This window comes from Panicum virgatum, chromosome 1K (genome assembly GCF_016808335.1).
Source record: "Panicum virgatum strain AP13 chromosome 1K, P.virgatum_v5, whole genome shotgun sequence".
In the NCBI taxonomy this organism is placed as follows: Eukaryota; Viridiplantae; Streptophyta; class Magnoliopsida; order Poales; family Poaceae; genus Panicum; species Panicum virgatum.
In genome coordinates, this window is record NC_053136.1 from 16,894,632 (window position 1) to 17,037,043 (window position 142,412).

Here is a 142,412-nt window from a genome sequence, read left to right on the forward strand (position 1 = left end):
GCTGACGCCGGACGAAATAGAAGTCGCATCAGCCTCGAAACCGCCGTGTACCTGCAGCACCGGCCAGACCACCGACCATTAGTCCCCGCGCCAGGCCAAGCCGCCGCGCGGCAGCCCCGCCTGAGGCCGCCCATGCCTCAACAAGACAAGACAACAAGAAAAGCACTGAATATAAAGAATGAAGAATAGGTACTTCAAATATAGCTCAATAGCTGCATTCAAATATAGCTCAAGAGCTGCATTCAACTGACTCAAAACTCATGCTCTTCCTCCTGATTTGTATAGCTCAACCCTTTCATCTTAGTATTTATCATACAATCTTTTCATATAGCTTGAAGACACACATGAAAAGGAAGATCTCAGTCAGAGACCCAAAAGGTTATAGAGGTACTAATTTCTCAAACTTACTGCAATTCTTTAGATTCATTTTTATTAACAAAAACTAATTGTCCATTAATTTGTCTTCTGTTCACAGGACCAGATGACATCTTTGTCACCGTCTTTTGGATATGTGGATATGTATCTATGTACATATATCAGCTACAACCTTAGCTTATAAATGCTATGATATAATGCCAAATCTAGGTGTTTTAGTAAATGCACCATATTTTGTTGTACGTATGGTGATGGTCACAAGACAAATGATTAGTTCCGAGAAATAGCTCTGATGTTCAGGAAGCCCAAAAACTTTTGCTATTTGCAACTAGCAAAACCAAAGATACAACACAAATCTGTAATATTTTGGTGTATCATATATGCCAAGTTCATGAATATTCCATATATAAATAGGGGTCCAAAGCCTGTTATCATAACAAAAATAATTGTGTGTGCGCGCGACGAAGTCTAACTCCAAGTGCTAAATAATTAAGCTTTTACCGTACAGCTTCCACATCCTTCTCTCAATTGTACCCACCACCCTGCACATTCTTCTACGTATCACAGAAATGATGACTCAAAACTAGGGGTTCCACCACACTGGCCTACAGGTTGTGGCGCGGCCGCGGCAGTTGTTCTAGTGTTCCCCTAAATTTAACCCCTACCTCCGCCATAGGCCATAAGAGACATGATGTTATATGGTATAACCAGTATCTAAGTACCTGTTTCCACCATGTATATTGATAAATTGTAATTGGTGAATATTTTATTGCTCAAGAAGAAGCTTCCTTTCTACAGTAATACTAAAAAACTAAATTGCCTCTTTGTTTATTGCTAATTTGATAGGGAAGCGGATAGTTATTTGTATAGGAAAACATAATATGTCAAACAAACTAATGCCAAAAATTGTGAAAAAGTATGAAAGATGTGAATGGTGAGAAAATTGAAGGAAAAATTTATTGTATCGCACAATCTATTTTAACTCTGGCAAGGAGCCTAAACAAAAAGACAAAATTAATGAGATTTATCATTTTTTTGTTTCTCCACATATAAATCGAGTTTTAAGTGCAAATTTTGTAAAGTGACGGAGAACATGATGCCCTATGTTAGAAAGATAAACCAGTAACTTTTCATATATAATTCCTTTTCATGCAATTATACGTCGCTAGGGTACTTTAGTTATGGATTGTCCCAACCTATGCAAATGACAATAAAAAAGGTCTTAATGTATTCTTTAATATACGAGAAGCCTCATTTGAGGGCGCGTGGGACTAAACCCAAAATTTTCTAAAAGTCAGTATCTTTATCCACGTAGTTAAGGTTCCGTTTGGATTCAGTGCTGATAAGTGAAAGTGCTGCACTTTAATACTAATGTATCCAAATAGAACTGCTAAGAGGGTGGGTTAAAGTTCAGTCAAAATTAAAAAAAGGTTTAGCAAACGTATGAGCGCTAATAAGTGCTAAAGTTTAATACTCAAGTTTAGCTTCTCCAAACAGGCTTTGGTGAATAAGAGTAGTAAAATATGGGTGAAAATGTCTGTAGCCTAAGTGATTATAAGAGTTTTGGTAGCATCTCAGTTTCTGGGTTCAACTCTCTCTAGAAATGAATATTCTATAATTTAGTGACATTATGCTTTCAATGGTAGGCCACGACGAGGTGATTATAGTGACTGTAAATCTTGACAATTTAAATCATAAAAATAGTAAAATGTGGAGTAGATCTTTTTTTGCAAATCTATGTGGTACTCCTACCACTGCTAGAAAATCTAACATTTATACCGGTCAGCAACCCCCGTTTAGTACCGGGCAGCTGACCGGCCATTTAGTACCGGCCAAAACGCCCGGTACTAAAGTGATCGTTTAGTACACCGACCGGTACTAACGGTTTTACAGGCAAAAATTAAAGAAAAAAAGGGATGAGCAGCTAGGAGGCCCCGCACACGCGCATCGTCGCAAGTCACGCGAATTTTCACGCATAAATGTGTGTGCGCGGTCGCGAGGATTCGAACCCATGACCTCCGGCCTCGCGCGTTGCTTCCTTACCATCTCATCTATGCATCACATGTGACTGTGTGAGAGATGCTTTCCTTTTGAACCAAGCCGTGGAGGACCATTTAGTATCGGGCCAAGCCACCGGCCGGTACTAAATGACACATTTTAGTACCGGTCGGTGTTTGAAGCGTCCCCTCATAAGAGAAGACTTAAATGTGATACAAAGCACCAGTCCCAGGAGGCTGATGCCACATTTATTACATCAGATGGTTCAAAACCGTACAAACTTTGGAGGACACTCGATACAGATGATAATAATAATTAACCAAGCTATGACGTAACACCAGACCGCAAACCACATGGGGTCTACCACGGGCTCAGAGTACTGCGACAACGGAGGCATCTCGACAGGGCTGGTTCCACAGGCAAGGTTGGGTGTAGAACGGTAACCCTACTCGGCGTCGTCTGGTACGAAGTCTGGGTCTTCTTCTGTAAAAAGTAAAAGTGGGGTGAGTACAAACGTACTCAGCAAGTCCAACCACACCCACGGAGGGGGTTATAACAGAATAATATGCATAGGTAAATCAAGGATAAGGTTACGGTTTTATTTGCAGAAAGACGACATTTTATGCAGGGGTTTATTTTACAGAAAACCTTTTAGAAATCAGTTTTTGCATTAACACGGAGTTCAGGTTTTAAAACTGCTACCGGACTCCCCGTCCGTCGTAGCACACGGCACAACTGCCGGACACAATTTCAAAACAACTCACACCAGCCCATCCCAATGAAATACTAGTTATGTGACCACACCGTAACTCGCCCAATACCGTGGGCACGGACTATTCGAATAGATTCTTAACTCTGCAGAGGTATGCAACTTTACCCACAAGTAGTATACCACAACTCGAACACCGTCGTGTCGGTATAGATCCCAACATAGCCATTACCCACCATAGCTAAGCCTGACTAGCCATCGCGGGATTCACCAAGGGGTCATCGACCTATCTCTGAGGTATAACCGGGGTATAAGTCACACTGAGCATATCCCTTTTCCTTGGTCACCCGTTGCTCTCAGCCCTCCTGATGGCTATCACACCAACTAGTGGGATTTATGCTACGCCGTTGCCCATACAACGGTCGAGTGGTTTGCACAATAGTGGAGTTAGATGAGATGACACACCAACTCGGTCCTTAGACACGACAAGATGGATATCTCCCTTCTTGCTCTGCCACACAGGCACAAGCACACCAATCGGCAAATCACACAGAAATGCCGTCCATCCCGTCTGGACACACTTTTCAAAAACACCACATTTATCCCATCCCATACGCACGCATTTTCTTTATAAAAGGAATCGTAATATGAGTAAAGTCCTAAGCATTCTAGTATCGATTAATGTTTAAGCAAAATCAGACATTAATCTAGGTGGTCAAGGAAATGGTCATCACAAATCAAGGGGTGGCTATCCAACCGTGTTTTCATGCAAGCAAAACTTATGCAATGTTATAAATCAGGCCGTTGGGTTGTGTTTATAAAACTAGGACAGAAACATGCATCAAAGGATGGAATTGAACTTGCCGTCTTCGTAGCCTTCGGGGAGGTCCTGTCCTTCGAGCTCGGGGTCGCGGAACTAGTCCTCGTTCTCCTGCTCACAGTACGGCTCGTTGACAGGTTCTCCTTCGTTCACTTCATGGTCTACAACGTATACAAACAAGCACACAATCAATACTTTAGAAAACGAGGACTTATCGTTGAGCTCGAATCGGAAACACATGAAATATAGAGTATAGAGTGATATTTCCAAGTGGTTTCTGAATGACATGGTCAAGACTGGGTTAAATTAGGCATGGTAAAGTTTCGGTTTGATCCGGGGTTGTTTGGTACATGAAATGATAGGTTTAGTAAAGGTTTGTTGCCGGACAAGGGGTCGGGCTTAGTTGTAATTATTCTTGAGGAGGTAGGGGCCTGGTTGCAATTTCTAGAAATATCTAGACTATTTCGGGAAGGGTTAAGGGCATAATTAGAATTACGTTTATATGTGGAAGGGATTTATTTTGAAATATGGTAAAGGGCAGGGTCTCCTTTGCAAATGGTACAAAAGGTGGGAGGACTCTTAGAAAAAAGGAAAGAAGGTCAGGGGCCTTTGGGCAAAACTGCCCTGCCTTCTTCCTCTTCCCCCGTGCTGGAAAACAGAGGAGCGGGGAGGGCTCGCCGGCGGCGGCCCGACCGGCTGCTCTGGGCGCGGATGTGGCCTCGGGGTTAGGGGAAAATGGGGAGCGGGGCGAGAGGACCTGGTCCCCTGCCGCGGCTCGTCCTGCGGCGGCCTGCAGTGGCCTAGCCACGGTGGCCGGCGACATTAGGCGGCGGCGGTGCTTGGCCGGTGGCCCTGGGCCATGATAGTGGATGGGGGAAGGGGAAAAACGAAGTGGAGAGGTGTGGGGTCCGATCCCCGGCTTCACCTTGAGCTGAAGTGGCGTGTGAGGGCGGATCGACGAGGCGGCGGTGATGGAGGAGCTAGGCGGCGGCGCTGCGAGCTAGGTGTGGGGGCCGGAGGTGGTGGGGATGGCTGTGGGGTGGTGAAGCGGCGTCGGGGTGCCTTTTATAGGCGAGCTAGGTCGGTGGAGGGGTGGGCGCGCCGGCGAGCGGCGACACGGGCGCTGTGCAGCACTGGCGGGGCGTCAACGGCGGGGCGCGCTTGCGTGCGGGCGACGAGGTGATGCGACGCCTCGGCGCAGGCGTCGACCGTCGCAGGTGGCGCTGTGCGGAGGTCGCCGGTGCTGTGGGCGAGTACGGGCGAGCGGGACCGGCGGCGTGGTTCGGTCGGTGCCGCGGCGTGGCGTGGGCGCGCGCACGGCTCGGGTCGCGGGGCTGCCTTGCAACGCGTGGGAACAGGGAGTAGGGAGGTGGTGGTGTGAGCACGCACAGGCGGCGGCGTGGCTCGTCTCCGCGGCCGGCGTTGTGGTGGGCCCCGGGCCTGCGTGTGCGCGGGCGTTCGCGTGGGCACGGCCCGGGGGCGGTGTGCGCGGCGAGCCGCGGGCGGCCGGGGCGCGGGACTGCCCCTGTGGGCGCGTGTGGCAGGGGCAACGTTGAGCTGGTGCGGTCGGCGGAGCAGGAGGGGCAGTGCGGCCGGGCGGCGCTCGGGAGCAGAGAGGGAGGAGGGGCCGAGCGCGCGGGGTAGGAGGAAGGAGAGAGAGAAAAGAAAAGAGGAAAAGAAAATGGGAAAAAGAAAAGAAAAAGAGAAAAAGAAAAAGGAGAGGAGAGGGAAATGGAGAGAGAGAAAGGGCGGGATTCGCGCCGACGCGATGCGGCCCCGGCCGGCCACGCGCAACGGTCGCGTGCGTCGAGTGCAGGCGGGAGTCGCGGCGTGGTCTACGGCTGGTCGGCCACGCGCGCGTCGCGCGCAGAGGAGGATGGGACAACGGGTGTTCGGGACAGAGAAATGGTCTCGGAATTTGGGGTTTAGGGTTTTAGGACGACGAAACACAACTTTAGTGCATGATTTATTTTAGTCAATTTTCGGGATGTTACAGTGTTGTCAATTTTCGGGATGTTACAGTGTTACCGGCCGGTACTAAAATGGTGCGTCCATTTTAGTACAGGCCGGTAACACCGACCGGTACTAAAATACAACATTTAGTATTGGCCGGTGGCTTGGCCCAGTACTAAATTGGCTCTGAGGGCTTTCAAATTTGGACCCGATACTAAAATAGCATCAGGACAAATTTAGTACTGGATCAAATTACAACCGGTACAAACAGCCAGATACGAATGAGATATTTTCTGGTAGTGTACCCGTGTAGCAGGATCACGTGGCTCACAGCGTCCACGAATCACCTCAGAATAGATCCAGAAGAGATGGGTGCCTCACAGCCCAACTTGTTTTTTAAAATTTTTAAATTAAAATTATATACAATTAAAATCCGATTTTTTTAGGTCCGCTTCTTAAATTATCTAACGGGCTTTTAGACCTTTACCTCCCTGGTGATGCATGGACACCCTGTCATTCCAAAATAGTTGGATCGGTCTGCACTACTACTCTTCGTACTCGACACGACGGTGCACATGTAAGTTCAAAGGGTGCAAGAAAAAAAAAACAAAGCACGCACGGGACGCAAAGGGGGGCGACCAGCCAAACGTGCACCGCTGAAACACAACGGAGGGAAGGAGGAGAGGAGGCGGCAGCGGCGGAAAAGACAGCAAACCATTTTCACCGGCCAGCACTCTTCGCACCCGAGCGCAGGAGCCCCTGACCGGCGGGGCCGTCCGCTAGTTGGGACCACACGTCGGTAGGTCGAGGGACTGGCATGTGCCGCAGGTGCGAGTGCGGTCAATGCCGCGCCGACCCGCACCCACCCACCAGCGGGCAGCTCTGTGCGAGGTGGGCCCGGTTCGGGGTGCGGTGCGGGGCGCACAAAAAGATTCGCGGCCACGCGTCGCCGCCTCCGCGAGGGCGCGCGGCGTCGCGTCCGCACGCTGTGGGGACCTGTGGGGTTTTCGCCACTTTTGCACGGACGCCCTGGTCGACCCTGGAATATTCTGGAGCATCGTATATTCTGGACCGTAAATTAATATACTCCGCGATGGAGTCGCACTCTCCGATTGAGCCTAGTATTGCACACTCAATCATATTCCTTATGACAGCCATACACATTTTATTGATATTGGTCCATCCTTTTGTTCTCGAGATCATATGCTATTTTTAAGAGAGCATAATCCCTCTACTTTTTCTACTACACATCATTAGTATCCTTTGACTTTCTCACTGGTGCCGGTGGCTCAGTGGGACACGATTCGGTGAGGATCCAATCCACCTGGCCACAAATGAATGCTAGATCAATTTTTTTTCCTCCATTCATCGTAGTTATCTCCTTTTAGCATCAGGATACCTTTGACGCAGCTTATCAAGTACACCCCTCCTGAAATGACAATAAAAGTGAGAACACTCGTCATCGTTAATCAAAGATGTCCGCGAACCGAGTTGACTTGCTACTGGTTTTATTATATATTTATATCTCTTCCCTAAAAATTATAGCTACACTTTGGCAATTGGTATTCATATATTGATTTATGGTTTACATTTTTCTAGGGCATATGATAAACAGTACTCCAATTGTTATAAAAAATCAATTTATTTGTTCGTTCCATAAGTTATTAGTGCGAAAGCACCCAGAGACGCAAATAAAATGCTTCAAGAAATACAAATGAAAAGAACCTGAAAGTAAGAAGAATAGCTGAGTTGCAAAGTTGCTATTGATGTATATGAGGTACTGAGGTTGTAATCCTTCTTCTCTTATCTTCTTAACATTTATTTTTAAAAAGATTTACCTTCTTACTAAAAACAAGTCTATAGTATCATCTTAATTTTAGGTTCTTAATATTTTAGTTATCAATATGATAGCAAATTATGCAAACATTTTTGTTATTGTGTCCAAAGATCAATTCATTGTGGGTCTAGGGGGCACAATCCCCCCACATAACAAACAATTCTCGCTATTCGGCTGCTCTACACAGCGCTGCCACTACAATACTATGTGACAGGAGAAAAAGCAGCTGTGATGCGCTAAATCCTAAGCAGTCGTTCAGGATGTCCACGGCCACCTCCACTTTCCGGACACGTCACCACGGATCACGACGGAGGGGAGCGTTTCTTGAAGTTTGTTGGTTTATTAGGGTTTAGAGTTTAGGGTTTAGGATTTAAGATTAGCACCTCCACTTCCCCGACACCTCACCACGGATCACGACGGAGGAAAGTGTTTCTTGAAGTTCGTTGGTTTATTAGGGTTTAGGATTTAGGATTTAAGGTTAGCACTGTAGCTGCAACGGCAACAAGCGGCAACAAAAGCAGTACAGCATAGAGGGCTACAGTGCTCCATGAGAGAAGCCTGCAGGCGCGGCATCGCATCTACTTTTTCGCCTCTCATAGAGTACTATACTGGTAGCGCTGTATAGGACAGCCGAACAGCGGGAATTGTTTGTTGGTGGAGGGGGGAGGGGAGGGGATTGTGCCCCCCCTAAGCCCCCATTGAATTGATCTTTGGACACAACAACAAAAATGTCGGCATAGTTTGCTATCACATTGATAACTAAAATATTAAGGACCTAAAATTAATTAAGATGATACTATAGACTTGTTTTTAGTAAATAAATCCGTAATATATTGTCTTAATACTCCCTATGTGAAACAATTTGTCTATCCTCTATATCTACCATCTCATTCTTTTTTTACCAAGTGATGACTATTGTATCTTATTTTTGTAGCTTTATCTAAATTATTTTATTCCCAAATATCACATCTGACACAAAATAACAATCTCATGTATTACGCCATCAATGAGTCCTTTTTACATCAGCCCATTCCTTCTCAGCTCTATTAAAATGCCGTCCAGGCGCCCTCCGCCCTCACGCATGCTCACTGTGTTTTTACTACGAGCAGTTGTAATCTTTGACAAAGGTTAGTGCATTTTTACAAATACAACCCGTTTTTTTAGAGTTTCTATCCAAAATAACATTGTTCCGTCATCTATAATTTTTTACACATAACATGATGAATAAGCACCATGAGCTAGATTTAGCCATCTATGATTTTTTGAGTTTTGCAGTGTTTTCACATCAACCATGGGGTAAGGTGATTTTAATTTGCAGAAGAGTGAGACACCAGAATCATATTCGTACCCCCTCCATATATGATTTAGAAGTCATTTAGGATATGATTTGTGCATATCAAGGAGTGAATAATTAGGGATTAGTTTTTCTTGTTTATTTTTATTAAATAGGGTGGCGAGTGCATTGTAACATCAAAACGCATGCAACTCAGATTGGTTTGTGCAGCTTGTCCTGGGCTGGAGGGTGCCGGTTCGATTCTCTGGTGGAGCTTTTGGGGACGCTGAGCGGCGATATTATAATGCACACAGGGGCCAATTTGGATTGTGCTAGCACAATTAGCATAAAAATTTTGACAAATAATTAGAAATACTAAATAAAGGTAATTTACAAAACTAACTCCATAACGCTGCGCTATTTTGCGAGACGAATCTAGTATTTGATCGCGCGATTAGAGGATGGTTACTGTAGTATCACTGTAGCCAATCATCGATTAATTACTGTCATTAGATTCATCGTGAAAAATTACAACCATCCATAAAAAATTTTTGCAAATAAACTTTGTTTAATACTCCATGCATATGAGATTTTTTTTTAAGAATCGTGTGTTGTAGTTGTGATAGCAAACCAAACAGCGCCAGAGTCGAGCGGTCCTTTGCGCAAGATGAGTTTGACGCCAGAACGACTCCTAAATATCGTATACGGAGGGAGTACATGAGTTGGCTGTGATTTTCCAGATCTAAATATCTCCGCGCAGGCAAGCTAGCCCGGCAGGCAGGCCCGCGTGCTCACCCCCGCCCCTCCCCTCCCCTCGGCCTCCGTGCTCCCTCGCCGAACCCACCCCGGGCTCCGGCTCAACCGCAGCCGAAGCAACGCGGGGCGCTCCCCACCCCAGATCCGGCGCCGCCGCCACGCTCCGCTGCCCTGCCCCCCCTCCTCTCCTCACCTGCGCGATCTGATGCGCCCCCACGCGGTCGCCAGGTAAACAAGCCTCGCACTCCGATTAATTTACTTAACCGCCGCTATTAATACGCCAACCCGTGTCTCTTTCTCCCCCACCTCCTCCTCCGAGACCGGCCCAGATCTCTCTCGACCCCGAACCCCCCAATCCCTCCTCCATGCTGCTCCGGATCGCTTGTTGATCGCTTGTTGTTGTTTTGTTTTTTTTCCCGCTTCTCTGGGATCAGCGGCGATGCGGTGCAAGCTTAACTCGTCGGTGTACAAGCGCGTGCCGTCCAGGGAGGCCGCCATGGAGCCCGACGTCGAGACGCCGAGTTCGTACACGCTATCCCCTCCCCTTCCCCATTTCTCCTGCCCGCAAATTTAAGGGTGAGATTTTGAATCCCGGTCTCTCCATTTCCCGGCCGCAGTGAGGGTGACGACGGACGCCGTCGCGGGCCCGTCGTGGCGCATGTCGCTGCCGCACGTCTGCGTCGCCACGCTCACCTCGTTCCTCTTCGGATACCACTCCGGGTGCGTGCGTGCGCTCTCCACGTTTTTCCACTCTCCGTCGTGATTGCTCTGCCGCCCCTCATCTCAAACTCGTGCTTGTTTGGTGCCGTGACTGTGATGACGCAGGGTGGTCAATGAGCCCCTGGAGAGCATCTCCGCCGACCTTGGCTTCTCCGGCAACACTCTTGCTGAAGGTACCGTCCATTCCTCGCCCCTGCTAATATTGGTGGCTTTTCTTCAATTTTTGATTATTCAAGTTGTGCTTGTGCCTCTGCTGGGTGCAGGACTCGTGGTGAGCATCTGCTTGGGCGGAGCCTTTATCGGGTGCCTGTTCAGCGGCTCCGTCGCTGATGGAATCGGGCGCCGCCGTGCGTTCCAGCTCAGTGCACTTCCCATGATCATTGGTGCTGCCATAAGGTGACATCACGTGCTAGTTGATTTGTCTTCCCCTTTCCACAAAATCCTTGTCTCTGTAGTTTGGTCGGTTTAATGCTGTATTAAATTGCCACTTGCTAGCATTCCTTGTTCTTATGGTGGCTGGAGTCAGCATACAAAATTGATTGCTTTTGTGTTAAAAAAAACCTAAATATTGCTTAGTGGCAACATGAGGGGACTGGCTGACTGGTGACCTGTTGTAGTGGTGCTGATGGTACTTTTAGAATTGCTGAAAAGTTAAATTATGGGTTCAACAACTCCAATCCTTTTTATTTTTCTGAGCACGTGGCTGGAGTAACAAATGGCAGCTCCAAGGGTACATCCTTCTGCAGAAATTTGAATCTTTGTGCTGTTAGGACTTAGATGATGTAAAATGAATGTTATGGTCCGTAGCAATTATGTGGGATTGGCTGGAATAAGGTGACTGGCTGACTGGTGACCTGGTCTATTGTGGGTTAACAACTCTTACCTTTTCTTTAACGGGGCATGATGGATTTACCTGCGAAATTGACCCATCTGCAATTTTTTTTTATAACTTCCTTAATACTTAGAAGAACCAAGTATGTGATGGTTCTGTGGCCTTTATGTTCAAGTGGGATATCTTGTAATTTTCACAATGCAAATGTGATGGTCCTATATCATATCTGGCATTCCGGGGTTCACAAGACATGCTAAGGTGTCTTGGGTTTACCATTTTGTTCTCAGCTTCGTTGTGTAATTATATGTTCTATTCTATATGCCCTGACAATGAATTTATGTGATACCATATGGCATTGAATGTTATGTTCTCTGCCCTCCTTCAAGTTACTTAATAATACTGCATTCTAAAATCTAAATTGCACTTCAAGGGGATCAAGAATGTTATGATGCACGAAAGAAGTGTATTAGATTGCATCAATGATGGTTGCATGTACTACTGTTCTGCAATTAAAGGAACCATGTATGGTCAGAGTATTTGTTTATGTTACTTCATATCTGTCTCGTTTGAATGATTCTGATGAATAAACAATCTGCAGTGCTCTCACCAATAGTTTGGAGGGTATGCTTCTAGGAAGATTTTTGGTTGGAACAGGGATGGGATTGGGCCCACCAGTAGCTTCACTATATATAACAGAGGTATGTAGCTGGTGGTTTTAATCAATAAGTGATTGATACTGTAGATTTTAACTACAACTTTCTTTATCCCCTGAAGGAAATTTTGATATAGTTCATCTTTGTTCACATTCACCTCTGATGGAATGCAGGTTTCTCCTCCTACAGTGAGGGGCACATATGGCAGCTTTGTTCAGATTGCGACCTGTCTTGGGATCATTGTATCGCTCCTAATTGGTACACCTGTTAAAGATATTGATAGATGGTCAGAGACTTTCTGCTGTAGTCCTTTGCGTGCCTGTTGAAGTTGATCTGTGTGAAATCCATCTGTACTAATGTTGTTGTTGCTTTCGGCAGGTGGAGAGTATGTTTCTGGGTTGCAGCTATACCAGCAACTTTACAAGCTCTTGCTATGGAGTTCTGTGCCGAGAGCCCCCAGTGGCTATATAAGGTGCATTTACTTTGGGCCACTGCTGGTTCTTTACATCTGATTTATCAAGTCAAACATGCATATGTGCTCCTTTTACCTCCCATATTGGTGGGGCTGTTTTTACTTTCTTGTTCCTGTTAAAGAGTTTAGGTTGCAGTATACCATGTGTTTGCAAACCATGGATCTGTATCTCAGGTTGCTTTAATACTTCATGAAGGACTGCACAATGGTGATAATTTGATATACGATGGATTGACAAGGCCACTAACTGTATGCATGAATTGATGTTCAGGAAGTTTACAGAATGATTTGATGAAACCTGTTCTTCTATGCAGTGTGGAAGAACAATTGAAGCAGAGATGCAATTCGAAAAGCTTCTAGGCCCCCTTCATGTAGAATCAGCCATGGCAGAACTTTCTAGATCTGAAAGAGATGATGGAGGAAGTGTAAAGTACTCAGAATTGTTTTATGGTCGCCACTTCAATGGTACAAGCTATTCTGTTATCCACTTTGTTGCATCTATGCTCTTCTTATAACCTAAATTATGTTTGACCATGAAATTTGTTCATTACAAGTCCCTTTTTCGCTACAGTTGTTTTTATTGGCGCGGTGCTATTTGCTTTACAACAGTTATCTGGCATAAATTCGGTGTTCTATTTCTCCTCAACTGTGTTCAGAGGTGTGGGGGTGCCTGCTAACCTTGCCAACATAAGCATGGGGATTTCGAATCTATCAGGTGAGCGTCCAAGTAATTCTTATACTGCATTATTATGTTCATTTCATCTGACACTTACTTTCTGTGCTATCTCCCAGGCTCCATTATAGCAATGGTTCTAATGGACAAGTTAGGTAGAAAAATGCTGCTTTCTGGGAGTTTTCTTGGAATGGTAAGCAACCACCATAAATGGAACTAGTGATATGTTGAATATAACATTTGTTTAAAGAAAGAATTGTTGAACATTACTAACAGCACCTTACTGGTATAGGCCTTCGCAATGGGGCTTCAGGCTGTTGGTGCAAACCGTCAGTATCTTGGTTCTACAAGTGTATATCTTTCAGTTGGTGGAATGCTGTTGTAAGTTCCAAGAGTTCTACATATTTGTGCTTGCTTCTCTCTGACTTTCTTGTTAAACTGGATTTACTTGAGACATCTATCTTTGGTACTGCATACAGCATGAGTTACATTAATGTATCCGACAAGCACTCGATGTTGGGCTATGCCATACTCTTATCATGTTAAACTTTGCTTGTTGCCTTGAGCACTGCTTTACCTGCTCCTTTGGCTTACTGATTGCTACAGATTGAATTACCTATTTAACTTGTCTAATAGCATCAATGATTGTAATTCCCTCAACTTGTTTCATCTTAATTCTAGTGCAGTAATTTTCCCTAATAATGCTGTCTCACCTATTATGTGTAACAGTTTTCTGTACAGGATATCAACAATTGATTGAATTGTAAGCTAGCAATTAGATATCTGTTTGTCATTTGCAATGTTTATAGCATACTTGTTACCTTTTTACAACAGTTGTGGCACTTTTTTGGTCCAGTTATTTACAGTTAGAAATTTGCAGGTTTGTCTTGTCATTTTCATTAGGAGCAGGCCCAGTTCCAGGACTTCTTTTGCCTGAAATTTTTCCCAATAAAATTCGAGCAAAGGCCGTGGCTCTCTGCATGTCTGTGCATTGGGTAAGAAGTCTATTTTTGATATCTGATGCATGTAAATTGATACATTAAGAAATAAACATATCTATGTGGAAGTATACGCTATATATGATGATATATCTTTGCACTGGTTTGCCTTTGTTTTAGTTCAATTGGGAGGAATCCCATCAACTAGCATAGAAATGAAAAGCCTTACCCTGTCCATATATTTTCAAATTGAGGTGTACAAGCCTAGGCTTGCGGTTCCATATATTCGAAGACTTACAGAAATAATTTTGATTTAGTTTCACAAAATTACAACTATTCTAACAAGAAATTACTGCCACTCTTACAAAATCCTAATGGAATAGTTGTGGACCCACCTGTGAGCCTAATACTACAACTTTTATGAAACTCTAATGGAATCAGGCTTTTGCCTTTTACTTTTTTTTTTAAAAAAAATTATGTCTTTAGGTTTTTTGTTATTGGTGTAGATCGAGTATTAACTAAAATAATCTAGTGACCACCCCGAAAGTGAACCATTTGAGGTTCTTTCTTTAATTTCTCCCCAACCTTGCAACTGGTATCCCAACTGGCAAGAGGGCTCTAGATTTGATTTGTCCCCCCTTTTTTAGGGCAGATTTGTGCTTATTGACTATAGGCAGTGCTGCCCTGTTGCTGAATTCAATGCACTTGCTGACATGCTATAGTTGAACCTAAATTCTGCAGATTGTAAACTTCTTTGTAAGTCTGCTGTTCTTGCGTCTTCTGGAGCAACTTGGTCCACAGGTTCTGTATACAATATTTTCATCAGTCTGCGTGGTAGCTGCAATATTTGTGCGGCGCCATGTCCTTGAAACAAAGGGAAAGACTTTGCAAGAGATAGAAGTTTCGCTCCTACAAGCACAGTAAAGGTACTTCAGCTTAACACTGTCACATTTTGCATATCTGTTATTAACTTAACTTTATGATTGGTTGCTCCGTGGCAACAGACATTTTAAGGCAGTGGTGATGTATAATCAGATGCTGGACGTGAACTGACTTTAAGTTTGAAATTTAAAGGCCCATATGATTAGAAGCATGTAGTTGAGCACCTTAAGACATGATGAGATGGATTCATTGGCTGCCGCATGCTCTTACAACGCAGGTTCTATCCGGGTGGTACAGATTCGACGTTGATTGGAGTCTGAAACGACACTGCTTGCCAAATACCAACCAGCTGCTCTGGTATCCTGCTTGCTGATTCCTGAATCAAGTCGTCTCTTGAGAATGGCGATGCCCAACAATGGTCCCAGGGAAGTTACAGACATGCGCCTGCGACTGCTAGGGCACCCCAGTTTCTACGTAGACATGTACTGAGGTTGTGCCTGTATAGCCCGCCCTAGGTATAGGATACCTTGTATTTTCTTTTCTATTTATACAAATACGTGTTGAAGTACCAGTAAGAAGATACTACAGCTTGGCTGTTGATGAGCACAGTTAGAACGAGGAACATCTCATGATTTGCATTATACGTTCGGACGAATAATTAAGAGCACCGTGCGGCATGCGTTGTTGGACGGAAGATGTGTATTTCATCTCAATATTCAAATTCTCAAGGGTGGTTGGGTGAACATCTCTTCTCTAGTTGTGTAAATTCAGGATCTGTTGTACTTTTTTTTTATGTCTCCTATGGGGTGGCGACAACATCATGAAAATATACTCTAAATTTCAATCAAAGGGCATTTCGCAACAATTAGGCCCATGCATGGGCTAACCAGTCTAGGTGATCCAAATATGTGGACTAAAGTTCAGTTCCATCACAACCAAAGTTTAGCCCATTAGTTCTTAAAACCCACCTAATTTGAACTGAACCAACCCGCGAACTGCGGAAATACCACTCTCTCTCTACGCGCGCGTCAGGCTCTGATCAAAATCAAAACAGAAATGCTCTAAAAAAAATCAAAACAGAAATAACGAATGCTCTAAAAAAAATCAAAACAGAAATAACGAAGCACACGCATGCAGCCCAAGCTTATCCAACTAACAAGGCCGAGCCGGCCACCTATTTATCCCCGCGCCCCGCAGCCGCCTTCTCCCGAGCTCCACGCCGCCGTCGCCCTCCCTCTCCGCCACATCTCTGCCCACGCCGTCGTCGCCATTAGCTTCGTCGTACGCGCAGCGGCAGCACAGCAGCACCCACGATGGCCGTCATCAGGCTCCCTGCTGCCATCCAGCTCCTTTCATCTACGATCTGCCTCCTCGTCATCCTAAATGGTGATGCATGGTATTTGTTCATCGTTTATCATCTCTGGTTCCTGACGTCATTTGCTTTTGCACGCACGCATGGGCGCACGGGTCCTTATCAGCTGCCTCGCACGTTGAGTCTGCTCGGACCTCAGGCAGCTTCCACTGGTACAATGGGCTGTTTGTGTTTGGCGACTCATTCGCCGACACCGGGAACTTCCCCAAGGCAAATTTGAGCCAAGTTACCCGTCAGTGGTACAAACCCTATGGCAGCTCCCATGGGCTTCTCCAGGATCCAACCGGGCGCTTCTCCAACGGCTTTGTTCAATCGGATTTCATCGGTATTTATAATATATAAGTTCAAACTACATTAATTAATTATATTGTTATGATATTGTTGATAGTAAGATCGATCTTGATCACTTGCATTTGGACTGTCGGCGATCGTTCATAATTCCTAATAACTAGTGAATGTATTTATGACTGAATTCATCATGCATGGTGTTGCAGCAAAGATTCTGGGGCGCACTGTGGCCCCCGAGACCTACAGGGATACGAAAGAGAACAACGGGGACAAGTTCGGCGTGAACTTCGCCGTGGGCGGCGCCGGCGTGTTCGAGGTGCCGCGCAAGGCGCCGACCTTAGCCCAGCAGATCGACTCCTTCAAAAAGATGCTCGACGGCGGCGACATCGGGAAATGGCAACTCAAGGAGTCTGTCGCGCTGGTGGCCATCTCCGGCAACGACTACGCGCGCGTCGCCAACATGAGCGGCGAGAGCGAGATCCTCGACTTCATCGGGAACGTGACAGGTGAGATCGCCAGGGGCGTGGAGCGGCTGCGGAAGCTGGGCGTGACTAGGGTCCTCGTCAACACCCTGCACCCGCTAGCCTGCACGCCGTGGCAGACCAGGCCGTCCAACTACACGGAATGCATGGGCCGCGGCAACCTGGCTGCATTGTTCCACAACAGCGACCTCACGGAGAAGTTGAATGCTTCGAGCAGCGACAATGTCTACCTCCTCGACCTCCACCGGGCTTTCACCAACATCGTCGATCCATCTGATCCCCAGGACAGTACGTGCTGCAATCACAATTAAGCATCATCATCTATCTATGAAAATATATATTATCCTTATTACTTAACTGTATGTATTTCAACACACAAGCAGAGCAGGCATCATATATATACATCATATATGTTTCGTGCACATGCAGTCCCGCAGGTGGCAAAGCAATTCATCAAGAACAAACTGAAGCCGTGTTGCTATAGCTTTGACCCAAACGGCTACTGCGGGCAGGTGGACGAGGATGGAGGCGCCCTGTACAACGTCTGCTCCCACCCTGAGAAGTACTTCTTCTGGGACGACGTGCACCCCACTCAGGCTGGATGGGAGGCCGTCATGGGGCAGCTGGAAAAGGACATCAAGGATTTCCTCCACATTACCTACTAGTTATGCCAGGACGCATGGGTTGGCCTCTTCCGGTGGTCTTTGAGTCGTCAATTCAGGTTAAGGTTTGGCACTAGCTGGCTCGTGCCATGCATATTATCAATTAGTTGTCATTTGATAGCAAGGTAGTTTCTTCCGTCAATAGTGAGTCGTCATCTGTTGGATTATCCATGGATCGATCAGGTTGCAATGAATTAATAGACATCTTGTTCATCGGTTATTATTGAGTTCTCAATATGATTCATAGCCAAACTAGAGATCTCGGTTTGCTTCCGTGCATCTTTTTCTGGAGTGTGTTCAATTAAAGTTTCATGTTGATCGTAAAGTCAAAAACTATGTTTCAGTTCATATTTTGTTGGAAGTTATCAAGTTCATGCTCATCACAGCCACCTGGAACTGAATATATGCACTTTGTTTATTTTTCTTTTCCTGATAATAAATAGAACGGCATTACCATTTGATGGATGATCCGGTTCTTGTTTGCCTCAAACTGATATTCCTAGTAAAGGTCTGAATTTCCGATGTGATAGTCTTAGCTTAATGATGGATGCTCGTTGTGATATGGGCAATGACAAGAAGCGCATGCAAGCGCTCAAATTAGGCCAAACTCTAGAATTTGCTAATCTACAGTTGGGACATGGCCAATTCTTTTGTTTATACTCCCTCCGTCCCAGGAAATATGGCGTGGTTATATTTGACTTTTAATATCTTCTATAATATAATGTTTGTAGCAATAAAATTATAGCTTAAACGAAACTACTTTTAAATATGAATACAATGATATGATTGTTATAAGATAAAGTTTTTACTATACAAATCGTAGGTCAAAAATTTTAAAATTTGAATTTTGAATTACATGCGCGCCTTATATCCTGAGATGGAGGGAGTATTCACATACAGTACAACTGAATTTATTTGACAGTGATAATATCGTTGTCAATTTAGTATTGTGGATGTGTAATCAAATTCCAGTTTTAGTAATTATGATATTTTTAAGCTACATGTACAATGTATACCTGGGTTAGGGTATACATCGTTTTTTTGCCGACATGATTGGTGTTGTTTGTATTTGCAGCTAGTAGTTTACAGTGTTTTATACATATGAGGCTTATCTTCTGAAGGTAATACATTTATGTCTAATCAACTTCTACACTTAGTTTTAAACTTAAACTAAATCTGGTCAAGTGTGCTTTGCTACTATACCGAACATCAACCTTTACCCTTCTCAGATCGTTGTCAGAAGGTTTGGTGTCTGAAATCCTGCCTCTAGCAGAATGTTATGTTTTTTTTTTTCTGAGAATTGTTATATTTCCATTTGTTTAAGATTTGTAAAGTATTTATATGTAATATGCGCTACATCTATTTGAAGTCTCTCTCTCTCTCTGCTATAACGTTCTCTCAACTGTCAGACACGACTTCAAACGAGAACTACCGTAAAGGTTTCTCCTATAGGATCCTCAGCACAGAGACTTAAAGCCACAACCAAACTAGCGGATACAGAAAAATTAAAGGAGACTACTTTATTAAACCAAACAAGCTTACATATAGTTTTCCCTCTCGGAAAACCCCCAAACTCTCAAAACAAAGAAGGAAAAAGATTACCTTACACTAGGTGTATTACAACGAACTTGGTGGTTATATTGCAAGGATGGATGGTACTAGGAATTTTATTGGTTTTAGGAACACTCGCAAGAACTTTGCTCTTGGGGCTATGGCTTCTCCTTCTGATGCCTTCGTCGTGTGCAGCATGTCCTCCTTATATACTACTGCAGAGAGTGCTGAGATCTTCGCTGCTCTTATCCTCTTTGTCGAGCTTATCGTTCTGAGGCATAGCGCTAACTTTCTCTGTATGGCTCTAGCTTTGTTTGTATGGCCTGAAGTTGCTTCACACGCAATTTTTTTGGCAAGTTCCAATGTAGATTCTTCAAGACACCATGACATGCTGAGCAAGAGGCTTGTTAATTCTTCTGTGGTCAGGGACGGATCCAGGAATAAAGTATAGGGGGGCTGAAGCTTCTTCCTCGAGCTCCTGAAGTCCTGAGCACCCCCTTCCTCCATTGATGGCGCAAAAAATTCTTGGGGGGGGGGGGGCTCCATGGTGTCCCAGGCGGTAGGGGGGGCTAGAGCCCCCCTTAGATCCGCCACTGTCTGTGGTGTTATTTTGAATTTTGTAGGATATGTCTTCTACACCCAAAGATTTGATAGTGCCACTATCAAATTAAGAGAATGAGAAGTCTCTCTCTCTCTCTCTCTCATTATGCACATGTAGGCACAACAATAGGATAATCAAGGGTAAAAATAACATTTCTACATTTCTATGTATGTCTCACATAAAGTTTAGTTATAGATCCAAACACGCATGGACTAAAGTTTAGTTACCCAAAATCTTTAGTTATCTAAAGTTTAGTTCCGACTAAAGTTTAGTCCGAACTAATGTTTAGTCCAAGGTGATCCAAATAGGTCTGTAGTTATCCGATTTGCTTTATTGTTAGATCACTGTGGTGGTGATTGGTAAGGTGGCCAGCTTGTAGCCTAGCCCTAGGTAATGCAAGGCCCCCATAAGACTGGGTAGAGCAATACATTCAGCCCGTGTTTCATTGGCTGCACATGCAGTTTTGGCCTGGTGGGGATGGTTTTGGTTGGTTGGTTGGATTGGGCTGTGGGCCGCATTGTGTAATGCGGGTAGAGTGTGTTTGGTTGGTCTTGGATGGGCGTTCTGTGCACTGGTTGCACATGACCGTGACTCTCACCCTCGTATTTGTATTTATTCTGCCCCTTTTGCCTTTAGTTAACTGTTGGCGTTTACCAGCGTCACCACTAGGTTGGGTGTTCCTAGGCACTGACGCCCGCAGATGCCAAGGGGTAACGAGTATTTCGTAAACTACAAATGAATTCGCAAGCGCACTGAATACCGTTGAAACATTTTATCCGGAAGCATTTTGGGGTGTCATTTATATTTCTGCAGGGAAGACGGTGGTTAAGATATATACAAGTTCATGAACTAATCTTGATTGGATATTCAATCACATAAATAGAAGTAAGATAAATGATAGATAGAGGTAGTGTGACACACAAGTTTCATACTCAACTAAGGATAAAATAAAGTTAGAGAGAAAGGAAAAAAGTTAGCAGCTCAAGTTTCATGTACTTTAGTTAATTGTACAATTTATATTATACTCTATACCATACTCATGATCAAACTAGTTTAGTTAACTTAGCACTACCAGGAGACCGCTCATGACTGGCAGATAAACTGACCAAGCTATCACGATACTTTATGGACCTCCTATCCCCCAATCCGAATGTGGAGCGATGGCACAATGATGCCGGGAAAACGGGTGGCCGAAGCGGCTCGTCTCCACATCAGCAGAGACAAGTTAAATTTTAGTTAATTTAAATAGAACAAGGTAAATAATTTCAAGTATTGCGAGTCCATACTTTCGTAATTCTTATATTTGCATAAAAATTATGTTAATTACATCTCCGTAGAGAATACCCTGATTAAGAGTTTCGACATGAGTGCATAAAGAAAGATTACATTATATGGTTGCCTATTACATAACTGCAAAAATCTTCCCGCGGTAGTGATGAATGCTTGCTGGATGCTGACTTTAATGATACGATGACCATCCATACATAGAGCATGATCAATGAATATATGTTTAGATGTATTAGCGGCTAGTTTTATGCTAACACATTAATGTTTATTTATTTATTTATACCACTAGCACTACCATTTATGTGCACGTAGTATATTTTGGGGGAAAGCCACTTCATTTACATATCCATATTTGTTTTTGATCATGGCATGCATAATTTTGCTAGCAGGATTATTACTCCAATCATGCATGGAGCCCATTTCATCCTATCCATAGCATTTCATATTTTTATTGGTTTATACATGACCAAAAAATTGAACATGTCTATTGAACGATAATATCTATAGTGATTCCAATCATCATTACTTCAGCAAAATTTTGCTTATTCTTAGTGTTGCTTGTCGCATTGTTCTGCAGGATTTGGTTCCACAAGCCTGTTAAGGCTGATGACTGGTTGCTGTACGTGGTAAGCAAGTTTCCACCTTTTCATCGATAATACAGATACAAAGCAACCTGTCATTGAAAGATACTGAGGTTCATGCTGCTTCCGTGAGGCGTGAGCACAGATCGAGAGCCCATCTGCACATGGTGGCCGGGGTTTCGTCACCGGACGCATGTGCAACCAGCAAGGCGAGGTATGCACTGCTTCAGAGATCTTGACTCTTGCTTCAGCACCCGTTGTTGGGACCCAAATAGTTCATAGAATTCTCTTTTCGAATGCTCAGCTTATCATGTTGCTGACCCAAGAGGCGCTGATTAGGAGGGAGAAGACACGAGAACCAAACCTGAGGCGGCCAAAGCTTTGAAAGGTGCAGAAGAGTCTGTACTAGGCTCTCTTATCAATTTGTTTCGCATGTGTACGCATTCAGCGCAAAACTGTACAATATCAGGCAGTATATTGAAGGAAAAGGTGTTGTTGATTGTTCTGAGCTTGGTATATTTGTAACTTGAAAGTGTGAACAGGGAAAATGGAATATGAATGAGAGTTGGGAAAATAAGATCATTTCAGTCGTAACACACGTCAACCTTGGCCGCAGCTTTGGCTCGTTCGCAACAACAGGGATGGTGTTTGCACCTGGAGTCTAATGTGTGGTTTACATCTGAAACACTAAATATGAAAAAAAAAGAGTAATCAGGAAATGTGCCGCTCCCAGTTTTTAACTTTTATAAGCTGCCGGTGAACAGAAGTCTCTTTTTGAGCTGCTTTCGGTGAATCACAGCGCTAAAAACGTCTCTTTTGTAGGCACCCTTTGCTTAAAGACTATTCTCAGAATTCAAAGCTGGGAGCTTGAAACAAAGAGTCGATTTATGATTTTCGTTTCTTATTTTAACCAAAACTACCTCTGCAACTTGAATCTGGTATAGAGGTAGTTGTGTGGAACAGATAATTATGTAATGCAGTCACTGGATTATAAACATTATACGCTTACCTCCAGAATCTAATTCGAAAATGCTAATTCAACACTTTGTTAATCATCCTCTCAAAACTACAATCCAAAATCAACAAACACAAACAGGCTTTTAAGAGAGGAATAAACAGATACACACAGTAGGCCTTGAATGAATAGACAACTGTGACAAACCTAATTGTGGTTGTCCTGTCACTAAATGTAGGAAATGCCACGAGTCTATCCAAATACATCGGCCAAATCTTTCTGTTTTAGTTTCAAGTAGTTTCAACTTGCAAGTAGGTTTCGTTGAATGGCACAGTGACATTTCACGCAACAAAATGGTCAGCGCCAAAACTACAGATCTTACATCCAACAAAGTTGTGCTTTCTGATCAAATAAACCTACAAAAAAAAAGAAATCCAACATCCACTTGTGGTTGTCCTGTCAGAAATCAATCCCAGTTTACTGATATATCAACTAGTCAGGAAACTCTGATCTTTTCTTCAAAAAATAGGATGGATATTCACATTCAAACAGGGGCGTCCCGGCCAAACCAGGGGCCCAGTGCGAAATATTAACATGGGGTCTAGTGGTCTAATAAAATTAAACAATAGTAATAAGTAACAATAGAGCATATATGATATATATATAATGTATTACATATAAATGGGATATTTCAAGAATTACCGTACCTGTTCTTCATATTTTCTAGACTGATTTGCCAACGATATGACTTGCAATGGAAAGAACAAAATTAATAGATGTATTTTAATCATCAACATAATTAAATGATGAACTAAAAAAATAACACAATGCTCTTAAGTCTTACTCGGCGTTTAGGCTCCGGTAACCGTCTAGGAGTTGCCGTGGCCCGTGGCCGTGCATCTGGCGACCGGCGTCGGCGTCAGCGAGTCGACACTTTGACCGCCAGGCGTGAATCTGCTCTGCCTCCGCAAGACTGTGGCACGAGTGTCAGTGCGCAATAGAAGAGGAAGTAGCGTCGGTCTTGCCTTCAGTGTTGGTGATCGAGTCAAGCGCCGAGGCGGCTGCCGAGCAGAAGGCTGGGAGTCGGACGATCGACAATCAGCGATACGATGTGACTTCTGGGTGCAATTTGGATCTCATTTTTCTACGGATTGGACTGCAAATTAACAAAATTGAAGCCTATACATAAGATATATTTTATATTTTAGGGGCCCTTCAAATTTGGGGGCCCTGTGCGGTCGCACGGCCCGCACGGGCTCAGGGACGCCCCTGCATTCAAACTCTCCAATTTCTCACACTGGGCAACAGATTCATTCATTCTCTCAAGTACCTTGGGCAAAGTAGCAATATTAGCCTCCATTTTTAATTTGAGGAGCCTTAGCTTTTCAAGCTGCTCTTGGTCATCTTCAACAATTGAAGTTTCAGAAACCGTTGGAACTTCTGCAATACCCATGGGTATATTAGCCGTTATTTGTTATTAACTGTTATGAGAAAATTGTGTAAAAATTGCTATGAAAAAATATTGAGTTTAGCACTTAGTGTGCAAGCTAAGTGAGACAAGCTATAAAGAGAGGGAACAAGAGACAAACAATTTATGAACTAAAAGCGATGCAAGGCTAGTTAAATATGCAGAAGAAAATTGTGGACAAGCAAGGTCCACTATAATAGGTTCGATTGCATTACAGAACGAAAGACTTCTGTGCAAGGGGGCATGGAAGGGGACAATTTTAACCCTCAATAAGAAAAAAAAGGAGAGCATGTACTTGCTCACCCCCTTATGCCCTAAACTCACTCTCTTATCCCTGAGGCCCTGTTTAGTTCCCACCCCGTAAACACAAAAACGCAAAATTTTCCGAAAGAATCTTGCTAATTTGAAGTACTAAATGAAGTTTATTTACAAAAATTTTTGCATGGATGGGCTGTAAATCGCGAGACAAATCTAATGAGCCTACTTAATCCATGATTTGCAACAGTGATGCTACAGTAACCATCCGCTAATTATTAATTAATCATGGATTAATTAGCATCATTAGATTCGTCTCGCGATTTACAACCCATCTGTGCAAAAAGTTTTGTAAATAGACTTCATTTAGTACTTCAAATTGGTAAGATTCTTTTGCAAAATTTTTTTGCAAAAAGAACTAAACACGGCCTGAATCTCAATAAGCGGTTAAACAAATAATATAAACACTTACTAAATATGCACTGAGTTAAAAATAGTGTAACAAATCAAAGCACACCAAGCTTGCTTAAATCACTTCTGGGAATCATGCAATGATTTGCATGCAACAAGTTTCACTATAGTTCTCAAAATTAACAGGCCGCCTCATACAGCGGATTGTGCAACAACAGATGTCAAATATTATGGGCATTTGATATACTTGAACTAAGTGACCATAACTCATCATTACATTTAGATCATAAACATCGAAAATAGTTACTATTGTCACCATGGAGCAGAAATCTGCCATTATTATTTGACAACTGGATCCCTATACAAGCTAAATTGTATGCATAGATACTGAATAGAGGTCATCGATTTTGCAGTGAAAAGTAAACAAAATCTCCTCTACGTTTCCCTTGGTAAAAGCTACAATTCAGAAAAAAAATTCTGAAAGATCCACAACTTAAATTATTAGTGAGAGAAGGCCTCAACTTTTCCCATCCTTTCCCAAATTTAACCACACCACACTTAGTGACCTTGCCTATCCACAAGAATCCCCATGTGGGATCATTTCTACACATATACCGTGAGGATGCACAGATTACATAAACGCCACTCAAGGTGGACTAGACCAGTCAAAACCCTAGGTACTGGAGCAAGGCAAGAAGAGGGGTGTACCAATGAGGGCGGAAGGGAGGAGAGCGGTGAGGCAGGAGGCAACCGCGTCGGGAACGCGTTTGGCTGTGCCGCGGAGGTGCTCCAGGACGTGTCGGTCCAGATCGGCTAGCTCACTCTCCAGCTCCTCCACCTCCCTCTCTAGCTCCTCGGCTTCGTCCTCTGCGGCGGGGGCCAAAGCCTTGCGCTTCCGGTGGTTGAGCAAGGCTCCAGCTTGGCCTGGTGCGGGCGCAGCGCCGGCCATGGTGGGCAGTGGCAGACCTAGGATTGGAATTTAGGGTATGCCATGTCAAAATTTCAACATACAATTCGGTATTCGCTACACAACAATAAAAAAAATTCCACAGGCAACTCGGTAGGTAAGCAATTTGGTTCAATACTTGCATAGATTACAATATAAATAGTAGAAGCACGTTAAGTCTTAGAAATATATAAAATAAGCTTACACACCTACGATAGTTCAAAGAGATTACCTTATTTGTTCTTACCATGCCTCCGCTTCCTAAAGTTTATGAAAGTATTAATTATATCATCTTTGTCCACTTGAAAGAAGATATCTCGCTCGATTAATGTGAGTAGACAATCATCCAAAAGACTATCTCTCATCTTATTTCTCAGCTTAATTTTTCGCAGAAGTCAATGCAGAAAAGACACTTTCAACCAATGTGTGGTGTAGCCTCATTCCTCAATTATTGCATCTATTAATCTACACTAGTAAGCAAGCCCGTGCTAACGCTACGGCTAAATTACAGACATAAAAAAATTAACACATGATCCATAGTCCAAAATGGTAAATATATATTTCACACAAAGTGTCGATCTCACTTATTAATTGCTGAAATCTGCATAAACCAGATTGACAAAGCTCGATCTAGCCAGCAGTGCTAAACATTAAAGAGTAGACCTTGCTGTCAGTGGCTCAGTGCTAAACATCACAAAGGAAATATGAAGTGGAATACTATATCTATGCGTGCCCTTCTGTATCTTATGGACAGACTGAAAAAAAAATTAAATACCATGGTTTCATTATAGTTGCAATTGCCACTGCCTAACACCTGATCACAACACTTCCTTTCATCTTAATCTAAGCTAGCTGCATCCAGTCTCCGCACCCTCGGTTCATGCAACTGCACATTTTCAAAATTAAACAAACATAAGTTGTGACATAAATGAACAAGAATCGAACGTCGTTTCAGGTATATACATAGTTCAATGCCCATGCATTCCAACAGTGATATACATATTCTTTACTGAGAGAGCTAATGGAAAATAACACATTAACACCATACAACCAATCAACAGCTCCTCAACTCCACATGTAACTTGATCACTTAAACCTTTGTTTGAATGCATGTGAAACCAGTGATCGTGGGATTACCTGGGATGGTGAAATATTGACTCGTAAAAGTTCACTTAGCATAAGAGCCCTTGGGTCCAAAATGTTGCTGATTATGACAAAATGTCCCCTATCCAAGAACCTTCAGAAAAGGTCCCTCGAGGAACACATGAAACCATCGCTTCCCTGTATGGAAGCCGTTTCACCTGTAGTAGTTGAGACTTGTGAGAATGACAAGACAATCTTCAGTTCTTTTAAAGAGTTTAGATAACATTAGGATTCAAAACATCCTAAACAAACCTGTTTCATACATGGATTAAAATACCATATCAAAGATGATTCCATTGATCTCAAGATGATATCAGTAACAAGTTAAAAGGATCCGCTTTGAACTGCTCTCCTCTGGACGTGATTGCTCTTCTTTGCTTCCTCAGCTGCAGCCTCACCCTCTTGTCCCTGCATTAATGCCCCTGAAAAAAATAAATGATCCGCTGAGGGAACCATCACATCCTCTAGAGTAAAGGAAAAGGAATTTAACTAAAATTATCACTCTTAGTTTTCTGGGAAAGACTACCAAAATACATTCACTGAAAATAATCAACTCTAATATCTTTTATATAGAAACCAAAACATGCAAAGAAATGGAGAAACAAGCTATTCACATACAGCAGAAGGATAAAGGAAGAGGCTTATAAAAAATATGTAACACAGTGATATACATATTCTTTACTTTCGCTTCTAGTCAAATCTAAGATGCAGTGCAAATCTAGTCTAGTCACCTAAGATCAAATCTAGTCACCTAAGATGCAGTGCAATCCAAACTTAGTCACCTAAGATCAAATCTAGTCACCTAAGACAAAAATAAGGGCAAAATTACAATTTCTTTAAAATGCATCTTCATTTCTGATGAGCATGGGCATGTATGCTGAGAAGTTATGAAGCAACACCATAAAAATGTAAAGGATAAAAACAAGTGCACAAGAAACTGACCAATATATGGTAACACAAAATGCCAGGTAATATCATCCAGCAGTCTCAATGTCCCCCCTGCATTTTTACAAAATATCAAATATATGCATGGCATAGTATGCATCTGCAGTACGTAGTGGCAAGCCCAGGAGCCCTCTAGAACCTGAAATCTACAGCAACATTAGCTATACATGAGACGCTATGTTTGTTTTTATTCCTTTCACGTTGAGCAGCATATATGGAGTAACAGGATTTCACAATCTACCATCACAACTCAGTTTCTCTCATTGCTTGATGATTGAATGATGTTTTAGATTTCAATGGAATATGTTGATAAATTAACTGGAACTAACATCACATGCATGGAAGAAATATGCAAAAACAAAAAAAAATAATACAATGACCACATGTACATATTACATTTTTTATCAATCAGTTGAGTGATGGATTGCTGATGCTCAGGTGGAACCATTCACATATTACATTCTTAGGGAAGACAAGAAGCATTTCCATCAACCTTTCTTTCCAACCACAGAAACCCCTAAAACTGATGACAATACCTGATTAATCACCACAACATTTTCCTCGAGCAAAGACATCACGTTAGAGTGTTAGACAAATCACTCCTGTTCCTAGTCTTCACAATTGCTAGGAGCTTGAACTGAATGACATGCTTGAATCCATGAGGTGAGGAAGCAGACAAGGGCATACTACACCACATCGTGCAGCAACTCATAAATATTAAATTATTTTAGATATGTAAGCATTTGCAAGATCACTCTAACAAATGTTAAAAAAATCATGGTCCTAATCTTTTATTGTTCTATAAAGTAGCACTTCATAACTACCGTGTTGGAAACTTGTGGGGCAGAAAGGCAGCGACACCTCAGAGCATATATAATCTGATTTCTGAATTAACCAATCTGAAAATTGTGCACTCTTGCTTCCTTCCTCAGTACAACTAAAAGTTTCAAAACTAATATATGTGAACCAGACCACACACTATAGCTAAATGTGGAAGTCAATGTCCACAGCTAGTTTATTCTACAGCCGTGAATCAACAACAACAAAAGAAACTTAACCAATAACTCAGACGCTTTTAGGACCCCAGTCCCCAAGCAGTCCCCTACCGCAGAACTGAACAATCCTACACCTCCCGAGGATGTTAACTATAAAACATTCGAAGCCTCTGCGCTCAATGCAGTGCAAGAAGCACTCTAGGTTTGGTACAATACCTGCGATAAGCACCAGGATTGTGAGGGCGACCACCGCATCGAAGACCTACGCCATCAGCGCCTTGGCGTCGCACGCGCACTCAGCGCCCTTGGCCGGCAAAGTCGCAGCCCGCTCCTCCTGCCCCCCTGCTCCCAAGACAGCATGAGAATTATCAGAGGAAGAAGCGGAGGAACCGCGAGCAACAAACAGAGGAGGAAGCGGCAAGAGAAGGATGACGGGTGCAAGAGAAAAACGCCCGAAACTCGACCGAATCAAAACGAATCGCTCCCAAACTTTGCATAGGTGATCTCCATGGAGTTGGTAAACTATCTCGAAAGAGTCATGTCTCAAATCGAACTCAAACTCTGGGAATTTCAGATCACGTGCAAGAATGCAGTTTTTCTCCCCAAAATGAAATTGGTTCGATTCTTCGTGCTCGTGTTGATTCAATCAAATTAACTCATGGAGTAGCGTCAACACATGTCTTTGCACGAATCAAACCAACAAAAAGCTCCCCAAACGCTTGGATTTAAGAAATCGAGCCAAAAATGAGAAGAACTGCATGTGGATGTGGATGTGCAATGGAGGAGCGCGTGGCTCGGCAGCGACCCCACGCGGCCTCGCCAAGTAGCGACGGCACCCTGCCCGCCGTGGCCTCAACCCGCGGGTGTTGGAGCCGTGCGCGTGGAGGTGCGGCTCGGCGGCGGCGCGCGGAGTCAGGGCCCGGCGCGGCGGCCGGAGGAGTCCGCGGCCGGCGCGGACGACGCCGGGGGCGGCAGGAGGGCTCGTGGCGTCGGCAGCCGGGGCCCGCTGCCCGCGCGCATCCCGGCGGCGGCGGCCTGAGCCCGCAGCCGGCGCAGGGCGGGGCGGCGGCGCAGGTCGGGCTGAACCCTCCATCCGAGCCGCGCGCCGCGCCAGATCCAGATCCCGCGGGAGGCCGGGGCGGAGCGGGAGGCCGGCGCGGCTGCTGCGGCGCCCCCGGAGGCCGGAGGCGGAGCGGGAGGCCGGGGCGGCTGCTGCGGCGCAGGAGGAGGCTGCGGGGGACCCGGAGGCGGAGCAGGAGTTGGAAGACGGCCGCGGGCAGGTCGGCGCGCGGGATTCGAACGCGGGGCGGGGCAGAGGGGCGGGCGACGCGCGGGCGATGGGGTCTCCGCTTCAACGCGTTGAAGCGGATGATCTCGGTCCGTTGGATGGTGTTTGGATGATCCAGCGCCATTGATTTTTACACAGGCGAAATTTGGGGTACGTTTTTGTTGGTGCAGTGGGTGGTGGGCATCTCAGCGGGAGGCGCGAGATTGGGTGGCCGTAGCGTAATTGGATCGTTCCCTTATAGGATGGATGTGACATCAATTAACCCATGTATTAATCTAATGGCTCGGGTTAAGAAGGGGAATGGGGATTTACCTTTGATTTGGCCGGTTAGGGGCTGGGGGTGGGCCAGCAGTAGGCACTGCAGGCTGCGGCAGCCTCTGGGGGCAGGCCGGCGCCGGCGGCAGTGCAGGCTGCGGCAGCCAGCAGGCAGGCCAAGCGACCGGCGCGGCGAGCGGAGGCGCCTGGTCGAGGTCGGGGGCGTCACCGTCGCGGGAGGACCGGAGGATAGAGTGAGAGGGAGAGTCACGTGAGAGACCGAGAGGAAAGGGGGCGCCGGCGCAGGCCGATTTCGGTTGGGCCATGGTGGGCCGGAATTTACTCCCGCGCCCACTCGCTGGCCCAGCGCGAGTCAGCCATCCCAGCCGCAACCCTAGGCAGCGAGGGCAGGCGACCAGGCGCAGGCGGCAGGGCGAAGGGAAGCCGGCGAGCAGCGGAGGCGCTTCGGGGGCGCGGGCAACAGGTGCTCCGCCTGCTCGGCGTGCGCGCGGCGTCCTCGGCTCCTCGGCGGGCGGCGGCGCAGGCGCGCAGCGCCGCATCCAGACGGCAGCCAGGCAGGCGGCAGGCGCAAGCATTCAAGCAAGGGCAGCGGAGGTCAGTGAAAACTGTCATTGCAATTTTCGAAATTAATGAAAAATTCACAACAATGCAGTAGCGCAATGAGATTTCTGAAACTCGATTACACCATTTGAAATTCTGAATACCCACCTCCCAAATCCTGGGTCCGCTGCTCCAAGTGGGCTCCCGAACTCCGGCGTCGGCGGCAAGCTTCGTTGTTCCATTTTCTTTTCTTCTCTCTTTTTTTAGGGGTAAAATCAGCCGGTTGCTGCTATACAAGTGGGAACAACCACTGGAACCACTTTATAGCAATCCGGAAGTACACGTGCGTAGGTAATCACTTGTTGTCCTAGTTTGATATGTGAAACATAGGTTCATGATTTCAAGTTTAGAGCAACTCCAAGAGCATATCTAAAATCGGCTATCTAAATTAGCTCTCTAAAATATTTAGTCTCTCCAAACAGAAAAAGGTCTGCAGGAGCATCTCTAAAATTGGCTCTCTATTTTTTAAAATGCCGCTACATCATCAGGTAGGATTGAACTGAAACAACATTGCTTTGGAACATATTATCGAACACCCTCATGTCATCCCATGTACCATGTTCCATGAGTTCTCTAGATCCCAGGTCATCTCATTCCTCGCGTGTGAAGGGGTTCCAGACCTGTTCACAGAAGCATGCCAACCGAAGCTTCTGGTGGATCAGCTCGGCAAGCCAAGGTTTGATAGGCGGCTGTCAGCCGTGTTGTGCTTCAGCACAGGATGGTGGCGGCCCTTGACAAGAGAGGGGGGCATGGACGGGGATGCGTAGAGGGCGGTGGTGCTCGGCAGGGGACTTGGCATGGCCAGGATGGCCGCATCGCCGTCGCATCCGGCCACTCGGCGGGGCTAGAGGCTGGGACTTCCACCGGAGTGCTGCTGCCACTTCCACGAAACAGAGGTGATGACTATGGAGATGAGTATGCAAGAATGATGAGGCGTGTGGGGGGAGAACACCGGGCAACCCCGGATGGCGAGCGATGCCCGCTCGCTTCTTCTGCCGAGCGACAAACGTGGGATAACGAGCTCGGGATTTTGGAGATGCAGTTGACGAGGCTGTTGGAGCACAATTTTATCCAAATTTACTGAACCGGGGTAGGATAGCGAGTTTGTTGGAGATACTCTTACACATTTGTAGTGTTGGACGAATTGTGAGTGAGTGTTTCACTGTTGTTCACCGCAACCGGAGTAACCCCAAGGAGGCAGTGGCAGTAAACCCATGCCTCCTCTTGAGCGTGCCGCCCCCTACACCTCAGCCTCCCCTCTCTTGCTCTTGCTGAACTGATATCCTGCATCATCGCTCATGATTACCTCCACCCCTTGACTTTCCTTCTAAATACCCTCCCCCATCTAGAACCGCAAGGCGTTGTTTTTTCCTTTCTATTTTGTATTTGCGAGTTTTCAGAAGTTGCGATTCAATTTAAGAAAATACCAGTAGTTTGAATCTGATGTTGATAATCCGAACACTCAGCTGAAAGTTTTCTAAACTTTTTGGTTCAGAGTGCATATTCTTTTTTTTTCTCCGAAGGGGTTCAGAGTGCTGATATACTCTACAGAATTTCCAATGAAAAGGTTAAAAGCTCCATGTTCCATTTTCAGACCTCCAATTTGAATCTTAAAATTTGTGAATAATCGAGGCCATATTTTGGTTGGATCTGAAGGAAAGGTTTGGGAAATTAACTGGCGTTAATGAAGAGAAAGCTTATCAATTCTCTCTTTCCAAATTGATGGCTCTATCTTTTGTTGTGTCAGAACTTGGTTGAGCTCTCAATATTTTCTTAGACTTGATTAGTCATTTATAAGGTTGGTATTTTGGTATATACTGATCAATGCTTTGGTTTAATGTTCTGTTTGCACAAAAGTCAATACAATTTGTTCCTGTGTAACTCTTCTCATGTCATAGTGTAATGGCACAAGCTATGGCTTAACCTGTTTGCCCTTTTTTTCTCTCTCAGGCTTAACCCATCGATTAAGTTGGATTTTGCTATGGCAGCCGAGGAAGATGTCAAGCAGAGGCAGATCATTGAAAACCGTGCAAGAAATATAAGCCGCAATGTTCGATGTACTGAGTGTGGTAGCCAATCGATTGAAGATTCACAAGCTGATGTTGCTATTCTCCTTAGAAAGGTTCTTCCTTTTACACTTGAACAAATGAGTTAAATTGCCTATTGGTCGTTACAAAACTCATGATAACTGTAGTTTTTGGTCATTCTCTAACTAAATAAGGCAGATTTGCTCATATTGTTATGTGTTCCTTTCTGATGTTTCCTTGCAAACACTATTTATCTAAAGCAATGTTAGACTTACATCTTGGATATTGAAAATGGAAATGTAGTAGCGCCCATTTTATTGGATGTATCTCCAGGCAGCTGTATTGCTTGGTGCATCTGCCTTTGAATAACTGAGTTATCATTTCCTCCTGGTAGTAAAAGAACTGTGCTTTAACTGGGCTATTTTTAGTCATTCTATAACTTAATTCGTCAGATGTGTGGACATTATGATGTGTTTTTTTTTCTGTGTTTTGGTGCACCAGCCGTTCAATTATGGAATTGGACTAGAGCAGATAAGACTTGTTGGAAAGTGAAGTAATGTAGTTATGATACTCCTGATTCTGTAAAATGGAATCTATTTTCCTGCAATCTTTTGTTTTTAAAAAATATTTTCCTTATAAATTTACTGCTTTCAGAATCATGCTTAAATTTGATAATTTTTAGGAAACTGAAGATCATATGATAACAAACATCTCACATTCTCAGTTGTATATTCTTTTGTATGTGATAAGCCTGTCAATTCTTGGCATATAAAACATCTCACATTTTGAAGGGTTTTTTTTGGTAACTGAAGCTTTGACAATTTGGTTTGATAGGAAATTTAATGGTACCATGTTAGTCTCCAAGATGTTAAGCTTCATGGGTCTGTTTGGATGTCGGCCCTAGTCTTCCGTGCCAAAGCATTGGCCGGGCAAACTTTGGTCGCCAATTTAGTCGATTTGGCCGGGGCAGGGCGCAAAAATGAACTGAGCATGGGCATGGAATTTAGGGCAGGCCTAATTTTGGCCGGCGTCCAAACAGTGTATGCACGGTCAAATGCCAATTTTTGGCCTGGCAGCCAGCGGCACCTATCCAAACACGCCCCGTGTGCTTCTTTTGGCTTCTCTGCTATATTTTGTATATTTGGTTGCACAATCAGGAACATATTGTTGACATGCATGTTAACCAGGTTCAGTAGTAATCCTAATTTAACAGCACAGTGCTTTTCTGTACATTAAACAATTTATATTTTCTGCCAGGCAGTAATGATATTGCATTTTGCAGCTCATTCGTGATGAAATAAAAGCAGGAAAGAGTGATAAAGAGATGTACAAGAAACTAGAGGATGAGTATGGAGAGACTTTTTATATGCCCCAAAGTTTGATCTTCAGACTGCTGGGATATGGCTTTCACCTGTAAGCCCTAATTGAGATCTAGCATTTCGTACATGTTTCCATTTGTCTGACAGTAATTTTTTTAATGGGCTGCGCTACTCTGAGACATGCTAATTGAGCTAGTTGCTTATCAAATCCCCAGATACCTAAGAAATCTGTTTACCAGAATCCAAGACAAAGCCTTTGTTCACCTGATTTGATTACATTCTGAGCAGGTCATTGTGGGTGGTATAGCAGCTGGCATCTGGGCTTACCAAAAGCACAGGCAAAGGACAAATGTTCACATTATGGCTCTGAACCTTGTCCGAGGGGTTCCGCTGACTCCAAGGGAGAAGGAGACCATGCTTGAGATCCTCACACCACCACCGCCTCCAAGGAAGTGGTGGTGGCCAGGCCAATGATGTAGTGTTCATGTGTTTATCCTGCAGTATAGAGTATGTTTCCCATGTTGCAAATTTTTAGCTCAGAGTTTGGATGCATATTGGATATATGTGATACTTTGATAACGAGTTTTGGTTGAAACAAATAGTTGCGCCATGTAGTCCATGGACCTAGCAGCATTTGCTGCATTACTGAAGGCAATGCGTTTCTGGCAGATTGGGAACAGATGAAAAGAGTCTGGTGTTGTCTGTGCTCTGCTGCTTCTGTGAGTAGTATTGGAAGTCTGCCCATAAGTTTACAAGATTGCCACTTGTTCCACTATTAGTCAAAACACCAAGATTACCACAACAGTTCACTTCTACCTTTCTGTATAACGTATGCATCTACAGTATCCACCTATCTACTGAATGAGTGTTTCTTCTACCTTCGGTGCCTTATTTTCTCATGTCCTCTTGAGCCAAATAGCATGCCTGTCAGATAAATATTACCACTGGCTGCTGCTCGCATTGACAAGCTTGATGCCGCATTTGACGTCCACGCAGCGCCTGATGTACGGCGTCACCTTGTCCAGGTCCACGTCCCTCCCCGCCGCGCAGTCGTAGGCCGACGGCGAGTGGAAGCACGGCTCGACGGAGGCCGCCCGCCGGCAAGGCATGTCCCGTGGATCCAGCCCCTCCCTCCAGTCGTCGGACCACATGGGCGCCCTGGGCATCACACAGGGCCGCCGCCAAGCGAGCCCCTGCGCGACGTACCCGAACGTGGAGTATCCGCTGGTGACCAGCACGTCGCACATGCTGAGCAGGTACATCTCGCTCAGCGCCCTCATGTCGTGCGCCGCGTCGCGCCACCGCTGCCGCCCCTCGTGGCTCGGCTGGTGCACGCCGCCGGCGACCCTGCCGCCGTACTCGTCCCTGATGCGCTCGTAGTACCACGAGCTCAGCGACGTCACCAGGACGGCGTGCGAGGGCGTGCCGCTGGCGTTGCCCCCTGCCGTCGTCGTCTCCGGGAGGAGCCTCTCGCCGCGGACGCACGAGAGGACCTGCTCCAGGACGGCCTGCGGCGGCTGCTCCTTGTGGAACACCCTGATCTGCACGCCGACGCGCTGGGCGGAGCCGGCGAGGGTCGAGCGGTAGTAGCTCGTGACGGCGTGCCAGACGGGGTTCGTCGGGTGGAAGAGGTACCGGCCCAGGTGGTGGAACACGGCGTCCTTCTCCGGGAACATGGCCTCGAGCTCGCCGGTGAACGGCGGCGTCAGGAAGAGCCCCGGCACGATGTAGTTGTCCGTCCACATGAAGAGCCACGGCACCTCGCCGAGGAGCCTCTGGTGCGCGCCGCAGAAGAAGAGCTTCTCGTGGAAGCCGTAGCCGCTGCCGCCGGAGAGGTGGAGGTACAGATACGGCGGCGGCCGCGGCGGCGCCGACCACGACACGTTCCCGTCGGCGGACACGGCGACGGCGCCGCTCCGCAGCATGTCCCCGAGGCTCTGCTTGGAGCCGCCCAGGTAGCCCTGGAGGCGCCTGAGCGGGGAGAAGGAGAACCAGCCGGGGCGCGGGAGCAGCCACGTCGTCCCCGGGAAGGGCTCGCAGAAGAGGTCGGCGGCGTCGCTGCCGCCGTCGACGAGGAGGACGCGCTCCGTGAGCACCGCGTATAGGAAGGACGACGTGATGGCGAGCATGCGGTTGCCGAGGCCGCGGTAACTGATGTACACGAGGTAGCGGCAGCCATCGTCGACGACGCCCTCGCCGGAGTCGAGCCGCCGGACCGCCTCCTTATACGCGGCCGTGCCAGGGCCACATCGCTTCTGGAGAGCCTCCTGCATCCGGAGCTTGGCGATGAGGTACGGGGACGGCTTGTGCGAGGACTCCTTGTTGTAGCCGGCGAACTCGTACCGGCTCCGGCACGACCCGTAGGTGAAGTCTGCGGTAAGAAGGCCGTCGAGGAGATGGTCGGCGGTGATGTTGGACCGAGGATCCCAGTCTGTTTCATCACACATACAAAAAAATTGCAATGTAATAAGCTCTCAGTACAAATTCAGGGGCTTAGCTAGATCGCTTGAATTGGCGCGAGTGTACTGATCAATAATTGTAAAATTTTCTAATTTTGCATGAGGAATGATATACCTCAGTTGAACTTTGCCAAAAATTTCTTGCATTCTAAAGTCTAAACGTATTTGCTGAGAGGTGTTCCGTTCCCTAAGAGCAAAGAGCAGGGTTAATGGTTGCGTCCGCTGCCGGCGAAATAGAGTCTAGTGTGGACATAGCGCAGCGGTGGAACAGAGACCTGCAGCCAATGGAATCGCGGCACAGTGCTCTTCACCCGTATTTTGCCGGTAGCTAGCGAGTCGCTCCACTACGGGAAGGCGTATTTGCCGTGTGCCCAAAATTTGCCATGGGCAACTTCTCGAGCACACGACAAACAACTCTTTTGCCATGTGTCACCCAAAAAACGCACGGCAAATGTTAGGCACACGGCAAAACCATGCTTTGATGTGTGTTTTTTTTGACACACGGCAAAGTAATAAATTTATCGTGTGATTTTTTTTCACACGGCAAAGTAATAAATTTTTTCCTCTTCTCACCTCGAAACTTTTTATGCTCTTCACATACAACATGTGGCACTCTATGTTAAAATTTAATATGTTTTTATATTTATTTGCTATATTTAACTAATTAATTTGGTACACCATGTCCCTAAACTTGTCCTGAAATCTGGCTTTCTAAACTCTTAAATCATCCATCTGGGTCCCTGAACTGTGTTAAGTGGTTCATCCGAGATCCCAAATTAAACGCGCCACGCCACGCCACGCTCTGATTTAGGGACCTAGGTGAAATTTTAAGATAATTTTGCGGATCTAGGGTGCAATTTACTCTAAGAACAAGGTGAATGCTCCGAACTTTGACCTCACTATAGTGTTCTGATAGCAATATACTATATATAGCAATCTAGCATAGCCAATTAAGAAGACGGCATGTTCTCTACCCAAACATTGTGATCGATTATATAATGACTAAGGCTGTGTTTAGATCACTTCCCCAAAATTTTTGAAAGGGAATCTTAATATTTCGGAGTACTAAATAAAGTCTATTTATAAATTTTTTTGTACGGATGGATTGTAAATCGCGAGACGAATCCAATGAGCCTAATTAATCCACGATTAATCTATAATTAGCGAATGATTACTGTAGCACCACTGCTGCAAAATTATGGATTAAGTAGGCTCATTAGATTCGTCTCACGATTTACAACCCATCCGTGCAAAAAGTTTTATAAATAGAATTCATTTAATACTTCATGCATGTATCCAAACATTTGATGTGATATTTTTGGGGGAATTTTTTTTGAAACTAAACACGGCCTAATACGTAACAAAGTAACAAAATGTATGAAATATGCTCATCATATTATATCTGTTTTTGTTGACTTTAGACATCTCGATCGATAGCCAAACATATATTGAACTCCAACACCACCTAATCACATGCCCTGCAGTATGATCTCTCTCTTTCATCTTTTTATAGCAAGTGATCGATGTGCCGTCCTTATTAGCATTGCCTAGCTTTTGATGCATAACATTACTTACATTGTTGCACTGACCATCTCATGTATCGCCTTCATCGATCTAATCCGTGGTGTCAGTGCATCTAGAAAGAGGTCAACTCTTTTTTTTTCAAAAAAGAAAGAGGTCAACTCTCTATATATAATAGCCGAACACGGACAGCGACGACACCAGTATTGTGGGGGTTGGCATGGGCTATGGCTCCATCCCCCTCATGTTTTTCATTTTTTTATATCAAAGATATTTTGATTAAGAAGAAATGAGCTGCATGATCTAGTGTTTCTTCAACGAAATAGTAACCTAGCTGCCGCCCTAATCTTTTAATTATTCTTGCTCCGTCGCAATCGTATTCTTGATTTCCAGCAAGGCAATGTACATCATGCCTCCCCTATCCTCTCAGGTCCTACTCCTCCGATCCGCCGGTCCTGGTCTCGATCGATTTTTTACTTCATCATATCAGAAATACAAGTCCACTGGAGAGCTTTGATATGATCTCTGGTATTACACTTTATTTGTGATCAACAGAAACAGTTGTAATGTATTGTATTCAAACCTGAAGGAGCTACAGCTACATGCTATAAAAGCACGTTTCATGACCAGTCACTAGCTAGTAGCAGCAAGTTCTTCATCACTTTGTATTTGTCAGTATATGTGATTTTTTTGCCATTGATAATGATTTATTTTTTTAAAAAAAATACAAAACTATCACAACAAAACAAACTAAATGGAGTTTTTCATCACTTGACCATTTTTTAGTCGATTATTTATACTCTGCAATTATTTCTAAAAGGCACTGATGATCACGAATGTTGTCCGCCGCGCGCGTGGACGTACGTTGGTATCGGAGCTTATCAGGTTCATATGGCGCCTAGCTATTCTAGCTAGCTAGCGGCCGGCAGGCGGTATTGTTTCGTCGCGTAGCTGCTCGTAGACTCGTGGCATGTATAGCTAGACTAGGTCGTCGGCTCTATATGAAAGAGGATCTATTGGACGCCCATTGCCACATGTAAAATTTTATACATCCCAAAAAGAAGAGAAGAAGAAGAGAACGAAGAATCTGTATGTGTATGGAAATGCAGATAGCAGATCAACAAATAAATCGATCGACATAGCTGGTGTTTAATTTGTTGTTGGCTGGCACGCGTGCATGTGTGCAACTGTTGATAGATTATCGAACCTGTCTAGTTTCGGTAAGCTCGCACTACGAGAAACAGTATCTAGTTTCGGTAAGCTCGCACTACGGGAAACGGCCGGTTCACACACGGCAAAGCATGCTGTTTCCGGTAGTGTCGAGGAATTAATTAATTAAACAGATCGACTACTGTAGTAGCGAGGAGGATCGGACGAGAACTGGCGAACCGCACTATGCATGCTGCGTCGTTGTCTTGCTAGCTTACTTAGCTTGTAATTAACGTGGTGTGTACCTCCCGGGGCGCCGTCGTCGAAGAACAAGGCGGCCGGCATCCCGTCGGGCGAGCGGCCCCACCAGGCGCCGTCGTTGGCAGTGAGCACGACGGCGGCGGCGGCCACGGCCGCCGCGACGACGCAGACGGCCGGCAGCGCCCTCCTCGTCGCGAGGCTCCTGCTTCGCGGCGGCCACCACCACCACCTCGCCGTCGTCGTCGTCGAGGAGTTAGTCTGCTGCTGCTTATTGGCCACTCCCACTACTCCCACGCCGCCGCCGCCCTGCGTCGCGTCCATGGCCGTTCGCCCGCGCGATCTCTCGGCCGGGCGCCGCGCCGGTTTCGCTCGCTCTCAGACCGAGCGAGCAGTTGGTTTCGCGCTAGCTATGGCGAGCTGTGATTGGGTTGGATGACCTCGATGGTATGGTATGGGCAGGCAGTTGGGGCGAGCGAGCGAGTCCAGCCGGGAGGCGGGAGCGCATATGGGACGACGCGCGGCCGGCCACGACTTGGCACTTGCGGTGTTTGCGGCGAAGGTGGGGTAGGTGGGTCCCCGACGCAAAGGCAGCTATACGGTCGCTGCTATACGGCCGGCGATACGTCAGACATGCGCGTACGACGTACGTGCGTGAGGAGAAAAAAAATTAAAGGCCGGTAATTTAACTTGGCTAACGAGGCTATCATTGGTCGATAATGGACAAGATGACCAAATGGAGGATCACGGGCATCACCGCGAGGTACGCTCTCAAGTCTGCGGGTACGGAGGCGCCGGTTGCCGATCCAGACTGCTCATCACCTGATCGATCGGCCTCTCCGTAGTAGCGATGAATGAAGCGAGCTTAATTCCTGGCTATTACATTGGCACGACGCACCGTGACCACGAGGACAATTGGCCGGCGCGCGGATTCTTTCTGCTGTATCGTGTATGCCATGTAACTGCAGACGACGACGGCGGCGGTGTCACGGCCGTCTGGCCGCCGTTGACCCATTCCGGCTGAAGAATCTGTTGTGCAATGCATCATGCCGTGCCGTACGTGCACGGCCGTCCTGGCAGAAACGGGGGCCCACTTGACTAGCAAAATAAACCTATACAACATAAGTGGGGCCTACTTGACTAGCAAAATATACAACATAAAATTAACAAATACAATATAATACTAAATAGCAACGGAAAGCATCAAAAGTCATACCTATTTAATCTTGCTTGCATAATCTTTACTTGAATAGCATCATTTTTTTCGTGTTACTTGAAATGAAAATTTTAGTGATAGACTCATAATCAATCTTTTCCAACATGCTGCTCTCAAGTGCTATTATGGCCAAATCATTAAGGCTTTATTGTGTCATTGTAGAACGCAAGTAAGATTGTTAGTAGCTTCAATTTAGAAAAACTTCGTTCTGCTGATGCAACAGGTCTCTTTTAGGGCCCTATTTTGCTAAAATGTCAACTTTTTTAGAATCAAGGAAATCCCAATATCTTGAATCAAATATATATCAGGCTGAAAAGAATCATCATCATCTGCAATGGGAGAAGTATTCAAATTATCTGTCATTATCGGTTTGCCTGTTTGTGTTATCAGTAGGAGGTTGCTGACCCTCAATATTATTTTCAGTCTCTGATGCATGACTATCTGTAATATCATTGTCAACCGTACTAGCAGGTGCATGACCTTGATCAATAGTTTGATTCTCGAGGACCACTTGTGATTTTTTTATAATAAATCTATCCATAGCTCCTTTCGGAGATTGAGTTAAATCTATCCATAGCTTTCTTTTACGCTTTTGAGAACCCGAATTATATTTTCTAGACCGATTTGCAGAAGACATGATTTTATCTTGAAACAATAAACACCTACATCAAACATCAACCAATTATCAATTGATTCATCATTTATCCATTAAAAAAGAAGTATAATGACTTGTGGCAGACTAGCAGTAACCAGTAAGCAGCACTAACTTACGGTTCAAGCGATCAGCACGTAGCAGCCTGTCTCGAGATGGTGCGTCGTCGCGGCGGCGGCGCGCCGATGCGGTGATTGTTGGAATTTTTTTGTAGTAAAAAATGTCGAAAATCCAGAAAATGAGAAAAAAATGGGAGAAAGGATAATGATGCCTTTAGATCCTGTTCTGCGCCCTGATCGGAGGCGTAAACACGTGGTTGCGGCCCCAGGTCGCCCAGCGCATAATAAATAGTGGGGCCCGGCTTTTGGAGTCTCGGTCTAACCTAGTCCAAAACCTAGCCGCCCCACTACAGCCGCCTGATCTGTGGCAGTGCTGAAGCCTCCTGAAGACCGTCGCCAACCCGTCGCCGTCCCTAGACAGTGGCAGTGAAGGCCCGAAGGGAGGTGGTACCCGCGATGATCTCCTTCGACTATGTTGGGTACATCTATGGGAATGACTACAGCTCCTACGTCGCTCTCGTCCCTAACCAAGATGGCTAGTGCACTGCTACATCCGTGATGCCGCTTCTCGCCAGTCTAGATCTAAACTCGTTCTTGTATTTTAATGGGTTGTGCTCATGTTAATTAGGTGATAGATCCTGAAAATGTTTAAGTACTAAGTCATGTTTTTTCCAACAGCGATGCCCTACGGATTGTGCTATGGAAATGGGTTGTGCTCATGTTGATTAGGTGCTCATGTTATTTTTTTCCAACCTAGCTAACCGATTTAGCAGTTTTGTAAATACAATGTGTGGAGAAATCGGCGACTCTAACCAACTCTATACGAGAACTCGATTTTTTATTCACCATAACTTAATATAACACAAGACCCTTGCACTCTTTATGTAGCTACCATATCATGACACTACTACACTACATGGCAACCTTGTTATCTCCTACTTAAGACCTCTTATGACATGATATGGCAAGAGGGGAGGTAAGCACCTATATTTGTAGGACTCCATGGCTCTTATGGTTTTGCCATGTGTTCATCACTACACACTTCTTTATAAATTATCTAACTTTAGAATTTTCTCCATACTTATCTAACCATACAAATATCTAATTTCTAGAGTATTCCATATTTTACCATGAAGCATGGTAACGGTTCATGTATGCTCTCTAATCTTCTAGAAGCTTCTCACAATTATAGATTTATATGTCAACACCATGTATAAATCTATGTGTAATTTTGCATATAAACATGAAATCAAGAAAATTTCATATACTGAAGTACTCTTGGGCTTCATTCTCTTATTACATCATTGATGAAATAATAAATTTTGTAAATGACGAAGCTCAATATTAAACTAACAATAAATAGAGATTAATTATATGACTTAGGTAACTAAATAAACTTTAATTTAGCGGCTATAGCGGGATCGGCTATATCAGGCTATAGAACGTTGCTTATAGTGGCCTTTTGCTTTAGATATAGAAGTCCTCTACATTAACAGAGAAAATAGTTTAAATTGCAAAAATGGAGCTAAAGAGTGCAGAATAGCACAGCCTCCTCAGGAACCAGCTAGGGATTTTTTTTTGTCAAAATATTTTCTGATGTAAACAAACCTGTTAATTGACATGAGGAAGCTTCAAATTCTTGCCAATAATTAGATCAACTAAACCACAACATTCAAACAAGGGGTTGAGAAAAGAGGTCTTGTTCCATGAGAAGTCTGGTCCCTGCCATAATTCCAGCCCCAATGTTAAAGGATTTGCAATGCAATTTCAACAACAGAATGGTGTCATGGGGGTAAAACGGCCGGGGAACTGGGGACAAACCTTTGGCCTGCACTGCTGCTGCATCCATGGCTGTGAGATGAAATTCCAGACGCCGACACCCATCTTATCCCCATCTTTCTTGCTGTTCAACGAGCTTTCACAACTGCTACCACGATGCTTGCTCTTGCCTTCTTCGGCTGATTGCCTGTCGCCGGGAGCATTGGCCACCGCGGGATTCGCTTTTGCTGCTTCCTCTCCCCTCTTCTTGCCGGAAGTGGTGGTGGCGGCGGTGAGCAGGAGCCGCTTCTTTGGTTCGATGCAGACGGAGTTGGAGGCAATAGCGGCCACATTCAGCGCACCTCTGTCCTTGGCACTCCCGATTCCCAATTCTTTGATCTTACTGCTGCCTCGAGCAGACGGATTTTTGCAGAATGGGGCGGTGGCCTCTGGTGATTTCTTGCACTTCTTGTCACATGCCACCGCGGGATCCTCTTCTGGTCCTTCCTCCTCCCTCCCTCCCTCCCCTCTTCTGTGCGGCGGCGGCCGCCTGGAGCCATTTTTTTGGTCCGATACCGCTGGAATCCGAGGCAACGCCTGCCACATCCCGGGCACCGCAGTTCTTGGGGCTCTCGTCCCTGGAATCTTTTGCCTTCCCACCATCGGGGGCAGACGAGTTGTCGCAGGATGGCGCAGCCGCGGTCCCCTGAACGAACTCCGGTGCTTCTTCCTTGCCGGCACCGCTGTGGGTGGCGGCGGGCTGCGCGGGCTCAGGACACTTCTTGGTTGTGTCGAGTCCGGTGGCGGCAGGTCTAGCTACGGAGGCGCGTTTCTTTTCGGGCTTGTCGGAGTTGTGCGGCCAGGTGGTTCCCCGCTTCTTGGCAGCAACGTTTTGCTGCAGGCCGGAGGAAATTGGAACGGCCATCTCGCCGGAGCAAATTTCACGCTCGTGAGAACAACACAGCCTACAAACGGAGACAACGCTGTGGATATATATATATATATATATATATATATATATATATATATATATAGAATAGAGAAGTTTTTTTTATGGCAGAGAAGTTGCTCATGTCGGTTGCAGGCCTCAGATTTAAATGGGATCTAGCCTCTATACTGACCGGGCTTGGGCTCAAATTCCAGTCCTCTATAAAAATTAATCCCTATATGTCCGATACGTAATTTTTTAGAAGTCCCTCTAACCCCCCTCAACGATTAATACAATCTCATTTAACCCCCCTCAACCAACACGGATATTCAACACCTGCAACTTTTGAAATCATCCAATTTACCCCCTCGGCGAAAGGCGGTTTTGCCAACGTGGCGCCATATAAGCAATCCTATGTAGCGCCACACCAGCCACAAATAGGTGTAAATTGGACTGTGTTGATAGTTTAAAGTGGTCAACTGGAATTTATTAAAAAACGATATTTTTTCTTAGAAAACATATGCAACTAAAATTCCTAAATTTGGTTTCATCATAGAAAAAATCATATAAATTTTCTTTTAGATAAAAAATATGAAAAACAGTTTCATACTTCTTTCTAAAACCATGCTCTATCTTCTGGCTCCTAGTTAGGAGTTATTAGATCTTTCAAAAATGATTTGATTAAAATCATTTTTATTTACAAATTAAAATTCGGCGTTTGTAACAGGAGTCGACTTCAACTGGGCTCGTTTAGTTCGTCTTAAATTGAGCCTCAAACGATACAGGAGATGATAATAAATAAGCTGAGACCGCTTACAATAAATAACAAACCAACTTTTAGTAAAAAAAAATTAAAGTATGACCATAGGATCTCAATAATTTTTAAGTGGACACTATAAATAGAGCACGATTTTAGAAACAAGTGAAACTAGCTTTCATATATTTGTGAAGTAAAATAAAATTTTGAAGACTAAACTATCTAACAGTCACATACATCCTATAGGACATGTTTCGCAGCTCAAGCAAGCGATTCAGCATGCACCGCATCCACGTCACCCCCACCTCATGGGCCTTCAACAGAAAAAATCGACTCACAGGAAAACCAGTCCTCCCCAGTCGTCAGCCCACCAAACCCACGGCCCGACTCGGACGTCCACTTGCGACGCGGTGGCTATATCGCCTGAAGCATTAATTATGCGCTGGCCCAATAACTTTTGGCCTGCTACATACCCCACACTTACAGGTTGCATGGCCCAAGTCTATATGCCACCTGATGTCAGATTAGTGGGCACCATCAAACTTAGTCTGCTACTTGGATATATATTAGACCACACGGTGCCCTAAATAGTAGGGGGCTATTCACGCGCGGCTGCCAGCCGATGCGTCGCAGAAGAATAGCCCCGCCCTGTTCATCTTCCTCCCCGAACCAGGGGAGGGTGAAGTGGCCGGCGAGCCAGACGAGAGGGAGGGGTGGGGGAGGGAGTGGCCGGCGAGGGGTGGGAGGTGGGCGGGGCGGTCGCCGGCGAGGTGGAGTGGCCGGCGAGGGGTGGGAGGTGGGCGGGGCGGCCGCCGACGAGGTCGTCGGCGGCCGGGGTGGCGGCGGGATGCGGCGGAGCTTATTATTCCGGGTTGCTGGAGGGCTCCATGGCCTCCGAATCTAGAGGAGGGCCCGGCGGCGGCGGCAGCCTGGCGGTGGAGGCGGCTCGGCCGGCAGAGGGCGCGGCGGCGCGGGAGCGCCGCCGGCCGGGCGGGGCCGGACCTCCGGTGGGCGGTGCCGGCGGCGAGGGCGAAGAGAAGATGACGCGGCGGTGGCTAGACGGCGCGGCGGCGGGCTCGGTTAGCGTGGCGGCGATGGAGGGCGGCGGCGGTGGGGGCGCAGCTCGCTTCTGCGATTGGACGAGTTCCAATCGCAGAAAGCGATAAATAGACACCCCCTAAATAGTATGTGCATGCATCTGTATATTTCTTTTTTTTTATATCTTCCCTTCTTCTCCTTATTCCTTTTTCTTCCGTCTAACTTTCTCTTATTCTTTTCTATTTATTTTCTTCTTATATTTATTTCTATTATTTTTTTTATTTTTCGTATTTCTTGCCTTCTATTTTTCTTTCTTTACCCAATCCTTTTGTATTTAGATGTTATTTATCTGCATGTAACCAATTTATTCGAAATGTCAAATTATTTGTTCGTTTGGCAGACTAAATTATTCGGCCATGTTAATTTTTTTGTTCGCGATATTTATTTTCCATTATTATCCTATACAAACAAATGTTCGTAATGTTTAATATTTTGTTCGTTGCACATTATTATTTGTTCGGTGTGTTTAAGTTTTTGTTCATAAAAATAATTATTTGTTCGTGTTGTTAAACTTTTTGTTCCCAGTATCAGAAACTAATTATTTAGTACTAAAAATATTTTTTAAAAAAAACATGCAAATATAGGCGAGTGTGATCTTATTTTGAAGATCTCGTTGCAAAAAACTCAATAGTGCAATCAAAATTTAATTTTAATTCTCAGTTTGGAGTCCATAACTTTTTTTTAGTTTTTGCACTTGTATGCATGCATGATGACATCATCAATTTTGTTTTTACCTCACATGCAAATATACAGTCCACCAAAATAGTCAACTGCCAGATTAATTGGGCTGAGAATGGCCCAACTGAGATCCTTTGGGTGATGGATATGAATCTCATGGCCTCAAGCGATGCCTAACCGCGCCCCACTTGCGATGACAGATTTGGCGGCACGAAAACACTTGCCTGCCACCAAAAAAAATCTAATACAGTAATAAAAAAACTAATACAAATACTAACCCAATGAAAACAACATTTACCATACTTCCTGAGGCGACATATGGTTTTTCATTTTATTTATCTTTTTTGTTTGCCAAACACACTTCTTAATAACGGCTCCAATCTGCATCAGGATCTGCACTCTACTACAATTTGATTAGCGCCACACGATTTGATTTGCTCTGTTTCAGACAGAGCATCACCATGGTACAGTGAACTGATCCGAACTCTGTGCATGAGGGATTATTACAAGTTTCTGCACATGCATATAACATGTGGCACATGACAGTAAAATATAATTACACACACTCATATCGAAGTAAAACCAACCATATTCTTCTTTTCTGAAGAACCACACGTCGAGTCTGATCGATGTCTCGTTGGTGCTGAGCATGAAGCACAATCAAGCCTGACGACTCCAGTCTTCCAAGGTTGGTGTCTCCACCCCAATGTTCTTCATGTCTCTGACGTTTGCTGGGCAACACATAGATTGTAAATGCCTTCAGTGATCGTTGAGGGGGGCAACACATAGATTGTAAATAGATAAGACAGTTTCAGTTCTTCTCGTCTAACAAACATTGGTGCCGCCAAATTCAACAGCTAAATGTTGCATCAACAAACAAAGTGGAAGTGGAAGGTATGAACGAGTTCTCACCCATTTGGATTTCTGGGCTAGCAGCAGCTGTTGCATCCACAATAACCGTAACTTTCTCATAGTCAAGTGCGACAGCATCAAAGACAGTCTGCCGGACACAATTTGGTGTTTGAACCCCTGAAAATTCAACACATACACGCACAAAAATTATTTATTTTTTTGATAGGAAAAATTAGAATAACAAAACAATAAGATTGGGTCAGGCACAAAACAAATTATTAGAGTAACGCATATGGACGATGGCATTTAACAAGCTGCCTGCGTACTCTGGAAGAGAAGGAACTGCACATTTATTCAAGTTTCAGCCTTGCAGTCTTTGTTCACTTATCCATCTCTGTATGAGCTTAGCAAATGAAAGAAAAAGAATCAGCAGTGCTTACCAACAACAACCAGGTTCTTGATCCCTGAAGTTTTGAGGACAGAATCCAGGTTTGTGGCAAAGAAAGAGCTGAACCTTGTTTTCACCAGCTTGTAGTCCTCTTCTTTGATGACAAGCCCATCAGCCATCTCTGCGCCTTGGGAACCTTTCATCGCGGGGCCCTTTCCCCCGGAGTAGAAGCGCCGGCGAAAGAGCTCAACGTCCCTACCATCAGGGTCATGCTCTCTCACAACCTACGTTGCAGTTGTTTGCTAGTCCCAATCAGAGTCTTTGTTTCCGAAAGGACAAATCCATCAGTGTCTCAGGATACTGTAGCGGCTACTACTTGATAGAGGTTAGCCTACAAGTCGTAATAAGAGCATCTCCAAGAGCTCTTGTATCTATGAATAACTAAAATTCTGATATAACTATTATGTAAAATGAAATAGCTAGTGAAAAATGGATGAAATCCAACTTCTCCAATATCCAAAAAGAGATGGTTAGGGCTCAACACTAGGCAAAGATGACCAACGGCACTCTTGGATAGAAAATGAGGATAAAAGATGAGGTAGATAGAATTTCTGTTAGATTGAAGTTATTTATCTTCCTTTTCTTTTTTTAAAAAATTCATCCAAGATACAAGAGCTCTTGGAGATGCTTTAAGCCTAGAGTGAGCATCAGCAACATGCTGTGGGAAGATGCCACAGAACATGTCGATGGGGTGGGCCAGATTTGTTTGCAGAAATGACAGGAATGATAACCTTACTTACTGAGTTACTACTGTAGAGCAGATCAGAATGGCGTAATCCTGTCCCACTTTAGTAAGCACACCAACTCTATGTGTTTTCTTAAATAATATCAAGAAGGAGAAATGAAGAAAGAATTTCTGCACATTCAGTAGCACTGTACTCTATTTCTTTGTCGCGTTTCAGGTCATCACTAATGTTGGATTTTTTTTTATCTCGGGATAAGCAGAAATTAAATAAGTTGACATGTAGAATTATAAGACGCAAATCAGTTTTCGTGTGTCGTGATCGTGTATCTAACGTAACCAACTAGGAGTTGGCTCCGGCCCCACAATAATGCGTAAAGATATGAGATGGAGAGGGGATACCTATGTAACCATGTAATTAGCCAAAAAACCGATCAGTTAATGTTCTTAATCTAGGGGTTGAAAGCTCGACTACCACAACTTGTTCAGGTTATTCATCAACTTTTTGATCAAGTTCTTCATCGATTTGGAGCAACAAGCTTCTAATCTGGTAAATCTACATCTGCTACTGCTACAACTATGGAGGCGCCGATAACATCTATAGGCTTTGGTTATTCCTCAATTAATTGATTTCCGCATTAAGTTATGATTAGTGATCATGATTACACTAAGCTAAAGTTTTGATTGTAGTTAATTAAGTTCTAACACTCAACAAACATGGATTGTTGTGGAAAATAAACTAATTTTTCTAGCCCCTTCTAACGTACTCCCTCTGTCCTAAAAAGACTATTCTTTTAGAAAATTTTAAGAACATTATTAATCATGAAAAATAACTCGTTGCCTCTAAGTACTTGCAGCAGTTATGATTGAAAATTATATTATTTATTTGGTTATATAGATCCTCAATAAATACATATGCATTGGAATTAGAAAAGTAGAATCGGCTAAGCATTTGATGAGCTCCACACACTTCTCTATACAATTTTTTCTTAGTATTTAGCATTGTTTTAACTTAAATAGATCTCACTGCAAGCTAAAAAGATATTCTTTATAGGACAACTTTTGAATGCTAAATGAACAGCTCTTTTAGGATAGAGGGGATTATTATAAAGTATCCAAACGAGACCTTGCTCGGGGATTAAAATGTTTCTTGTAAACTTTTGCAAAATTCATGGGATTGCGTTGAACCCATATATACGTGGCCACATGTTTTAATAGGTCTCGATTTTTTTTCTCCTCACTTCGTACCACCCCTGGTAGGGAGTACTTGTTTTGGCGACCCTTTGACTCTTCGATTAATTAAGTGGAGACCCCCCACCCCTGAATTATTAAAAAAATAGCTCTTGTGAGAGACCGACCCAGACAACGAAGATACCGCGCTCCCGCGCAAGTTCGACGGCCTGGGTAACGGCCGGGAGGATGGCCTCCCCGCCGGCCAGGAACGCCAGGCTGCTCATTGCCGGGTCTACGAACTCCTTCTGCAGCCAATCAACACAGTGCCATCAGATCTTAAAATAAATCAGCCACCACCAAACGCAAGAGTCAAGGCCAAGCTAAGGAGCCAAGAGGACCCTGTTTTTATTACCTGCATGTCGATGACGAGCATGGCAGTGTCGCTCCACTTATTGGCAGCCCCCATATGGATCGCTAGCTGCAATGGAAGAAGAGGCAACTCGGGGTTTTTAATTTGGGACAGAGAGATCGTGTGTGGGTTCTATAGGGTGGTGGAGCAATTTATAGGGCGATAGGTAGGAGAAACACCGAGACACGGCAGCAAAGGCAAGCGTGACGTCATAAATCACAAACTTTATGAAAAAAATGCAAAAGAGAAATGAAGTACTGTACCAGTGATAATCACATTGCGCCCAACTCTAGTAGAGCACAAATGGTCCTGCACATACTAATCAATAATCAATGATTGCGAACGAAATAGTAGATGCAGTCAGCAATAAAGGGCAGCTCCTGTGGTAAATGGTCAGTGCACCTTAAGGTGGGGTCCAAATAAAATCGGCAATAGCTAATGCCTGCGTGAGGGAGAGATGAAGTGACAGAAAATGTTTTTCCATTGCTTATGTTCAGCTCTAAGCTTACGACGCACCACAAGGAATCTTTTCTTACGGTGCATTTCTAGATGTTTGTTGCTCACAAGTAGCGCTGCATTTATTGCCTAATGCTAAACCTTTTACAACATTGTGGTTGACCTAACTACTAAACAGATCTTTTATTTAGCCCGGGTCCACAGCTCATTTTAATCCCGATTTTCGAACCGGACTAGGAGTTCGTGACTAAACGCTCGGCCCTTTAGTCTGGGTTTAATAATCGGGACTAAAGGGTCTTCGGAGCTAAAAAGGTAGTTGTCGCAAACCAAATCAAACTCTACGGTGCATCAAACTCTACGGTGCATGGGGTTGAACACATCACCTCTAGTTTCGCACATAGCTTTCTTACCATTTCATCTATACAACACATATAACCCTACAGTATTGATGGAAGGTCATTCTCGTGCTACATATGCATGTGCTCACTGATGGAAGCGTCATTATCGTGCTACAGTGAGGTTGTACCCCTAGTCTCTCTAGACTTGATTGCTGACCCGAAACCGAGCGATTTGGTTGGGATGTCCATTTGTCCTATGATTAGAGGTGTGCTTCATCATCCTGGCAAGCTCTCCATCCCTAAATCCCACCGTCACAGAAAAGATGTCCTCAATTGCACTACCTCCGGTCCACATTTGACACAGTTCATCGTAAATCCAACCCCGGCCCGCTACAACTACTATTCAGCGCCATGGCCACCGCTGCATGGGAGCGAACCCAGGGCGCCTGTCTGTGAGCTCCTCCATGGGCAGCAGCACAAGGGGAGATGAAGTACCATGCTGGTAGCAATTGGCTAAGGGCCGAGTCACAAACACTCCGGCATGTTGTAGAGATACGCGTACCATGCTGGTAGCTGTTAAGCCTGAAATGTTATACTCCTGTTGATCAAAAAAGCTTTCACACAATTCTACTCCCTTTGTTCAAAATTAGAGGCCGTGAGATTTTCTCAAGGAAAAAGGTGGAGTATCTCATGGAAAAAGAAACCAAGCAACGACTTAGAGTCACTATTACAGAAAGTGTTTAGGGGCAGGTGAAACAACATTTGTAGAGGCGGGTGCGGTACCCGCCCCTGTATCTCGCAGCTAAAAGTAACTGTTTACAGAGGTGGTACGTTTCCAGGGGTGGGTAAACCCCTCACCTGCCTCTGGAAACCGATTTTGTAGGGGCGAACCGGGCGGGTTGGGGGTGGCCCGCCCCTGAAAATGTAGCAAATGCCCAGCCCACCAAAAAATTTATAGATTTGATTTAAATTTTTTGAGTAGGTTTCCCACTATTTTTTATAATTTGGATTCCCACCAATTTGGAAGTATCAAGCTAGTTCATGATCGATTGTCACAGTGATCGACATGGAACATGGTTCATAATTATATAATTACGCATGCAAAATTACATCATATGGAAATACAACACACACACACTAGCTAACCTCTTGGCACTACCAACCAATAGCTCCGCTTTTGTGTGACGCAACAACTGGCCCAGGAAATCACCGTCATCAATTTTGTCATTAGTACTGTCACCAGCGATGGCCCCCTCATCAACACTATCGCCATGGAATCCACCAACACCATCATCATCATTGCCACCACCATCAAAATCATCATAAGCATCAAACATCTTGTTTAAACTACTCTTCTTGTATGATTTCATCGAGTGGACTATACATCGGAGGGGGAGCATTATTGCTGGTTTTGCATGGGCAAGATATCGACTGTCTTCTCAGTTTTATTTTTTGTGTGGTTCTCCGCGGCTTTAATGAATTTATTAAGTTTTTCACAGAAATAGATGTCCGTCCTTCGTGCTTTGTGCATCCATGTCCTATCTATCTCTGCACAACAAAAAATAACTTAAATGGATTAAAATAACCATGCATTTATGTAAATATAGAAAAAATTAAATCCTTTTCTTGAAGAAAATGGAGCCCTAAATGTCCATAAATGGGTACTTCTATATATGCGTAGATGTTGAAAAAAAAATCAATTTAACATGTACTAAATACAAAAATCAAAACCCAACTATTATGGTATAACTGAATCTTGAAAAAGAATAACATGCATATGTGTAAAGATCGAGAAAAGATAAATCCAATATTTTCTCAGAGGAAATGGAGCCTTCAATGGATACAAATATATACTTCTATATATATGCCTAGATATTGAAAAAAGTCAATTTAACTAATACTAAATAAAAAACCAAAACCCAACATATTATTGTGCCACTAAATTTTAGAAAAAATCATGCAAATATAGAAAAAATAAATAAAATCTTTTTTCAAAGGAAATGGAGCCGTAAATGGACATAAAAATATTCTTCTCTCTCCTTCATAGATATAGAAAATTATTTACTTAGGAATGAGGGTCAAACTTATACATCGAATCCAAATGATTACATAATCTTGTTCTCCTACTAAAATAGCACAATTTCATCGAAAAGTTTGAGGCAAATGTTGCCTCAAATGGCAAATCTACACCATGAAGATTTAGATCTAGCTAGAGGCAAAGAGAGCTGCATTTGAGCCTTAAGCTAACAAAAGAGCTTAGAAATGATACAGAATTAGCATAAACTTACCTCCTAGATCTCCCAACTTGAAGGAAATCAAGTTTAAAGCCCTCACACCCTTTTTTCTTTTCTATGGAACTTTGGGCAGCACCTCCCCTGAGCAAGCAATGGGCTCTCAGGAGCATGGTTAACCAAACCGTCGGTAACCGGTCCGGTTTGACCGGTTACCGGTCAAACCGGTCCGGACCGGTTCCGGTTTGGTCTGGTATGAAACCGGTCCAAATTCAAAATTTAAATTTAAATTCAAAAAAATGAAAAATTCCCAAAAAATATTTCAAGGTGCGATGAATCTAATGGTGTCAAATTTTCTCAAAAATTCGTTCATTTAGTATAGTTTGCAGGGATTTGAAGTTAAACAAAAAAAAGCGTGCATACAAAAGTATACAAATATAATGTAAAAGTAGTACAAAAGAGGATTGTAGGGTTCATTTAGACTAAAATATGTTATACAAACATTTATTTAGTATACTTTGCGGGCATTTGAATTTAAACCAAAAAAGAAAAAAAATTTGAATTTGACCGGTTACCAGTCAAACCGGCCGGTATACCGGTCAAACCGGCCGGTATACCGGTACAAACCGATTGAACTGGGAAGTTTAAATTCAAATTTGGATTTGACCGGTTCCGACCGGTAACCGGCCAAACCGGACCGGTATACCGGAACCGGAGGCCGGCGGTTACCGGTCACCGGTCGGATAATTAAACCCTGCTCAGGAGTAGGAAGAAGCGATCTTGTAGCTTTTGACGGCTATTTTCAAGGGCAGGTGGGGTGACCCGCCCCTATAAATGATATTTTTAGGGGCGGGTCACCTCCCCTACCCGCCAGCATTTTCAAGACAGGTCAAAAGCTATATTATATCTACTCCCTTGTAGGAATGGGTTACTTTTTGACCTGCTCCTAACGAACAGAGCGTTGCTACAAATTGTTTTTTTAGTAGCGAGCTTGAAAAAATTATCGTGGATCATTTTTAAAAACTGACCACCTAATAATTAATAACAAAGAAATAAAGAGAAAAAATGTAAGCAACTTAATAAACCTTCAAATAAACTAACTAGTGATTCATGTAACCAAAAAGACGTGGGCATCTCATAATAAAGTAGGGCTTGATTCATTCCATAATAAACTTGGTGGTAATACAACATCAAACTATCTTATAAAAAAATCAATAGCACATCAAACCTTCGTAAAGTAAAAGTAGGAAGCTGATAAATATCTAAAACAGCATTGTGAGTAACAGCACAAACATATGGAGAAACTCACCTTTGACCAAGCAATACACGTGGGACTCACACCTTTAAGTAGCAAGTTGTTGCTCAATTTTCACTCTAGTCTCCATCAAAAGTTGACACTTGTAAAATGTGATTTTCTATCTAGTTACTAGTATAGCTCACCAAAAAAGTAAGGTTGTATTCTTTACCATCAGGGATGGATTCAGCAGTGAGTCTACGGGGGCTCTAGCTCCCCTAGACCCCCACAAACAATGGAGCCCCCCTCCCCCTCCATTTTTAAGGAGAAATAAGGAAGAAGAGGGGGGGGGGGGGGGGTAAGGAGAGGAGAAAATGAGCCCCCTTGTATTTGTGGCTAGCTCCAGCGTTATAGATACTTTATTATTATCATTGTTGTTAATTTTATTGTAGTGAAATGCTTTTCTCTTAATTATGTCATTTGATGTAAGTTTGTATAGAAACATTATTCCACAAACAGGTGTTAGGAACTTCCTTAAAAAACCATGCATGATGCAACTGAAAATGTTTACATAATTCACAACACCATTACCACATTGTGACAACAAAAGCAACATCTTGGAAAACATCTATATAAATCAGCGCATGTTGACATCTAACAAAGAAGTAAACAATGAAGTGGAAACTGATATCTTTGGTACTAAAAACCTGCTTTTATTGCACATTGATTCGCAAGTCTATATTTCTGAGTAAACTTCTTTGATATCAGTATACTCTAAGTCCGCCAAAACTCATCCACAAGGAATTCGTTCATTCCTGAAATAGTGAGAGGTAAAAAGAGACCAAAATTCTTGAGGTTGCAGTAATGCTGTTGATGCTCGCTATGGACTATTTTTGAGGGTCAATTTGATCAGAAAATCTAGAGAGTTTGTATTTCTTACACGTATTCTTGTCCAAATCATTGCCAAAACTGAATATGCCTTGGGAAAATATGCAATGCTGAAAACTGAGCAGAAATGAAGCTACAAGAAAACCCATGATCCAAGGAAAAATACGTCGAACAATCAGAGCGTAGAATTTAGGCTCACGTGGATCAAAGGGTCCACCAACAGGTGCAATTGACTTATGACAAGTGTAAGGATCACCGGGGTGTCCGACCCTAGAGGGGGAGGGGGTGAATAGGGTCGCTAATCGCTTTTCTATCCTAGGGCTCAATCTAATTGCATAAGATAAACCTAACACGTCATACACATGCTAGTTATGACTAAGGTTTATCTATGCTACCCTCTACTTACCCCAAAAGACTTGCAACCTATAGTCAATCCTAATCAAACTAACTAGGAAAGTAAAGGTAAGCAAGAAAGAGTAAATGCAGAAACGTAATGCGGTAAGTAAAGCGGTAAGGGAGAGGATATGCAAACTCCCGTGAAGACACCAAGACACACGATTTAACGTGGTTCGGTTAGGACACCAAAGTCCCTCCCTACGTCCACGGCCACTTGCTCACAAAGAACAAGTGTGATACCGAGTCTCTTCGCTTGATCACCGTCTTGCCACGCCTCCAAGGCTCCCGACAAGCAAAGGCTAAGTGACACCAAGTCACAAAGACGAGGTCACCGCCACCGTCTATCTCGAAGCGTCACCACGGCACCGTCACCACGGCACCGTCTTCACTATCTTGGAGCTTTAACACCAAGTAGGGGCCTCCTTCCCCGCACAAAGTGTCGTTGCCACTCCACACCAAGTCGGAGGGTCACACGACGAGTACAAGTGTTTGCTTGCCGCAGCAAGACTTCTCTCAAGGGAGCTCTCGCAAGAACTAATCCCTAATCAAGCACTAAGCACTCTAACAAGTGTGCTTAAGCCTATATGATGTACAATGAAGCTCTATGGTGGTTGGAGATGATCTTTAGCTCTAGTATACTTCTTTGAACTCCAGCCCACTCAAATGGTGCGGCCTTGGGGCTATATATAGGCAGCACAAGCAAATATAGCCGTTGGGGAAAAGCTGCCAGAAATGTGCTTAACACCGGTTAATCCGATGCTCCCCAAATTGCCATCGTCGGTTTAACCGGTGATACTAAACTGCCCACTGAAAACTAGCCGTTACGTTACGGGCAATCAACCGACGCAATCGACCGGTGTATGTAATATTAGCGTCGGTTTAACCGGTGAGTGCAACTGTCCTCTGATCCTTGAAAAACAAACTCTCTGGACAACTGCACCGACGCCATTAACCGGTGCATCATCGGTTCATCCGATGTATGCATTTTTCTTGGTCTGCTTCTGCCATTGCACCGACGTATTCAAACTTCCTATCGTCGGTTCATCCGGTGCCAAACCCTAGCCCGCAGGCCATCTCTGTCATTGCACCGATGAGTACATTTTGCCTTACGTCGGTTCATCCGGTGATACTAAAACTCCCAGATGTGCTCAAGTCAATGCACCGACGTGTGTAATTTGCTTGGCGTCGGTTCAACCGGTGACTTGATTTCTTTTAGGTTTCAGGGCGCTGCCCTGAGACCCGCGAGGGGCGGAACCCCCGTAGGGGCGGCCCTTCGGGCCTAGCTTCGCCTCTCTTCTCTTTGTCATCACTTGAACCTAAAAGCCTGAGTATATCATCTAAGCAAACACATTAGTTCAAGTGTTGCGTGTGTCATCAATCGCCAAAACATTATATTGAAATATGGCATGAGAGGCCATTTTCGCTACAACAAGGCCGGCTCACCTACAACTAACATCAGGGCTCACTTACCAGTCCCTCAGCCGAAGCTATGGTTTGTTCGCACCCAACTAGGGTCAGCCGGCCAAGATGGTCAGTGTTGATGCTCACTAACGACCATTTTCAGGCGTCAACTTGATCAGAAAATCATGAGAGTTTGCATTTCTTACACGCATCTATATCCAATAAAGTTCCTAAACCACACTTCACCTTCTAGAAAATGCAAGTTGTGTTTTTGAGCTAATATACAGGTTGCAAGCACACTTTGGCCCGACATAAAATCACAAAAAATATCAGAGCATCGATTCAGGCTCAACTGGACCAAGTGTAGCCCAAGAACTGAAACAAACCCAGTTAAGACAAGGCAAGCCCCGGTGTTCAGACAAGGCCAGGCCTAGACAAGCCCAACCCCGGGCAGTTGGGGGCGGTGGGCGCTACCAGCAGGCCGGCCGGCCGACCAGCCCATGGGCCCCACCGACTTAAACCTGCCACGTGGCGACGTCTCATAGGCTCCCAATGGTGGTTCACCGAGGATTGGCAGCTTCTCACCCGTGGCTCCCTGCTATAAATATAGGGGGGTAGAGATTAGAACACACACACACCCACCCCCTCTCCATACTCACCTCTCTTGCTTATCTTGCGTACTCTTTAGGCTTAGTGGAGTTTAGGAGAAGCCTAGGAGTCATCGAGTTGCCGGAGTTGCTCGAGAGTTCTGGTATGGGTTCATCTCTAGCTCTCTCTTATAATATTCGGTTGTTTGTAATAGAATTAGACTATGGTTACCGATATCTGCTCGAAGTATGTTTTGAGTTATCAGATATATGCTTCTTGATCTGGTTGCGTTATTGTTTAATGCTTGCATTGCATGATCGCCCTGTGCTTGTGATGGTTAATATATCGGCCTTAGAACTCTATCAACTGCTCCAGTATTCGTATGTTTGCTATAGTGTGATGTCAGTCCATCCGGAGGGTGGGGGCTCCGCGCGGGACACTAGAGTATCACTTACTTGTGCAGACATGGTGTCTAGATTAGCTAAGAGTTGCTGGATGTCAACTATACCCACGGTTTGTAGAGGTAGCCGGTAGGTGGTGACAGCCCTGTTCGAGCCCTAGTAATCTTCCACATTCGGTACGGGGGGTAGGAGGTGCATAAAGCCGCCAGGGTGTATGGGCTTCTCTCATTACTTCGATAGCGGTCTTCCTATTGTGTAGTTTAATCTCTGACGATCTAACCATAAGATGGCATAGATATAGCTAGCCTAGAATAGTTGACTCGAGCTCTAATTTCTACCTTGCTCCTGGCCTAAAGCATCTTTTCCTTTCTTTTAGTTATTTATCTAGAGGGTAGTTTGTGTGTGTGTCACACTACCTTCTACCATGTTTTCTATCTTACCCCTGTTTATGCAAGAGAATATCCAATCTAGATAAAGTTCATCAACTAGTCTATATCTCTTCAGTCACCGCCTTCCCTGCGGAAATATAAATGACACCCCGGTATACTCCCGGGTAAAATGCTATAGCGGTATTTCATGCGCTTGCGGATTTATTTGTGGTTCATGAAATACCTGCCACCCCAATTGGCGTCTGCGGGTGTCATCGCTGTTTTCCCTGTGGTGACGCTGGTAGGCGCCAACAAGCATTTTTAGCGCCGTTGCCGGGGAAGGCATAGATTGAACTATATAGACAAAGTTATGAACAAAATTGAAATTAGTATTCGCTTGCTAAACAAGCTAACTTGGATTTGTTTTTTTGTCTTTGTTGATATGAAAACAGGGTAGTATATGACCGGTTTCGACTTGCCGCAAAACTTTCATTCCGATCCAGAGTCACTTCTGAGAAGGACTCGAGCTCGTCTCGTATCACCTCAGAGACCATTCTCAGTAGTCGAACCAGTCATCGCATCGTCATCAGCTTCTCAAGCTATGGCCCTAGAAGACACTCTGTTATTACTCTGCTCCGTCTGCTAACCAGATCCCTACCGGGCCCGAGGTTAACACCGGAGGGGAAAATTTCGAGATCAAGACGGGTCTCATTATGATGGTGCAGGATAGCCCTTTCTATGGCAAGGCCAATGAGGATGCCAGCGCTCATCTCCAGCAGTTCCTGGAGCTCTGCAGTACTTTTGTTATCAAGGGTGTATCGCAAGATGCAATCCGGCTCCGTCTGTTTCCGTTCTCTCTCTTAGGGAGAGCGAAACAATGGTTTTATGCTAACAAGTCTGCTGTGGACACTTGGGGCAAGTATGTCGAGGCGTTCCTTACGAAATTCTTCCCGACGGGCAAAACCAATGCTCTTCGTGGACGGATTTCGATCTTCCAGCAGGCAACAAATGAGTCAATTCCCAGAACTTGGGAGAGACTTCAGGAGTACATTCTAGCGTGTCCGCACCACGCAATGGACAATTGGCTCATTCTTCAGAACTTCTACAACGGGTTGAGGCAATCATCCCGTGATCATGATGATGCCGCTGCGGGTGGAGCTTTCTTCTTGCCGACCATTGAAAGAGCTACATCATTAATCGAGAAGATGGTGTCCAACCAAGGTTGGAGCGATGATCGCCTCCAACCACGACAGCGAGGCATGCACTCCGTCAAGGAGGCCGACATGCTCGCTATGAAGATTCATCTCCTCCTCAAGAAATTCAAGGATTATTTCCAAGATAAGGCTCAAATGTAAACACTTCAAGCCTTGAAAACTCGCATGACGTGCGAGGTCTGCAGGAATGTTGGACATTCGGGAGATAATTGCCCGAAAATCCAAGAAGAAGCGTTATATCTCAATGGTAATAACAATGGGTTTAGTAAACAAGGAATTCAGGGGTGGAATCAACCACGCCCATATTATTAAGGAGGTAATGGAAATTGAAATTCTTTCAATCCTAACCAACCTACCTTGAGAGATCTTGCCTACGGCCAAACGAAGATCAATGAGTCCCTTCAGAAGAAGTTGGCTGCTGCAAACAAATCAATGGAGACCATCCATACCAAGATTGACGGATTCCCCACTGCTATCAAGAACCAGCTGAGTTTCAACAAGATGCCCGAAACTCAATTGGCTCAGCTAGCTGCTGCCACGCCTGCTGCTGAACTAGGGAAGATTATGGGGCAACCCGAATCAACTCTAGAGAGCGTCAATGTCATAAATGCTATTTGAAAGGAACCACTTAGTAGGACACCCCTCAGCTACATAGAGAAGCTTACACGCCCCAGAAGAGGTGCGTGGGGTGAACTGGCAGCTACAGTACGAGAAGATCCTAGAACCCCAGTGATCAATTGCTCAATTTTCGATTGTGAATTTGATCACGCTCTATGTGACCTTGGAGCCAGCGTCAACATCATGCCCAGGGTAACATTTGAAAAATTAGGCTATCCATCAATTTCCCCTACTACTATGTGTGTTCAGCTGGCGGATTTCACTGTGAGATATCCCGAAGGAGTTGTGGAAAATCTTATGGTAAAAGTCAAGAATACCTACATATTAGTGGACTTCGTAGTCCTCGATATGGAAGGAGATCTTGGGATCCCGCTCATACTTGGGAGCCCATTCCTCAAGGATACAAACACCAGAATTGATGTAGGGACAGGAAGAATCATCCTCCACATCATGGGAAAGACCATGAAGTTCAAGTTTCAAAACAAGAGGGACGTATTTCTGATTCATGAGGAGATAGTGAGAAACAGGGGTTATGGGCAGAACCCGGTTGGGATGATCAAGATTGTCACTCCCCCTCCAAGCCAGCCTGGGAGGATTGGGAGATTCATACTCCCCCAACCGAGCCAGTGGAAGACGACCAGAAGACCCCCGATTTCATCGCCAACACAGTATGAGAAGATCTGGAGATCGTCTATCCTACACCCGAGGATCCTATTCCTGCACCGTCTACGCCACCAAAGAAGAATAAGAAAATATGGCGCAAGAAGAACAAGATGTCATCGACCGCTACTACTTCTCCAGGTACGGACGAAACGACCTCAACCTGATCAGGTATGGAGAAAGGTCCTGTTTTTCGGATCCTAAACCAAGAGCTAGCTTGGGGGAGGTTCCCTCCCCTAAGTCAACTATATCCTTTATTTGCTTTTTGAATAAAATTTGATAAAAACTTTCAAAACAAAAATAAATATTTACTGCTTTATTTCCCTTTCCATCATGCGCGGTAAGAATGTTTTAACTTCTTATGAAAGTTGAAAGAATGAGTTTTGCTTTGCTCTACCATGTCTGTTGTGTTTAGTTTGGCAATAAGAGTTCTCTTGAGTTTAAGTCTGTTGGTCATTAAAATACCTTACCAATGAACCGGAATGTTCCGTGGGTTGCATATGCTTGATCCAAGTCTAAGTTGTTGTGAGTATAGATATGGTAAATAAAGTTGTGCAAGTTTGTTCTAGTGATGCCCGAAATCTAAAGTTGTTTTCGAAAATCTAAAAAGGCAAGTTCCCTAGTGATAAGCAAAGTCATACCAGAGCCATTTGTTACAGTCCATGAAAAATCTTAAACATATGCTGCTTAATGTTCTATTGAGTTTTGTCAAATTGTGTGACCCTAGTGAGATACTTTTCATGCTTTCTCGATCATAAGAACGTACACGTCCCATCCATTTGCGATATTCCTACGTTGGGAATTGAGCACCATCATCCATCCATTTTCCATCAATAAATGCTCCATGTCTTGGTAATCTCTCTCGTAGAACATCCCTGAAATAAAATAAAGTCAGATTATGGTTGCTCCAAAAAGAGAAAAGATGGCATGCCGAAGAAGCATGACTGAAAAAAAGAGAGAAAAGAGAGAGAAAGGGGTAGCCATGTCTCAAAAAAAAGAAGAAGAAAGGGATGTTTCAAGAGAGAGAACCAATGCCTTAAGGAGTATGTCGCATCCATCCATCCATCCATCCACCCATCCACTTATACACTTGCACCTTTTGATCGAGATTGCATGAATTGTTTCTCCATGGATCCTCTCTTTGACTTTACAATATATGAAATGCAAGTATGCCCTGTTCTTATCCTACCTCGAGCTCCACAAAGGCTTTTTAGCAATAGGAAAGACCGAAAGCAGATACTGCCCTGGTGAGAATAATAAAAGTTGAGTGCTTCGAGAGAATCATTCTGGGCACTTTGCCATGTTTTCAAAAAAATCTTTCAAAAAGTATCGCCAGATGGATTGCAGATCTATGAACAAGTAAGTAATACTCTATGCACCCTTCTAACTCTCAACATCCCAAGACAAGGAGACAGCTAAGAAGCCCCATGAAGGAGTAAGGTAATTGTGCAAATGTATGATAGCCAACTTATTTAAGCTTATAGATGAACGTCTCTGCTTTAGACTATGACATGATAGGTAAGGAATTAGTCAAAGTGATTTTCTGATCAACAACCTGATTTGTCCTACTTTGCTCGGGACAAGCAAATGACTGTTTGGGGGATCTTGTTGATGCTCACTAACGACCATTTTCAGGCGTCAACTTGATCAGAAAATTATGAGAGTTTGCATTTCTTACACGCATCTTTATCCAATAAAGTTCCTAAACCACACTTCACCTTCTAGAAAATGCAAGTTGTGTTTTTGAGCTAATATACAGGTTGCAAGCACACTTTGGCCCGACATAAAATCACAGAAAATATCAGAGCATCGATTCAGGCTCAACTGGACCAAGTGTAGCCCAAGAACCGAAGCAAACCCAGTTAAGACAAGGCAACCCACGATGTTTAGACAAGGCCAGGCCCAGACAAGCCCAACCCCGGGCAGTTGGGGACGGTGGGCGCCACCAGCAGGCCGGCCGACCACCCTGGTCGGCCGACTGGCCCGTGGGTCCCACCGCCTTAAACCTGCCATGTGGCGATGTCTCATAGGCTCCCAATGGCGGTTCACTGAGGATTGTCAGCTTCTCACCCGTGGCTCCCTGCTATAAATACAGGGGGTAGAGATTAGAATACACGCACGCGCACACACACACACACACACACACCTCTCCACACTCACCTCTCTTGCTCATCTTGCATAGTCTTTAGGCTTAGTGGAGTTTAGGAGAAGTCTAGGAGTCATCGAGTCGCCGGAGTTGCTCGAAAGTTCTGGTATGAGTTCATCTCTAGCTCTCTCTTGTAATATTCAGTTATTTGTAATAGAATTAGACTATGGTTACCAATATCTGCTCGAAGTATGTTCTGAGTTATCGGATATATGCTTCTTGATCTGGTTGCGTTATTGTTCAATACTTGCATTGCATGATCGCCCTGTGCTTGCGATGGTTAACATATCGGCCTTAAAACTCTATCAACTGCTCCAGTATTCGTATGTTTGCTCTAGTGTGATGTCTGTCCATCCGGAGGGTGGGGGCTCCGCGCAAGACACTAGAGTATCGCTTACTAGTGTAGACATGGTGTCTAGATTAGCTAAGAGTTGCTGGATGTCAACTATACCCACGGTTTGTAGAGGTAGCCGGCAGGTGGTGACAGCCCTATTCGAGCCCAAGTAATCCTCCACGTTCGGTATGGGGGTAGGAGGTGCATAAAGCCGCCAGGGTGTACGGACTTCTCTCGTTACTTTAATAGCGGTCTCTCTATTGTGTAGTTTAATCTCTGACGATCTAACCATAAGATGGCATAGATATAGCTAGCCTAGCACAGTTGACTCGAGCTCCAACTTCTATCTTGCTCCCGGCCTAAAGCATATTTTCCTTTCTTTTAGTTATTTATCTAGAGGGTAGTTTGTGTGTGTGTCACACTATCTCCTACCATGTTATCTATCTTACCCCTGTTTATGCAAGAGAATATCCAATCTAGATAAAGTTCATCAACTAGTCTATATCTCTTCATTCACCGCCTTCCCTGCGGAAATATAAATGACACCCCGGTATACTCCTGGGTAAAATGCTACAGCGGTATTCTGTGCGCTGGCGGATTTTTTCGTGGTTCATGAACTACCTACCACCCCAATTGGCGTCTGCGGGCGTCATCGCTGTTTTTCCGGTGGTGACGCTGGTAGGCGCCAACAGTCAGCCGAACCATGGTCGGCACAACCGACCTTCCCCTTTGACGTGGCGCTTCCCTATTGGTCATAAATGTCGGTTCCAAGGTGCAAAAGTTGAGTTCCCGGCCATGCTAACCATTGCTCCCACTTATAAATATGAGGAGAGGGGCTCAAATGGAGACACACCACAAGTTCATTTTTTACTTTCTTTTGTAATTCTTGGATACTTGTAATAGACATATCTTATAGTTATTTATATTTGCATGGCTTATACTCTATGGTGTCAGACATGTATTTCATGACTAGTTTTGTATCCGTACTTTATACCTTGTATGATTCTACATATAATTCTAGAGCCATGGTACCTGTTCTAGTATTCGAATGTTTTCTCTAGTATGATGTCTGTCCATTCGGAGAGTGGAGACTCCACACGGGTTAGTAAAGTATCGCTTATTAATGTAGACATGGTGTTTGAGTTAATTAAGTGTTGCTGGATGTCACTCTTTATTCCCACGGTTAGTAGAGGATGCCAACAAGTGGTGACAACCCTATTTGTGCCGCCGAATTCCTCCACATTCGATCAGGGGGTATGAGGTCCATAAAGTATCGTAATGATCTGGACAAATTTTTCTATACAACATAAGCGGTCTCCCGGTAGTACCTGGTACGAATTTTTGAATGTCAACTTACAAAATAGCAGACTAAACCATTCAGCGCTTGATCCTCTAAAATAGCTAATATTGGGCTAAATGGAGCTACAGCTGCTAATAGCAGCTAAATTGGACATGGAAGCAAATAGCAGCACTCTTCTCAACACTGTTAGTCTAAATGGTCGTTTAGGTGTTTTAATGGTAAACAAAGGTTAGATATGTCGTTTATGCGCTAAACAGTAAATTCAATTGGACCGTTTAAACCATTTATAACCTTCTAAATTTAGCTAGCTAAACATGATTAAATGAGCTAAACAGTCATATAATTTACTATTTATGGTCAATAATAAGATTACAACGGCTAACTTTGGCATTAAACTAATTAATATTGTAAGTATAGGAGGTTGAATGAGATTTAATTCTCTCCCAAAAAAATATTTAGTAGAAGTTATTTTTTGAATGCATAAATGTGTATAATTTCAAGCATATTTAAATTTTACATACATGAATATGTATATTTTTTAGTTGTTGTACCAAACCGTTCAGGACGTTTAACTCCATTTAAACACTATCTAAATGGTCTAAACGCTAAACAAAAGGTGACATACTGTTTACCATTTAGCATTTAGGATAACACCACTTCTCAATTAGCTATAGCGGGAAATAGCGGAGGCTATATATAGTTGGCTATTTTGTACATTGCTGAACAGGTCTCACTCGCTGGATGTGCCGCACGCAATCACCAACACAAGGATATAAATGGTACGGATATTTTCCGACCGACCGAAGGGGGTCGGATAGTGATTCGGATATTATTTTCGATATCTAGGCATTTTTTCGGATATCGGATACTTCATTCAGATATCGGATTCGAATATGAGAAGGGTAATATCCATAAGATATCGGATATCCAGTCGGATAATCCGGACAGTCGAATTGGATACTAGATTGGGATAGTTGTATTTATACCAAATATATATAGATATACATCAATAAAAATCTGATTTAATCTCTAAAAATTTATAACTATTTCATTTCAAATCAGAAAAATATAACATTAGCACCAATTTTTTTCTAAAAATATGATCTATCTATTGGTACTTAATTGGATTAATAAAAAAATTTATTTAGTCTCTAAAATTCTATAACTAATTCATTTCAAATAAGAAAAATATAAAATTAGCAGCAATTTTTTCTAAAATTATAATCTATCTAGTGGTATCTATTGGAGTTGAACCTTATGTATTCCTAGTATAGTTCGAGAACTAAACTCGAACTCTAACAATATTTAGACTTGTTCCATTTTAATATAAACTCAAACTCTAGGAATAATTTGATTGCTCCTTATATCTACGCATGTAATAATTTAGAATGTTAATATTGTGTAGTGCAGTGACCAAAATGGTATGTCATCTATATTTAATTTAGTTAATCAAGTACGATTTAGTTTGAATGGCCTCGAATCGATACGAGTGCTTGTCCAGTATCATTAATGTAATAAGTTATAATGTTGTTAATTGAGTGTCTCCAATCTAAGCTGTGTAGCAAGTTCGAATGTCATGTAATCAAATCTCTCTTATCTATATCATATTACAAATATTATGTAAGTGTTAATTTGCTTCGTTAAACATAATCTAGTTCAGATTTGGACTCATATGGCGTTCGATGTGATATGAATAAATTTCACTTGATATCTGAAGAAATATCCGTGTTTGATGTTATCCGCATCTGGTTTGCTATATCTATTCAAATTCGTAACCGAAGTATGGTTTTAAATAGCGGGCTATAGCCTTTTTAGAAGGTTCCCACTATGCTATTTGTATTTGTGTCGCTATAGCAGTTATGGACGCTAAGCTGGGCTATAGCTGCGCTAAATGGCATAGCTTTAGCGCCGCTATAGCCTTTTTTCTTATCTCAGTGGTGCTCCTTTAGCCTTTTGGACAAATGAATATTTGATTGTGTGGATTTTATTGTATTTTCAACTTAAGTAATGTTCCCGTAACCCTAGAAATATATTTATATTTATAAAATTCGCTAATTACTATGTTTTGTGCATCTATTACTTGTATTTTTCATGGTTTAGTAGTAAACCGCTATTTGCCATAGCACCTATAGCTTCCGCTATAGCCTCTTAGCCTTGGAAAAAATACACCGCTATTTGTGATATCCTGCTATTTAAAACCATGAACCAAAGCAATCCGCATTCGATTCATATTTGTATCCGAGTCTATCCGTGTTCGTATCCGAATTTGATAGAAAATGTGAAAACAAATACAATATCAGTGATACCCTTCCGTATCTGATCCGTTTACATCCCTAACCAGCACCAAATGGGCTAGATGCACACACACTGTATATCGCAAACTACGTACTTAGGAGTTATAAAACCACCTCCACATCATGGAAGCATCTATCGAAACACGCCATTTAATTATCCCAATTGGCAAGCTCACATCCATCAAGCTAAAGCATGCATTAACAATATCATTGAGTTCATCTAGCTACAAGAACAAAAAATCATTTTAGTGTCCATGTGGGACGGTCGTGTCTTCTCCTTCCAGGTGACACAAGGGTGTTGGTATTTCTTAATGTTCATGAATAAATGCGCAAGCTCACGGATATACCATTGTATCATTTTACCCGTAGAGTATTCAGGGTATTGTAATTTTTCAGGAAACAGAGGTGTAACGGTCTTCTAGCTAGTTTTCCCCAGAGAACAAGAGATACATTGTCCTAGGTACTATGATTTGTCTAAGGAAAAGGATCAAAGAAAGATAACTCAGCTACTATTCATTATTTACTTTTGGCACCGGCCTGACCCTAGTCTACCAATGACCTTTGGCTATTAGCTCTTCTTGGACCCAGAATGTGAGGGAGTTCACAAGACACGCAGAAACGTGACAGACGGACAAAGCTGTCCCCACCAGCCGCCTACCCTGCAACATCATGGGGGCTCGCAGTGAACAAAGGCTATTTAGGGTCTTAGACACCATGTCTACATCATCGACCACTACTCTAGCATCATACAGGGTTTACCCATCTTTATCAGGGATCCTCTACTAGAGTATCCACTACAAGAATAGATGATGAATTCACAAACAAATAATAATAAAAGAACAAACTTACCAAAAACTTTACCACTGTAGATAAATTCGGATACTTACTCAAACAATTCGTATCCAACGAGGTACCAGCCAAAGAAGGTTGCCGACAAACCCGGCACTCCTCCATAGTTCTCCTTCCCCAGTGAACAAAGGTTATTTAGGGTCTTAGACACCATGTCTATATCATCGACCACTACTCTAGCATCATACAGGGTTTACCCATGTTTATCAAGGATCCTCTACTAGAGTATCCACTACAAGAACGGATGATGAATCCACAAACAAATAATAATAAAAGAACAAACTTAGCAAAAACTTTACCACTATAGATAAATTCAGATACTTACTCAAATGATTCGTATCCAACGAGGTACCAGCCAAAGAAGGTTGCTGACAAACCCGGCACTCCTCCATAGTTCTCCTTCCCCACTCCCTATCCTAATTAATCCTATAAGTAGGCTCAAGGTGAAGTCCCTCTACATCTCTTCTTCTTCACTTGTATCTTAGTGTGGGTTGAGAGGGGCTCCCCTCCTCCTTATATAGTTGCTAGAGGTCGGTTCTGGCAGGAATTAAGTATGGAAACCTTATGAACCGCTTTGGGGGATACACGGGGGATCTTCCCGCAAAAACTGAGTGAGACGGGAGGCCATACAGGTTCGAGTGAGCCTAGGGGTCGACCGACCCTTGGGTGCCTCTTTTTCGACTGGGACACTGCTAGGTGGGTCCCCAAGTGGGTACATGGTGGTTGGCGATAAGTTTAGGCAGTTTCCTCATGCTTGTGAGCACCTGAGTCCGTGTGCTAGCCTCTGATTGGTCGAAGTTGTGTTTCTTGGCCTCTTGGATTGATTTGCTTGGGGATGTGGGCCCTCCTATCCTCATGCTCTTACCGAATACTCTAAAGTGTACTTTTTCGTTTGTTTGAGCACGATGTTCCCCAGTATGCGGCCTCCTATAAATAGTTATTCACTAAAACTTGTGGAAATGGTTATAATTAAACTCCTATCTCTAGTTTGGTGTTTGTTTGTCAATGTTCTTTACATGAATTGATTGTTAGATTTGGTAAGGACCGTCAACAAAGGGTGAATCCCTGACCATTATAAACCACTCCTTGATGGCAATCACCATATGTAGCTTGCCAATGACACCCACTCTCTCTCTCTCTCTCTCACCCACCTCATTTTCACTCGCCACCTCTCTCTAGATTCAAATTCAATCATTTATCATTTAAATAGCTTGGTAGCAACTGGAACTAAAACTTTAGTCCCATCACATAAGATGTTTGGACCAATTAGGTGTATTAAATATAGACTAATTATAGAACTAATTGTATAAATGAAGGCTAATTCATGACACGAATCTGTTAAGGCTAATTAATTCATCATTAGCACATATTTACTGTAGCACAATACAGTTAAATCATGGACTAATTGGATTCGTCTTGTGAAATAGCCACTGTTTATGCAATTAATTTTGTAATACTTCAAACTGGTGTCCAAACCTATGTGATGGAACTAAAGTTTAGTCCTAGGGATCCAAACGGCACCTAACACATATAGAGCAAGATCTAGCATCGACATCAACAACAGATCTACAAAAGTGATTTGGCAATGGTTAACATCATATGAGATTTACACAACAATGATGACGAGGAGGACCCTTGAGAAGCGAGGAATTTTGATGACACCAGCTTTCCCATCTCGATGTGATGGAGAACCAGATAGTTTCCTGTTATTTCCTTTCGAAAAAGTATCCTGATGTGGTTGTAATAACTCTCTTTACCCGTAGAAGGCTCTGGGATTAGCTTGGGGTTCTGCTGCCCTGCGCTGTTACCCCCGGGTGCTGACAGACCAGCTGCAGGTTGCATGAGGGTGAGTGTGACTGTCGTGCTGAGTACTCTTGTAATTTCGTTGCGTTCTGAAACCTCCCATGGGGACTAACAGAGATTGGGTGTCACGTTCTGAAACCTCCCATGGGACTAACAGACTCCCTGTTCCATCACCTCTGTTTTACGCAGATTAAGTGGCCATCGACCACATTGTGTGATAAGCTCTATCTTTACATAGGGATTAGAAGTCTACATACATGGCAGCACCTGGCATTGTTCTTACCTGACACTCTGACAGAGTAACACTAGAACTACAGAGTCAGACATAAACGAAGTCGAAAACCAACAATTGTGTTGCATTTTGGACACAAGGGGTAGGGGATGCCCCTTGGTTGCCGAGAGAGAATGAAGTGAGACCTAGCGGCGCCATTCTTCCAGGGTCGGTGTCTCCACTCCGATGTTCTTCATGTCCCTGATATTTGCTGGGTAACATAAAAATAGATGCATTTCAGTCGCAGGGAATCCCAAGGAACAGATTGTATAGATTGAAAATCGTAATGGTACAAACTTTGTCAACTGTTAGATGTTGCTCTGCAGTCAATATCAAGAATAGGGTAATTTTTCCTAAGACAAGAATGTTTTGCCAGAGTTTTAACCTGTTTAATAGAAAAATTCATGTTTAGGAAAGAGTAAAATGCACCTACGGTCATTAAACCTTCACATGGTGTGTTGTGTCATCTAGATCCCTATACAATTAACATGCAAAATAGGTCCACATATATGTTGAGAGTGTGATTCAGGTTCAACACATCTTAATAAGCAAGTAATTACGTAAATGGCATTTTTGCATTGAGCTCGACATGCTGCCATGCTCTAAAATATGCTCATGACTGTTATCTATACGGCACTTGTTTGTAAACCAGGATAAAGCTGAAGTAAATTCCAACATTCTTGAATTTGAAATTGTGACGATACATGAATGAACATATAAAGGTCCAATGATCTGCCATCTTGCAATTTGAGAAACAACTGTAGTGAAAATTTAGTGAATGTACGTACTCTTTATCTAGTGCATAAAAGTTTGAAGTTGGACTCAGAACACAAGATGTAACCACACTTTGACACAGAGTATGTGCATGTTCTAAATCTCATTACTGCAGTCGCACCATGTGCATTGATCCACTTCCCAATATCATAACTTAAATACCTACCCGACCACAGAGGATCAAATAAGAACATTGATAACATAATACTTCTAAAATTATATTTCATAACATGGAAAATCTAGAATGCAAGCTTTTCCATTTTAATGTGAAATAAATATATCCAACACTATTGCCATCCTAAGCACATTAAATTGCCAGAAGAGCAGAAATATTGTTTTTGATGTATAAACAAATATAGAAGGGGATTTATGGAACATGAGTACTCACACAAATGGATTTCTGGCCTTGCAGCAGCTGTTGCATCAATAAGAACTGTTACTTTCTCGTAGTCCAGTGCTACAGCATCAAAGACAGTCTGCCGGATGCAATTTGGTGTTTGAACTCCTGAAGATGAACACATAGACATGCATAAGTAACATAATCTTGTACTTAGATATTGAGGTCTCTCTTAAGCAGAAATGGAAGGATCCAAGTTTTTTATTGATTTTTTTTCTTTTGGTGAAGGTTTCAATATAGTGGAAAAGAGAAGATTTTTCATATCCATTCTGAGATATAAGAATAAATGGATATTCCCATTGTGTGTCTATGTCAACTAGAAATATGTGGCCTTTCAAAAGGAAAACTAGAAACATGTGGCCTTTCAAAAGAAAAACTACAAACATGTGAAAAGCGAAAATTCCAGAGGTAGAAAGGAGTACTGCAATCAGATAACAAAAAGCGTCCAACATTACAGAAATAGATTATCAAGGTGACAAAAGGATAACCAATTGTCATATCAGAAGTTCAGAACCTACCAACAATAACCAAGTTCTTTATTCCAGCAGTTTTGAGGACAGAATCAAGGTGTGTCGCAAAGAAAGCACTGAACCTTGTCTTCACCAACTTATACTCCCCCTCCTTGATAACAAGCCCATCAGCCAGCTCTGCACCTTTCAAACCTTTCACGGTTGGACCCTTCCCCCGAGAATAGTGGTGCCTGCGGAAAAGTTCAACATCCCTTCCAGAAGGGTCATGCTCTCTGACGACCTACATTGCAGTTTGCCATAAATCAATGTCTTAGCAGAGAACAGTAATAGGGCATGACAGATCTATCACAGTACTTTCTGAATAAAATAGCTTTGTGTAAAAAGGAGACAACTGTAGGATATGAGCAGATGTTAGAATGCAACATCTTCTAACAAATATGTAGAAACCATTTTAAGCAGAGTTCATGCACACCAACACATTCTACTAATGTAAATGGATAAATATCAGAAGCACCAAAGTAGAAGATGACGGCTACATATATTTATATACAGGTTCCTGGGAAAGTGGCAGAAACTGGAAATATATACTAGACAGATTATTTGTTTTGTTGTTTTCTAGACAACTTTAATAGCATCATACCGGTCCAGACATTTATGAGCAAACCACAATTGTGCTCTCTCTGAATGAAATAATGTAGGTCTACCACCTAATCAAGAACTTTAAGCATATTGCCCTGCATGGTTCATGCAACTTGGTTCTAAAATAAAACTATCAATTTTATAATTTTCTTTTACACAAAAAATCTGATTCTCATTATCCCTGTAGGAAAGGGAACACAAAAGGGAACTGTTTCAAATTCAGAGTTAACTAGAGCAGACACAATGGGAAATCCCTAGAACCATTACACTTGTCCACGATCCAATGCTAACAAATGTAGATGCTTGAGACCCAAATAATCCCAATGACCGCTATCATCAGTAAAAAAAAAGTTGACAGGTGCATATTTTTACTATTTAGGAAGGAAGAATGGTCAAACTAAACAAGGTTCAGAATGAAGAAGACCTTAGCCATCAGTTCTATATAAACTTTTTAGGTGTGCACACGGAAGTGTCAACCTACTAGGGGGACACACAAAAGGGAACAAGACCTAAAAGGTAACTAGTGGTATTAATTATTAGCCAAATAAGTCCTAGAAGAAAGATGAAAGCAAAAGGGCACTGTTATGAATTGATAGTCAATCAGAGGAGACACGATGAGAAATCCCCCCCCCCCCCCACACACACACACACACACAAACCAATGTTGAGTTGCAGCAGATGTTATGTTACAGACCCAAATACTACGCAGCACTGCTATGAGCCTATGACTAAGGAAGTTGAGGACTTCCATCTGCAGTTACACAGGACAGGATGGTCAAACCATGTGAGCAGGTTCAGATAGGAACAAGACCTTGGTCAGTGATCCTAGAATTGTTCAGAGTAGCTTTTCAAAAAAAAAAAATGTCCAGAGTGCCCACGTGCATATATCAATGAAATCAGAAATATCAGCCTGTTAGGGGCACACATTGCATTGAAAGAAGATAATCTCTAGGAGCAAGCTATATTATTGTGTCTCTGAACGTGCTAATTCCTGTTCCTTGCACGGCAAAAGCACAAATAAATAAATAAATAATAACTTAGTTAACCGAAAGGAACGATCGAAATAGGAACCTAGCATCGCGCCAGGAACGAACTTACAACGCAACGCCACAAAAGATTCCTCTTTAATTGGACCGAAAAATCAGTACGGCTAAGTGCATTGAACCAGTAAATTGGATGTTCGCTCTCGTACTACACCAAGAAATTGAGCAGAAATCACACCAGGGCACGCGGAATTAGTAATGGCGAAACTGACCCAGACGAGGAAGATGCCGCGCTCCCTCGCGACGGCCACGGCCTCGGCGACGGCGGGGACGACGGCCTCGCCGCCGGCCACCAGCATGGGGCTGCGCATCCCCGGGTCCACGTAGTCCTTCTGAACGAAAACGAAGCCACAAACCACGAAGCCGTGAGAAACAACTCAAAATCAAGAATCGCAAACTTTTCCTTGAAAACGAAGTCCCCCCCTCAAAAGGACCTGCATGTCGATGACGAGCATGGCCGTCTCGCTCCACTTGGCTGCGGCCGCCGCCATGGGCCGCCGCGATTTGGGGGTGCCGGTCGGGATCCTTGGGCCGGAGAAGAGGCGCTTCTTGAGGTAGTGGAGGAGGAACTTGTCGAGCGAGAGGAGCAGCACCAGCAGGTACGACAGCAGCGCCAGATGTGATGGCATAAATCGCCAGGGAAAAAGAAGGCAAAAGAAAACAAGAAACGAAACGGATTCGATGCGACAGGGGATGCCGATGGCGCGGTGAGAATTTTTTTTTCTTTTTTAATGCCGCGGCGTCTGGAAGGCGCGCCCCTGTTTGCCTGTTTGATCAGGAGAAAATGGATTTGGGGTTTTGGTGGGAGGACGGTCTATGGTGTACGCGAATGGGGCCTAAATTGGAGGTGTTTGAGCGGAAAGAAATGATGGAATTGATGGTGGAGTGAATGAATTTGTTGGGGTTTGGTTGGAAGAGTTGGTACTTGTACCAACATAGCCATATTGGTTGTGCTGAAATGGAAGGGATTGGAGAAGAGCAGGACCTTTTGTTATGGAAAAGATGGGTGTGTTGGATTCCCTTTTCGTTTAGAACCAATGAAATTCGATTTGAGAGCATACCAAGCTCTATGTATTTTTCTAGCACTAAACTTGAAAAAAGGCAGATTAGTGCTCCGAAAATCTAGCCCAGTAGCTGTCCTTTTCCTATTGTCATTCAAATTGACCCTTTTCTTCTTGTTGGACTTGTGGTTCAAGCTTGAAATTTCCTTTTCACAACTATTTTTTTACCACGCAGGTCCTTTTCGCAACCTGTTTTTACCACGGAGAGGTTCATACTACGTAATACTTTCACAATAATGTTGTACTCATTAACGAACCTTACAAATCCATGCGTCAGTCATCCCGTTTATTTCTTCACGCAAGAGCCTCAAACCAAGCGACTCAAATTACGTAGTATCCCAGCAGGCCAAAGGCCCTATGAAATCCACATAAGGCGGGCAAAAAGGTGACGACAACAATTCTGATACAACTTTTGACCCATATAGCATCACATCGCAAGAAGAGCAAAATGGGGGCTCCACAACTTTAGAGTCACCCTATCATTTTGTCCTATCATACTTGAAAGGATGTCTCTATTTCTCTTCAGTCATCCCCACCAAGAGAAATTCCAGTGAAAAAGAATCCAGTTTTCAAAAAGAGGGAAACAAAGCAACGATGTTGATGTGCATGTGACTATGCCGGATGATAGTAGTACCATGACCACAGGATGATAGTAGTACCATGACCACAGGACTGGTTGGCAATAAGTTGTGCAGAGCAGTGCCACCAACCAGACTCGTACAGGGTAGAATGTTAAAATGGGTCCAAGACTCGGGGCGAGGCCAACTGGCCAGAGGACTGCATATTTTCTTTTCTAGAAGTTAATAAACTGTGACAAAACTGGACCACCAGAGCAAGGACCCTGCAGTGAACGTCTGAAAAGCAACATGTTTCATACTTTCATGTTTGAATCGTTCTGGTACTTTCTGGACTGTGAAGGCTGCGAAATAATGAATTATTATTGAGCTGGAGAAAATTAAATTGTGCATGTTGATATTAAGGATACCTTCTTCAGCACAGCATTCTTCAGATTCCTGGCAGATCCTACAGGCCTGGGGGCTTCAGAAATGGGATGGGGAAAAGACTCTCCACATCGATTGGGGTGCCAACAATGTTATTTACAACCTCGTTCACAACAGTTGTCCCTTCCCACCCGTCGAACCAGGGGCCCCCACCGACTTCCAGCGCCGCCATGTTGCTTGTGGCATCGAGGATCAACTGCAAGAAAATCATTTAACACATTGGTAATGCAGTTTATTTAATCAGGACGAAAAATATTAGCCAAACTTTCCAGATACAATGTAAAAATGCCGATCATGAACGCATGAAAGAATGAGGTTGTTTCATATTACAGTGGTTGAATCGTGTTTTAAATTGCTTTTTGACATCCAAACAGATCAGGAAGGAAAAAAAATGAAGAGTGTGAAAGGTCATGCATAATGTTAACAACAAACAGCAGCTTAATGACTTAAAATGAGAGCTCTATGAAAACAGGTGCCGACAACTTCATGATAATGCAATCATACCTTTCCCTTGCCACCATCATCTTTCTTTTCCCACAGTTGTAGCTTAAGATCTCCATAGCAGGTGTCTTTGCATGCTGGCACAAGTCCAGCCTCCATAGTAGGAGCTCTCAAAGTAGTACCTGGTTCTGTAGTGGTTCCTTCTATTTCAACCTGCAAAAGAATGCATTTATTAAGGAGAATAAGAAAGCGACACCAGAACTTGCAAAATTGCAACAGACATGCTACAAAGCTAATTCCTTCCACATTACGCAACTAGGAATGCAAAATGAGCACCTTGTCAATTGAGAATCTCAGCCAACCAGTTCATAGACAAGCAAAATTCACAGGATTGTATCATTGTGCTATAGTTACCAGATGGGTTTTGTTCTCGCTAGACATCTTCCAGGAACCCCACGGCGCGATTTACAGACAAGCAAAATGCACAGGATTGTATTATTATACTATAGTTACCAGATGACTTTTGTTCTGGCCAGACATCTTCCAGGTACCCCATGGTGCGATGTCCCAGCTTACTGTTCCAGTCCAAGGTACGAATTCAAAAAACTTTCCCTCGTAATGTACTCCAATCTGCAGAATAAAAACAAGATTTCTTATACATTGTAGTTGAGTGATATATCTTATGTTTCCTTGTTACAGGTACATATGATTTTGTTTTTATGAAAAGTTATACTCTTACTAAAATGCCTTCATGTGTGCCGCTATTTCATTTGATACTTGGAGGAGAAATACTAACTACTCAATATAGTGACTAAATGACAGTTTTTCTATAGTACAGTAAGTTAGTAGATTGATAAGTAATGACACAATAGGTGATGCAATAATTAAAGGCAGTCAATGTGATGCAGAAGAAGAGAGACATTTCAGACAAAGGTTCTTGGTACAGTCCATTGAAATAGTAAAACACAGTCAATGTGATGCAGAAGAAGAGAAACATTTCAGACGAAGGTTCTTGGTACAGCCCATTGAAACAGTAAAGCATACAGGAAACGACTAAACCTATTGATGCAACAATAGATCATCTTTAAACTTAAATTCAAATCGATACAGAGACAAACATAACAGTTCCTGTTCGCAAAAGTGTAGAGAAGTCCAATTGAAGTACAGACTTAAACCCAGATTGTTTTCCATACATATAATATTGATTGCAACCTATTCTGAGTAAATGACTGTCAAGTTACTAGTATTTCAGACTAGTCCCTCAGGAGAATGTTTCTCCATGGAGAATGGACAATATACTGGCCAAGTAACAGAAATTACAGGTTATGAAGTATTGGCCTAATGTGTGTTCTCTCACTTATGTGCAAAATGTAAATGTAAATGACTAGGTTGATATTGTTAACTGTACAGTTTGTCAGAGCGGCCAGTGGCAAAAGGGTTCATAGCCTAGTAGTAGTGACTCCTGAGTAGCACCTCCAGTGCCTGGGTTCGACTCCCTATGGGAGCGAACTTCAGGGCAGGTTAAAAAACCTCCCTCGCTGGCAGCGCGCCAGCCTATGGTAACAGTGGCAGCCGACCTGTGTGAGCAGTTCACTGCTACCTAGGAGTAGTGATGGGGCGCCGAACCAGGTGGCAATGGTTGCCGGCCTAGGTTACAGTGTGGCTGCATAAGGTCTGCACTATCAGGGTTCAGGGGGTTTCTCGGTTGTTTGAAGGCTGAGGTTTCTTCTTCCAAACAATACCGTGGGGGCGGTCTTTCCCACCGGCTGTTGGTAATCCTAGCTTGTTCTCATTTGAGTCATGTCTATTGTTTCAATAACCTGAGCTCATGTTGAGCGTGAGTTGTACGCCTGATGCATGTTTATCCGTGCAAAGACTGAGTCTCTGTTTCCTATTTTAGCATCTGCAGTGCACGGCATGCCGCTCAATCGTGGGATGGCGCAACAAGCTCGAGAGGCATGGTGTGCATGTGGTGGTGGTGTGTGGCCAAGGCCAAGGCCAAGCTGTTGTTTTTCCTATTTATGCAATACAAGGGTTAGAAAAACGTTGTGCTGTTGTGGTACCAAAGTTACTTGCATTACAATGTGTTCTGATGTGTGTTCTTCATTGGCTCCGACGTACATTGCCGGTGGTGAGGACATCATTACAATGTGCTCTGATATGTGTTATCAGAGCCTATCAGTTTTGGCAGAGCGACCAGGCAATCAAGTGGGCCCTCATGGTGCGTCTGTTATGAACCCTAGTTCATTTGGGGAATAGGGAGGATAACCATTGCCGGGAAGATGGCCGGGCAAAGTCGGCGTGGAGGGAGACTAGAGTATTTGGGGGATTTGGATTGTTTGTTCTTTCTTCATTGCTTTCCTCGATTGATACATCTCCTCTCTTTATATAGACTTACTTAACCCCTGAGTAACTTATCCCTAACCAACAAACCCTAGAGGGCTGGCGGTGCTACAGTGCCGCGGCGTGCGACAGTACCTTGGCCCAAATGGCCCAATAAGCCCAGCTGACTACCCGTGACACTACTCCCCTCTTTCGGAGCAGCTCGCCCACGAGCTGCAGTGGAACTATCGCCGATTGAGGACTTGACTTGATCCAACGCGAACTTATCACCTAAGAACAAGCCCTTTACATCTCGGCTTATTTTATTGTTGACGAGGACTAGGACTCTAACTAAACCCCAATTCTTTATATGTGTTGCATCGCCAATTGAGGGTGGACCCCATCCAGAAGCACGGAGGGACAGGGTGCAGGGACAACCTCCCTGGTTGAGAGCCTTTCGTAGGGCAGAGTTGCAGCCTGTGTTGCTGCAGGTTCCACGAAGGTGCCTCGTGGTCATCCCTGGCACTACAACCATAGCACAGATCGTAGCATCAGGAACATTGGTCCACCTGAGGCCCCACTGAATCAGCCCTGCCAAGGGCTGCACCACGTGGAAATATGCTGCATCTACTGCCGCACGTCTGATGGCAGACACCATGGGCAGACTCTGCCGCACGAACAGTTCGCCCGTCCGCTCGCCGTGGGCAAAATCTGCTACCGGCATCTCTGCCTACAGCGATGGGTGAAGTGACTCGTGCATCGTCCGAGCCATCACCTGCGCGAGGAAGCCCTGTGCCGCAGCTTGCAGGTGCACTGCCGCTGCCTCCTGGGATGTGGACAGTCGTGACGCCTCAGCCTGATGCCTCGCCATGAATCCGCGCGCCGCCGCTTGTAGCCGCACTGCCGCATCTTTACGCCGCAAGCTCTCCTTCAACTTCACGAGTACGGTTTGTGCACAACAATCCAGTATGTCGACGCACAAATCCTTCACCGATGCTAATGGATCACCGGCAGCAGAAGCCATGGAATCAGATCGAAACCAAAGCTAACTGATACCAGATGTTATGAACCCTAGTTCATTTGGGGAATAGGGAGGATAACCATTGCCGGGAAGATGGCCGGGCAAAGTCGGTGTGGAGGGAGACTAGAGTATTTGGGGGATTTGGATTGTTTGTTCTTTCTTCATTGCTTTCCTCGATTGATACATCTCCTCTCTTTATATAGAGAGACTTACTTAACCCCTGAGTAACTTATCCCTAACCAACAAACCCTAGAGGGCTGGTGGCGCTACAGTACCGCGGCGCTACAGTACCGCGCCGCGCTATAGTACCTTGGCCCAAATGGCCCAATAAGCCCAGCTGACTACCCGTGACAGCGTCCACGATCAGCCTCATCGCCACGGCACACCCTAGGAGCCTGAGAGCGGCGGTGGCGCGTTCGGGAGCTGCAGCAGAGATGGGGGGAGCGCCTAGCAACAATGGCCACATGATTAAGCACAGGCTCGTGATCCACCGAATAAGGAAAGAGATCGGTGGTGGCGGCGGCTTCTCGACGCTCTCCAAAACCAACTACTATGACTATGTGGTGCTCATGCACATGGTGATTCAGGCTCGCGCCTAGTTTGGATCACGAGCCTGCAGCATCATGCGAATGAGCACTGCCTAGTCGTAGCAGTTGGTTTTGGAGAACGTCGGGAAGCCGAAATCGACGCTATCTCCTTCATGACCCGGTGGATCACGAGCCCATGCTCCATCGTGCAACAGTCATCGCCAGATGCTACCTCCATCGTTGTTGCTACGGCTCCCTGAAATGCCCTTGTTTAGTTTTGGTAATTGAGTGACAACTTAGGTGGACTAATAAGTGTTTATATGTTGAGATATACAGGTGATTAGTCCACGCAAAGATATTAGTATGAGCAACATGTGCCATGGTGGGGAAATGGCTAAGTGTTGATGCTATGTTCATATAGTGTGATGAAGAAACTCATTGCATAAGAGACATGACATGGAGTCGTGTGGCTAGATGGAGAAGACCAAGACAAGGCTTTGCATCGATGAACCGGTTGCAAGTGTGAAGGGCAAGTTAGAGGCTTTGAAGCGACAAACCACATGTGGCGGGGAGGCTTGAGCAAAGACTTGATGCCGATGGACCAAAGCAACGGTGAAGAGCAAGTGAAGTTGAGATCGATTAACCAATAAGGTCATATGATCGGTTCAAAAAAAAAGTCACATGATAATATGAAGTGGATCGTATCATTCAAGTAAGGTCAAGATAAATATTGACTCATGATGATGATCAAAGGCTCGATGGAGGTTGGTGCTTGTATGGCATCAACATTTGAGAAGATGAAATGGAATGCGCAGGCAAATGTATGACTTGTAGGGCATTTCATTTCACCGGTCATAGGTTGTGTAGAGAAGTGCATGACCGGATTTAGGATAAACAGTCGTACTATCAAGAGGGGCAAACTTGTTTGCGTATCGGTCATCTAGTACCACTTCAGTGATCTAACTTTGCAGATGTTGCTAGGATCGAGCGGCGTTGAAAGTTAAAACATAAATGATTGGAAGATGTCCATTTTTGACCATCTAACTTTTGTCTCAGTTTGGTTTTGGCCATCGAACTCCAAAACCGGTTATCTTTGCCATCGAACTATCAAAACTGTTCAAATTTGACCATCGGGGCTGTTTTGATGGGTGGTTTTAATTTTTTTATTTACAATTAAGTCCTTAGATCTTAAAATGATATTACTTTTTGTTCATACATCCGATTTAGGTCATTCTTGCGGTCACGCGTTCGTAATGGTGAGCTTTATCTTTTAAAATGTTCTTTATACTATTTTATCACTATTTGTTATATTATTCTTATATTGTTGTGTAAAAACAACAATATAATAAAAATAAAACAAATAGTTACAAAATAATATAAACAATATTTTAAAAGATAAAACTTATCGTTATGAACGCATGACCACAAAAATCACTTAAATCGGAGATGCGAGAAAAAAATAGTAATTCTTGGATCTTAAAAGGATTACTATTTTTTTCCATTTTAAGATCTATCTTAAAATAATTACTATTTTTTCTCCTATCTCCGATTTAAGTGATTTTTGTGGCCATGTGTTCGTAACGATAAGTTTTATCTTTTAAAATATTATTTATATTATTTTGTAACTATTTGTTTTATTTTTATTATATTATTGTTTTTACACAATAACATAAGAATAATATAACAAATAGTGATAAAATAGTATAAAGAATATTTTAAAAGATAAAGCTCACCATTACGAATACGTGACCGCAAGAATGACCTAAATCGGAGGTACGGACAAAAAGTAATAATCATTTTAAGATCTAAGGACTTAATTGTAAATAAAAAACTGAAACCACCCATCAAAGCAGCCCCGATGGTCAAATTTGAACGGTTTTGATAGTTCGATGGCAAAGATAACTGGTTTTGGAGTTCGATGGCCAAAACCAAACTGAGGCAAAAGTTGGATGGTCAAAAATGGACTTCTTCCTAAATGATTTGAAAAATGGCAAAGCCTAGATTATAAGTTGTGTGCTGACATGCTGTGTGGACGGACCAGTCCAGTTGGCCGCATTTTTTTTTTCAGTACAGTCAGTGTATCTGATATATGGATAGCTACTGTAGCTTTACATGCCTAGATCAAGGAATCAATGGATAGCTACTGTAGTCTTTACATGCCTAGATCAAGGAATCAACAGAGGAAGGGTGAGGAACAAAGTGAATGAATTTCTGATGGAACTGTTTTTCCCTGAACTTATCTAACTACTAACCGGTGGCATAACTGTTCCAGCAATATAGTAATTGAACAAAGTGCCCATGATACTTTATTAGAGTTTTGCAACATACTCCACATTATCTAATAACCAGAGGATCCATGAATAATCATATTCACAAGATATCTATGTTTCACGCACTACATGTGGCCCAAAGACCTGCCAGATGCAGATCCATGATCCTAATGCATTGTTACTTATCCATAAAATTTGGTAGTATTATATTAGGTAGCCTCTGGACTATTAAAGATTGTAATAAATTGCTTAGGGATCATTGTCCTCTCTATATAAAGAGAGCCACCTATCAATGATGGGCAAGCAGGGACTAAGGCGTTCTCCAACGGTGCCCTCTATTTGCTCCCCCCACCCCACGTACCGGCGCCAGTGCCCCCCCAAACGCTCCAACGGCGCCCTCCAAATGCTCCCCCTACGTCCGGTGAGCGTCGCCGTCTCCGCATATGTGGGGGGGAGCAGCTCGTCCCCCTATATCTCTAATCACACCGTTTCTTCGCGATATTAATCCCGTTTGAACCCCGTAACACGATGATAATGCGTATTATGACAGTACAAATACTGTATGATTTTTTTAAAATTCAAAAACATTAAATAAATAGTTAGTTAATGAGTGATAGTATATAGGGAGAATAGATATGGGGGGAATGGTTGGAGAGAAGAAGTTATAGGGGGAGGAATCTTTTAGAGGGAGGTAGTAAAATATAGTAAATAGTACGTTTGGGGGGAGTTGGATGGGGGGAATGGTTGGAGAAAGCCTTAGGGGTAACTCCCTTCTGCCCTCATCTCTCTTCGCTGCCACCTTCTCCCTTCATTAGCCATTGCCCTCTCTCATGCCTATGGGCATGCCTATGCCATGTGCTCTAGTCAGCTTCTCCCTTGGCTGATGCCTCCTCTCCCCCTCACCAATCCCCTCTCATGGATACATGCCCTTAACACTTGCATTGTGAGTACGAGAAGTATGCAGCAGGTTAAATTTGAAAGCACAAAGTATTACAAACTGTACCAGCGAAGGACTTTCATAAGTATCACCAACTCCAATTTTCCTCAATCCACCAGCAGCAGTTAAAGAAACTTCACCAGAAGTGCCTGAGAAGACATTGCACTGGATCTGAATGATGCAAAGATTATTCAATTAACTACATAGGTAATTCATGAGATTGTGCAACAAACAAAAAGCATAAAGAATAATAATCTACTTCACAAGGAAAAGGAGTGAAAGTCCATAGCTTCTGGAACACATCAGCAAAAGAAAAGTAATAATTATTTGGTATGTTTCATCGATAACAATTTTTTACAGAAGACAAACCAAGTATAGCAGACCAGAAACACAGCGTAATTGCAAACTTCACTATAGCCACATGAATCTTATTAAGACCAAGAACACTCAGGTCATCAAGTGACCTAGTACTGGTTAGAACCATCATACCATCATGACTGGTGCCTGGCACAAAAGAGACTAGTCCAAAAGACAATTTTCAGAAGAAGCTGCAATAATTCATGGAAAATTCTATCTTGTAAATTATTGGCCAGTAGAGTCATTAATCCATATCAATTTATCACTAAAACCCAGGTTAAAAATTACTGCCAATTTTTAAACCAAAATTATAGGATTACATGTTTTCTTATCTGCAAATAATAAGATTGTATTTAATATTATAAGGCATTTGTGGCATCAGAACTAACAGAGGATCAGAGGTCAAAATGAATACAGATGACACACCCAATACCACTTCCTTGGGAAACCTCCACCCCAGTTCTTTTCTGAGTAAGATGGAGCATTTTCAAATTCAAACCGTTCTCCATCCCATTCTATCCATCCTGAAAAGTCACACATCTTGTTGTTAACACTACTCCATACTGATGGAAGTTATTAAAGAGAATAAAATATAAGACATGCTGCAGATTATTTCAGAAATATCTAGTTAAAGACATTTATCAAAGAAGCACTTATAAGATGCAAATAGCAGGAGATGAAGTGATTTTCCATAAGGCACACTAAGCAAAAAGTTCAAAACATATTTATGTATATGCTGCAATTTTAAATCCTCTACTAATTCTCGATCCAGATGCACCACATAAAAACATTAAAATAAACACATAATTCTTTAACTGATCCATATGATCTAAATGGATAGGAGCCATGCCCCTACTTACATTGCAGTCTTATCAGAGAGACAGGGTACATCATAAAAAACAATTTTACTTTCATGACCCACAGAAAATGGACACAACTTGGGGTAAAAAGAAATTCTTGACAGGTACCTCAAGTTCTTGAGGATTAAAACTAGGATTCAATTTAAGAGAAGTCATATGATGGAAGGTAAGAACAAGAATCATAAGATTGGACCAGCTGCAGTCCAGATATGTGCTAAATGCAAATAGGGTTCTTGCAAACATTACTGAAAGGTAAAACGATGACGCGAAACCATGTTAGCGAAAATCACAACTTTCACATGCCAGGTTAAGAAGTAAAAAAATCTACAGTGCCACTGTGCATTGTAGATTCGTAGTTTTATGAATGAGATGTGAACCCAGCAAATAATCAGTAACTCAATATCTTTACTTGTCTGAGTATAAAAACAAACCTGTGGACAAGCCACCAGCCATGCATATTTGCCAATGAGGTTCAAACAAAGGAAAAGCTGCAAGCCAACCAGCTGTTGATAACTGCTTAGATTTGACATCACCCCACCCATAAACTGGACGTGTGCTGTACTCCCAACGAGCTGTTTGGACATTCGGCACATACTTTGACCTGCAAGGGACAACTGGACCAAATCAAATAAAGAAAAAGAAACATCTAATATTTTACCCAATCTTACTTGACATGTAATAAGGTAAGTGTGTTTGCTCTGCAAGCTGAACCATCATTGCAGGTAGTATGCCAGTTCATACATTGCAACATCGAGATCAAGAGAACCGATTATAGATTTTAGGATATATTGCTATAAAATATATGAATTAGTATTTTATAAATATCCCTTGCACTTTGTGACAAGATTAATCAAAGTTCCTATAGAGAAGACTACTACTATCAGCTTTAACAGAGAGCATAGTTAAACTTCTAACTTCTGTAATATATATAATTTTAACAAAGAGGAGCCACAATCACATATTAAAGGGGTAAAAAAATGATAAGTAACCATTGTTACAGTGCTAAGTAAGCAATCTAATAAGAGTGAAAAGATAAATATTTTTTAAGATGATATATCACATGCCTTCCATCATCACGTATGAAACCCTGATGCCAGATTGGGGTGACTTGGAACCCTTCCAAAACACGCTTTGAGAACTCCTATAATCATTGACTGTTCGATAAGAATCCTTTACTTGTTACAGAACTTTGAGAAAATAAAATATTGAGCCATAAGAAATATCAAGTATCAGGGGTAAATAGGAGAACAGGAAACTCCATATTCCTTAGCAATGATTTATTATTAATTAAACCCTAGCGATATAAAAAGGTAACAACTGTATAAATCAACCGAAACCTTTCTTCCATTAGAAACTTTTCTTTTGGACATGGGATACTTAACTGACAGAATCAATCCATAAATCGACAATGCATGTTCCCAAAAGTATCTTTCTTAAACAAGCAAACAACTTATTTTCTGAAATGATTGAAAGACAATAAAATGAATGAAGTTGAAGTATGAATAAAATCATATCTCCGTATATAGAAGTTCAGTCTAGAATGTTTATATCAAACTATGAACAACGAAGACATATTATTAAGTTCACACTATGAATAAAATCAAACTAAATGTTTATATCAGTACTATTATTGAAAACGAAGACATTGCAGTTCAGCAACTAGAAACTTAAATTGTCTTGACAAATATAATGTATGGACAAAGGCTAGAGAAGCACAACAGCAAGAAAAATGATGTGTCCCCTGGATCAACAGATACGTAGCAGCTGAGCTATGGCACCCAATGCGCTTTGTGGTTTAGTAACTCTGTTAGCCCTTGCATTTCATAAGAAAGCATAAAGCGTCTACCTGAGGGGGGACCTCCCCTTGCGGGGGAGTTGAGTCTTTGTTGGGAATGAATGTGTTTCCAAGCATTAGTTCATGCCTACCTATCCAAATGCAGCTTATTAGTTTGGAATTCAGCAAACAGTGATGCATTACTAAAATTCGAGGAGTCAGAAAATCAACACTAACTGTTAATAAATAAACCGGAAGGAACCAATTTTTATACAAAGATCTGTTTAGCACTGTGATGGCTTTTAATATACAGCAGTTTATTTTAGTTCACAGTTGTTATCCATTCCCTATGAAAAAAGGAACACTTTCCCCAAAAATGCATGCAGTTGACCTTATATTGAAAGAAATGGTGATATAGCAAATTGCAGACATATAAAAAAAAACGGGCGGCTACGCTGTCCTCTCAACCCAGGAGGATGTGCGACATCTTTTTCAACTACTAAGTCTAGGTTCGATTGATGATTAAAAATCATGGAACAAAACTTCCAATGGACAAATATTGTTAAATGGTTAATTCTCACCGGGTTTTACAAATATTTACATGGGAAGCTTGTGGTCTGCATTGTGGTTACTTTTCCAGTGTACAAAGGAAGTAGTAATCAATATCCAATAAGACTTTTTCTGGATCCATAATAAACTAACTGGGTTACACAGTGGAACACAGCAATCAAAAGTTCAAAGTGGGCCTAAGCTGTCCATCAGAATACATCGTGGGATGTCCATCATTAACACTTTCGATTTTGCGGTGGCTAGTCAGGTGTATGGCTAAATTGGACTATGGACCAATGTTATACAGTCGTCTAGTCGAACCTAGTCGCCATGGCACCGATAAGGCGACTAGTCGTCGATCAGGTCGATTAGTCGACCCTAGTCGGTCTTAGTCGTCGCTATAGTCGTCTTATATATCCCACGACATATATGTACATGTATATGTACTTATATACTATATAGCAAGCAGGAACACCACAATGATAGTCAGTTTGGTGCCACTTGTGAGATTTGATGTTTGAACTGTCCAGAACTCCATATTCTTGTCCCACACAGTACAGGCTAATGGCTAATGGCTAATGGCTAATGGTGCAAGTTATATAGTTAACCTAACCCTAATGGCTAATGGCTAATGGCTAATGGTGCAAGTTATATAGTTAACCTAACCCTAATGGCTAATGCCCAGTACAGGCGGCGGGCTGGAGTGCTGGTCTGCTGGACATCTTTTGGTTTTGGCCTGATCGTCCAAGTAGCTAGTCGGACGACTAATCGCGATTAGGCGACGATTAGTCGGACGATCAGACATCTGATCGACAAAAGCTAGTCGTTTCACTTATCGAAGCTAGCGGAGCGATAAGGTCGACTAATCGCGACTAATCGCGATTAGTCGGACGACTGTATAACATGGCTATGGACGATTGAAATTTCATCTCTAAATGCCAGGACATAATTCAAGTTTCATTAAAATACAGCTGTAACAGTACCATTAACTGAATTTGAAGAACTTCATTGCAAGTTTGCAAGAACCTTCAGTTCAACACCTTATTATACATGCTACAAATTCATGAGACAAATTCTATGCAGAGAGTTTTCTCAGAATAAAAGTGTAAGATCAAACAGTAGGAAAGCACGGAGAGACTGAAGAAGAAGCTTACTTCCCCAAAAGTTACTTGATTTCTCGGAGAATTGGCATATGTACTTATCATCCGCGCCAAGGATTTGTGCTCCCACGCCAGTAAAGCGTGGACCGTGTACCAACTTGTCGAGATCACTCATCCCATCACGGAACAGCGGGTTCTCAACGGAGTACATGAAGCAGAAGCTCTGCCTGCACTCGGGTATGGCCACTTTGAAGTACCATCCTTCGAAGAAAGGTCTGGCGGTGCCGTCAAAGTGGTATCTGCAAAATGACCTCGCTAAAATTAGGTACTCCAGGCTCAGGCTCCCAGCTCTTGCCACTTGGCGGTACCATGTGTCCATATAATAGCACTGAAGATGATAACAGGTCACAAAAAATGCATCTCTGACTGAACAGAGGATAACAGGTTATCAGCATGGTGTATAATGTCAGCGCTGCTGACCGAACGTGAATCGTGGGCTGAGGCTCAGAATTGGCCACAATCATGCGAGGTCTCAGCATCAGTTATCTAGAGCTGCATTTCCGCGACCAAAAAAAATTTAAGCGAAGAGAAATCTAGGAGAACATGCCCGCCGGACCTATTCGAAAACGCGACGCCCCCGGGACGCGCGGCGCTTACCCGCTGTGCGGCGTCCGGAGCGGCCGGTCCTGCGGCGTGGGCGCGTAGACGGGCGCCGCCGCCGCCGCGGGCGGCGGCGACGACGACGAGGTTGAGCCGGAGGCAGCCGAGCCCGTGGCCGCGCGCGCGGGGAGGCCCCCGCCGCGACGGGGTAGGCGCGCGGCGCGGGGAGGCGGCACCGCGCCCGGCACGGCGGCGGGAGCGGCGACGGCGAGGTTCATTGTGGAGTGGTGGTATGCCGGACCTGGTTCGCCATGCGGGGCGGAGCTGCCACGGCCCACGGGCGGGCAGAGCACGGGTTTTTTTTCTTTTTTAGTTTGGGTTTTGGCCGCCTCGTGCGCCGCGCGGGGAGCGTGGCGCCGCGGCCACGTGCTCCGCGACTTCTTGGACGATACCGGATGAGAGGGGACCGGCTCCGATGCCTCCACGGCGGCCGCCGGGCGCGCCCTCCACGTGGTGGTGGACGGGGGAACCAGAATTTTTTTATTTTTATATTATTATTTTTTCAATTCGTCAAAAATATATGCTTCAAATTATTTTTTGCAAATATGTCATCCTGCCGCCAATTCATTTAGCGGAAGATAATTACCGCCAGATGAACCGGCGTTAAGTGAGCTGGCCCACGGCCTATCTATGTTACCGCTGGATCATCTGACTGGCTGAAGGTGCTACAGCCGAGCTAAAGCTGACTATAGCTGTAATGTAATAGCACCGCCGAGCTACAGCTGACTCTGTACCGTAATTGGGGCACTACAGTTGACTGTCGCCGTTTGAATGGCGAAAGGCGTTACGGCCGTTTGAACAGGCGATATGCTGCGACATCTGCTCTGCGACGGAGGCTAGCTGTTTGTTAGACTCTCATGCACATGTATTAGTTATATTTTTCTCTTTTCCTTTCTAAGGTATTCCTTTGAGTATTAAACTAAGTTCCTTTATCTAATATTTTTACATTCTATTATGCTGTCTCCTAAGAAGTTTTTGTTCGATAAATATTTTATTGAAATTATACTAAAAAATTTTGGACGAGTTTTTTCTACACTCGCGTGTAGCTACTCTCATCATCAATATATCATCGTATGTATGTCCGCATACTCATTTATCACTTTGAGTATGTTCATATACTTATTCTAAAATACTTCAAAGGTATATACATGAAAATTTTCAAAAGTAGCTCTATTTTTTAAATATATAATGGTTATACCTTAGTATTAGTATATAAAAATAAGTATGTCCATATACTCTATGTATGATCACATACCCAACATATATTTCATCATAGATATTTTAGTATGAACACATACTCTTCGTTGGATCAGATACATCTTGTATCATGAGATACACACCATGGTAGTAGCTACAAGCGAGTGTAGAAAGGAATTTTCCAAATTTTTTATGGAAAGTTGGATAGTGAACTTATGCACAAAAATTATGCGAGAAGTTTTTCTGATAATATTATCATAGAAGTTATGCTAAAAATCCTCTAATAAGTCTTTTTTTACAAAAAATTATACATATAAGTTGCATATCGTAAAAAGTTATGCTGAAAAATATCTCGTGAGAAGTTGAAAGTTATACATAAAAGTCATGTGTATTACAAAAATTTGCTGAAAAAATATTTCCAGAGTAGTTGTTTAGAAAAAGTTATGTGCAAACCTTTTATAGATAAGTTGTAAGTTTCAAAAACTAGAAAGTTATGAATTAAATTTTTTTCTAAAAAAGAAAACTGACGGCTTGGTCGGAAATTGTGCGCTAGCTGCGCTCCTAGAGCGCGCGTGCTAATTAGAAGATCCCGATATGCTGGCAGTTGTAACTTGGGACCTCCAAAAATAATAGCGGTTCGGACATCCGAAAATTATAACAAGCAGTTCGGTCCGAAAATTGTAACGAGCAGTTCGGACCTCAAAAAATAATAGCGGTTCGGACATCCGAAAATATTAAAAGACGGTTTCGATGTCCGAACAGCTAGCCTCTGTCGCCGAGCGGACTGTCGGATCCTATGGGACGGACGGTCCGCCGGTGTAACTAAAAATTGTCCAAAAAATTTATTAGTTTTGGTGACCGATTGTGCAGGTAGTTGACCGAATTTATTGCATTTTTCGGAGTACTAGTATAATAATTTCCCATTGCCGGATGATATACGGTTTTATTACAAATGAAAAACAAACTCCAGAACACAATGGGTACACATATAAAGCACGCAGAAAAAAGCAATACATAGAAAGTCAGAAGAGACTTCCGAAACAAACACGCAACATATTGGCCGGGAAGGAACATAACTTATTCAGACAGCAGGATTGATCCGAATGAAAATATGTGCAAGGTAAATTGCCTGCACTCTCGACGACCACATCCTCGCCTTTTATAGACGCCGGACTGCCTGTATCGTCCTTTTAAACAGCAACGGAGTCACGTTGTCCTGAAAATTATTGGGTTGAAGCACGCCAGAGTCTATAATTTAGGATGGTGAGTGACGTTTCACGTCAACAGTTTCACGTGAACATTATTCTGTTCAAGCACGCCAGAGTCTATCATTTGGATTCTTCGGACCGTGCACGACAGGGTGAAAAATATCAGTGCGCTCCACACTGCTGCCCTCGCACTTTAAGCACGGACATGACCACTCACTGCTCCACACTGTTGCGCTCGCACGCCAAATAAAGCGATCACTGTTCACTGTCGCAAATGATAAAAGTGTCGCAAATGATAAAAGTGTCATATAGCAGTTGCATTATTCCAAAGCATGACCACAGTCTTAGCAGGCAGCACTGCCTCTACTAAATGATCACGAGATGAAAAGACTATTTCTGTGTCGTTTCAAACAGCATAGGACAGACAAGGGAATCAATTAGCGTCCTGTCAACGTCATCTTATGTCACTTCACTTCATAGTCGAATCCAATGCACGATTCAATGAGGCCGACCGAAACACGTGAACCTCCACTAGATGCGTCTGCGCTTGCCCCCTCTCCTCCTGCCACGTCGCATAAGTAATAATATTAAGCATAATAACATTAAGTAAGAATAGTACAATAGCTGCATAACAGAATTTATTAGAAAAGAATTCATAACATAAGTAATAATATTAAGCATAATAACATTAAGTAATAAAAATATCGTACCACAAAAAAAATAAAATATTAAATAAAGCGTAACATAATAAACTAATAAATGATGCACAAGAAATTACATAACATATAATTTCAATTTTCAATGACAGTAACAAAGTTGAACATAAGATTGCGCCACACATTGCATGTACAAACGTAACACAAGAATCTAGCATTTTCAGTGTGTGTTAAATTAAACTATTCAGTCTGATTTGAAATAGGCTTTTAGTGTCCTTTGACATAGGCTTTTCAGTGTCCTTTGTAATAGGCTTCTCAGTGATACAGGCGTAGACTTTTCAAGTGCATTCACGCCTTCACTCCACGAGTACTTAACCTGCTTCCACCTATATATACGTAGTGCTGGATGTGTTGCTACTAACTTCAAAATAAGAAATTTGTAGGGGTACCAATGTCTGGAGGTTCGTCGAGTGGAAAGGCTTCCGGCGCTGCGAGAGGAAAGGAGGGGAAGGAAGGGTCCTCCCATTGTTTGGGAGGGCTCTCTTGGTCCTGATTTCTTTTCTGAAGCGGTGTATGAGTTTCCAGTTGAGAGCAAGAGTGATTTCAGCAAAGACTCTCCTAATAGAGGATATGATAGTTGAAAGGAAGATTGGCCTAAATGCAGGCATGTGGAGGACTGCTTAGTGCAGATGTGCGCCGAGGGGGTAGATGGAGGTCGACGTTTCTTCAAATGCCCACGAGCATGGGTAATTGTTACTACTATGCATTTGTTAAATATCTCTTATTTTGCCCAACTTACGAGAGATATTTGATGTAGTTTTCCGACGCTCCAGAAAATTGCGGGTTCACTAGGTGGGTCAATCCTTCTCCTATTCATCCGCATCAGGAGTACATCTACTACTTGCAGAACTGTATCTTCGATCTTGAAAGGGAAGTGAGCAGCTTTTACCCTGATGAGGCAGAGGATGACAACGGCAACAGTGCCGATTCACAGGAAGCATCGTGCACTGATCCATATTGCAATTGCCCCTGTCACAAGAAGAACATGCCTCCGCCTCCACCGCCGTCTGCAATGGGAGGATACTGTGGAGAAGGGTCAACACAATTTGCTATGTGGGATAACTACTAGGAGTATTGTATCTTATTCACATGCTGCATCCATGCGTTTGTTGTTCGTTTTAATTACCTAAGGCATGTTAGGTCTAGTCCAGAACCTTGTTAGCCTTTATTTGGTAGAGGTCTTCACATGCCACCCCATGTGTTGTGAGAGTTTAATTATGTAGTCGATCCTTTGTTAGTCATTTGAGTGTTCCCTACTATGCTTCCCGTGGTTGACATGCGACTCATGGAGGAGTTATTACCGTGCCTGTAAAGCTGTGTGTTGTGGTGTCATGTAGTCTTGTCAGAGGCTATCCTCTGAAAAGGCAATAGGCAGGGACTATCCTCAATTCAATGCATTTGTCTAATATGCCCAGCACACCTGCAAATGTATGAGCTTCGACATGGATGAGTCGCATGCGTATGAAAAAGCTATACTCCGCGAAGGCTTCGGGTGCCGCAATAATGCACGTTCCAGTGCATTATTGTTTCACTGCTTGTCCTGACTGGTCCCAGTGCCGCAATAATGCATGTCCCAGTGTTCAATAATGCACGTCCCACTTCACCGGTCTAGACATAGTCTGGCACCGGCCTAATCGTCTTACTACCACTGCACTGTTGGACGGTCCGCTGGTGTAACAAAAAATTTTGCAGAAACATTGTTGGTTCTAGTGACAGATTCTGCAGGTAGGGAGCCGGATGATGCACGGTTTTATTACAAACGAGAACAACCTCCAAAACTACAACGAGTACACATAGAAAGCACGCAGAAAAAATATTACATAGGGACCTAGAAGAGGCCTCCGAAACAAACACGTAATATATTGGCCGGGAAGGAACATAACTTATTCAAACAATTGGACCGATCCGAATGAAACGGTCCACTACAACATCCATCATTCACGGCCAGTACCGTTTCCACGTCCCACTCGTTCTGCTTTCTCAATGCCGGACTTGCGTACATCATCATCCACCTTCTTCAACCACGCCACATATTGCTGATCACAAGGACTGATGGAGGTGTCAATCCACTCATGGAAATGACAAAAATGAGTATTCGTCCCATGAAAACCGTCCTTTCATAAACAAGAAATGAAACAAAATTGCTAGAATAATTGAAATTAACTAGAAAAACATATTAAAAAATATATGTACCTGTGATATTGCAACCGCTTTTTGAACTTCCTCAATATTCTTACAAGACCAATACCTCTGGCCAAAAGTCTCGTACTCCCGGGATATGTTGGGAACACAACGCATCTGGCAACAGCAATAGAGTGGCTCTACACCTTTCGGCCATACCTTGCAATGTGTAACACATCTAGTTTGATCGTTAGGAGGGCCTCCTAAATGCGCCTCAAATTTCCGACGCAAAGCTGCCCTCGATGACGAGCTCATAACGGTTTGTTTGTGCTTACTGAAAATATGTTCGAAGCTAAACTGCCTCCACTCTCGACAACCACATCCTCACCTTTTATAGACGCCGGACTGCCTGCATCGTCCTTCGAAACAGCGACGGGGTCACGAGATTAGTACATCGAAGAAGGCCTCAGGATGTAATCATATCGAAATAGTATTTCAAATAGCGACTTTTCATGTAGTGGCGGTCAGTCGTGAAGTCACGTCGGCCTGAATATTGTTGTGTTGAAGCACGCCAGAGTCTATCATTTAGGATTCGTTGTGACGTTTCACGTCAACAGTTTCTTGTCGGATTGTTAAATATGAGCAAAATATTTAATTTGGATACTTAGCATGGAGCGTCTACAAGTCTTACTAAAACCTCGATGATATTGCAGGGCGTCATGGAGCGATCACGTCTTACTAAAAAGTGTACAAGTAGGCAAGCAACATGCAAAAATTAAAGTTCACTTCATCATTAAATCCCGGCTTTGATTACAAAGTACAAATACTGGTTAGGTCATAAAAACCTCACAGCGGGCCAACACATAGCTACTACTACGGTACATCGCAATGCACATTGACTGAACGGTAATCTAGAACAACGGTAATCTAGAACAACAAATTGCAATGGCATGGGCAAGCAGGACGTAACATGCCTTAGGGGAATTGAAATGTCGGGATTACATGGTGCTTCATTACTGAGTGCACCTGGGATACTTCCCCTTCCTAATGGCCTCGGGCCCCGCTTCCTTTACACGGCGGGCCCTCTCGTGCTTTCTCTCTATCAGCCTCACGCTCCTTACCCTCACGCTCCTCCGCCTCACACTCGACCGCTTCAATTCTCTTTCGGATCTCTTCCTGATCCTTCCTGCGCTTCTCTTCCATTTGTTCCTCATGCTTTATTCGCTGCCACCTTTTCGCAGCATACCTTGCTTGCCACTCAACATTGTCCTTTGCTTCCGGTGACTGCTTCGTGTCCAACCACTGCATGAAATCACAAAGAGGCGAGGGGGGGGGGGGGACTAGGGTGCAGACAAGTTAGAAGTAACTTAGCAAATCCCATAAACGCTCTAACAAGATAGTCCTTGGTCTGTTGTTGCTGTATCTCCTAGGCGGATCGTACACGTAGTTGTCGCACATGAAGAACCTCATGCCGTAATCGTCGCCCAAAACATGAGACTCCATAAACTTGCACAACGAACCGCAAAAGCACATAGGCACCTGGATTCCTTCAGGCACAGTTGCTCTCCTCTTGTTTAATGGAATGTAGGATGAACCTGAGGATGCCATGGTGCTTATGTGTTGTGCTGCAGTGGTGTGGTGAGCTCTGTGGATATGTGGGGTGTGGGCATTGAAGCCTGAGTGTCCCTATTTATAGATGGATAAACATGGTCTATGGACTTAGTTCACCAGCATATTTATTTTGTAATAGGAGCCGATAATTTATGGATCGTACCTACTTCATTATATGGCTTAGTTCACCAGCATTTTTACTTTGTAATAGCACGCATATCATAGTGTGCAGCAACTTACATAACATAGTCTAACGAAATTAAGTAAATCACAGCATATGCATCACAGCACATCGGTGGGCCGTACAGGCCTAGTCCATAACAAGCGAGAACCTCAACACTAGATGCGTCCGCGCCTGCCCCCCTCCTCCTGCCATATCACTCCGCAGCCTGGGCTGCCCTCGTGTGGTGCTGGGAATACGTCAGTGGCTCCGGTGGAATGGTCTCGCGAGTGCACCGACGACCCTGCTCAGGAAGAGGTGTCTGCTGAAGTTGAGTGGAGTCCTGCGTCGCGGGTGGGGCACCGCCCAGCTGTGAAGGGCCGACCTCCTCGTGCGGTGGAACAGCAGAGAAGAACCTGTTCACCCACTCCATCTGCGTGAAGGGCTCTATGTCCTCAGCCTCCTCATCGTCGTCTGCCCCTCCAACCTAACGGTACTCTGATTCACATAGCTCCATCCATCATGGTTCAATTAAGTATATGCTTGTTATCGCAAATTAACAAGTGTTGTTAGGCATACCTAAATCGTGTATGGGACGTCAACGGGAGGAAGATCCGGCGCCGTACGGATCGATCGGAGAAAATGACGACGAGCCGGGCGCTGCACGAATAAGAGGTACAAGTTGATGAATCAAGTTTTAGATGTTGCGATATTGTAAGTGAGATGAGGTTAAAGTATAGTATACCTGCCGAGTACAAATAAGCTGGCCGAGGCACGTACGTGGGGGGAGCTGCAGGAGGCGATGGTGTCGCCATCGTGAACGGTGCCCGTGGCGGTGCACCCGACTGCGCCGCGGGTGTGGAACCGCCCGCACAGGTCGACGATCCTCTGCAGCGTGCTCTGGTGCTACGCGGGCATCATGTCATGGTACTGGCCCATGCTCGACAAAGCCTCTGACTCAATCGCTCGTATCACATCATACTGAACCAAGAAAGTTGTAACATCAAATGCGATCGGTTATATAGAATGCAAAATCAACTAAATAAACATACCGCTATAGCAAAGTTCTGGTCTCGCACTATGGGGTACGTCTTCGACACCGATGCCGCCTGGATCCGAGCCTCTGATGGAACGTGTAGGACACGTGTGCGCATCCTCGGTAGGTACCACCGCAGGTAGTCTGTGAACGCCTCGTCGCTGTGCGGCCGATTCTCGAAAACCACATCGTCCAGGGCCTGGGCCCAGGACTCGACGTAAGGTAGTACCTTGTCAGCCCACAGCGACCCTGGTGGCTGCCCCTGTCATGTCCACCTTCAATACAAAGATAAAGTGGACCAACGTTCATTGCAACAACGTAAAAAAAATTATTTCTAACACAACTATATATTCCATACTTGTGGATGTGGGCCTCCACTGAGTGCTCAAGTGGGACCGAGGTCTACTGGTACAGACCAAACTGCCTCATGATCCGGTTCATGTGGTACTCCTCGACGTGAATGTCGTAAAGGATCGGCTTTCTCGTCATCCAGTACTCCGTGTCACGCAGGCACAACGAAGAAAGACCGCTCCGTGCCCGAACGTGTGTGTCGCCGGCACTGTACGGAGTCCACCTCACGTCTGCGTCCACAAGAGCGTCGAACTGTCCCACAAAGTCAGGGTACGACTTTCTCATCTGCACGCTGACCCAAGATGGCTGCATAAAGAAAAAATTATTTTCACCACTAAATCATACAAGCATGAAGGCATGTAACTATAAGCAACCGAAATGATGTAACGTACCCTCCTGAGAGGCACCACAGCGAACCCATCGTCGGTCTGTCGACGTCGTCGTGGTCTGGGGACAGCTTTGCGTATGGCTCAAAGTTCATCTCTGGCCTACCCACGGGGAAGCGCTCGTACGACCATAGCTGTAAGAGTAGAGGGCAGCCAACAAAGATGGGCTCCTCTGCTGAGACCTTCGTCACGCCCGTGCAAAGGCCCCTATATGTTGCAGCTAACACGGTCGAACCCCAACTGAACTGTGGGACGTCGTCAAGTGAAGCATCCGCTATTGCCCTCGCCAAAGGAACGAGCTGCTTGGGGCACGAGTCGCCCTGAGAGCTGTAGAACATGATCCAACCAAACAGCCACAGTAAGTAGGCTTCCAAGTGTCTGGCGACCGTGCGTCAGCCCTCATGTAGTCGGCCTGCAAAATGGTACGAGTCGATCAGTGCAAGTGTAACACCCCTGTGTTAATTGTGCTCGCATAGTAAACATCGTTTTAGCCGTGTTTGACCCCATTTTTCTCGATGATTCGAACCTCAAATCAACTTCCGCCCAAAACAAAAGTTGTAGATCTTCTTTTCCTCTACAACTTTTATTTTGGCCAAATATCATGTTTCCATATCAAAATTTGAGTTTTGGAGGGTCAAACTCGAGTCAAATTGATTCAAATGAGTTCACCGTTCAGTTCCAGCGCTTCTACAGTGCACGCACGATGCCCATGCCGCCGACTGTGGCCGTCGGCGAGCTCCTCCACGCGTCACCGCACCGGCGATCCTCGCCCTCCACGCGCGTTGTCCTTATCTGTTCGAGGGCCCTGGAAGTGTCCCATCCCTTCCCTTCTCCTTCCTCGGCGCACGTCGAGCCGACGCGAGCAGAGCTCGTGGCGCCGGCCATCTCCTCGCTGCCCCGCTAGAATCCTTCGCACCAGAGCCTCCCTCGCCTCGCCCTTTGCCTTCTCCACTCGTTCCCGAGCTCGGCCGCGCCCAAACCCCGCCGGAATCGGGCCCGCCGACCGCCATTGCTGCTCACCGAGCTCCGCCCCTCTCCGTCGAGCCCCCACCTCCGATCCACCTCCGCCCGAATCGAGAGCTCCGTAAGCTTCCCCACGCCCTACTCCCCCTCCCAGGCCTCTTCCCCGCGCGAATCCGCCGCCACCGCCGCCGGTTTGCCGCCGCGCCGCCGCGGACGCTCTGCGCGCCACGCGCGCACGCCGCGAGGCTGCCCTGCGCCAGCTCGCGGGCCACCGCCACGCGCCCCAAGGCCGCCTAGCATCCCTCAGCGTCGCGCCGCTCCCTCCCGCAGTCACCCTGCTCCGCCGCGGCCAGAACGGCCCGGCCACCGCCGCAAGCCGTCGCTGCTCCTGGCCTTGCACGCCGCCGCCGCCTCGCTCCGCCTCGTGCTGCCCCTGCGCGGGTTGCGGGTGCGCTGGCCTCTGCGCATGAGCCGCCCGCGCTACCCCGCCGGCCCACGGCTGCCGCGCGCGCTAGGCGGGCCGCTGGCATTAGCGGCCGGGGAAGGCAGGCAAAGCAGGGGAGGGGAGGGGGACTGGGAGCTGGGCCGGCGCCCCCCCCCCTTAATGTTTTCTTTGTTATTTCTTTTGGCTGATAATTCATAAATGTGTAACAAATTGCAGGAAAATGTGAAAAATACAAACTAAATTTTGTTAGGTTTCTAAAATCAAGATCTTCAGGGGAAAAATACTCATGCATGTGAAATGTCATTTTTCCCCTGCTAAAAATGTGGTTTGTGTTTAAGATAGTTTATTTTGTAACTATTGTTCTGTTGGTCTAAAAATTCTGAAAATTTTTTGGTAGCTTACCCTTTGTATGTGTAGTTCACTGAAAATTTTTCAGGTGCATAGCCTATGTGTGTGTTGGTGGATCTAGTATTGCTTGATTCCCTTTCTAGGGCTAAAAGAAATACTTTTCTATAGCAATAAATGTTGGTAATTTATTTATGCACTCCTTATCAGTAGTTTTTTGTGAATAGGTAAGTTGTGCTATCAGATTCTTCTGCTGGTAACTAACCACGTTAAACGCGTTATGAAATCCTAGATCGTAGGAACGACTAGTATATATAGGGAGAGTACGTAATTGTGCCACCGGTTGTCCTCGTATACCATATTTTGGTACTTGTTGGGTGAGAAACACTAGCACGTGCACGCATCTTGCATCTTGCATACCCGAGTTGGTTGATCGCTCGTTTGTTTATGGTTGCGCTTCATAAAAAAAATTATTTTGATCGCCATGTTTTTACTATGTGTTCTTCAAATATTTATTTATGTTGCGTGGTTCAATGTTAAATTTTGTCCCTTTTGAAAACTGTGACTTACATTAGCACTATGTGTTCTTGCAGATGGCTAGCTTCACGCACGTGATCGTGGACACCGAGGGTTGGGCGCACTCCAATGCCCTCCACACCGGTCACTTTTCTCGTCTGCTGTGGCAGATGCTCAGGGCGTTTGACTACACTGAGCCCCCACAGTACTCAGGACACGAGTCTAGCGTGCTGGGCACCGAGCACTGTCAGATGATCATGAAGATTCCTGCTTGCCCCGCTCGTTTGGAATGGGACTCGTGACAGCTCACAGTGTATGGAAGGAAGCTGGCAGATTCTTGGGAGATCGTTGCTAGGAAGGCCATTGAGGAGTTCTCAGAGAAGCATAGTGCTGAGATCATGGATACTCCCTATAGTGTGATTCCTCTGAAGGATGAGACCACTCAGGCGTACCAGGATCGGGTGAACCATAACATGAACTACATGATGCCCGACTACAATGTCAGGACGGCCCTCTCGTTCAGCTACTCCTCTGGGCTGATCAACATGTATGAGCAGCTTCGCGAGGAAAATGCGATATGCAGGAGCAAGGCTCGAGAGGCTCACCTTCATGAGTAGCACATGATTGGTGCCCAAGACAAGATCAAGACCCTGAAGGCCAAGTCCAGAGCTAGAAAGATAAGGATTCAGGAGTTGCATGAAGAGCTGGAGAACAGGACTCAGATGGTGCAGCACCTTGAGGGGCAGCTTCAGTAGGCCCATGAGTTGATTGAGGACGTCCAGGCTCAGGTGCAGGTAGTAGCAGACATGGAGGCTGAGGCAGCTGAGGAGGAGTTAGATGAAGAGGAAGAAGAAGAAGACCCAGAAGAAATTGTGGAAGTGTCTGGAGTCGAGTCGGGACCTGGGACTCCATGAGGACGTAGCTGGATAGCATTAATTCTCCCCTTGCAGTGTAGCCTAACTGTAGGATAGTTGGGTAGGATGACCAACATAGTGCTCTAGGCTAACCTTGGGTTGAGAATTCTTTTGTGGCTCGGTAGTTCGAGTCATGTAGGATAACCCTTCGCTAGTGTGGCGTGTAGCCGGGTCGTGTCAGACCCCTCTCTTCGTAGTGGTGTGTTGTTTGGGTCGTTTATGAACCCTTCTCTAATATTAGTGTTGTTCGCAGCAGGGCTTTGGTAATGTAATGAACCTTGTTCCAGCTTATGCAGCGTGGCTGCTTAATGTAAAATTACTTCTGTAATGATCTTTTATGTCAGTGTGTGAAACTTCAACTATTAGCTGTGCTTTGGTCGTCTTTGAATCTGAAATCTTGTTGAGCGATGTTTAGTATTGCATATGTTAGCGCTACTCTGGACGGAACTTGTTGAGTTGAGGCGGTTTCAACCGAAGCAAGTTAGTTTATCTTCCCTTGGTGAACCATATCGCGAGGGGAAGGATTCATGCCGTGTGTTCATATTATATATGCACATTCTTTAATTGCATGAATTAGTCCTGATAGCGAAATGGCTAATTAGGGGAATGATTATTTTGCAGATGGGTGATAATCATGACAATGAGAATCACGAAGCACTGCCCCAACAACCTCCCTCTTTGGCTCAAGCTGTTGCGGCTCTTATCACTGACCACAACGAGCAGACGGAGTTGATAAGGCAACTGGTGCAAGCCCAAGCCAATGCTGGCAGAGGTCGACACGCTCCCCCGCTACCACCAGCAGAAACTGACTATGTCAGTTTTCTGGCCACCCAGCATCCTCTGTTCCATAAGGCAGATGATCCTCTTGAGGCAGATGCCTGGATTCGCACCATTGAGGTCAAGTTCGGTATCCTCAATTGCACAGAAAGGGACAAAGCTGCCTTTGCAGCGCAGCAGCTGAGAGGACCTGCAAAAATATGGTGGGTTAATCACAAAGCTCTACTTCCCGCTGGTACACGTCTCACCTGGGATGAGTTTGTGGCAGCCTTCAAAGCCCACCACATCCCTACGAGTTTGATGAGGAGAAAGATGGCAGAATTTCTAGCCCTGAAGCAAGGCAACAACAATGTTCTCCAGTATGCTCAGACCTTCAATCAGCTATCCCAGTATGGTGGTTTCCATGTGGATACGGATGAGAAGAAGCAAGATTGCTTCAGAAGGGGACTTAGTACGAAACTTCAGGATAAGCTAGCTCTCACTACTTGCAACAAATTTACCGAGCTAGTTAATAAGGCCCTCACTCAGGAAGATGCCACGCTGGCGCACAAAGCTGACAAGAAGAGAAAGGCACCAGTGAGATCCTCCAGCAATGCATCCCAGAGGTACAAGCTGGTGCAGACAGGGAATCAGCAGGCTTCAAACCGTCCTCCACAGCAGGGTCGTTGGGTCGCTAGACCACCACCGCAATAGCAGCAGTGGGCACCCCGCTTTCCGACACAGCAGCAGAGGTCTCTAATGCTAGAAGCTCCACGCCCCAACAACTACCCCTGTTACAATTGTGGTAAAGTGGGGCATTTCGCACATGACTGCCGTATGCCACCTCGGCAGGATCACTACAAGACTCCTGCGCCGGGGTTAAGGTTCCAGCCAGAAGGATCAGAAAAAGAAGATTGTACCAGCTAAGACTGGTCGAGTGAACTACACCACCCTGGAAGACGTTCCCGAAGGCACTCAAGTAATGGCGGGTATGTTCTCCATTAACCACTGCCCAGCTATTGTGCTATTTGATTCGGGAGCATCCCATACCTTTATCAGTCAAGCATGCGTAGAACGACTCAACTTGCAAGTAATTCAAATGAAAAGACCTTATGTTATTTGTGCACCGGGTGCACAGTTGCACACCCATCGAATAATTCCGAGTGTGTCCCTTGATTTGGGTGGAAAAATCTTCCAAACCAAGCCCATTGTCCTTCCAAATCAAGGGATAGATATCATACTTGGAATGAATTGGATGAAGGAACACTGTGTTATCCTCGATACCTCTTCTCATGTCATCCGGCTTAACTCCCCCACAAATGGTCCTATGGATATTCATCTTTCTCAGCACGAAATTCCAACAGGAGCAGTATTCCATCCTGAGGCAAAATCTGTAGAAGAAATTCCTGTGGTTTGTGAATACCCCGATGTGTTTCCGGAGGACTTGCCAGGCATGCCCCCCGATCGGGATATTGAATTCGTCATTGAGTTACAACCCGGCACAGCACCCATATCTCGAAGGCCATATAGAATGACTCCGAGTAAGTTAGCTGAATTGAAAGTCCAGTTGCAAGAGTTGCAAGATAAAGGTTTCATTCGATCGAGCACCTCACCTTGGGGTTGCTCAGCTCTGTTCGTAAAGAAGAAAGATCACGGGCTGAGGCTATGTGTGGATTATCGACCTTTGAATACAGTCACCATCAAAAATAAATATCCACTTCCCCGTATTGATCTTCTTTTTGATCAATTAGCTGGAGCTAAAGTATTCTCAAAAACAGATCTTCGATCCGGCTATCATCAAATTAAAATCAGACCGACAGATATACCAAAAATAGCTTTCTCTACTCGTTATGGTCTTTACGAGTATTTGGTGATGTCCTTCGGATTAACCAATGCTCCCGCTTACTTCATGTACCTCATGAATTCAGTATTCATGCCGGAGTTAGATAAGTTCGTCATGGTATTCATTCATGATATCTTGATCTACTCCAAGAATGAGGAAGAACATGCTCGTCATCTTCACATAGTTCTTCAACGTCTTAGAGAGCACCAGCTATATGCCAAATTCAGCAAGTGTGACTTCTGGTTGAAGGAAGTTCCATTCCTCGGTCATGTTATATCTGCTGAGGGCATCTATGTGGATCCTAGTAAAGTACAAGATGTACTCGATTGGGAAGCCCCAACTTCAGTTTCTGAAATCCGTAGTTTCTTGGGCCTAGCGGGGTATTATCATCGGTTCATCCCAGAATTCTCCAAAATTGCGAAACCAATGACTGAACTTCTTAAGAAGGGTGTCAAATTCAATTGGAGTAACCACTGTGAAGAAGCCTTCCAGAAATTGAAAACACTTCTCACTTCAGCACCAATCTTGGCTCAGCCTGATACTACAAAACCATTTGATGTTTATTGTGATGCCTCAGGCACAGGACTTGGCTGTGTTCTGATGCAAGAGAACCGAGTGATTGTTTATGCTTCTTGATCACTCAAGAGGCATGAAGAAAACTATCCCACTCATGATCTTGAATTAGCAGCTATGGTCCATGCTCTAAAGATCTGGCGACACTATCTTCTGGGTACATTATGCAACATCTATACTGACCACAAGAGTCTCAAATATCTTTTCACTCAAGCTGATTTGAACATGCATCAAAGGAGATGGCTTGAGTTGATTAATGATTATGAGCTCGAAGTGCATTATCATCCTGGCAAGGCAAATGTAGTTGCCGATGCACTAAGTCGCAAAGCTCACTGTCACTGCATCTCAGCTATACCATTAAGCGAGTCTCTTTGTTTTGAAATGGAAAAACTGAACTTAAGTATTGTACCGCATGGCACATTGGCCCATTTAGAACTCATTCCTACTCTTCGCGATCTCGTTATCGCGGCCCAAAAGAGAGATAAAGGGGTAAAAGAAATTCAGAGAAGAATATCAGAAGGAGATCCCAAAGTAGGTTGTTTCCACCAAGATAGTGAGAATGTGTTATGGTTCAAAACCCGACTAGTGGTGCCAAAGGATTTTGATCTTAGAAAACAAATTCTGGATGAGGCTCATACTTCTCGGCTATCAATTCATCCAAGTAGCAATAAAATGTATCAAGACCTGAGACAACAATTTTGGTGGACGAGGATGAAGAGAGAAATTGCCAAGTATGTGTCCAAATGTGACATTTGTCGAAGGTTTAAAGCAGTCATCTCAGACTAGCTGGGACTCATCAACCTTTGAATATTCCTGAATGGAAATGGGAAGACATTAGTATGGACTGTATAGTTGGCCTGCTTCGAACTCAAAAAGGTTATGACTCTATCTGGGTTATAGTAGACCGCCTTACCAAATCAGCTCATTTCTTCCAGTTAAGACAACATACTTGGCCAAGCAGTATGCGGAATTGTACATGAATCGCATACTCTGTTTGTATGGTGTGCCAAATACCATCATTTCTGATCGTGGAACTCAATTCATTGCTCGTTTTTGGGAGCAATTACATGCTTGCTTGGGAACTCATCTCATTCGCAGCTTAGCCTATCACCCTCAAACCGATGGCCAAACGGAGAGGATAAATCAGATTTTGGAAGATATGCTTCATGCCTGCGTCTTAGTCTATCCACAGAAATGGGATCAATGTTTGCCGTTAGCTGAATTCTCTTATAACAATAGTTATCAAGAAAACATCAAAATGGCACCATTTGAAGCATTATATGGTCGTCGATGCCGTACACCTTTGAATTGGTCTGAGGCAGGAGAAAGAACCATCTTTGGACCCGACATGGTTCAAGAGGCCGAAGAACAAGTCCGTCTGATCCAAGCTAACTTAAAGATCGCACAGTCTCGGCAGAAGAGCTATGCTGATAAAAGGAGTAGTCCACTCGTTTTTGAAGTCGGTGACCATGTCTATCTGAAGGTCTCACCTTGGAAAGGCGTGCAAAGATTCGGAATAAAAGGGAAGTTAGCTCCCCGCTACATCGGTCCATATCTAATTGTGGAAAGATGCGGTCCTGTGGCTTTCCGATTGGATCTTCCAGCGAATCTTTCTGCAGTTCATAATATTTTCCATGTATCATAACTCAAAAAGTGCCTTAGGGTTCCGACTGAAGTTGTTGAAAGTGACTCGATTCAATTAGAGTCTGATCTCACTTATCCTGAGTATCCTATCAAGATTATTGATCGCAAGGATCGAGTTACTCGTCGTACCACCAACCAATTCTACAAAGTTCAATGAAGCAATCACTCTGAAGAAGAAGCTACTTGGAAGAAAGAGGAATTTCTGAGATCCAAGTATCCGGACTTTTTAAACGCTCATCCAGGTACTTCATCTTCGAACCTTCTCGCCTTTTATTTTCTCTCGTGCTTGAATCTCGGGACGAGATTCTTTTAAGGGGGAAGGGCTAAAACACCCCTGTGTTAATTGTGCTCAATAATCCCGTGTTTAATCGCTAATCATGGCATAAACACGTCATTAGCGTTAAGCATGTTCGCATAGTAAACATCATTTTAGCCGTGTTTGACCCCGTTTTTCTCGATGATCCGAACCTCAAATCAACTTCCTCCCAAAACGAAAATTGTAGATCTTCTTTTCCTCTACAACTTTTATTTTGGCCAAATTTCATGTTACCATATCAAATTTTGAGTTTTGGAGGGTCAAACTCGAGTCAAATTGATTCAAATGAGTTCACTGTTCAGCTCCAGCGCTTCTACTGTGCACGCCCGACGCCCATGCTGCCGACTGTGGCCGTCGGCGAGCTCCTCCATGCGTCGCCGCGCCGGTGATCATCGCCCTCCGCGCGCGTTGTCCTTATCTGTTCGAGGGCCCTGGAAGCGTCCCGTCCCGTCCCATCCCTTCCCTTCTCCTTCCTCGGCGCACGTCGAGCCGACGCGAGCAGAGCTCGTCGCGCCGGCCATCTCCTCGCCGCCCCGCTCGAATCCTTCGCACCAGAGCCTCCCTCGCCTCGCCCTTTGCCTTCTCCACTCGTTCCAGAGCTCGGCCGCACCCAAACCCGGCCGGAATTGGGCCCGCAGACTGTCGACCGCCATTGCTGCTCACCGAGCTCCGCCCCTCTCCGTCGAGCCCCCACCTCCGATCCACCTCCGCCCGAATCGAGAGCTCCATAAGCTTCCCCACGCCCTACTCCCCTCCCAGGCCTTTTCCCCGCTCGAATCCACCACCACCGCCGGCGGTTTGCCACCGCGCTGCCGCAAACGCTTTGCGCGCCGCGCGCGCACGCCGCGGGACTACCCTGCGCCAGCTCGCGGGCCACCGCCGCGCGCCCCAAGGCCTCCTAGCCTCCCTCAGGGTCGCGCCGCTCCCTCCCGCGGTCGCCCTGCTCCGCTACAGCCGGAACGGCCCGGCCACCGCCGCTCCTGGCCTTGCGCGCCGCCGCCGCCTCGCTCCGCCTCGTGCCGCCCTTGCGCGGGCCGCGGGTGTGTTGGCCTCTGCGCATGAGCCGCCCGCGCTGCCCCGCCGGCTGGCCGGCCCACGGCCGCCGCGCGCGCTAGGCGCGCCGCCGGCGTGCGCGGCCGGGGCAGGCAGGCAAAGCAGGGGAGGGCGGGGACTGGGAGCTGGGCCGGTGCCCAATTACATGTGGGGCCCGACTGTCAGCCCCCCTTTATTGTTTTCTTTGTTATTTGTTTTGGCTGATAATTCATAAATGTGTAACAAATTGCAGGGAAATGTGAAAAATACGAACTAAATTTTGTTAGGTTTCTAAAATCAAGATCTTCAGGGGAAAAATACTCATGCATGTGAAATGTCACTTTTGCCCCTGCTAAAAATGTGGTTTGCATTTAAGCTAGTTTATTTTGTTACTGTTGTTCTGTTGGTCTAAAAGTTCTGAAATTTTTTTGGTAGCTTACCCTTTGTATGTGTAGTTCACTGAAAATTTTTCAGGCGCATAGCCTATGTGTGTGTTGGTGGATCTAATATTGCTTGATTTCCTTTCTAGGGCTAAAAGAAATACTTTTCTATAGCAATAAATGTTGGTAATTTATTTATGCACTCCTTATCAGTAGTTTTTCGTGAATAGGTAAGTTGTGCTATCAGATTCTTGCGGCTTGTTAAGTTTTTGTGTTTAGCTAGTTCCTAGCTTTAGTCTTTCTTTTTTTTTCTCGCCGTGGCTAAGCAATGCCTTATTGCTTCTTCCTGTTTATGGTATGCACCTAGTTTTCTTAAAGCGAGTTTAGTAGTGTTGTTGAAAGGAAACACTTCAGGCTAAACTAGGTTGGAAACTGAACCCTCCTAGCAGCACCATGTCATTCTTTTTGCTCGGTTCTCGTTAATTGCTCGATAAATGATTGCTAGTCATGTCTCTCTTTTAACCGCATTGCATTGCATCATTTTGAAATGCATCGCACTGTGTCCTAACTGTTGCATGGCATTTTTTTTCATACGTGTAGATGCCACGAACGATGCCGTCTACGAGCTAGTTGCTGAGCCGGTCCAGGAGCCACAAGCAGAAGAGTAGCAGGAGGAAGCCGTCGAGCACGCTCCCGAAGAAATCGCTAACCCCGCTGACCTGCAAGGCAAGCCCCGGAGCATGACCCATAAATTCAGTATATATATTATTGTTTATATAAGTATTTGTGCATTTAAGTTCTAGGAGTTGTATGGAACCCTAGTATGCATGTTCTCCCTAGGTACCCATGAGTCCATACTAATAACCAGGTGTCGTTAGAAATGCTTTGCTAACTAGGATCTCGGTAGAAGTCGAGTGGTTCCTGTCACTCGCGTGTTATAGGTCCTTGTTCTAATGGCAAAGTTACTTGAGAATGAACCAAGGAGAAAAAGAGAAATGGAGACTGGGCGGAAATGAGTTGGATTATGGATATGGAATGGATGAAAAGAAATCTCCGCCTGTGTCGATTGAGGACCGTACCATTGTTGGCAGTGTTGATCAAGTTTGAACAGTACTAACCACATGCCGGGAGTAGGAGGTAGTCGAAACCGGTAAGCTAATTACCTGAATTGCAACGATACTTTGAACCACGACCTGCTATTCTGGGAGTGGAATGATGGCGGGTGTTGGAATGTATGTCGCCTCCGGGTTCTCCGGGAGTTCGCCGTGAGAGACCCTTCACCCGGGTTTTGGCAGGCGTGATTCAGACGTCGGGGTGACGAATGGAACAATTGACGTGTGTGGCCCGACGGGGTTTTCACGTGTCGTGTGAGTTAGGTCCACCTTGCAAGGTTAAATCGGATCGATTCACCGTCTCTCTCGGTTAAGAGAACTTTAGTCACTTTGTCACATCATAGTAAAGATCTGAGATGAGAATGGAAAATGAGCATACGGGTTGTGGTGGTGGTTTTTTAAAAGATAATATGATTAACTATGTTTGCTTAGCTGTTTAGGCAAATTTAGTTGATACTCGCTATACTAAATGGAGCTAAAATATTGAAAGTAAGGATTCATTGCTAGCAGACTTTCAGTAAAAGAACTCCAGAGCCAAAAAGCTTTGCATGTCTAGGTAATGGGCTAAGTATACCCAGAGTCGGGTAAGCTTTGCTGAGTATTAGTATACTCAGGGTTGTTGTTGTAACCCTCCTGAGCAGGTTGTGTCCCCGCTGACTTCGAGGAGGTCTGTGCGTCTTGGATTGGACAACCGCTTCCTCTGGGTTGGACTATCGAGTGGGTCCCGTCTTCTTTGTGAAGTTTGGGCCAGTTGGCAGCACATCGTGGGCAAGATGTGAGGCCCACTTTTATCGTCGTCCGTAGTACTTTATTGTATTTCAAACTCGGTTTTAACTTCCGCTGTGTATTTGAACTCTGTGGTTTGTATTTAAAGCTTTTATGTAAAACTCGTGTTGTAAATTAATTTGAGGTTTTCTGTATGCTTGTATCACCTGTGCTCGTCTTCGTACGGGTCTACCAGTGCAATTGTGATCCTGGAGTACAGTAGTTGAATCGGGATTTACCTGACAGCCTGTCAGATTACACCGTTTTAAGTGCACAGTAATTTGACTAAGTATTAAGATGATGGTTAGTGCATTTAAACCGGTCTAATTTAGACGGTGCTGCTACAGCAAGTATGTTAAAAACATAAGTACCCAAGGGTTCAGCATTCAAGGACTCACACTGAATTGTAGGAGCCACTTCTTTGTTGGTCCGTGGTTCGAAGAGAAGGGCTGGTACGGGAACGCTCCATCATTGCGCTAAACTCCCGCGAAACGAGACAAAAGGTCGTCACGCCAGGAGACGGGCACGTCCTATGCACCTACAGCTCGTCCAACACAGGGTAACCCCAAAAGCATCGCCACGTCCTGAAGAGTAGGTGTCATCTCACCGACTATGAGGTGGAAAGTGTGCGTCTCCGGACGCCAACGACCGAGAGGTGCTGCAAGGAGGGACATGTCAAACTGAAAGCGTGCAGCCTTGTCCCTCGGTCGACGTCCAGGGTCTGCCACGTCTCCCTCAACAAGTCGCGCAATCGGGAGAAGACCCGATCGCGTAACCTGCAACGCGAAAAAAAAATTATCAGGATGCAAGAAACGTTTAGCGAGATAATCAAAATATGTGGCATATTTAACCCGTACCTAGGAACCCAGTGAGGGTCTATCGGCATTGTCGACATGGGCACACGTGCCCGAAACATCGCCAAACTCGTCCCACAATCCGCAGACATGTACGATCGGTGGCGCTTGTCGACGAGAGCATCAAGCAACTCAGGGGTGGCGCCTTCCTCGTGCTCCATAGCTGCACTAAATGAAGCAGTAAATAAAGCATAACAATACATTAAGTTAGTAAAAAAAATATCATAGCAAAATACAATGAAATACTAAATGAAGCGTAACATACTGAACAAATAAATGATGCACAACACATTACATAACACATAACTTCAATTTTGAATGACAACAACAAATTTGAACATAATATTATGCCACACTTTACAACACTTATTAGTACGACAACACGAAATCAGTTCATCACTTAGTACTTCGTAAGATTACATAATTTAATGTAGCACATAGTTTGGTAGCGAACGACACACTTGACAATCTTCATCCATCACACAAGGCCATCGTTGTTCACACGACGACCACATCGACCTATTTGCTGCGCCGACGTATTTGGAGCACCTCCTGATGAGCCCGCTCCAGCTGTGCCACCACCATAAGTCAATGCGGTGCATACCTTGTACGTGTGTCCCGTCTCATGGCACTTGGAGCAGAGGCGCACGACTGGACCAGCCTCCGATCGATCCATGTTATTCCGAATGCGTTTCTTCTTGCGTCGCCCCACCCCTTGAAATATTTCTAGATCTGGGTCCGGAATATAACTTGCATTGTGTCTAGGGTCAGTTATGAAGTCTCCCAAGATACGGAACCCATAAATCTCGTTCCTCCAAGTCATGAAAATACTTTCCTTCAGGAAGTATTGTGAGACATACAAACGAGGCTGTAGTCCCCCAGCTTCAAAACATGCTGCAATGACATGTGTGCACGGCAGGTATAGCAGCTTCGGCTTTTGACATGAGCAAATGCAACCATCGGTATGGAGAATACACTCCTGCACATGCTTCTCACGCCGGCCCCCCATTCGGCCTTTGTCCCTACACATCACCTCGTAGCGACGTTACACAGTGCCAACTGGAGTATCCCGATGCAAATGAGCCTTTTTAAATGCTGCCTCCATGTACTCTGTAATCTTGTATCCATAAACTTTTCGATTAATAGCCATATCCTTATCTGCCACAGCGTACCGATCTCTAAAGTACTCGCAAGTGCGATACAAGAAGAACTCCACGATCCGAACAAGTGGAAGTGATCTGACACCATGCAGCACCCAATTGTACACCTTTGCTAGGTTCGTAGTCATTATACCATACATAGCGCCTCCTTCATGCTCAATCCACTCTGAAAATGTCTTAATTGCCCTTCCCCTTTTCCGCCTGACATTCGGACTGTCCAAGCCCACGTCTTCAAGTGAGATCGGGTCGCCCTCCTCGGTATTGACTGCCCTCTTCGATAGCTCCGCTGTTTGCTTCTTTGTCAGCTCATCCAACTTTTTCGACAGGAAGTTGAATTTCCTCTCCTGATTCTGGCTGCATAACCGCTTGAACAGCTTCATAAGGGTTTTGTTATTGAATTGGCTATGAAAATTTGCCGCCATATGCCTCATGCACGACCTGCTCTTTAAGTCCGGCCATTGGGCAGCCCTGCGACGCTCCGTATTACCAATATGTATGTCATCGATTGCTTGTAAGATACCCTTGTGCCGGTCATGAATCAAGCACACGTTTGCTACATCTTTCACAATCATCTGCTTTACCCTCTGCAGAAACCAATACCAACTATCCCTGGATTCTTTCTCCACGAAGGCAATCGCCAAAGGCAACAATTGCCTATTACCATCAGCTGCAGCGGCTGTGAGGATTGTGCCTTTATACCTTCCTGTCAAAAAATGTCCCATCTATGCAAATGACTGGACGGCAGTGTGGAAATGCCTCAATGCAAGCGCCCAAGGCCAAGAACGACCGTTGGAGTACCTGCTTCCCAGGTTTCTGGGCACATGGATACGTTCTCAAGTCGTAGTAGCTTCCAGAATTTCTAAGGCATATGGAGTGCAGCATTGACGGCAGATTATGATACGAAGCTTCATACGTTCCCCACCTCATCACCAGCGATTTCTGCTTCGCTCTGTAAGTTTTGTTGTAGCTAATTTTATATTTAAACTCCTCCTCAACAGCACAAATAATTGACTTCGGCTCGTAACTAGGATTTTCCACTATTAAAGGGTACATGTAGTTAGCTACAAAATCAGCTGCGAGGTTGCGGTGCTGTGGTTCTAATTGCTCAAGCAGGCATGTGTGTTCCACAACTCTAGTCACCTCCCAGAAATCCTTCCACTTTCCCTTAGAAGCGTATACCCTGAAAGGGCATTCGCTTCTCACACAGCGCACCTCATATACTCTCAGACTGCTCTTCAACACCTTTAACTGTCTTTGCAAAGATAGAGTGGACCAATATTTTATAGCTTCCTTCATATTGTCACTGTTGGCATACACCGAACCGATGCATACCTCGTTCTCCCTATACTCCCAAGGGACTGATTCACCTTCATTTACACTTAATTTTGAAAAATCTTATCCGGACTAGTTCTGTGGGACATGAACATCATCATCATCATCATCATCATCCGAGGTGTCATCATTCAATGCATGGTTCTGCTGTTCACCCTCCCTCTAAAACTCTTCGACTATCTCGGGAATGTGTTCCCCCTCATCAGCCTCGCCAGTTGCTTGACGAGGTTCTTGTGAAGCATCTGTATCATCTTCTAACATCTCGAGTTGACCCTCTTCTTCACGAGTCTTCTCTGGATCTTCCGATGCTATATCTCTCTGGCTTTCATGTTCCCCACCCGCTTCAGTACTAAACCTAGTCCTCTCAAACGCTTGAACAAACAACACAAAAGGTAATCCTCGGCTACTACTTATATTAACATAGTTCCTCCAGTTTCGCGTCCCTTCAAACGGTAATAGCTCCCAAAACAATTGTTCCCTTCGATTCACCACTGTCATGACTGAGATCTCATGTTCATCTCGATTAAGCCCAAAAGCTTTAAACAGCCAATTGGATATTAAAATCCAAGTCCTCTCTTTCGCTCTGGGTATTTTTTTTGTGATCGAGCTGAACTCTGACAAATCTACCCCCTCAGGACCATATCTCACTTCCCCTGACCCATAGAACACTTGAAAATACAAATCGTCTGACATGCCTGCCAATATTTACAACATTAAGTACTCGTACTTAAAAATTAATCAATGCCAGTAAATCTTTCTGTTATTTTGTAATGTCAAGTTCAGACCCCTGTCTAAATATTGCAAATATTTTGTACCCAAATCTCAACATACGAAAATCTATTCAAATAATTTTTAATATTTGAATATTTCAATTACATAAATAATGTATGTGAGTCACTTATATTATATTGCTGAGCATTTAAATCTAATATTGTTAGCATATCTTACCAAGATATATAATTTTAAATCACCTAGCGGTGCGTAATAAATTTTTTGTATGTACCTTAACTATTTTTCCTATTATTCCTATAGCCGACTAGTACTTCTAGTATTTGTATCTAAATTAATATAACTTACTAATATTTCTATCAAACAAATATTTCTATTTAAACAGATATTACTAATATTGATAATATTTGTATCTAAACTAATATTTCGAATTATGTTTTAAATATTATCTAGATCAAAAAATTATATCCAAATCGCTAGTATTCAATAAATATATTTTTAAATCTAATATTCTATTCATATATCTATTTACTAATTCTCTAGCTACTACTATTGATATAACTAGATTTTGAATTTTACCTCAAAACAAATCGCAGATCCCGCACCGTTTCGTTGCTCTTCCTCCCTCCCCTCTTTCCTCCTCTCCCCCTTGCGCCCCTCTCATCTCTCGTGCAGGCGGCCGAGCGCCGGCACTGGGCGGCCGGACGGCGGCGGGCGGCCGGGTGAGCGACGGGCGGGCGGACCGACCGGACGAGCGTCGGGCGGGCGGATGAGCGGCGGCGACAGGGCGGCGGCCGAGCGAGCTCCGGAGCCTCGGAGCGCGGCCGGGGTATTATGGGGGTCTTACCGTAAGATCCCATTTAACGCCATTTGAACCGGCGGGACCGGTTACCGCCGGACCATCTGGCGGTAGGTGGTTACCGCCGGACCACCCGGCGATAGTCACGTGGGCCCAAAGCTACCGCCGAATGGTCTGGCAGTAGGTTCTGGGCCCAGCCCAGCCCATTAAGCGGCCGCCCTATCGCCATTTGGACCGGCGATTACTGGATATCGCTATTTCATCTGGCGGTAGGATATTTCCGCCGGATCAACTGGCGGCCGGATGACAAATTTGCAAAAAAAAAAAAGTATTTATTTTTGACAAATCGAAAAAAATATAAAAATAAAAAAATTCGGGGAACCATCCCACTGGTTCGAGGAGAGCAGCAGAGAGCCCGTGAATTTGCAGTAGTTTTAAGGCTAGCCAGTTTGGGCTCACGGACCAGTATTGTAAGGTGCTGGGCCAGCTGCCCAGCTCTCGCCCGTAGCCCATCATTGTGCTGCTGGGCCAGTTCGTTTGGGGCTTGCTTTTTGACATCTGTGGAGCCGGTGGTGGTGGTGGTATTGCTCATCGAACTTCTGTAAACTGGCCATTTCTATTTGGTCCAAACGTTCTGCTTTCCAAGCTGGCCTTTGGTCCAAAGAAAAACTGCATAGTGCTCCTCGATTAATATACTCTTCGAGTCATAACGAGCCAAGAGAAATCTCAAGCCAGCAACTGAAATTGGATGAACGGGTGATGTGTGTGTGTGAATGGGTTTATATCTAGCACTCAAGCTGTTGCTCATTTATTTTGCTTTGTTTCTTCAATTCTGTATGGATGAATGGGTGATGTGTAAACTGTATAAGTATGGCTATCGTGCACTTATCGTCATGCTTAACTGGTTGTGGTGGGGTGGATGGACAAAAATTGTGAAATTGTGGATGAATCTACGGATGAATTATATTTTCCATTGTTAAAATTATAAGTACTTTGTGTTCATTGCTCATTTACTTTTATAATCTCCCTGCACTTGTTTTTATGGTTTGGCTCGTGAGCCAAACAAGCTAGCTTGAGTTTTTTAGTGAGCCGAGCCAAGCCAGTGTAATAACGAGCTGAGCTATAACGAGCCGAGCTGACTCGATATCGAGGACTACCTCCTATTCCCTTGACCCCAAAGGCTCTAATGCATTCAGTTTGCACCTCTAACCCTACCCCACCCCACCCACCCACCCACACCCCCAAAACCGTAGACAACCCCAACCCCCCACCACCCCAAAATACTCCTATAAAGCTTCGTCATGTTTCACATCTATTTTCATCTCATATCATTATTGATGCCTACTGCTCACCATGCTCTAGATTTAATTTGGTAAGAACTGTAAGTCCTTTTCACGCTCTCAAACATCGCCTGATCAACTTGATCACTGCCTTGCACTCTTCCTTTTTCTGATGGTTGTCGGTCAAAACCCATCGGCGAGTAGCAACAGGCAACACGAAGAGCCGGGAGGTTGCCGGGGCACTGGCAGGCACTGCTCCCACGTCAACGGCCCGCAATTCCAGCACACACCGCGGCTTTATAAGACGCAGGGCGTGCCACCTGACCTATACCCGATCAGTAAGTGCGAACGTGCTTGCGACGATTTGCCTGCATACACAAACACGTGGAAACATAAGTCCGAGCCGTGGTCGGCTCCCCGGGACGACTCTTGCATCAGCTTTAAAGAGCCGATCGAGTCCCGGTGTCAGATTGGATCTGCTTGTATCCAGATATTGATAAATAAAGCAAATAACTGTAAAACTAATTCAATTAAATCTAGCTAATCTAATCCACGACGGTAAAAGTTTCACTGCTAGATCGGAACATCCTACACGTAATTGGGCCTAATGAGCGTAATAAATAACTAAACCTTAACTAGAATAGAGGCCTAAGAACAAGCTAAAGCCGATTCCCAGATCAATTCCCTGTTAAGACTAAGGCAAAGCATCTAATACGTCACCGGATCATCCAACCCGTTTGCAAGTCCTAACCTAGCAGATATTACGCCAATTCTTAAGTATAAGAACAAACCGTAACAGATTAGATCTACTAGATAAAAAAGAAGCAGGGTGTTGTCTCCGTGCAACTAATTCTATGCAACAAGAATTAGCATAAGATTAAAACGTGGCTGCACAGAAACAACATGATATTCGTAGATGGTAAGCAACAAAAGCATAATGAATCTACTAAAAGCCATGCTACGAACATCAAGATAACTAGTACTACTCGCCATAAAAAAACGCTTCAGTATGAGTAATACCAAGGTAAAAGCAAGAACAATGCTGCCCTGATCGCAAGAAGCGATCAGGGCAGCATGGCGCTTACTTGGATGAAACCCTAGAATTAGGGGGTGGCGATGCACCGAGAGTTGTTGATTGCAAACGTGATGACGTTTTTTTTACAAATACCATAGGGTATATATTTATAGTCCGGAGACTTGGGAAACAATCTAAACTAATGTGTCCATATCGGACTCTCTCTCTAACTCAATCTGAACTAAATCTAAGGATACATGGCCCACATGGCCCAAATGCTCACGCAAGAGCCGATTCGTAAGCCTTCTTCAATTTCTTCATTAAGCCCAACTCACTCGGGGCCCATTAATTAACCTGTTAAATTATGGCGATAACACATGCCCCCCTGGTTTTGGCAATGATAATTCCAAAACCACTTCACCGCTTCATCTTCCCATTGATGCTTCATTAAAACGCACAACAAACACCATGGAAGACACAACGTCTCTGCAACTGGCTCCTCGTAGAATGTGAAACTGCCGATCCGTCTTCCATTTTTTACTATTTAATCTCACCTCGAATCGACTCTCTTCACGGCAAACTCATCCTCCTCCCAAAGCCAAGTAGCACAGAAAACCCCAACCTTCAGTAGCCATGGCGATTTCTTCCTCCTCCGGCTCCAACTCCATCGGCTATCCTTCTTCCCCTTCTTCTTCAAGCCTCTCCACCTCCTCCCTCGACTCCATTCCTGAGAGTCGAGAACCGACGCCGGAGTACGACCTAACGGCAGCGTACAAGGCGCTCGCTCCTCTGCATTGGGATGCAGAGGAGTTCGACTTCGGGATCGCCTCCGAAGACGACGAGCCCCAAACTGAAGGCGAAGACCTCCAATTCCTGTTCCAGGAGGAGTTGGAGAGCAGCAGCGAGGAAGGCTTCCCCTGGGATGGAGCCGATTCCTCCTCGGAAGAGGAGATCGGCTCCTTCTCCAGCGGCGACGACTCGATGGGAGGAAACCCCTTCCGATTCCTCGGGTCCTCCGAGGAGGACAGCGAGGAAGAAAGCGGCGGCGGCGGCGGCCGGAGCAGCGACGTCGAGACCGACGGCGGCAGCAGCGCCTTTGACAGCGCCAACGACGATGACGACGACGACAGCGACGGCGGAGATGCGCCGGCTCGAAGCCCCAAGCGCCGTAGGTACTAGGTACCTACGAGCGGTAGATGTAGGTAGTAGAGTAGAAGTAGTATTGTAAAGCCAAAGGAATTTCCCTTTGTCAAATCGGCTCTTTTGTAAGAATCCAACTTTTAATGAAACTTATTATCTTTTAACTGGTTTGCTCGGATCTCACCCCAAAAAGCCGATGGCATCGCATCAGGCTTTACTAATGTCCAAGAGCCGACGGAATTCAAAATTGGAAGCAACCCGCATAAGAACAGAACACCACTTCCATTCTGAATCCGACTCGAAATAGACACTCCAAATCTGAGCGTAATTCGAGAATCCCGCTCCATAAATTCAAGCAAAGACTCACAAATCATCCAGAATTCGAATCAGAGCCCGCAGAAAAACCAAACCCTAAGTCATCAGATCTGAACCATGACGGACTCTGCAGCTCAGACAACGAATTCTGTAATCGATGATGCGGCAATCTGCGGCCTGAAGGTAATATTCAACCTGCCCCTTTTAACTTTCTTCAGCTCGTTAAGCCTCCAACAAATTAAACTCTGAAATATGACACCACATTTAAATTTCTGAATCTCTAAACTTCAGGTGTCAGACATCCTCCTACCGCATCCTTCCAATCCAAAATACTTTTGTCTTGGCCCACGAACTTATGAAAATCCCACAGATTTAATCTCTTATGAAGCAAACAGGATCCCTTTCGTAAGTCAAAACATTAATTTGAATTCCTGGGCCGACTGCTTAAGAGACTGGCCCAATCCACCCAAAAGTTGGACTACATGATACAGCAGAGTAGCAAAAGCCTACATGCCCTTGTGGCAAGAACTGAACATAGCTGATGCACTCAGTCTATCATTATCTCCCTTGGACAAAGATGAAAACCTTCTGAAGACCATCGGCTATTTCTGGTCCGATGCTTTAAACTGTTTCCTCTTTGGTCATGGACCCATGACCCCTACTCTGCTGGTTGTTACAATGATTACTGGCCTAGACATTAAGTCTCCTGATCCTACAGCTCACAGAATGGTAGAAGTCCCCTTCAAACTTTCATCTAAAATAGATTGCACAAACTAGAGCACTTACATGAACCAGCACATGAAAACGAAAGGTCCAGTAAGCAAAAAGGAACACACAGCCTTTCTAAACCTTTGGTTAGAACATTTCATCTTCTGTGGTCCTTCCTTAGCCCCAACCAAGAATTATCTTCCTTTGGCTTACCATCTAGCCCATGGCAGTCACACCAGCCTAGGCAAGCTTTTCCTCGGAGAAACATACAGATGTCTCCACTTAATGACAACTAGCTTGCTCAGCCAAAGGAAACTCAGAACTGGAGGCCCTTGGTGGTTCATTCAATTATGGGCACAACTCTACTTCCAGCATCAGATCCCAAACTTCCAAAGCTTAGCCAAGAATTCCTTCCCTAATGAGAATGGCAGACCAATTAGATGCACCAGCTATGGCTAAGCCCTATTCAGCCTCCCTGGCAGTAAACTGAACTCAACAGATGCAGCAAAATGGTTCAGAATCTTCTACAAAGGCCTAGAGAATCCCCTTTATTTTCCATTCACTGAATCTGAAGCTTTTGAGAACCCAACTGCCTTTAAACTGGATAGTTTTGCCGATGACGACAGCACTCGGTATCTGTATTCCTTAATGATCCGACTTGGCTTCCTTCCTGTTGGCATCAGCACTTCCAACAGAATCATTAAACCAGATTATGAGACTTATCAACCAGTCGTAGCAGCTCGACAATTTGGCTTAGGACAAGTCCCTCCCCACTTCCATATTCACCACTTGGTGGAGAGCAGAGCCGATCTGCCCGATGGTCTCACCAGCTCAAGATGCTACAACATGTTTGACCACCTCCACATTCTAATACCAGCCGATCTATCTTTTACTTCCTCGTCAATCGGCTTTAACACTTGGTGGGAGATGTGGAAAACTCATGTATTCAGAAGAGCTTTAGGCCCTCTACTGCAGCAAATTGATCCTGAATATGCAATCCCCGAGGAAGAGGTACTGAATCTGTGAACTTATTCTTTCCGAGTCCTCTACCAATTTCTCTTGGCTAACCTTGCTCACCGTGCTTACAGCAACAAGATGGTCCAGAACCTATAGCCAATAACGGGGAACCATTCTACTTTCTTCCATTCGCCCCCTGATGTTCTCTTTTGCAAGGGATCGCCGTCGATGAAGAAAGTAATAATGACTGTTCAGCCAGACGTACTACAGTCGGCCTCTAAGCGGAGACAATTCTCTGGAGGTGCTGCCCCCCGAGTTCCAACTAAGAAAAGGAAGATCTTCACGAGACGGGTCATCAAAAAGACAGCACAACCTTCTCCAAGTCCATCAGACTCCAACACTAACCAGATAATCCATCTCTCTGAATTTTCCTGAATGTTCTCCCTTTTTATATGCACATATATTCCGGTTGATTGTAATCCTTTCTCCAGGACACAACTGAAGAAACCCTTAGCACCGGAAGCCCATCACAACAGAGAACCGCTGTTCAAGAAGTCAATACTGGAACAACTGAAATTCCTGAATAGCAAGAAGCAACCATCATCCAAGCAGAAACTCGCAGCGAAGAAACTGCAACAAATGATGTGACGATGGAAGCCCAACCCAGAACTCCTGAAGCTCCGATAGAGACGCGTGACGAACAAGCCGACATAGCCGATGCTACTGCCGCTAGCCCAATTGAGCCGATCACACTCGGATCAACCATTGCTTCTTCCTTACAACAGGTAACACCACAAGAGCCACTTCTAAATCAGCCAATAACTCCATTAATGCACTTTGCCCCCATACTAACTCCAATATTTTCACAGGGCTTTGATATTTCTGACTTGCTCTCCTTTGACCCGGCAACAATGGGTCTGACTGCCCTTGGAGCAAAGGTACCATCTTTACAGCAATCGGCTAACCTGGCAGATCAGCTTCAACTCATCAAGGATCTGCTATCTGGTCCAATCAATACTCTAGTTGATGATTCCAGCAAGATAAAAGAAATCCTTGAGCAGATAGAATCCCAACTTCCAGAGTCACTTCGAGTCAAGCTTTGGCCAGCCGACCATCTTCCAATCTTTCGGGCAGAGGTGAAAGCAGCACAACAGAGAATAGAATTACGTCATTCTCAGATCCCTCTGAAAGCTGACATTACTCAAAAGTGCAAACTGCTCAACCAGAAGAAGGCAACTCTGGATGCCAAAGCCGATATCTCAGCGAGTACAAGGCGACTCAGCCTCCTGGAGAAAGAACTGGCAGAACTCGAAGAACAAGTTTGCACCACACAAAGACTGATCCAAGAGGAGAAAGCCTCGATTGCAAACTCCAAGGAAGATGCTCAAGAAATAACCGAGCAAATACGGGCAGAGTTTGCAGAAATCAACACCTTGAGTCAACAGATAGTAGCAGGCGATGACAAGGACGACGAAGCAGTCATAGCAAGAGCCGACGCCGTACGCGCAGAAGCCATCCATGCCATAGAAGAGTTCCTGAACTAACAGAACAATTCAGAAAACATTTAATGTTGCCTGTTAAACCTGAAACTTGTACTCATTAAAAACATCTTAAGTCGATGGTTGCACATCGGCTACCTTGCATATCATAATTTAATTTTTTTTGCTAGCCAACTCAACGTGTTGGCCTCTCTCTCTTTTGTTTTTCTTTCTTTTACTGGCCAACTCAACGTGCTGGCCTATATTTTTTTTTACTGGGGAACTCAATGTGTTGGCCTTTTATAATGCAGCCAGATGGTTCTCATCGGCTCTTATCACTCTCCTTCCCACATGCTCGGGAAATACTTCTTGAGGTGTTGACCATTGACCGCCACAGGAAACTTGACACCATCCAATTCCTCAAGCATGTATGCATTTCCAGGCAAAACCTGATCAACCTTGTACGGTCCGTGCCAAGTTGGAGACCATTTACCATACTTCCTGTCTTTAGTTCCCAATGGTAGTACTGCCTCCCAAACCAGGTCTCCAACCTGGAACTCTTTCGGCTTGACCTTTTTGTTGTATGCACGAGCAACTTTAGCCTTGTTTTCCTTAATCCTCTCAAGTGACCAAAGTCTTAGCTCTGTAAGATCCTCCACATTATCGCTCATCAAGGCTGCATACTCTTCAGCCGATAGAACATTCTGAAACTCAACACGCCTCGATCCGGACGTGATCTCCCATGGTAACACAGCATCTTGACCATAGACCAGATGGTATGGTGACGTCTTGATGGATCCGTGACACGAAATACGATATGCCCACAAAGTCTCTGACAACACCTCATGCCAGCACCTAGGATATTCATCGATCTTCCTTTTCATCAGCTTGATAAGGCTCTCGTTGGATGCTTCAGCCTGTCCATTAGCCTGGGCATAATAAGGGGATGATCTGATCAGCTTGAACCCCGTGTCATCGGCAAACTTTCTAAATTCCTCCGATATAAAGACCGATCCTCCATCGGTCGTAATGGTCTGAGGGATCCCAAACCTATGAATGATGAGCTCTTTAACGAAATTAATCACATCTTTTGATGCCACTGACCTCATGGGTACCGCCTCTACCCATTTTGTGAAATAATCTGTGACAGCTAACACCCATTGGTGACCTTTGCTAGATGGCGGGTTAATCTGGCCAATCATATCCAAGGCCCAACCCCTGAACGGCCATGGCTTAATGATAGGATTCATCACTGATGCCGGCACCATCTGAATCTTGCCGAATCTCTGACATGCCTGACATCCCTTGTAATATTTAAAGCAATCCTCAAGCATGGTAGGCCAGTAATATCCCGATCGCCTAATCAGCCATTTCATCTAGTGAGCCGATTGATGAGTACCGCAGGCTCCTTCATGAACCTCACGCAAGAGCCGATTCGACTCCGAAGGCCCCAAACATTTAAGCAACAATCCTTCCAAAGTCCTATAGAACATGTCGTCCCTATCAGAACATACTTCATAGCTTTGAGTCTTATCCTTCTGGGTGCCCCCCGAGCCGAATCCTTCAAATAATTGAAGATATCGGCTCTCCAGTCTCCAGGTTCTAGAAACTGAACCTCTAGATCGACTCCATCGGTTGTTTCCTTATATCCAGAAGCCATCAGTGCCAAGTCATTGGCTTCACTGTTGAAAGTCCTTCGTATCCAGTGGAAATTAATGAACTTGAATTGTGACATCAATTCACGGCACTGCATCCATATCGGAAAAAGAGCCTCGCTCTCACATTTATATTCTTCCGTGAGCTGAGAAATCACCAGTTTTGAATCCCCAAATATTTCCACTGCTTCTACACCAGCTTCTAGGAGTAACTCCATCCCCTTGCGAACGGCCTCATACTCTACTAAATTATTGGTGCATGGAGTAGCCATCCTGATGGAAAAAGAATATGTCGCCCCATGAGGCGATACCAACAGAATTCCTACGCCGCACCCATCATCACAAGCCGATCCATCGAAAAACATGGCCCAGGCACGTACAAAAAGTGCGGACACGTCAGTGTTGACCCTGTCTGCAATGAGATCCGCCAGTGCCTGTCCCTTAATTGCCTTTGCAGGTTGATATCGGATATCGAATTCTGACAATGCAAACATCCATTTTCCTAGTCGGACTTTCAGAATAGGAGCCGACAACATATGCTTGATGACATCCGATTTGCGTATAACAATCGTCTCCGCCGAGAGCAAAATATGTCGAAGCTTTGTACATGTAAAGAATAAACAAAGACAAAGCTTTTCGATCTCAAGATACCTGGTCTCGGCGTCCAACATGCGCCTGCTGAGGTAGAAGACAACCCTCTCCTGGTCATCATGTTTCTGAATCAGAACCGAGGCAATGGAAGTATCACCCACGGACAAGTACACGTAGAAAGGCCTGTCCTGCCGTGGAGGAACCAAAACTGGAGGCTTCGACAAGTATTCCTTTATTTCGTCGAAAGCTTGCTGCTGCTCTGCCCCCCCCCAATGAAATTCATCATCAGACTTGATCTTCACCAGACCCATGAATGGCTCGATACGCCCAGACAGATTGGAGATAAATCGTCTGACAAAGTTGATTTTGCCGATGAGCTTTTGTAACTCCTTCTTCGTAGTAGGCGGCTTCATTGTCTTTACCGCCTCCTGTCTCGGGCCTGTCTGAGGCTCTCCTGTGCCACTGCTTCGCTGCTGATCGCGGCTGCGGCTCTTGCCTCGGCTTGGGCTGCTCGGACCTGTTGGAGCCTCACCGCGAGTTCAGCTTGCTCGGCACGATTGGTCTGCTCCCTCAGCAGGTGGGCCTGCTCATCGAAGAGTTGGTCCAAAGCGGCCAGATAGTTAGCCACTTGGTACAAAGGGTCTACTTCATGGCGGCGCCGTTCCAGGCTTCTCATTCGAGCTTCCCAAACTGGTGTCCTGATGGCTGGTGGAAAGAACCTCATTGGTGTGGGGGTGAGGTGTCCTTCGAAAATCCGGCACAGATAACGAAGTGCTTTCCTGACGGCTAGGGGATAGGTGTCCTGGTGCCTAAACCCTGTAGCAGTCACTCGCCATGACAGGATGTCGGGGTAGCGGTCACTTCTGGCGACGACTAGGATCACCCTGCAGCGGAGAGTGCCATGATGCTCGTACTCTCTGCTGTAGTACCTTGGGCGTTCCGTGATGCCAAGGCTCTCCAGGGCGTTGATCAAGAGGCTGGGGAAGCCAGGTGCAGCTTGGCAGTCGCCCTGGGTCCATCCTTCCTCAGCCATCTGAAAACAAAGATATGGTGAAAAACTTGCACAATTATTTGGGGTACACAAAGGGGTAGATGATTTTTATTTATGGCGTCATGGGGGGTACAACTTCATGGGTACATGATTATTATTAGAGCAAAGGCTCTAGCTTGGAGACAACTCCTATCATGGAGACTCTTCCTCGATCCTAAGAGGGCGTTTCTTCAGTGGGAGATACTGATCCATCATGTCATCCTCGGTCTGAGTTCCTTTATCCCAGTGGGTCTCTTCAGGTTCTTCTTCTTCAGTTTGAGTTCCAACATCCCAATGAGTTTCCATGGGCTCTTCTTCTTCGTCTTCCTCTATCCATCCTCCTATTCCCCAGCGAGCCTCGTACCTCCGCATCCGAGCTTGGAGAGCGGCTAGCGAGTCCTCGGCGCGTGTGGCTCTTGCTCGCTGTTCTTCCAGTTCTCCCTCTTTTTCATCCATTTGGACTTGGAGGGCGGCTAGGGAATACTCGGCATGGAAAGTCCTCGACCGTTGTTCCTCCATCTCCTGGGTTGCCTTTTCTGCTCTGTGGACCTGCTGTTTCAGTTGTGCTGCTTGCTCGCGATAGAGCTCATCCAGGCCGGTGAGATAGATGGATAGGTGAGAGACCGTGTCTTCTAGGTCTTCTTCTTCTCTTCCAAGTCCTCTCATCCTGGCAATCCATGTGCGTCCTCTTCCTTCAGTCGGCGGGAAAAATCCCATAGGAGTCCGCTGGAGGTGATGCCTGTAGATCACACGCAGACGTCGTAGGGCTTTGCGGGCGGCTTTCCGATAGGTATCCGGGAAACAGAATCCAGTGGTGGAGATGAACCAAGGGTCCACATCAGGGTAGCGGGTGCTCCTTGCTATGAAGATCATCAGGTCACACCGAAGAGTACCCTTGGAGTCGTATTCCCGATAGAGAAACTCTGGTGGATCCACAACTCCGATGCGTTCCAGGCTGAGTATCAACAACTTGGGAAGGCCGGGCTCTGCGAAACAGATTCCGCCAATCCATCCATTGTCAGCCATCTGGAACAGGGCAAGAACCAAAGGTAAGTGTTTGTGTGAGGAAAGGATTAAGGATAGAAAAGGTCCTAAGGTAAAGGGTCTAAAAACGGGTTTCGCTCCTAGGGTCACGTCCTATGGCCAACCTACGGCTCTGATACCACCTGAAGCGTCCCCTCATAAGAGAAGACTTAAATGTGATACAAAGCACCAGTCCCAGGAGGCTGATGCCACATTTATTACATCAGATGGTTCAAAACCGTACAAACCTTGGAGGACACTCGATACAGATGATGATAATTATTAACCAAGCTACAACATAACACCAGACTGCAAACCACATAGGGTCTACTACGGGCTCAGAGTACTGCGACAGCGGAGGCATCTCAACGGGGCCGGTACCACAGGCAAGGTTGGGTGTAGAACGATAACCCTACTCGGCGTCGTCTGGAACGAAGTCCGGGTCTTCTTCTGTAAAAAGTGAGAATGGGGTGAGTACGAACGTACTCAGCAAGTCCAACCACACCCACGGAGGGGTTAAATCAGAATAATATGCCTAGGTAAATCAAGGATAAGGTTATGGTTTAATTTGCAGAAAAACGATATTTTATGCAGGGGTTTGTTTTAAAGAAAACCTTTATGAAAATCAATTTCAGAAGTAACACGGAGTTTCCAATTTTTAAACTGCTACCGGACTCCCCGTCCGTCGTAGCACACGGCACAACTGCCGGAACCAATTCCAAAACAACTCACTCCAGCCCATCCCAAAGAAACACTAGTTATGTGACCACACCGTAACTCGCCCAATACCGTGGGCACGGACTATTCGAATAGATTCTTAACTCTGCAGAGGTGTGCAACTTTACCCACAAGTAGGATACCACAACTCGAACACCGTCGTGTCGGTGTAGATCCCAACATAGCCATTACCCACCATAGCTAAGCCTGACTAGCCATCACGGGATGTACCAAGGGGTCATCGACCGTTCACTCAGGTATAACCGGGCATAAGTCACTCGGGGCTTATCCCTTTTCCTTAGTCACCCGTTGCTCTCAGCTCTCCTGATGGCTATCACACCAACTAGTGGGATTTATGCTACGCCGTTGCCCATTCAACGGTCGAGTGGTTTGCACGATAGTGGAGTTAGGTGAGATGACACACCAACTCGGTCCTTAGACACGACAAGATGGATATCTCCCTTCTTTGCCCTGCCACACAGGCATAAGCACACCAATCGGCAGTTCACACAGAAATGCCGTCCATCCCGTCCATACTCATCTTTCGAAAATCCACATTTTATTCCCTTCCCACACGCACACATTTTCTTTATCAAATAAATTATATTATGAGTAGAGTCCTAAGCGTTCTAATATCGATTAACGTCCAAGCAAAATCAGACATTAATCTAGGTGGTCAAGGAATGGTCAACACAAATCAAGGGGTGGCTATCCAACCGTGTTTTCATGCAAGTAAAACATATGCAACTTTATAAAACAGGCCATTGGGTTGTGTTCATAAAAACTAGGACAGAAACATGCATCAAAGGATGGGATTGAACTTGCCGTCTTCGTAGCCTTCGGGGAGGTCCTGTCCTTCGGGCTCAGGGTCGCGGAACTGGTCCTCGTTCCCTTGCTCGCAGTATTGCTCGTTAGCGGGCTCTCCTTCGATCACACCGTGGTCTACGACGCAAACAAACAAGCACACAGTCAAGACACAGAAAAATAAAGATTTATCGTTGAGCTCGAATCGGAAATAATTAAGATATGGAGATAGGAGTAATATTTTTGGGTGGTTTCCTAATGGCACGGCCAAAACTATATTAGAAATGGCGTGATCGGATTTGGAGGCACTCGGAGAATTTTTTTTGGCGCATGAAATGATAGGTTAAGGAGGTGTTTAAGGGCTAAACTGTGGTTAGGGAGAGTCGAAAATAGGATGAGTGGGTAGTATATGATTTTATAGGAATTTAGGGAAAAGAATCCATGGAATCAGAGTTTATTTGTGTGAGATATGGCTTATAGTGTGTAGCTACCATTTAATTCCGAAAATTAAAATGACGTGACTAGTGCATACTGGATTAGTATGTCGCGTGTGATAGGTGATTTGGTTTGTGCGCATGTGCACCAGAACTAGTGGCCCATTAGTCCCCGCATGAGCCCACAAGTGGACCAGCCCAGAAAAAAAAGAATCAGGCGAGAGGCACGGTCAGCACTGGAGGCCCTCGTGCTCCTCTGGTCGAGCACGCCATGGCCAGAGACAGGAGCTCGCCGGAGCTCCGACGAAGTGATGATTCCGGCCACCATTCCTAAAACTGAGGACATAGTTAGAGAGAGGAGGGAAAGGGGGTTCGATCTTGGGGCTTCCCAACGAGGGCTGCTGCGGAAAGAGGAGGGAGCCACGGGCGGCCATGGGTGGCGGCCGGCGAACTCGTGGAGGGCTCTGTACAAGAAGGGATAGGGAGGGTCGCAGCTTGGGAAAGGTGGAGGAAGGTGTGGAGATGCTCACCGTTGAGGGAATTGGACCGAGATGGCCTGAGTGAGGAGATCGACGACGGTGTCTGAGGCTCTGTTCGCGGAGCAGAGGAAGAAATTGGGAGAGGCAGAGAGCTGGCGGAGCGGCGCGGCTTGGCGAGCTTGGTGATGGCGTGGAGAGCAGCTTGGGGCGCTTTTTATAGGCAAGGAGAGGCGGTGGAGGAGGGAGGCACGGCTGCGAGCTCTGTAGCTCGCTAATGGCAGTGGGGCACCGCGTGTGCGGCCAGCCCTGCTCGCCGGCGAGCGTGAGCGCCTAGGCAGGGATGGGACGGGGCAGGGCCAGTGGCCGCAAGCGGGGAAGGCGACGTCCGGGGGCGGTGGCCGGCTAGCGAGCATCGCGGGGCGCCATTAATGGCGCTCCGGCCACTTGCTCGTGTCGCGAAGCGGCGGCGCTGTTCGGGCAGAGCGCTCGGCGAGCGGCGCGGCGAAGCAGGTGACGGGACGCGTCGAGCAGCGACGAGCGGCGCGGCGGGCATCCTGGGCACGCGAAGCGCGTGGGTACAGGCACGCGGCAGGGCGAGCACACGCGCGGGGCAAGCTCAGGGACGTGCGCGCGCACAGGCAGGAAACAGGGGAGAAGGAAGGGGAAAGAAGAAAAGAGAAGAAAAGAAGAAAAGAAAAGGAAAAGGAAAATGAGGAGGAGAGAGAGAAAAAAAAGGGAAGAAAAAGAAAAGAGGAGCGCGGCGGGATTCGCGGCGGACGGTCGCGCGTGGGCGACAGGCAGCCGAGCGGCGCGGGATGGGACGGCGGCGAGGAAAAAGTGGAAGGGTTTGGTCGGTGCTTTGAAATCGGATGACAGAACAGCGGGTGAACTGGGAGAGGATTACGGTTCAGGGTTTAAGGGGGAGTCGAGCTCAACGACAAAGAAAACAGTTTTAGCGCACGATTTAATTTAGTGAATTTTCGGGATGCTACAAACCTACCCCACTTAAAATGAATCTCGTCCTCGAGATTCGGCTGGCTCCTAAACAGGTGGGGAAACTCCTTCTTTAGAGCGTCTTCGCGTTCCCAGGTAGCTTCTTCCACTCCGTGTCTGCTCCACTGAACTCTGCATATCCGTACTTCGGAGTTTCTGGTTCTCCTAGTGACAATGTCTAGAATCTTGACCGGTACTTCCTGATATCGTAGGTCGGGCTGTAGATCTATCGTTTCTACTGGCACATGTTCCGCTTCGGGTACCCTCAAACATCTTCTTAGCTGCGAGACGTGGAATACTGGATGTATATCTGACATTTCTTCTGGTAGTTCCAAACGGTATGCTACTGCTCCAACTTTCTTCAGAACTCGGTATGGTCCAATGTACCGAGGGGCCAATTTTCCTTGTACCTGAAATCTTCGGGTTCCTCGAATGGGTGATACCTTGAGATACACAAAATCCCCTGGACTGAAACTCGCTTCCCGCCTTTTCTTGTCAGCGTAACTCTTCTGCCGGGACTGGGCTGCTTTCAGCTTTTCTCTAATTTCGGCCACCCTTTCTTCTGCTTCTTTTATGAGGGCGGGTCCGACTAGAGCACGTTCTCCAACCTCTGACCACATCAGAGGGGTTCTGCATTTTCTTCCGTAAAGGGCTTCGAACGGCGACATGCCCAAGCTTGCTTGATACCCGTTATTGTATGAGAACTCGGCATAGGGTAGACTCTGTTCCCAATCCTTGCCATAGGTAAGGACACACGCTCTCAACATATCTTCCATAATCTGATTCACCCTTTCTGTCTGACCATCTGTTTGCGGGTGATAAGCGGAGCTAAAGTCTAGCTTGGTGCCCATGGCTTTATGCAAACTTTTCCAAAATCTAGAGGTGAATTGGGTCCCTCTGTCGGAAACAATTCGGCTGGGCACACCATGCAGCTTCACTATATTCTCCACGTAAAGCTTGGCTAGCTTCTCTCCGCCGTAGTTGGTACGTACGGGTATGAAGTGAGCCGCTTTAGTGAGTCGGTCCACTATTACCCATATGGAATCGTGTCCTTTCTGGGTTCTGGGCAGTCCTACCACAAAATCCATCCCTATTTCATCCCATTTCCAAACCGGAATGGGTAGGGGCTGCAACAATCCTGCCGGCTTCTGGTGTTCAGCTTTGATTCTCTGACAAGTATCGCAATGGGCGACAAATCGTGCAATGTCTGCCTTCATCCCATTCCACCAATATTTCTGTTTTAAGTCCATATACATCTTGGTGGATCCTGGGTGAATAGAGTAGGCTGAGTTGTGGGCTTCATCCATGATTATTTGCCTGAAATCTCCCTTCTGGGGCACACAAATTCTATCTTTGTACCACAATGTTCCCCTATTATCCACTCTAAAGTCTGGTGCCTTATTTTCCCCGGTTTGCTTCCGGATTTCCATCAGTCCCTTGTCCGCTCTCTGGGCTTTCCTGATTCGTTCTTCTAGAGTGGATTGAACGTTCAGCACTTGGCTGGAACCTCGAGGGACAATGTGCACATTTAATCGTGCCATTTCCTCTCGTAAATGGTCATTCTTGGGCCCGTAGGATTTCCGACTTAGGGCATCGGCTACTACATTGGCTTTACCTGGGTGATAATGAATTTCCAAATTATAATCTTTGACTAATTCCAGCCATCTTCTCTGCCTCAGGTTTAGATCTGGTTGGGTGAAGATATACTTTAGACTTTTATGATCGGTAAAGATTTCGCACTTATTTCCAATCAAATAGTGCCTCCAGATCTTAAGTGCGTGCACTACGGCTGCAAGCTCCAAATCATGAGTCGGGTAATTTTGCTCATGAGTCCTGAGCTGACGGGAAGCATATGCAACGACTTTCCCATCTTGCATCAGCACACAACCCAATCCTTGTCGGGACGCATCACAATAGATGACAAAATCCCGATGAATATCCGGCAGGGTTAGCACTGGGGCTGTCGTCAATCTTCGCTTCAACTCCTGGAAACTTCTTTCACACGACTCCGTCCAGGTGAACTTCTTCTCTTTCTTGAGCAGCTCTGTCATGGGCCGGGCTATCTTAGAAAATCCCTCAATAAATCTCCGATAGTACCCAGCTAATCCGAGGAAACTCCTGATCTCACTGACATTGGTTGGTTGCTGCCAGTTGGATACTGCTTCGACCTTCTCGGGGTCTACTGCCACTCCTTCCGCGGTCAAGATATGACCAAGGAAGGCTACTTTCTCCAGCCAGAACTCACACTTGCTGAATTTGGCGTATAGCCTGTGCATTCTTAACTTCTCCAGAACTACTCTGAGGTGTTGCTCGTGCTCTTGAATACTCTTTGAGTAAATAAGTATGTCGTCAATGAAAACTACGACAAACTTATCTAGCTCGTCCATAAACACTTTGTTCATGAGGTTCATGAAATAGGCCGGTGCGTTTGTCAGTCCAAATGACATTACTGTGAACTCAAACTGTCCGTATCGGGTGACAAAGGCTGTCTTCGGAATGTCGCTCTCCCTAATCTTGAGCTGAAAATATCCGGACCTTAGGTCAATCTTGGAAAAGTACCTGGCTCCTTTTAGCTGGTCAAAAAGGTCATCGATTCTGGGAAGAGGGTACTTGTTCTTGATAGTGACTTCGTTCAGTGCTCGATAATCCACGCACAACCTCATACTTCCATCCTTTTTCTTGACGAATAGAACCGGGGCTCCCCAAGGTGACGAACTTGGCCTGATGAAGCCAATTCGTTGTAGTTCCTCTAATTGTTTCTTTAATTCTGCCAACTCGGTGGCTGCCATCCTATAAGGTCTCTTGGATATAGGGGCAGTCCCAGGGACAAGGTCAATGACAAATTCTATGTCCCTATCTGGTGGCATACCGGGAAGTTCTTCGGGAAAGACATCGGGGTACTCATTCACTACAGGGACTTCCTCCAAGGACTTGGCTTCCATGCTAAACACCATCGGGTTTGCTCCACTTTCCCGGGTGTGACAGGTCACTCGGACTCCCTCTGAGTTTGTTAGATGTACTACCTTATCCGTACAACCTATGAGGCCATTGTGTTTGCTCAGCCAATCCATTCCAAGGATCACATCTATCCCTTCTGACTTAAGTACTACTAGGTCTGCTAGAAACTCTACCCCACTTAAATTGATCCTTACCCGTAGACAACCCAGTTGACACCTGATGTCTCCTCCGGGCGTCCGGGTTATTAGGGGTGTTTTTAGTAGTACTGTAGGTATTTTATGTTTCTCCACAAAACTCGAGGATATGAATGAGTGTGATGCTCCAGAATCAAACAGTACTGTTGCAAGAGTTGAGCTGACTAGGTACTCACCGAGTACTACGCCCTGGGCTCCTTGAGCTTCCTGTGCGTCGATGTGGTTGACGCGGGCTCGTCCAAAAGACTGCTGGGGTTGCCTCTGCTGGTTGTTGTTGTTGTTGCTGTTGCCACGGAGGGGCACTCGGTTGGCACCGGTCAGCACTGGCTTGGGTCCGTTCACTGTGTTGGAGAAAGCTGAAGTGGCTGGCTTGTTCTTGGCATAAGGGCAGTCGGCGACGAAGTGCCCTGTCTCTCGGCAGTTGAAACAGGCCCTCACATTGCTGTTGTTATTGGTGACCTGGCTCGCATTATTCTGTGAGGCCCTCATGGTGTTCTGGCTTTTGGGCTGTGTGTTAGGGGCCCGTGGTCCTGTTGCTTGCGACTGAGTTCTGTACTGCATTGGGGCTTGGGACCTTGGTGCATTGTAACTGAAGCTTCTGGCCTTCTGGGAACGATCCTGCTGGCGGGCCTTACTCTCCAGGAACTTGCGCTTGTTATCCTTTCTTTCATCACTCTTGGCCTTCTCAGTGAGGATTGCCTTGTTCATCAGGGTGTTGAAGTCAGGATAGATTTGAGGGGTGAGCAGGGTCCTGAGTTCTGGATTTAGTCCTTTCTTGAACATATCCTGCTTCTTCTCGTCGTCGTTCACTTCTTCTGGTGCATAGCGAGCCAATTCCATAAACTGGTGTGTATACTCTTCTACCGTCATATTCCCCTGCTGAAGTGCGCGGAATTCATCTGCCTTGCGCTTCATGGTAGCTGAGGGGATGTGATAGCGGCGGAACTCTCTCACGAATTCATTCCAGGTGATGGTGGAGGCGTCTCTGGCAGCAGCGCAGTAATTTTCCCACCAGGCTAAGGCAGTCCCGGTGAGTTGATGTGCGGCCAGGAGGACTTTATCCCGATCTTGGCACCCAAACGGCTCGAGCTTCCTCTGGATCACGCGGAGCCAGTCATCTGCGTCCAAGGGGTTGCTGGATCCGGCAAAAGTGGGTGGCTTGGCCCTCAGAAAAGCTGTTAGCTTGTCGTTGAAGGTCTGCTCTCGTGGCTGCCTGTTCATTAGAGTATTGGCCAGTGTCTCCAGTATGAGAGTCTGGTTATGGATCACTTGTGCCAGGTCCACGAAGGGTGGTGGTGGTGGTAGCTGTGCATCCTGATTTTCTCCTCTGCCCTGACTCACTTCTTGTTCTTCCTGAGGGTGGTTTTGCCCGTTAAGGCGCACTCCTGCGTCAGCAGCTGCAGGGTCCCTGACACGGGAGGCCCTCGTGACGCTTCGGGAAACCATCTGCAGATTTGGTAGAGTTTTTGTGAGTTTGGGATTAGGTGATGTTTAAGTTATTTAATTCGTATTTTTGAAAAAGGCAGAATTAACCTTCTGTCGAAAGGCACACACAACAAGCACACAACAAGGCAAACAAGCAACTTTTACTAAAGCGAGGTAGGGTACAACACGGAAACACGACTAGAACGCGTACTACAAGTCCGGGTACAGGTTCAAACTAAGGGTACAACTTAAACCGAAAGGGCTAGAAGGGTACAACAACAGGGTAGGGTTGGACACTCTACTCGCGGAGCGAGTCTTCTTCTGGGGTGATACGAGCTTCCGGGGAAACAAACGGCTCGTCGCCCTCCGGGTTCCCGTTCTCTTGGGGCTGAGCAGCAACTTCTCTTTCTCTGACAGCAGTAGACCCTTCGGGGTTCTCGGGTGGAGCTCGAGGGCTTCCAAAGAGCGTTCCCCATCCTATGACGGGTGTCCCAAGTAGAACATGATCTTCTCCGATGGCCGGAACTGGGGTCCCACTCCTGGTCCATTCTTGCATGCGCCGGTCTCGGGCCTGTCTGAGGCTCTCCTGTGCCACTGCTTCGCTGCTGATCGCGGCTGCGGCTCTTGCCTCGGCTTGGGCTGCTCGGACCTGTTGGAGCCTCACCGCGAGTTCAGCTTGCTCGGCACGATTGGTCTGCTCCCTCAGCAGGTGGGCCTGCTCATCGAAGAGTTGGTCCAAAGCGGCCAGATAGTTAGCCACTTGGTACAAAGGGTCTACTTCATGGCGGCGCCGTTCCAGGCTTCTCATTCGAGCTTCCCAAACTGGTGTCCTGATGGCTGGTGGAAAGAACCTCATTGGTGTGGGGGTGAGGTGTCCTTCGAAAATCCGGCACAGATAACGAAGTGCTTTCCTGACGGCTAGGGGATAGGTGTCCTGGTGCCTAAACCCTGTAGCAGTCACTCGCCATGACAGGATGTCGGGGTAGCGGTCACTTCTGGCGACGACTAGGATCACCCTGCAGCGGAGAGTGCCATGATGCTCGTACTCTCTGCTGTAGTACCTTGGGCGTTCCGTGACGCCAAGGCTCTCCAGGGCGTTGATCAAGAGGCTGGGGAAGCCAGGTGCAGCTTGGCAGTCGCCCTGGGTCCATCCTTCCTCAGCCATCTGAAAACAAAGATATGGTGAAAAACTTGCACAATTATTTGGGGTACACAAAGGGGTAGATGATTTTTATTTATGGCGTCATGGGGGGTACAACTTCATGGGTACATGATTATTATTAGAGCAAAGGCTCTAGCTTGGAGACAACTCCTATCATGGAGACTCTTCCTCGATCCTAAGAGGGCGTTTCTTCAGTGGGAGATACTGATCCATCATGTCATCCTCGGTCTGAGTTCCTTTATCCCAGTGGGTCTCTTCAGGTTCTTCTTCTTCAGTTTGAGTTCCAACATCCCAATGAGTTTCCATGGGCTCTTCTTCTTCGTCTTCCTCTATCCATCCTCCTATTCCCCAGCGAGCCTCGTACCTCCGCATCCGAGCTTGGAGAGCGGCTAGCGAGTCCTCGGCGCGTGTGGCTCTTGCTCGCTGTTCTTCCAGTTCTCCCTCTTTTTCATCCATTTGGACTTGGAGGGCGGCTAGGGAATACTCGGCATGGAAAGTCCTCGACCATTGTTCCTCCATCTCCTGGGTTGCCTTTTCTGCTCTGTGGACCTGCTGTTTCAGTTGTGCTGCTTGCTCGCGATAGAGCTCATCCAGGCCGGTGAGATAGATGGATAGGTGAGAGACCGTGTCTTCTAGGTCTTCTTCTTCTCTTCCAAGTCCTCTCATCCTGGCAATCCATGTGCGTCCTCTTCCTTCAGTCGGCGGGAAAAATCCCATAGGAGTCCGCTGGAGGTGATGCCTGTAGATCACACGCAGACGTCGTAGGGCTTTGCGGGCGGCTTTCCGATAGGTATCCGGGAAACGGAATCCAGTGGTGGAGATGAACCAAGGGTCCACATCAGGGTAGCGGGTGCTCCTTGCTATGAAGATCATCAGGTCACACCGAAGAGTACCCTTGGAGTCGTATTCCCGATAGAGAAACTCTGGTGGATCCACAACTCCGATGCGTTCCAGGCTGAGTATCAACAACTTGGGAAGGCCGGGCTCTGCGAAACAGATTCCGCCAATCCATCCATTGTCAGCCATCTGGAACAGGGCAAGAACCAAAGGTAAGTGTTTGTGTGAGGAAAGGATTAAGGATAGAAAAGGTCCTAAGGTAAAGGGTCTAAAAACGGATTTCGCTCCTAGGGTCACGTCCTACGGCCAACCTATGGCTCTGATACCACCTGAAGCGTCCCCTCATAAGAGAAGACTTAAATGTGATACAAAGCACCAGTCCCAGGAGGCTGATGCCACATTTATTACATCAGATGGTTCAAAACCGTACAAACCTTAGAGGACACTCGATACAGATGATGATAATTATTAACCAAGCTACAACATAACACCAGACTGCAAACCACATAGGGTCTACTACGGGCTCAGAGTACTGCGACAGCGGAGGCATCTCAACGGGGCCGGTACCACAGGCAAGGTTGGGTGTAGAACGATAACCCTACTCGGCGTCGTCTGGAACGAAGTCCGGGTCTTCTTCTGTAAAAAGTGAGAATGGGGTGAGTACGAACGTACTCAGCAAGTCCAACCACACCCACGGAGGGGTTAAATCAGAATAATATGCCTAGGTAAATCAAGGATAAGGTTATGGTTTAATTTGCAGAAAAACGATATTTTATGCAGGGGTTTGTTTTAAAGAAAACCTTTATGAAAATCAATTTCAGAAGTAACACGGAGTTTCCAATTTTTAAACTGCTACCGAACTCCCCGTCCGTCGTAGCACACGGCACAACTGCCGGAACCAATTCCAAAACAACTCACACCAGCCCATCCCAAAGAAACACTAGTTATGTGACCACACCGTAACTCGCCCAATACCGTGGGCACGGACTATTCGAATAGATTCTTAACTCTGCAGAGGTGTGCAACTTTACCCACAAGTAGGATACCACAACTCGAACACCGTCGTGTCGGTGTAGATCCCAACATAGCCATTACCCACCATAGCTAAGCCTGACTAGCCATCACGGGATGTACCAAGGGGTCATCGACCGTTCACTCAGGTATAACCGGGCATAAGTCACTCGGGGCTTATCCCTTTTCCTTAGTCACCCGTTGCTCTCAGCTCTCCTGATGGCTATCACACCAACTAGTGGGATTTATGCTACGCCGTTGCCCATTCAACGGTCGAGTGGTTTGCACGATAGTGGAGTTAGGTGAGATGACACACCAACTCGGTCCTTAGACACGATAAGATGGATATCTCCCTTCTTTGCCCTGCCACACAGGCATAAGCACACCAATCGGCAGTTCACACAGAAATGCCGTCCATCCCGTCCATACTCATCTTTCGAAAATCCACATTTTATTCCCTTCCCACACGCACACATTTTCTTTATCAAATAAATTATATTATGAGTAGAGTCCTAAGCGTTCTAATATCGATTAACGTCCAAGCAAAATCAGACATTAATCTAGGTGGTCAAGGAATGGTCAACACAAATCAAGGGGTGGCTATCCAACCGTGTTTTCATGCAAGTAAAACATATGCAACTTTATAAAACAGGCCATTGGGTTGTGTTCATAAAAACTAGGACAGAAACATGCATCAAAGGATGGGATTGAACTTGCCGTCTTCGTAGCCTTCGGGGAGGTCCTGTCCTTCGGGCTCAGGGTCGCGGAACTGGTCCTCGTTCCCTTGCTCGCAGTATTGCTCGTTAGCGGGCTCTCCTTCGATCACACCGTGGTCTACGACGCAAACAAACAAGCACACAGTCAAGACACAGAAAAATAAAGATTTATCGTTGAGCTCGAATCGGAAATAATTAAGATATGGAGATAGGAGTAATATTTTTGGGTGGTTTCCTAATGGCACGGCCAAAACTATATTAGAAATGGCGTGATCGGATTTGGAGGCACTCGGAGAATTTTTTTTGGCGCATGAAATGATAGGATAAGGAGGTGTTTAAGGGCTAAACTATGGTTAGGGAGAGTCGAAAATAGGATGAGTGGGTAGTATATGATTTAATAGGAATTTAGGGAAAAGAATCCATGGAATCAGAGTTTATTTGTGTGAGATATGGCTTATAGTGTGTAGCTACCATTTAATTCCGAAAATTAAAATGACGTGACTAGTGCATACTGGATTAGTATGTCGCGTGTGATAGGTGATTTGGTTTGTGCGCATGTGCACCAGAACTAGTGGCCCATTAGTCCCCGCATGAGCCCACAAGTGGACCAGCCCAGAAAAAAAAGAATCAGGCGAGAGGCACGGTCAGCACTGGAGGCCCTCGTGCTCCTCTGGTCGAGCACGCCATGGCCAGAGACAGGAGCTCGCCGGAGCTCCGACGAAGTGATGATTCCGGCCACCATTCCTAAAACTGAGGACATAGTTAGAGAGAGGAGGGAAAGGGGGTTCGATCTTGGGGCTTCCCAACGAGGGCTGCTGCGGAAAGAGGAGGGAGCCACGGGCGGCCATGGGTGGCGGCCGGCGAACTCGTGGAGGGCTCTGTACAAGAAGGGATAGGGAGGGTCGCAGCTTGGGAAAGGTGGAGGAAGGTGTGGAGATGCTCACCGTTGAGGGAATTGGACCGAGATGGCCTGAGTGAGGAGATCGACGACGGTGTCTGAGGCTCTGTTCGCGGAGCAGAGGAAGAAATTGGGAGAGGCAGAGAGCTGGCGGAGCGGCGCGGCTTGGCGAGCTTGGTGATGGCGTGGAGAGCAGCTTGGGGCGCTTTTTATAGGCAAGGAGAGGCGGTGGAGGAGGGAGGCACGGCTGCGAGCTCTGTAGCTCGCTAATGGCAGTGGGGCACCGCGTGTGCGGTCAGCCCTGCTCGCCGGCGAGCGTGAGCGCCTAGGCAGGGATGGGACGGGGCAGGGCCAGTGGCCGCAAGCGGGGAAGGCGACGTCCGGGGGCGGTGGCCGGCTAGCGAGCATCGCGGGGCGCCATTAATGGCGCTCCGGCCACTTGCTCGTGTCGCGAAGCGGCGGCGCTGTTCGGGCAGAGCGCTCGGCGAGCGGCGCGGCGAAGCAGGTGACGGGACGCGTCGAGCAGCGACGAGCGGCGCGGCGGGCGTCCTGGGCACGCGGAGCGCGTGGGTACAGGCACGCGGCAGGGCGAGCACACGCGCGGGGCAAGCTCAGGGACGTGCGCGCGCACAGGCAGGAAACAGGGGAGAAGGAAGGGGAAAGAAGAAAAGAGAAGAAAAGAAGAAAAGAAAAGGAAAAGGAAAATGAGGAGGAGAGAGAGAAAAAAAAGGGAAGAAAAAGAAAAGAGGAGCGCGGCGGGATTCGCGGCGGACGGTCGCGCGTGGGCGACAGGCAGCCGAGCGGCGCGGGATGGGACGGCGGCGAGGAAAAAGTGGAAGGGTTTGGTCGGTGCTTTGAAATCGGATGACAGAACAGCGGGTGAACTGGGAGAGGATTGCGGTTCAGGGTTTAAGGGGGAGTCGAGCTCAACGACAAAGAAAACAGTTTTAGCGCATGATTTAATTTAGTGAATTTTCGGGATGCTACAGCGACACGTCATCATCTGCCACGTCGACAGCAAACACGGGCAGATGACAAAAGAAAATTTTTGGCCGACCGCACGGGCCGGCCATTTCTATATTACTCCTTGAAACTGAATGCTCATTAACTGACCAACTACCGGAGCAGTCCATTGTTTGTACATAATGTAACAACTTTAACTCCAAACATATATTATTCATTTTTTGGGGACGGTCGCTAGGACCGGCCTCTCTAATCTTGCTGGATTCTGTAGCTTGCCAGGATGTTTTTACTCTGTGAGGCCAGTGGATAAGACCAGCCTCAGCCCATTTTTTGTCGCTTCGATCCGATCACAGTCTTCCAGCGCGATCCCTGAGATCGGCTCTTGCCCTTTCGCATCCCAAGCGTTCATGTCTGCGAGCGAAACCTCGCTGGAGTCATCTGCACGGACCACCTCCACTTCATCGCCATCCCACTTGACCAAACACTGGTGCATCATGGAAGGAACATAACAATTGGCGTGAATCCAATCCCTCCCAAGCAGCACTATGTATGTACTCTTACTGTTGATGATGAAGAACGAGGTTGGGACGGTCTTGCGGCCAACTGCCAACTCCACATTGAGGACGCTCTACGCCTCTGATGGTTGGCCGTTGAAATCATTGAGCATCACATTGGTCTTGATAAGATCAGCAGCGGAACGACCCAACCGGTGCAGCACTGAGTACGACATCAGACTGACTGCGGCGCCAGTGTCGACCAATATCCTGTTCACAGGCTTGCCATCGATGAGGCCCTTGAGATACAATCCCTTCAGATGCTTGTAGCTTTTCTCCTTGGGCTTCTCGAAGACGATTGGCTGTGGGCCGAGATCCAGCTGCGCGATGGCCAATTCCTCCGGTTGGGGTGCCCGAAACTCCAATGGGAGCACGAACACCATGTTCACATCAGCCGATGGCTTGTCATCGGCTCTTGGCTGCTTGGGGCGCCACTCCCTCCTTGAAGGGTGCCTTTCCACCCTTCGCGGGTGCCTGACTTGCTCCGCGAGATCTGGACGCGCTTTCCTCAACACTTCGAGGTACCTTGCTTCCGCCTCCTCGAGATTGCGTAAGCGCTGCACCCTGCGCTTCTCTGAGCGGCTGAGCCCGTCAGGACACCATCGTGGACGATGATACTTATCTTCCTCTTCTAGCTCAAGATAATCCCTAGATGGCCGCCTAACATGGTCGTTGTGACGTGTTCTGGGCCCCAAGCGCTGGAACAATGATGTCTCGACTGGCTGGCGTCCCCGAGGCCTGCACTCCAAGCAATCATCTATAGTAGGCAATCGGCTCATGCCGGAATTCTAACAATACCTGAAGAACAGGCAATGCCAGTGGTCGCGTATAGCCTGGCGCCTCCCCAGCGTCGTCCCTGTGCAGTGCTCATACTCCTCTTCCGATTCATATCGGCGGCGCAACTTGTACTGGTACTGGTATTTTTCCAGAAGCCAATTCGAAGCTGGGAGTTGATTGCGGATGTGACACACTTGTTATTCAGTAACATGTCGCTGCTCCAACTCATCTTCATCCTGGGGCCATTTGCCAGAAGCGGCCTCTTTCCTCTGCTCGTCACGGCGGCGCATGGGTCCCGCCATGTTGATCTGGAACGCCAAGTTCTGGCCCTCAGGTCCAAGATTCGACAGCTCCACCATGTTAGCTTGTGGGAATGGTTGACTGTCCACCTTCATCTTGTGTTGGGCCAGAATTAATCGGCCTTTCTCGATAGCCGATTGGATCTGCCGACGTAGCTCCTTGCAGTCATTTGTGGCATGGGTGAACGAGTGGTGCCACTTGCAGTACAGCCTCCCCTGCAGCTCTTGCGTCGTTGGCAGCTTGTGTTTCTCTGGGAGCTTCAACTGCTTCTCCTTGAGCAGTAAGTCGAATATCTGCTCTGTCTTGGCCACGTCAAAGTCAAAGCCCTTCACAAGCCCCTTCTGTTTGACCCACTTGCACGGGACGTGGTTTGCCCCCCAGGTCCACTCTGCCACAGCCACTTCTTGTTCCTCGCCAGAATCATCGGAATCACCTGCTTGGGCCATATTGACATGGCGCTTGAATTTTTGCTGGTACAGATCAGGGTGGTAGTGTTCATATGCTGTGAGCTTCTGCACCATGTGTGACAGAGAAGTGAATTCCAATTGAAAAGCCAGATCCTTGATCAGCTTAGCGAGTCCCAAAACTGCCAAATCAACTGCCTCCTTCTCTGTGATGCGCGATGAGTAGCATCGATTCTTGACTTCTCTGAAATGCTGCACGTACTCCGACACACTTTCCCCTCGCTTCTGCTTGACTTGGGCGAGGTCAGCAATCCCGGCTTCAGCAGCTTCTGAATGATACTGGGTGTGGAACTGATCTTCCAGCTGCCTCCAAGTCCTGATAGAATCTGGGGGCAGTGATGTATACCATCCAAAGGCTGAACCTGTGAGAGACTGGGAGAAGAAACGGACCCTTAGAGGATCCGACACTGAACTCATCCCGAGCTGCGTTAGGTATCGGCTCACGTGCTCGATAGAGCTGGCCCCTTCTGACCCACTGAACTTGGTGAACTCTGGGAGCCGATACTTGGGTGGCAATGGGATCAAGTCGTAATCACTTGGATACGGCTTAGAATAGCCGATCGCCTTTCTCTTGGGCAGGATACTGAACTGGTCCCTTAGTATTGCACTGACCTGCTCCACACTAAGAACTCCTAGGGCCGAGGGCTCAGTACTCGGCCCGGTAGCGTACTTCGCTAGCCATGCCTGCTTCTCCGCATCTGCTCCTGAGGCTCCAGTACCCACCAGATGTCCCGTGCGTGTTGGGTTGATATTGTCAGGTATGTACACGCAGGTGTAGCCATGCGAGATCTCTTTGGGCGGCTCGCTCAGGAACTGTCCCTCCCCGGGGTCACCGATGATCTTGTAGACGACGTAGATCGGCGAACTCTGCGGTCCTGTTGCCGTGAGCGAGTACGATACTGGTGGCCTAGATTGCAATGTAGCTTCCCCCCTATGGCTCCCCAAGACTGGTCCTGACGGGGAATACTGGTTCTTGATCACCTCCTGGACAACACGATGTGCCACGCGCTCGAGCTCATTCACCAGGCTTTCTGAGTGCCGATGAAGCGTGTGAGCCACCATGTAGTTCATCTCCTGGCGTAAGGCTCTGCTGCACTCTTCTGATGGTACGGATAGGTCAACGTTGTCGAGAGCGCCTTCGGGTGAGAACCCCTTCCACCTGATGCCGTGGTTACGGGTCCTCTCGAAAGAGCCGATGAGATCGGCTTCGAACTGAGCTTTGACCTCATCGTATTTCTGCTTGTGTTCTGGAGTCAGCTCCTCATACGTGACAGGTTTGGTGACCGGCGGAACCGATGCTTGGTCCTGAAGTCCTGTCATCTCCGCGGCGGGCGTTGTTGCTGATGAAGGTCCCACTGGGCGTGCCAGAATGTGTTGTTGGTCAAAACCCACCGGCGAGTAGCAACAGGTAACACGAAGAGCCAGGAGGTCGCCAGGGCGCTGGCAGGCACTGCTCCCTCATCAACGGCCTGCAATTCCAGCACACACCGCGGCTTTATAAGACGCAGGGCGTGCCACCTGACCTATACCCGATCAGGAAGGTGCAAATGTGCTTGCGACGATTTGCCTGCATACACAAACACGTGGAAACATAAGTCCGAGCCGTGGTCGGCTCCCCGGGATGACTCTTGCATCGACTTTAAAGAGCCGATCGAGTCTCGGTGTCAGATTGGATCTGCTTGTATCCGGATATTGATAAATAAAGCAAATAACTGTAAAACTACTTCAATTAATTCTAGCTAATCTAATCCACGACGGTAAAAGCTTCACTGCTAGATCGGAACATCCTACACGTAATTGGGCCTAATGAGCATAATAAATAACTAAACCTTAACCA

At 45.4% G+C, this 142,412-nt stretch overlaps 7 protein-coding genes, 2 long non-coding RNA genes and 1 pseudogene across 13 annotated transcripts; 3 read left to right on the forward strand and 7 right to left on the reverse strand.

Moving 5' to 3' along the window:
• The first annotated feature begins 9,686 nt into the window (after nucleotides 1–9,686).
• LOC120697671 (probable plastidic glucose transporter 2) lies at nucleotides 9,687–15,634 on the forward strand. 3 transcript variants are annotated; one of them, XM_039980964.1, is made up of 15 exons: nucleotides 9,687–9,949; nucleotides 10,156–10,242; nucleotides 10,339–10,441; nucleotides 10,547–10,614; nucleotides 10,705–10,837; nucleotides 11,872–11,971; nucleotides 12,100–12,212; nucleotides 12,305–12,398; nucleotides 12,713–12,863; nucleotides 12,970–13,113; nucleotides 13,191–13,264; nucleotides 13,364–13,452; nucleotides 13,952–14,066; nucleotides 14,751–14,935; nucleotides 15,169–15,634. In XM_039980964.1, the coding sequence occupies exons 2-14, from the start codon at nucleotides 10,161–10,163 to the stop codon at nucleotides 14,931–14,933; spliced, it is 1,449 nt and encodes a 482-aa protein (XP_039836898.1). In that variant the 5' UTR covers nucleotides 9,687–9,949; nucleotides 10,156–10,160; the 3' UTR covers nucleotides 14,934–14,935; nucleotides 15,169–15,634. The 3 variants fall into 3 exon arrangements, with proteins under 3 accessions (XP_039836898.1, XP_039836913.1, XP_039836905.1); XM_039980979.1 differs by having other exon boundaries at nucleotides 9,741–9,949; nucleotides 15,014–15,634; XM_039980971.1 differs by lacking the exon at nucleotides 9,687–9,949 and having other exon boundaries at nucleotides 10,023–10,242.
• Nucleotides 15,635–16,114: 480 nt separating this feature from the next.
• LOC120697692 (GDSL esterase/lipase At3g09930-like) lies at nucleotides 16,115–17,911 on the forward strand. Its single transcript, XM_039980990.1, has 4 exons — nucleotides 16,115–16,277; nucleotides 16,370–16,588; nucleotides 16,758–17,321; nucleotides 17,463–17,911. Exons 1-4 carry the CDS (start codon nucleotides 16,205–16,207, stop codon nucleotides 17,696–17,698), a joined length of 1,092 nt encoding a protein of 363 aa, XP_039836924.1. The 5' UTR covers nucleotides 16,115–16,204; the 3' UTR covers nucleotides 17,699–17,911.
• Nucleotides 17,912–22,734: 4,823 nt separating this feature from the next.
• On the reverse strand, nucleotides 22,735–30,675 carry LOC120697721. The gene is made up of 4 exons (XM_039981024.1): nucleotides 30,434–30,675; nucleotides 25,513–25,770; nucleotides 23,952–24,110; nucleotides 22,735–23,220 (listed from the first exon to the last, which is right to left on the reverse strand). The coding sequence occupies exons 2-4, from the start codon at nucleotides 25,751–25,753 to the stop codon at nucleotides 23,189–23,191; spliced, it is 432 nt and encodes a 143-aa protein (XP_039836958.1). The 5' UTR covers nucleotides 25,754–25,770; nucleotides 30,434–30,675; the 3' UTR covers nucleotides 22,735–23,188.
• An 87-nt stretch (nucleotides 30,676–30,762) lies between these two features.
• LOC120697709 lies at nucleotides 30,763–35,022 on the forward strand (annotated as a pseudogene).
• Nucleotides 35,023–35,030: 8 nt separating this feature from the next.
• On the reverse strand, nucleotides 35,031–40,310 carry LOC120697700 (galactoside 2-alpha-L-fucosyltransferase-like). Its single transcript, XM_039981002.1, has 2 exons — nucleotides 39,778–40,310; nucleotides 35,031–36,774 (listed from the first exon to the last, which is right to left on the reverse strand). Exons 1-2 carry the CDS (start codon nucleotides 40,052–40,054, stop codon nucleotides 35,282–35,284), a joined length of 1,770 nt encoding a protein of 589 aa, XP_039836936.1. The 5' UTR covers nucleotides 40,055–40,310; the 3' UTR covers nucleotides 35,031–35,281.
• Nucleotides 40,311–47,179: 6,869 nt separating this feature from the next.
• Nucleotides 47,180–50,601, reverse strand: LOC120697725 (probable inactive nicotinamidase At3g16190). Of its 2 annotated transcripts, none has more exons than XM_039981046.1 (5): nucleotides 50,444–50,561; nucleotides 50,217–50,336; nucleotides 48,169–48,400; nucleotides 47,789–47,905; nucleotides 47,180–47,633 (listed from the first exon to the last, which is right to left on the reverse strand). In XM_039981046.1, the coding sequence occupies exons 1-5, from the start codon at nucleotides 50,495–50,497 to the stop codon at nucleotides 47,590–47,592; spliced, it is 567 nt and encodes a 188-aa protein (XP_039836980.1). In that variant the 5' UTR covers nucleotides 50,498–50,561; the 3' UTR covers nucleotides 47,180–47,589. The 2 variants fall into 2 exon arrangements, with proteins under 2 accessions (XP_039836980.1, XP_039836972.1); XM_039981038.1 differs by having other exon boundaries at nucleotides 47,184–47,607; nucleotides 50,444–50,601.
• Nucleotides 50,602–61,836: 11,235 nt separating this feature from the next.
• On the reverse strand, nucleotides 61,837–68,731 carry LOC120697741. Its single transcript, XR_005684592.1, has 2 exons — nucleotides 68,482–68,731; nucleotides 61,837–62,108 (listed from the first exon to the last, which is right to left on the reverse strand). It is a non-coding gene; the product is annotated as an uncharacterized LOC120697741 (long non-coding RNA).
• Nucleotides 68,732–69,719: 988 nt separating this feature from the next.
• On the reverse strand, nucleotides 69,720–74,417 carry LOC120697760 (probable inactive nicotinamidase At3g16190). Its single transcript, XM_039981084.1, has 5 exons — nucleotides 73,988–74,417; nucleotides 73,766–73,885; nucleotides 71,920–72,151; nucleotides 71,393–71,509; nucleotides 69,720–70,441 (listed from the first exon to the last, which is right to left on the reverse strand). The coding sequence occupies exons 1-5, from the start codon at nucleotides 74,180–74,182 to the stop codon at nucleotides 70,377–70,379; spliced, it is 729 nt and encodes a 242-aa protein (XP_039837018.1). The 5' UTR covers nucleotides 74,183–74,417; the 3' UTR covers nucleotides 69,720–70,376.
• Nucleotides 74,418–74,834: 417 nt separating this feature from the next.
• LOC120697746 (probable tocopherol cyclase, chloroplastic) lies at nucleotides 74,835–88,765 on the reverse strand. 2 transcript variants are annotated; one of them, XM_039981072.1, is made up of 11 exons: nucleotides 88,431–88,765; nucleotides 87,828–88,072; nucleotides 86,197–86,276; nucleotides 85,415–85,491; nucleotides 84,782–84,951; nucleotides 83,917–84,014; nucleotides 83,200–83,304; nucleotides 76,570–76,686; nucleotides 76,120–76,269; nucleotides 75,600–75,811; nucleotides 74,835–75,162 (listed from the first exon to the last, which is right to left on the reverse strand). In XM_039981072.1, the coding sequence occupies exons 1-10, from the start codon at nucleotides 88,649–88,651 to the stop codon at nucleotides 75,638–75,640; spliced, it is 1,437 nt and encodes a 478-aa protein (XP_039837006.1). In that variant the 5' UTR covers nucleotides 88,652–88,765; the 3' UTR covers nucleotides 74,835–75,162; nucleotides 75,600–75,637. The 2 variants fall into 2 exon arrangements, with proteins under 2 accessions (XP_039837006.1, XP_039836999.1); XM_039981065.1 differs by having other exon boundaries at nucleotides 74,841–75,533; nucleotides 88,431–88,764.
• A 4,519-nt stretch (nucleotides 88,766–93,284) lies between these two features.
• LOC120651645 lies at nucleotides 93,285–94,040 on the reverse strand. Its single transcript, XR_005666270.1, has 2 exons — nucleotides 93,748–94,040; nucleotides 93,285–93,603 (listed from the first exon to the last, which is right to left on the reverse strand). It is a non-coding gene; the product is annotated as an uncharacterized LOC120651645 (long non-coding RNA).
• Between the last annotated feature and the right edge of the window lie 48,372 nt (nucleotides 94,041–142,412).

Excerpts from the sequence above, each read along its gene's own strand:
- LOC120697760 (XM_039981084.1), bottom strand. The coding sequence starts at position 74,182 with ATGCCATCACATCTGGCGCTGCTGTCGTACCTGCTGGTGCTGCTCCTC. Across the intron at positions 73,886-73,987 it reads TGCTCGTCATCGACATGCAG|AAGGACTACGTGGACCCGGG; the intron begins GTCCTTTTGAGG and ends GTTTTCGTTCAG. Across the intron at positions 70,442-71,392 it reads AAGGCCAGAAATCCATTTGT|CAAATATCAGGGACATGAAG; the intron begins GTGAGTACTCAT and ends TATGTTACCCAG.
- LOC120697692 (XM_039980990.1), top strand. The coding sequence starts at position 16,205 with ATGGCCGTCATCAGGCTCCCTGCTGCCATCCAGCTCCTTTCATCTACG. Across the intron at positions 16,589-16,757 it reads TGTTCAATCGGATTTCATCG|CAAAGATTCTGGGGCGCACT; the intron begins GTATTTATAATA and ends ATGGTGTTGCAG. Across the intron at positions 17,322-17,462 it reads TCCATCTGATCCCCAGGACA|TCCCGCAGGTGGCAAAGCAA; the intron begins GTACGTGCTGCA and ends GTGCACATGCAG.
- LOC120697671 (XM_039980964.1), top strand. The coding sequence starts at position 10,161 with ATGCGGTGCAAGCTTAACTCGTCGGTGTACAAGCGCGTGCCGTCCAGG. Across the intron at positions 12,213-12,304 it reads GTTAAAGATATTGATAGATG|GTGGAGAGTATGTTTCTGGG; the intron begins GTCAGAGACTTT and ends TGCTTTCGGCAG. Across the intron at positions 13,453-13,951 it reads TCAGTTGGTGGAATGCTGTT|GTTTGTCTTGTCATTTTCAT; the intron begins GTAAGTTCCAAG and ends AGAAATTTGCAG.
- LOC120697725 (XM_039981038.1), bottom strand. The coding sequence starts at position 50,497 with ATGGGGGCTGCCAATAAGTGGAGCGACACTGCCATGCTCGTCATCGAC. Across the intron at positions 50,337-50,443 it reads TGCTCGTCATCGACATGCAG|AAGGAGTTCGTAGACCCGGC; the intron begins GTAATAAAAACA and ends GATTGGCTGCAG. Across the intron at positions 47,906-48,168 it reads CAAGAACCTGGTTGTTGTTG|GGGTTCAAACACCAAATTGT; the intron begins GTAAGCACTGCT and ends TTGAATTTTCAG.
- LOC120697700 (XM_039981002.1), bottom strand. The coding sequence starts at position 40,054 with ATGGACGCGACGCAGGGCGGCGGCGGCGTGGGAGTAGTGGGAGTGGCC. Across the intron at positions 36,775-39,777 it reads CGACGACGGCGCCCCGGGAG|ACTGGGATCCTCGGTCCAAC; the intron begins GTACACACCACG and ends GTGATGAAACAG.
- LOC120697746 (XM_039981072.1), bottom strand. The coding sequence starts at position 88,651 with ATGAACCTCGCCGTCGCCGCTCCCGCCGCCGTGCCGGGCGCGGTGCCG. Across the intron at positions 76,687-83,199 it reads CTTATGAAAGTCCTTCGCTG|ATTGGAGTACATTACGAGGG; the intron begins GTACAGTTTGTA and ends TTTATTCTGCAG. Across the intron at positions 75,812-76,119 it reads ATGATGGTGGCAAGGGAAAG|TTGATCCTCGATGCCACAAG; the intron begins GTATGATTGCAT and ends ATTTTCTTGCAG.
- LOC120697721 (XM_039981024.1), bottom strand. The coding sequence starts at position 25,753 with ATGGCCGGCGCTGCGCCCGCACCAGGCCAAGCTGGAGCCTTGCTCAAC. Across the intron at positions 24,111-25,512 it reads CCTCCCTTCCGCCCTCATTG|AAGTTCCAACGGTTTCTGAA; the intron begins GTACACCCCTCT and ends TGGGTATTGCAG. Across the intron at positions 23,221-23,951 it reads CCAGTGTGAGAAATTGGAGA|GTTTGAATGTGAATATCCAT; the intron begins GTTTGAATGCAG and ends CGGGACGCCCCT.